A 144179-nucleotide genomic window follows, 5' to 3' on the forward strand; every position below is an offset into this window, starting at 1 on the left:
ATGGTACATTATGCACATACAGTATACAGATAGATATATAGATGGATGTTTTAATTTATTTTCCGGTTATAAATGTAGTGCTGCACAGCTTTCCTTTTGGTCATGCTGTTAATGATTTAAAGGTGTTAGAGTTTATTCAATAAATCAACAGTGTAATCATCACCAACAATAACATTAAGAGTCAAGCCTACAAGTAAATCATTAGCTATTTTAGACAATAATCGAGCAGAATTTGCTAAAGATTTAGAAATAGTTTTAACATGTATCCATGATAACAATTAATTTTGTAATGTAACAAGGGGTAATCTGGGGGTCAAGTTGCTCAAATGACCACATAGGCTGATTCCTAATCATAGAATGTAAATATTTCAAATACACTGCAAATGTTCAAACCTTTTGGTAGCTTTCGATTACAAAAACAGTTCAATTCTTGTATTCAGCCCCTCGCCAGCAATGATAACAAATGACTCTACTAGTTATGCATATGACAAGCTCTAATAGTATTCACTTTTTACAAGTGAGAAGTTTTACACGACAGAATACAAACTGCATAATTCAGGCATTCTAAAATTTGTTTTACACGACAGAATACAAACTGCATAATTCAGGCATTCTAAAATTTGTATATTTTTTAAGTGAGCATCATAAAAACATTTCATAAATTCAGTTTTGCTCATTCATTGTAATTTCTATATAATTATCATTGAAGCTTTAATTACAATAATTGTAGAACACTAAAATAGAGAGACATGTTAATAGGAGCAAGATAATTGGGAGCATGAGTCATAAAATAAACAGATAAATGAGACATTAAAATATTCATACTATTTTCTGCTCTTCACATGCGATCTAAGTTCTTTTTTTTTGTTTTCTTGCTTAAAGCCTGTGTTGCATGCTACCACTGAAGATCACTGCCAATGTCTTAAACAAACACTCATGTTGCCTGCTGATGACTAAACTGTTTCCAATAATGTCCCTCACTAGTGTTCAATTTGCTGTGGATCTCTGTTTATGCTTTGAGCAGCCACCATGGTTGAGTGGAGACGCCGTTGCTTATTTCTGACAGCATCCCTTGTATTTCAGGGTCTCGTCTAATTGGGACTGTCACTGAGTTGTGTTGATTTAATTCCCTTTACCTACAAAGATTACTTTCTTTCATTGTTTGTTTTTTTTAGCCCAAAAAATCCTACAAGCCAGGCCAATAATATCAAATTCCTGCGTGTTGACATGTTTATTTGATGGTTTGTATCATATTACCATATATTGGCCTCATTCCACCAGGTATTACTGTCAATTCTTTCCAAAATGCCTGTGTATGGTTTGGAGGAGAACATTGCATGCAAAGTGTGCAGTGGGGTAGATAGAAGTAAAGTTTGTCAACAGTAAGTGTTTAAATCTTTAAAACTGTCATTGCAGTTTTTTTTCTCCCCTGGTTAGGTAACAATTTCCTTTGTATTTAGACAGTTGTTGTAAATGCTCAGTATACATTCAGTATTCAGTACAGAAATCGGCTTTCATTTGCTTTTACGAAAAGATACTATACATAAATGGAAAGGCAGAAAAGTCATTCAAAAGCTCCAATATGCAGTTATTCCATTCTGTCTGCAGGTTTTTGGCAACAGTGCATTCCTACATAATGCAGGGGGACATACTGTCTGTTCTCTGAGGCTGGCTGGGGCAACACTTGCAGTCTGGTCTGTCAATGCAGTGTTGTCTTCAGGACATTGCAGTTCAGGGAGAGGTTTGGCAGTTTTCTCAAGTTCACTTTATTGACTCAGCATGTTGTCTTTTAACTTCCAAGCACAGCTAAATACACAAGATACTGCCTTCCATAGTTCTTTAGGGTGAACTCAGGATTCAGTTAAATCAGTTATGTATGTCATATTGAATTGTTCTGGAATATCTGAGGGATTAGATTAGCCTCTTCGGTCTGACTGTTAAATATGAATTTATGTGTCAGCACATAGCATTTGCTTTTTTCCAAATAGGTTGAAATTATTAAATTTTAAACACACTCTTAATGGCCTACTGAACAGTGAAGTAGAATGGTGAGGGAATCTTTAGGAGAATATAAAACAGAGCTGTAATGCTCAGCTTCAGTGGAAAACTTTACTGTTCTAGGTGTGACGGTCTGTTCCATCAAATTAAACATTATGTATCCATAACACTTGCCCACAAGGGCTTACGGTAACAGTAAAACACAAAAAACACAGTATATACGAGTAAAAGAAATGTTGAGGAATAGAAAAGGCCATTCAAGGGTTCTTCCCTGCCAGCACACCATAGGCCCGAAGCAGAATTTAATTATTTTGCTGTTGTTTTTATTTTGCTGTTATAACTTATGTAGCACACTTATTAGGACTGCTTGTTTTTCTCTAAACTACCCAGTTTCTGCCATGGTCCTACTATTTGTAATACGATTGTAAGCTTCAATCTCCCCTTCCTTCTTTGCTGAAAAGATTCATTTATCCTTAGATTAGCCTAGTTGTCCTTCTTTACTTTCTCAAATGCAATAATGTTTTTTTTATGAAATTCAGCCAGAGGTTAAGCAGTTCCATGCAGGTTTAAAAACAGCATGAGGTCATGCAAAGAGACCACCAGTAGGGAGAATGGACTTAATTGATGATATTCTACATGATACTCCTGATGTTGTGGATCAAAATGACATTGAAATATGTCTACTTAACAGTGGGATGTCTTTTGGTTTGGATCATGTTGTTCACTGACATTATCATCCAGGAGATGTAAAGCCAACAGAAATGACAGTACAGTATCTTCCTATGTTTTGAGCACTCTTGTTTGATAATTCTTCATGGGAAACAAAGATAATGCACACTGATGTTTTACATTGTGAGATTATTAATCTATTCTTGCATTTGGCTCTTTCTTAAGTTGTCACAGATCCTTGGTATTGAATATTCTGGCTCATGACACATAATAACATGTTATTTAAACGCCATTCTCCATAACACGATCTTACTACATGTTTGCATTGTACATATATATATATATATATATATATATAAGGATTGTGTGTCCTGCTTAATCTTCTCGCATTTTATTTAATTTTAACAATAAATGTAATGTGATTTATACATTCAAAAGCTGGGTTTCTTTTCAGGAGCCAATTTCACTAAAACGATGTTAATTAAAACAAATGAGCTAGACTTTTTATTTAAACTAATTCCTAATATTACAGCATTTTAATGTCCTTTAATAAAGGTGCTGCTAGTAGCCTGGGTCTTTTTTCTCACTTAGAAATAAAATAAAAATAAAACACTAATTACAGTAGATTCTGCCTGCATAAAAGAAAAAAAGAAAAAGTTTTTTGAATTTGTAAGGCTTTCTGTTGCTCCGCTACACAGTATTTATGTAAATATGTGGTCCTTGAAATGTCCCCAGTACCACGATAATCGTGTGGTAAATCAAGACAAGTAATGCGTGGTTGTCGAACAGTGAAGCTTGAAGTGTAAACTGAATACTTTCCAGCAGAGTGCGCTGGACAGAATTTTGAAAATGGAATGGAATGTATATTGTTGTTTGTTAACATGAGATCTTTATTTGTTTCTTTGTAGCACTATTTTACCATAATCAACGATCTACTTCCCAAATTAGTTTAGGAGTTTAGGATGTGGATTACAATACACACTGCAGAAACAATACAAGCAATATAGGTGTATTGTAGCAAATTCTCCTGAACTCCCTTTAAATGAAAGTGAACAGGAATGTAACATATTTGAGCAAACTAGAATTCTTCCTAACACATAAACCTGGAAAAAAAAAAGACTTCTGTCAGACTGTGAAGCATTATCTCTGGGGATAGGTTCATATGGTAAAGAGATAGATCAACGTGTTAGCCATATTAAAGGGGTCCCTCAAGGCCTTTTATGTGGTAATAGCACTCTGAAATGAAATTACAGTGTCATATTTCTACAGGTAGCTGAAGTGTGCCCTTGTAAAAGTTATGGATGGATTGTGTTATAACATATGAGAACTGTAATATTGTTAAAGTCTAAAACTATGAAAATGAGATGTGAACATGTGTTCACTTTTGTATTGTTTATTTCTACAGTAAACAAAAAAAAGCATTACAACAGGCTACCAGTTTAATTAAGGAAACCTTAATCACTATTGTGCTACAGAAGTAATTAGTAAGGAATAAGCACGCTTACCCCAGTTTTATTGGGCCTGTTGTAGCTGAGACAGTAAAAAAAGGACATAGGCAATCAATGGATCACAATAAGGACGTCATTATCCAAAAACATTTAGTTTCTTACTAGATTTACCGGTATCACATTTTGATCCTATTATTTCAAGATTCCAGTAATAACATCCCTCAATCCCTCAATTCCTAATACATTTCCAGAGTGTTGTATCCTGCTAGAGCATAACCTATCAAAGTGACTCCAGAGAAGTTCTGTATAGGGTTCACTATATATATATATATATATATATATATATATATATATATATATATATATATATATATATATATATATATCAGTGAAGTCCTCCCTCTGGGTTGCTTTGGTTTTGAATGGCTTGTTGTAGGAAGCGTCAGAGTGTCAATTTATTCTGGGTGATGCAGCTGGGGCACACCGGAATTTACAGCATTATGAATTCATGGACAAGATGCAAAGGAAAGCAACGTGACCCATCAGTGGTGCCTGCGCTTCATGCATTTGAAATGATTTCTCCTGAATGCATTTTGCACTTCTATCTCATGAAAGGGGTTATAAACATATCAATATACAAAGCCTGCTAGCCATGGTCATCGTTTAGCGCTTGCCATGAAACGTTCTGTGGTGAAAGCATACCACTGACCCTGAGGGTATTCATTGCTAAAAGAAGGAGACATAAAAGCTGGCAAGACTCCTGTAAAAACCCAGTCAGGCATTTTTTTTAGAAGAGAACAATGTCTTCCTGCAGAAAGAAACAGTTCAGATAAAAAAAGCCGATACTAAAATATGGAATGCTAAATGCCAAACATAGTTATAGCACTTACAATTGATAAAGCTCAGAATGAGGATTATCAGCAGCCCCTGTCAGCAAGTAACATACAGATATCACTAAATTACCTTCAGTTTAATACAGGCTTTTATTCAGAGCCAGCTTGAAATCCATCACTTTCAGTCAGGCTACCAGACCTATGGAAACGGATTGTTATCTACATTTGAATGTATGTGAGTTCCCTGTTTGTCTACAGCTTATGAAAACCTGTTGTAATGGAATAACATTACAACCGGCAACCTGTTTATCACCATGAATGTAATAAACAGCAGAGTCCCGGGGCTGCAATTCAGCTTATGTGTGTCAGCAATGAGTGATTTTTTTGCTCCAGTATTGTGTTTTTACATTTGTTTCTCTAAATCTCTTTTTTCCCTGGCTTTGAGCTGCTTTCAGCTTGTCTCGAGAAGCCTAAGCACTGGCACTGACCCACCTTCCTCTTTCACTCAAATCATGTGACAATGTCAACTTTCAACTAGCCCCACCTACTCTACATTGATACAGACTGAGAGTAGGTGGATCTGGCAGTGTATAAATTATACATTTAAAGCTCTAGGCTGTTCGCTCTACCACCCGCACTGTTTCTCTCTCTCTCTCTCTCGCTCTCTCTCTGGGCTGCTGATGCTCATGCTCTTCACTGTCTGGTAAGGATTGTGTTCACATGACCAGATCTCAGTTTATTAGGGCAGCAGTGTGGAGTAGTGGTTAAGGCTCTGGACTCTTGACCGGAGGGTCGTGGGTTCAATCCCAGGTGGGTGCACTGCTGCTGTAAACTTCAGCTAGGTACTTTACTTAGATTGTTCCAGTAAAAAAAAAAAAACTGTATAAATGGGTAATTGTATGTAAAATAATGTGATATCTTGTAATAAGGTCACCCTGGATAAGGGCATCTGCTAAGAAATTAATAATAAAACAATGCATTAATATCCTATCCAGTCCTATTGGAGAAGCATATTGTTTTGGAACGTGAAGGACCGGAGTTAGCTACACCCGTCATTTTCGTACAGCATTCATTGATCACGATTCTGAAATATATTTAAATTCGAAAAAATGTACATTTTCCTTAACAAAACAGTATGGAAGCGTATAGCTGCCATGTAGAGCAAAAAAAAAAAAAAAAACACTATGATTTCTATTTTCACAAGATTATGTTATAACCTAATAATATTCACATTAAAATGGAAATAATTATTATGTTATAACATAATAATTATCTCATGAAAATATAATTATTACTTTATACATGCTTATTTATCTATGTTTTGCTTTACATTGCAGCTAGAATGAAACTAAAACCAAAAAAATAAAAAATAAAACATAAAAAATATATATTATGAGTGTATTAATATTGTTTCAAGAACATGCTATATAAATAATTTAATTTAAAAAAAGTCAGCCTGTCGGGTCCAGCAAATGAAAATGGCATCTATCAAAGCAACAAAAAAAAGAAAGTTCTCATTTAGATCTCACATGTGCTTCTTTCAAACTCGAGGCTGTCAGACCCACAGCAATCCACTGACTTTTCGCTCTTCAATTGGCTGATGTGTAAATTGTGGTGAAGTCTTTGGTGAAGTGTTTGTACAGCAGGTACAGGGTCAACGTTCTTCTTCTACAGTCGTAAGTGCTTCTCTTCTCCCTGTTCCTGCCGTTTTCTCGTCTTTTCTAAAGGAGGTTAACTTGTCTTCCTGTTCTTCCAGCTGCATGGAGGCCTGTGCTGTACAGGTCACCTTTCCTTCTGCTTCAGTGGTTTCCTCATCTTTGTACAGATCACTTGTTCCTAATAGTTTCATTATTGTCTCCGGAGGAGGTCAGCTAGTTTCTTCCAGCTGTTTGAGAATCTTCCATTGGGCAAGTCAACCCTGCTCCTAGTCCATCTGTTTTAATAGCTGGTATTGTGATGTACACGTTTCCAGACACTCCAAAGCAATGCATTTTTACTATCAATTTGTCAGGCAAGTATTAATTGACACAATTTTATAATATAAATACAAATATTGCATGTATATTTAAAAACAGTTTTTACCCTTCTATGCTAAATTGCATACAGCACAGCACTTTAGATTACAAGGCAAGGATAGCCATTTTATTTCATTGTATCAGCTGGGTAAATAGGGTAGCAGTGTGGAGTAGTGGTTAGGGCTCTGGACTCTTGACCGGAGGGTCGTGGGTTCAATCCCAGGTGGGGGACACTGCTGCTGTACCCTTGAGCAAGGTACTTTACCTAGATTGCTCCAGTAAAAACCCAACTGTATAAATGGGTAAGTGTATGTAAAAATAATGTGATATCTTGTAACAATTGTAAGTCGCCCTGGATAAGGGCGTCAAAAAAAAAAATAAATAAATAAATAAAATGCAAATGGTTTGTATTTTGTAATTACATTTAAATGGGTTATTCAACAGCACGCTGTTGCCTGGTGGAATTACATGGTAACACCATGACTATCCCACAGGTAGTTACCATGTAAGAGCTGAAAAAGGACAGTTATTACCCAGTTATTACTGCGCTATTAAATTGTTATGTGTGCCCTGTCATCTAAAGTACTGCCTAACATTGTCAGAAGGCCGTTGTCATTTTGTTAAATGCTTCTTTTACTGTGTGGTGACAGTATAAAGAGAACATTATTTAAAATTCCCAAGAACAAATAAGTGGTAATAATTCACCTCTTGCTTAAAAATCAAAGGGGCAATGCCTATATCGCTTGCTATGTTTATCGAATATTTGTATTACATGTTGCTTTCATTTCCACATAACAGAATAATGCTGAAGATTGTAAAAACAGTTTGATGTAACACCATGCTAATGGCATACGGGCAAGCAGATTGACTAGAAATATCCCAGTGGCATAAATTGTGGATGGGTATTTAAAGCTAAAAAAAATGGACATGATATTCTAATGGTTTGATGCACACTATATGAATGTTCTTGAACTGTGTTTTGTAGATCACACTTTTTCTACAGGTAAAACCACCAAAAACATACCTGAGACATGTAAACCAGTCCATTAACACTATTATCTTAATATCTAATGCTTATTTTTCTTATATTATCTGATCCAACACACTAATCAGGCTGCATGCAATCATATGTATGTGTGTGTGTTCAATCTGGCAATAGATCCCAAGTTAAAGGTTTAACCCTTAATGCTCTAAGTAGAAGTTCTGCCTATTTTCTCCTATATTCCTACAGATGTCAGGACTGCCCAGTCCCTGACCACATTCCGGCGCCTCCTTAAGACTCACCTCTTCAAACAGCACCTGTAGAACTCCTCTGTTGTATCCTGGGACACTATCACCCTTCATTTAAATATGTTTTATTTTGCTCTTATCTGCCCCCTATTTTACTACATTTAATCCTGTACTTCAGAATATTGTACTCTGCCAAGTGTTTAACCTGTAGTATTTTGTACTTAATCATATCCTGATGTAACTTTCACTATTATCTGCTGTATTATTGAATTGTGGTTTGTCACACTTGAAAAAAATTATTGTATTTCTTGCTCTTATTGTATGACTTGTATTGTAACACTTGAATGTATTTGTATTTGCTTGCGATTGTAAGTCGTCCTGGATAAGGGCGTCTGCTAAGAAATAAATAATAATAATAATAATAATAATAATAATAACATAGAAGCTCACTTTACTAATGTATTTTGGTTCCTGGAAACAGAGACTTATATAACAATGTGGTTTATATACCAGTTTAAAAGCATGATGCAATAAATTACATAAGAGCAGAACACGTGTCTTTCTGTTTTTTCAAATAATAAATTCTTTGCTGGAATGAATTGCCTTTTTATTTATTAATGCAAAAATGAAACAGACTCACTCCTTTAATAAGAGGGACATAGAGACCAAAAGTGAGTGAGATTTCTAAATATGTGTTGTTTTCTACAGCATATTCCCTAAGGTTGTACAGCAGGTATCAATAATAATATTCTGCACAGTGGGTTTGCAATTTTAAAATCAATTCCTTATATGTCCTGATACAATTACAATGATATTCACTGAATCACTTCGAGAAGGACAAAGAAAACTGGCCTTAGACATATATCTTTATTTAATCAAGAAACCTTCTTTTTCAGAGATGCTAGATACAATCTACAAGTCTACTCATTAGAAACCAATGCATTCTGTTACTTGGGTCAATTTACTCAAAAGTGCTTCCATGGGATTTTCCCAGCTCTGCCAAATGAAAATGATACATTAGTCACAGATAGAGCACCTAGGTAAGGCTAAGCCCATATTGAAAGAGAGGATATAAGCTTGCAACAGCAAATCCTATTGTACCCAACCATGGAACTGAGGTCGCTGCATTTCCACAATGCTTTATATTCATAAGGCTTGAAAAGTAGTATTGAAGAAACTCAGGTTTCAGAAAAGAAGATTATTATCAGAGGTTCAAATAAGTGTCCCTCAGATATGCACAGGGGATTAATTGTTGCCTCAATGCATCACATAAATACATATTAAAAAAGTATTTGTAGCTCTTAGAACCTTGCACATTAGTATTTAGCACGTGTAGCATTATTTTTCTAGCAGTACCTGTAGTTGTGTTTTGATTTCTTCTGCCTGAGACCAGGCACAGCCAGTGAGGTTTAAATCCAAACACCAATGCCTATAACATTCCAGTAAATTAAAGTGTGGAAACTTCAACACAAATAGCAGCGTTATTTAAAGATGAATGCCTACTGAACATGGTCAACAGTCATTAGTAAAAAGATACCAAATGTTATTTTCAATGGATCTAACTATCAGCCCTATAAAGGATGTGCCATTATTTTATATTTAGATTCCCAGAAAAAAAAGAAAAATTCTGATTTAAATCTCCCGTAACTTCAAAATCTAAACGTATAAGATACTAAATAAATTAAACAAACGTTTAGGGAAAGACAAACGTTTTGATTAGATCTTTTTAGTTCAATTGTACAGGCTCTTTAATTCATTGTAGCATAAAAAGAATTTCTGAAATGTAAGTGAAATTTACATACAATGAACCCAAAAAGGAACATTCACTGAATTCAATATTTTCAACTGTTGGTTTTACAGTAAAGAAACAACGTGAAGATTGGACATACAGTATTTCTTGAAAAACTACAGCCTAACAAATGGTAGCATCAATTATGCTAAATATTCTTTCTCATCTTATTGAAATAAAACAAAAACCCAACAGATTGCCCTAACCTTATGGTGTATGTACATCTATTAATCATGTTGGTATTCTGGTGCTGTCCTCCAAATCTAGAAATCTGGAATGACTTATAAAAAGAGAGCCTCCCCCATCACCATGTTGTCACTGCTGCCACATTTTGTTTATGCTCTCTTACAGACTATTTTTCCTTATAGGAAAATCAATAATGCTTGAGTTATCAAAACCAATGTGTAATAGGAGAGAGGCACTAAATCAATGGTGAAATATTGCCTTATTTAATGGTTGCTGTAAATAGTTTTGTTATGATGTTTAGTATTGGTGAAATTATTAAAGGACAGCAGAGGTCAAGAAATAAAACTACAGTTATGAAAACAACACTTGACACCTCACTGGATATTTGTGACAAGTTGCTATGCCTGTGCTTGTAATTAACTTGAAGTTGTTGGAATTGGTTTCCAAAGCCCATGATGCAGAACCAGATGAATGAAACCACTGATGATGATTAAAGATAAACGGTTCTTGATGGCATGAGTATTGCAAGGGCATCATGCTTGCCACAGCTGCTTTTGAAAAGACTCGATCAGGCATAAGTTATTACCATCTACCTGCTATCATTTTATACACACACTTATTATGTCATTCATTAAATCATACTTTTTTTTATCAATGTACAATAATTGTGTAGCTTAGTTTTGAAGTTCTTATTTTAATTACAATATTAGGACAACCCAAACGAAACCTGAATGTATTACATTGATAGTGCGTGTTACATTTATACTTTGGCTGGGAAGATATTGCCTGACCATTGTACTATGCAAGTGAGATCCCCACCTCCTGTGGGCTGGGAATGAACGTTACTGAAATAAAAGGTACTGTAGTGTGACAAAGCCCGTGCCCAGAGGACTCCTCCACATCGATGCATGTGGAATAACAATGCAAACAACTTTTGGAGGTATCTGTTTCATTTCCCTCTAAACCTGCTTTCACCTCCAGTTAAACTGCACAGGAAATGGCCCAGACACAACAATAACTACACCCACCTTCCCTTATCGGCAGTTTAGCTAGGGAGAGAGGGTTCATCATGTTATGCAACACTTTATGCTTATAAATTAATGGTTTATGGGAGTAGAGATGATCGGATAGGGCACCCAAAGCTCTGTTTGCTGTCTGCAGGGTTACATTGGTATAATCTAGTTCAGCTCTGTGTAAATATTCGCTGGACTGTACAGCTGTTAATCCGGTGGTTACAATGCAGTACTTGGGTTAACAGTCGCTCTTCAATTATATACTATAACATTCAACATCTAATTTGAAACAGGAGAATCAGCTAGAACAAATCCTAGTGGAATAACATTCAATTGTAGATACATTCATTCTGCTTTGAGGAGGGTATGTCGCAATCATGAAATGTGAAGGTGTATGGTTCGTCTCCATGCTGAAAGTTTGTTAGGGCATTCCACAGACATTATGACACTAAAAAGTTCTTGTATACAACCATGTTTTGTTTTCAACAGTTAGTTTATTGAAGAAAAGTGTTAAAATTCACCCTTCTTTTTTATTGTTAATCTTTGCATCTGCAAGGCAAAAGTATTCAGAATACTTCCACGTTCTGTATACAAGTATTCCGAATAAAGAAGAATAATGAGGAACAAATACCCCTGACTGGCAATAGCAGGTATTTGGAATCAGATTTTTAAATGAACAAAAATCAAATTATTATTGGAACAGCAAAGGATTACACCATGCAGTATAGTTGGAATATTGATCTTTTTCTTAATTTGCATTTTATGTAAAAAAATATTTTTAACACAAAATAAATGTTTGTGTGCACAGTGCTTAGAACCTTAAAATGTTTTCAGCTAAGAAATTATTGACAATACCAAACCCTTCAGTAGGCAAGACAATGCACTGATCTGTCTGTATACAGTATATAGATAGAGCTAGAATACAGCTTACTGCACTATTTTGCTATGCTGTCAGATGACACATTTCAGGAAAGACATTAGTAATTAGAATCACAGCTCTCATCAAGGAATGTAATTAGCGAGAATGCATGTGGTTTACAAAAAAAAAAGGTCAATTAATGAGAATAACATGCTTTTTCAGCAGCAAAGGAAGTGCTATGTAGATATCAGTTAGTAAATAAAGCTGTAATCAGCGTGATTAATTTGGGATCTCAGGAAGGGATGGATTAGACTGATGTTCAGAAAAGTGTAATGGATCTCGGGGGGACTGCATGAGAACTCAATGCACTAAAGAGAGGTGGATGTCTCATCAATTGTGAAAAACAACAACAAGAAGCATAGAACTGACAATTATTTTGGCACACTTAGTTGTCCTCAAGAAAAATGTTCAAAGTTGCATAAACAGGGACCATTAGTCTATGCACTATGAATAAAAAAAAGTTTTACACGAATACATTAAACCGCAGGTAGATCATTTTTCTTGGTGTAGCATTGAATACAATGTGTACATCGTTCTTAAGAAAAAATCATGTGAAGGGCAGATATAGTCAAGGCTGTTGTTGGGGGGGTGCAAGGGACGCAACTGCACCCGGGCCCAGCCTTTGGGGGGGGGGGCAGCCCTGCATCAATTTATTTTATTTTTTTTCAAAGTCCACTTTAATGACTAAATGTAAAAAATATGTAGGCACCATCTAACCTACTGGGATTGAAAAATAAACCGCATCAAGGTAGTATTGACAGACTGTCAGTCAAAACAGAAATTCGCAAATCAGAGCTGACAGAATATCTATCTGGAGGCGGGACGCAGAGCGAGCGCAATAGGTCAGCGGTAAGGTCATGTGATTGCTCTGGCAGATGTGATACTAACAATGGATACAGTATCTGATATGGATAGTTGTATCATGTTTAAATGATGTTACACAATGTATTTGATTGTTCAGTAACCATTGCTAGACCATGCTTGATAAATCCTACAAAATGACATAATGTAAAAAAGATAATTTCCGTGCATTTGCACAGCAGTTACAGTGTAGGAGCCTGAACCATATATATTTATCCAGTTATTACAATGTAATTGCATGGCTATGCACGCCATGTAATCAAAAGTGCTACCCAAACTTTAGGTTAAAACAAATTGATTTGTTGGAGGTGTATGTAATTGTAGTCGTTAAAATGCAACTCATAACAGCATATGTGTATATATATATATATATATATATATATATATATATCCATTTCCCCATTTCCTTTGCATTCTCATTAATGGCAGAGAACATATAGCACAGTATAACGTTTAATCACTGTCATTAAGTTGTGCTTTTAACACTGACCTTCAAAAGAGAGAAGTCACATGCAAACACCGTCACAGTCTTGGTTTGTATTGCATTTTATGGACACTTACAGCTGAAACTTGCCCTTGAGAATGAGTATAAATCCTGGTGTCTATAACAGATGGACATGACAATAGCCAAATCACAGCTCTGTGTAGAAATACCACATAATCAAGAAACCTCCAATTGTCATTGCTTTGCTCGGATGCATTGGCTTAAAAAAAACAACACCTGTTCATGCTTTGCTTCTGCAATTGCAGTTTAATAAACACATTTTAATATGTATTTATGGAAGAAAAAACTCCTTCATCCTCCAACTGGCCTACATTAGAATGCAAAAGGGCACAATAAAAATAGTACTTCCATAAATACATGTTCAACCCATGAGACTCTCAGTGGAAATAAGGGGAGGAAAAAGCATGAAATATTACAAACGGTGTGGCTATTTCCACAATCTGGTTTCCTGACAGCCCAGTGGGTACTGGCAAGAAAAATTGCACCTGCGCTTTGGTTTCGTTGTTTCCAAGCACACACATACTCAGTCAAAGACACAAAAGGCCTGTTGTATGGAGAGGATTATTTTTATTTTTTTTATAATAAAGGGAAATGCATACTCTATGCGCCAATTATAAGTAAACCAATTATAAGTAAGTACATATTGGTCTAGCCCAATAAAAAGATGCCTTCAAAGTCTAGTATTGGGTGTGCAAAATTATTCTGTCTTGGATTTGTACAATGATGAGTTGTTCAGTAATTAAATACAATTTACAAAACAAAATTTCACAAAGTTTTTTTTTATAAATTAAAGCAGTACTAACTAGGCACAATATTGATTGAGGGGTTGGTTTCCTTTTCGCAAAACTTTCCCTACTTGGATCTACAGATTTTAAATGTACTGTGAAAAATGTGGAAGAGAGTCAATGAGACACCCACCATAACACACACCTATAATCTGTAGTGGATATGTTGTTACTGAAATGGGAAAATACAGGTATTTGTTAAAGGTTTAGGAAATCCAAGGTTCTTTGCATTGGCAAACGGAACATGGAGCACTTGAATTGTATGTGAACAGCTGCTATTCTTGGGAGACCACAAGTCATTCTGAAACCCTGCTTGGATTGGCACTGGAAATGAGGTGTAGCCGAGAGTCCCCCAAGACCTGAAGATGAATGTCCTTCATAAACGACCATAAAATAACCTGTTTTAAATCGTTAACAAATCTAATCTGAAAAATAATGGAACAGAACAAAGCAGAACATTGGTCTGAACAAAAGTAAATGTTAGCATTACTTTCACATAAGTGAAATTATGAACCAGTTTCCACGCATTGTATTAACGTATTCCAACATGCGTTCAGAATAGGAAATACAGCATCTTACATTCCTGTATAACTGCATCTAACCTTGGCTTGCCCACCCTAGTGTATGTGGTTTGCAGAGCAAAGTTTCAACCCGGAAAGCAACATCCATAAAGCTAATCTGATCAGCACCGGGTCAGGTTGTTTTAATTTAATTACTGGAACTCTTTAAAAACAGCTTTTGTTTGTCTTGGTTGTATTAAATTAAACTTGAGAAGAGCACAATGCATACAATCAGAGAGGCGGTCAATAGCAAATGCATTATGACACACAGATGCTATAGGTGATAAGTAAGTAAGTTACAGTAAGAAACTCATCTCCTTTAATGGAGTCCCCATTTGTGCTTGGAAATTGGATTTGTGTCGAGTCTAATTACTGAATACAACGCTGTCATATCTCTTACTATACCCATCTGATGTTTTTCTTGACAGTAACCTGAATAAGACTAAAACACTTATTTTATCAGCAATGACCAACTTGGGAAAGCTACAACATGACAGAAATACAGTATATAGGGATAATATGTTATGGTCCCTTATTTAGTTTCTAACACATATGACACAATAAAATGGAGATAATAGTGTCAATAGCATACTATCATAGTACTCTTATCCAGCTTCTACCCATTTTCAGAGTGCACACGAAAGTGTAGATTTATGCTAATGTTCCCAAAGCTGTGCATGCATTCATTTCCCTGGCTTTGATATCGTTCATACAGTATGAGCTTATTTGTTACACCAAATCGCATCTCTTCATTTCAAGTTTCCTATTTTATGTAATCTTCAAAGGACAGTAATTGCAAACAAATATGGTGGCTCTCACTAAATAATTATGATACAGATTGAAATATTAGAAGTAGCAGAGTATTATTTTGAAGCCCAATTTCTTTCTGAAAGGATCAGAAAAATAAATAGAAGTTAACTTCCCAATTGAAATTCATTAGATCTCAATCTACTCTTCCTATGAAATGAACAGGACTGATATCAAATGGCTTTTTAAATCAAATCCATTGGCAGGTGGGAACGTGGCATTATCAAGCAACATACATTTTACTCTGATAATGTCTACAAACACTAATCACATTCCACAAAACAGCTCTGAAGAGGTGATATTCTGTTGTTGAAATAATTTACCCTAAGGTCTTTGGAAAGTACCTTTTTATGAATGTGAATGAAAACAGTTAGTGGGGAAAAACAAGTCTGACTGCGTTTCTTTTTGTCTCCTTGTTATTATTCTGACCCTTTGTAATCTACACTCACAGGGAATCATCTTTTACAGTAGTAATCAGAGGGGTCACTGAATTTGATGCAGAGGTTATGTTAGCAAATAACGTAGAAAACAGAAACATTTTATGAAGCAAATGCTCTTTTCTTTTCACAGCTAATATGCTCCTTTAAGTTAAAGGTGACACCACATGTGTATATCCATTGATAAATGGATCTAGTATGAATATTAAGGTGTAGCACTAACGAATGCATTAGCCAAATAGTTTGTCTTCATGACCATCTTATAATTGTACGTCAAAATTTAGGAATGTTAGGGATGAACTTTCTGAATACATACATGTAATTATTAACTAGCTGTGATTTTGACTAGCATGTACCAAACCAAGCCAGCAGCCAAATGATTACCTTACAATATAGAAGCTGAAAATATAGATACAAATGTATTGTCTTATCTATTATTAGTTTAACATCTTTCTCGCAAATCTTGATTTTCTGACTATTATGTTTCCCAGACTTTATTTTCATTTTGATTCTGAGGAAGTCCGTAAACCCATCTCCACAATGTAGATTAATTTCCTGTGCAACCGGTTTTAGGAACTCCACAGACTCCTAAATAGGAGGTGATGTCATATGGGACCCTAATACCTGCTGCATACAGAATGATTCTACAGAGTGGTTGAAGGGTAAATGGGCTTCAACCGGTTCAAAGTCTGGAACATGAAAAGGGACTAGACAGGAATGTGTTAAGCTAATTAGAAGGTCCATACCCATCCCCGTTGCCATGTCTTAAGAAATGTGAATGTAGTTTGGTATTGCTGTACAGTACTTATAGTTATATATATATATATACTTGTAGTTGTTGATCCTTGGTATGCTTAAGTTTGCCTTCACTGAAGTTAATGGCATCCTCTTATTCTAAACAGCTGATTTCCTCTTTGAGCAGCTGTTCTAGGTTATTGATGACCTAATTAGATGCTGCCGGAGGTGCACCAGCCTACTTTGAAGGCCTTTCCATCTGTAGCAGTGTACACTACTGCTGTACCACATTAGACTGCCACCCCCTCCCCTAACACACTGTTTTAATATCTGCATTTCATAAGGCAACCCATCATTACTGGGTGTTCAGGGAAGTCAATGAACAATACATAGACATTTATATATTTTAGAATTCCATAACCAAGGCTTAACAGTATCAGTGTTTCTATTGTGGAATGTGTGACTATGCTGTTGCTGCAGCAGTGGTAAATGACTGTGTTCTCAATGGGCTTTTTGATATAATTCTTCTTAATACTGCTTTCTATCAATAATAACCAGTAATTTAAATTGTCTTAGGATATTGTGCCTTTTTTTTATTTTATTTTTGTATAAGCAGTTCAGCAACTGGCTCCCTGGAGCTGGATTGACCTTACACTAACATGAATACGCTGCAGACTGGGTGTTCATTTGATAATATAATTCGAAACATACAACAAGAATTCCACAGTATGCGTTTCAAGTTTGGACACCACTACTTTACGATGTATCACTGTATGTCTCCTGAGATATTAGTACTAAACGCCTTGGTTCATAAAGGATATTGTTTTCTTTTAATCTAGTGTTGAGTTGCAAATAAACACCAACAGAAATGAAAAGAAGCTGTTAATTTAATGGCTGGATGTCATTATGAAAGACTCACAGGAGAGCAGTTTATATTATATTAGCAATTAAAACAACAAGAGCTTGTATTTCTCTTTGCAGTCAATTCTGAGTATAGACAACTGTCATTGACAACTGGTTGAAAGATCAGCCAATGGGATGACCCTTTTGTCTATTCTGGTTTGGAGATTGCTACTTATATAGCTCCTCCAGTGTGACTGGTAGAGGTGCATACATGATAAATGGAACCCATTCAAACATAAACGTGCCCAAAATTGGCGTCAACCCCAAGACCCCCCTCCGGCCCTGGTGTTAGAGCCCTGCTATCCTACTAGCTTGTCGTTACACTTCCATTAGCCTATCATTTAACACACTATTACCATAATGCATTGCTAGCTAATTTACATTGATCTGGATTGGCTAATGCACTCCAGAACCATGATACATAGATTTTATTAAAAATGTTCAGTATCTCCACTTTTTGGAAGACCACAGAACCACCACAGTATGTATAAACAGCTTGGAGCGCGTGGCACTTTTATATCTATACAGGACATAATGTGTGCCTCTTATCTCACTCTACTACTAATTGAGGACACAGAGCGAAAGAACCATAACAAGGTTATACATCAAAGTGTGTGTGCCTTTCAAGGGAAAGGTGTTTCTGTACAACAGTTATGACTAATTATCCACACAGATGATACAGCAAAGTTAAAGGGAAGATTCCAGTCCCTTATAGTTTAAATATTGCAGGGAACCGAGGCTAAAAGCAACTGGCTTCAGTCGTTTCACAAACACACTGGAAGGTTATCCACTGTTGATGTGCAAGGTACATTCATTATTCATATGTACCCATAGTCTCCTGTGCTCGACTCAGGCTTTATGTATGCTGTAGTCTTCACTTCATACACTCTATACCTCCTGCTTTTTTTGCCTTAACAAATTAAAAATATTCTTGGCATGAAAAAATACCCTCTTTAAAAATTAATAAACAAAATATCCAACTCAATTTAACGTATTGGGAGAGTGGGATGGTAGAATGTGGAGAAAACATTTTGAAGCTAAAAACCTGTCCCTAAGCATGCAATTTTAAGGTAATATCTTTAGCACTGAAGAAAGCACTGCTTTTAATTAGTTAAATATAAATGTCATACATTTGCTAAACGGGAGACTGTTTTTTACTGAGAAATAAAGATAGGTCTAGCAAGTAACACATTAATTTCCCCTAATAGACAGCACATGAAATATGAGATTTTAGACCAAAGTGTCCTTTTCCTATTGAAACATCCAAAGAAGTTTAATTATAATGATCCACTGTCAAAGCCAGTAATAAATCTAAAGAAGATTTCCCCTGGCTTTTCATGTAAATTGCATTATTACCTGAAATATTGTAAACTAACACAATTACTAACCCTGGAAATGCTCAGCTATCTGATTAATTGCACATTGGTGCTTGTACTGATAGAAGCATGTGGAAGTTGATTTAATAGCTTGAAGAAGCTGATGCTTAAACTCATACATTTAGTACAAATGGGATGACAATTAATATGATTATTATATCAAGATGCATTCATATTAAGAGTTGAAATAGTCTGTTAGGATCTCAGTATATGAAACACAGTAATGTTGTCTACCTTTGTATTAACAACACCTGCACATTTAAATAAAGCCCTTAAATTGTATTAATATTCATGAAAGTATCATTTTTTTTTAAGAAAACATAATTAAATAGCTCAGTACGGCTACCATTTGCAATGTTTTGCCTTGAGGGTCTTCTTCATGCAAATATGAATATAGAGACAGTACACAGGTATTTGAAATCCCACCAGGATATATTTTCTTCAGTCTGGTTCCATAAAACCACTTCTGTCAGCCACAAGCGCTACATAGAGTTGAACTATGCAGGCATATTGTGGATAACAAAACTGTATAACGTCTTTGTGTGTGTGTGCGTGCGTGCGTGTGTGTGTGTGTGTGTGTGCATATCAAATGTCATAAGCTTGGCAGACCCATATACAGTATCTACTGTAGTAAGCTGTGAAAATTTAATGCATTGGTCCTTGCAGATAGTGAGTTTCGCTACATTCCATGTGGACAGTTACTTTAGTAAAAGCACCCCATTTAGTCTTCTCCTCCAGCTAGCTAGCAGTTCCCATCTTCCATGCCTTACACTTGAGGTCTGTTCCGCTTGGGTGTCCAGTGGAATGTGCTGAATCTCTGCAAGCTAGTGTTTTTTCTTGGCTGCTCTCTAAGGTGACTCTATATATAAGTCCCCACTGTGAGGTATGTTTTTGTAAGCCTATATTGGAAATCCGTCCTACCAGTACCTGCTTTATGAATAACAGGAGAGAGCTGTTTAAATCCCCACGGATTTTGAGGACAAAACAACACTTCCTGACACACACGCGCACACACACACACACACACACACACACACACATATCCCTCTACTGTTACTGAGGCAAGAAGTTGGCTACATTATTTGGGGGAAAAGAGAAAAATAGTAAAACACATCATAACAGTTTTTTTTTTAAAAGGAGCTTTTTAAGTTATTGTAATCTTCCCTGTGGTGTATCTGAGAATGTGGGTGGTAGGCAGCTCCACACAAAATGAAGTGCATGCTAACTGGCTCATTTATAGGTTGTTTGATTGGAAGATACAAAAAGAAAACGTTACTACACCTGTTATGACTTACTTGGTCAGTACAGTGAAACTATCACCAAAGCTCAAAGCGCTTAGAGGTACTATTTTTCACCACTACTTTATTATTTTTTAATATCAGCTCTTCACATTCTACCTCCGAGTCTCTTAGGAGCTATTTGCCAACAAAGATTTCCTTCAACTGTATTTTTAAAATGGTGGTACTGTAAACGTGCTCCTTCAGGCCATGTAATTATACTGTTCTGCTCTCATTTTTGAGAGGGTAAGATCATGTTTTGTTAGGCATCTGTGGTGGATATTTTCATTATTAAAAAGTTAAGCAGTACGATGCAATCACTGTGACAGTGCTACATAGTTAAAAACATATTAACAGATTTTCCAAGGCAACTTCAACAGCTTAGTGCCAAACAAAATGCTTAACTGCAACACCTAATCCACTATCTTCGAAAGGTGTTGATACTGTTGGACCGCACTGCACACCACCTCAAGCATGCATCAACAGCTGAGCTTTACTTGTTCCCTGCAGGCAATGAAGCAAATTTCAAAGCCCACCAACTGCCGTCTCCTTATGCAATATTAATGAATGATTCATGTTACAAACTGGTTGAGTCAAACTGGTTCCCCCAGGGTTGTGGAGACATTGGGCCAAGTCATTTCCATACATGGTTTGTATGTCATTAGCAATATTGCTCGCTTAGAAAAGCCTGATGTGAACAGATAGAGCTTCTGACACTGCAAGCTTGAGCTCCGTCTGTGCTAAATTCAAATTAGCCTTCACACCTCATAAACTCCTCGCGTGCCAACAGATCTTTTACGGTACATCAGACAGAGCTGGAGATCGCATATCTTTGCTGAACATGTTTACCTGATAATTCTCACATTAAATTGGTAAAAATGATCTTAAACAGCATATAAAGCTGCGGCTGTGTAAAGCAGCTTTATACATGCTGAATATGCATGAGAAGAAGTCAATGTAATCAGCAAAACAGCCACTGTAAATCAGGATTCAGAAACACACTTGGAAAATGTTTGAATTAAAAAAAGTTGAATTAAATGTCATTTAATTTGTGAAAAATGTTAATGCTACAGTATATGTTTCAATATATTACTATAGCATCTGCTTGGATTTGGGAAAATTCTTGATCTACATTTATGTAAAAATGTCTACAATGAACAGGTACAGTACTAGTGAATCACCAGCCAAAGAACAATTCACACACACACTAAAAAATGTCTATCAAGTGTGATACAGGCAGTGGATAGAACATGTGAAATTGGCCCTATACACCAAAACAGCACCTGTGTGCATTTCGCACATACTTGAATGCTCATGGCCATATGTTTCTAAACTAGAGTTATTATTATGCTTATGATAAAAAAAAATAATCCAACAAGGTATTTAAGGTTCCAGGTGCTTGAGCACACTAATCAGATATAACAGGTGCTTGTTTTGGGTCTGTGATACACCCTATTCACACTACTCAAATGATGCATGCTCAATTTGCGTTGTTTTTCATTCACATCATTCACAATTGAAATGGTCACAAAATCGTCTTTACCATCTTAGGAAGCATGCTTTACAAATCTTTAAATGTGGTGTGTTAAAAAATGTTGTTGGTCTGATAGAAAAAACATTTCTGGACTTTGTTCCAATTAAATCCTCAATTAGTTAATTGACCTCCTCAGGGGCAACAGAAACTAAAACTGCATGCAGAGGAGTTCAAAAATCTTCAAAAAAAATAGGCTTTCTTGAAAATGCAAAACCTAAAGCCTAAAATATAAAGCAATGTTAACAAATGAAATACCAATAAGAAAACCAAGCAGACAAATCTCTTCATCAGGGTCACTGACGAAGGCATGAACTGAAATGTCTACTTGACATGGTTTCTTTAGAATTGACGATTGAGCATTTGAAGTTATGAATGAGAAATCGCAGCAGAAATAAAAGCATGGTCTTCAATCTTCTTTAAAGATGTCCACATGCAATGCGCAAGGGTAGCTACAATGGTATGAACAAGTGGCAGACTCCAACCACAAGGTACCATTTGTACGTTTTGATGTCTTTGTGATCGATAATAGAATATTACCACCAGTGCTTTTTTGACGACTACTAATAGTACTTTTCTGTGTGCCATCTGAATAAACACCAGTTGAGCAGGCTGATGGAGCAGTGTAAAGTGCATGCTGTCCTGTACCTGATCAGGATCTGTTATGTACAGGTATACAGTAATCCTGACAATACAGATTGTCTTTACTAATGATGCATGGCCGGTATGCATCTGTTACCATATTAAGGGATGACTGCCGCCACATAACCTTGGCCTGTGCAACCAAGGGCCAATGACCGACGGGATATTTCTCCAGACCACTGGACCCCAACATATAACTCAACAAGAATCTCCTTGAGACTTAGGAAGGTGACTGGTTCCTGAATCCACATTAATGATACTAAGTCCATATTATTAAAGACACACAAACTTAAACTAACCCAGTATAACACTGTGTTGAGAAAGTTACACCTTATATATTATTTTTTTCAGTGATTACTTCATTTTGATACAGTGTAACAAAACAGTTAAACTGCAAAATGTTAACAACTGTAAGAAGCTGTAGCAACATTTCTTAATGAATGTTATCTCTCGGTTAATGTTCTATCATTAGCCCTATAAAGACAAAATATATATTATATGTACTTTATCTTACTTTTAAACACTCATGTTACCTTATTCTTGCCTCGAGATTTTCCTTAGGGATTAATTGATAGTGAAAAGTAATAAAATTGTCCTATTATGATGAAACTATACGCTTAGCTTAATTATTCATGCATGCAGTATGACTGACAGCTTTGGGGTTCCGTGCTCAGTCAAAATGATATGATCTCCTGAGTGGCAGGGCTAATATTTCTCCACCATTGTCCCCACTGTTCTTGTAATGATTCATGTTGACAATTTGCTATTAATAGTAATGGGCACAGTCTTGGTTTCTGGAAAGGGACCAGCACTGTGCAAGTGGCCCTCCGGTGACTTTCTTGGATCAGGATTTAAAATTTCACTTCATGAAATCAATTCATAATGAAAAGTATAGCGGTAATGGATTTAAATGACATTATTAAACACATTTTCAACACCTTTGGGAATAAACGGTTAACTATATAGTGCAGCCCATTACAGAGATTTCAAGGAAATGAACATGACACTTGCATCATGATGTGTAAGAGCATAGGGAGCTCAGGACAAAATCATTCACACCACCGGCAGGAACAATCTTAAACGTCTTTAATGTTTCATGTATCTGTAACATTATTTATTTACTGCTTATATGGAAAACAGACTTTTCTTACCAAGTTGAAAGACACCATCGATCAAAAGGAATGTGAAGTTGCATTGCACGATCACTTTGCTTAACAACATCGGTGCAAAGTGGTTGAGTGATTCTAAAACCGCCCGAAAGAATGAAATTGGATTCGTCATTTTTATTTTAAGGATTTAAATTAGAATCAATGTCTGTGCATCGCCCCCTTAGAAGTGTATTTCCAATAGAATAGATGGAACACCGCTGAAGAAATTACTATACGAATCAATACAAACGAGGATATAAAACCTAATGACTTGGTTTATCTTGACAAACTAAATGAGCACGTGTAAATACACTAAAGCACATGAAAACACTGTAACATTGCAAACTGACACCCAGCTTTTGTATAGGGGCCATACTAACCCTCAGACATAGGCTATAGGATATGAAAACATGTTCTACACTTATGTGTTTATAAGTTTTCTTGTCTAGCTTATAACTTGTGAAAGCCATGTTGTGCAATTTAATTGATTCCAAAAAGTGGTAGATACTATACTGCCATTGTTTAAACCATATACAAATCACCCCAAGAAGAATAGCTTTTTACAGACAGAAATTCATCTCTACTCCCATTAAACAGCATTATGTTGTTCAGCCTTTGAATACTGAATGTTAAAACATGCTATATTGTATTAATATAGAAAAAAACTAGAAAATAAACTAGAAAAAAGGTTTGAATTGTGTCATTCAATCACCTTTAAGAATACAAAAGGGCAGCCTTATACCAACAATCTTATTCATTCAGGTCACAACCCCCATCTCTGTGTGGGCATGTTGTGAAAGCCTTGGAAGGGGTTTGAGATCTCTGCAGGCCTTGTACTGCCTGCCTGTAGCTATATGCTTCCCTCTATGTTCTCACATGCACACATATAAATAAATAAATAAATAGATACACACATACATACATAAATAAATAAATATTCTTTGGTTGGTATGAAGGAGTATGGTAGCTGTATTGATTATATGAAAACATCAAAAAAACAGCCAGAGACGACAGAAGCTGACAATAATTTCTCTACACACCACAAGGAGAATATTGAGAAACCCATGTTTCATCCAGTGGAAGAATATAACATGCATCAACAACACAATGCAGACGCCATATCTTCATACATACAATGATATTAATAACTGGTCATTGGCTCAGCTTTTTGTCTTTCCTGTCAGCAATCTCACATAATTCCCCATGTATTAAAAGCTAATGTGTGGTATATCTATGCATGGTGTCTCTTCCTGCTGTAACAGGTGCCATCTCTTGTAGTTTGGGTGAAAGGTTCTAAGATCTCAAAGCATGCAAAATGACTTATTATGAATCACAAAAACAAAGTATGCACTCACTACTATTATACAAAATAAATAAATAAATAAATAAAAGGGTTGTTTAAACTTTAAAATGATGCCATATAAACTATGCACAGGATGACATTTATACACAGGAGAAGATGTACAGGGATTTGTACAAATCCTTCCTAGCTGATTCCTCATACATGCTTTATAATAGGTATTTATTGGCCTAATGTTAGTTTCTTTTACTGTACATTTACAACTGTGTAAGTAATGCATACATGCAGTCAGCTACTAGTAATCTGAAAACACACAACTGCACTTTGACATCTGTTCTGGTTGATTTAAAAACAAGCCACTTCACTTTCCACTTCAGAGACTTAAGCCCTCTTCACAATGGACGCGTGGTGAGCAAATTTCCTTTGCTCAAGGAGCCACTCAAAACAGAAAAAAATAATTAACTCCTTGTCCATTGCTGTTGAAAGTCACACACTTCTTGTTCCCGAGTGGTCAGTTCCAAAGTGACTGGACAAGCAATCAATTTCCAAATGCACTCGCGTTTTTCAAGCTGTAGCTGGTGTGACTGTTCCTTTTGATATCAATTATTCCATGACTCTTTGCTTCCAGCATGTCAATTGTGAGGAGGGTGTGCATGAGCAACTTATTATAATCAAGTGTCCTTAATTAGAAATACAAGCTATTTTAAATGGGCTTGTTATTGTAAATGTATTTCAAAATCGTCCTGTAATGGTGAAGAAGGTTAACCCAGTGCTCGTAAAAAAAGACAAAAAAGTTTACTAGAAAATGCTTTTCTTTATTTAAAACTTTGAAACCATATTACCCATACAGCAAACTGTACAACTGAATTCCTCACAGTGTGTTAAAAAGAAAATCTCCAGTATTTGTTTAACTTTGATTAGTCTGAGTGTGGTAAGCAAATACACAAACAATTGCTAGGAAAGCAAAATTGTTACAAAACATTACAAAAACTATATTTATAGAAATTCTGCATGTCCACAAATAAAACCCTGATTGGCACAAAGTCCATTAACTTGTTTTTATTTATTTTTTTATTTGTATTTATTAACATAATATATAGAACAATGGCTCCCAACAATGTTTTGAGGCTGCAATTGTTAATACCAGATCAAACCAAGGGTTATGGAAAAATTATATATATATATAGAGAGAGAGTTTTTTATCACTTTATTTTCAAACTGATATTGTACATAGGTTGCTACAGGCTACACATTTCTGTTTTGTAAACATTCTTAATTTTAAAAGCCAGGGCAATTTCATCTTTTGTTTAAAAACCAAATGTGTTGGGATTTTTGCTTCATTATTATTATTATTATTATTATTATTATTATTATTATTATTATTATTATTACCCACCCATTCATTTTATGCTCAGCCTGCTAAAATATCTGTAGTCCTTGGGAAAAACAAATACAAAAACCACAATTTGATTCTTGAAACTAAAAAAAACAACATTTTAAAACTACTTACAAGCTCCAAAGTTAATTATCTGTTCTGTGTAATTATTGCCAATTATTGGTTGTATTAAAGCTGATTATCAGAGGAAAAAACAAAATTATCTTGCCATTTTCTATTAGCCATGATTTTTTCTACCAGAACAAACTGTTTAAACTGTACACACAACTTAAAGCAGAGGGGAATAATAATAATATTATCTGCATCAGGCCATTGACAATGCCTGATTCCAGACACATGAACTGAAGAAGAAAAATGCATATATATATATATATATATATATATATATATATATATATATATATATATATATCTATATATCTATATATCTATATATATATATATATATATATATATATATATATATATATATAAACAATTGAAAACAATATTTATATAAGCTACTGTATTACAAAATGATATTCACAAATTTCATTTGATACTAAAATAAACTGCCGTCAAGAAAGCTAAGGGGTGTCAGAAAAAGAAAAAGAAATCCTGCAAGGGTTCGCCCCAATTAATGAAACTCACCTGTGCTCATTAAAAAGTCCAATTCACTTTTCATCCTAAATTACTAGTCTTAATGGACCTCACTTCTTTTTTTAAACCAGTGTGATGCATTTTGACAATGCATCTATCAGGGTAACACAATACAATAAGCACGTTTTATTATTTAACAGGAACATTAAGCTAAACAGTTCATTTAGAACTAAAACAAGGTTTCTAATTATCTTTTCCTTGCTCAGCTTCTGCAATTCCTCTAAACTCAATTAGGTAAAGCCAGTTGGTACTGTGTACTCTCACAGACTTATTTACCAGTCGCGTTAAGCAATTGCAAAATCCAAATGGCAGCTTTATGGGTGAAAATTGTGTGCAGCTGTTTAAGCAGGGCAAAAATGTAATTCCAATTAAGTTATTTATAAATTGAAGTGGCTCTGTATATGTGGGGGAAAGAAACGTGCATTATTATATTGTTTACGCATTATTATTTACTTAGCTGATTTAGCACGTGTAATATTGGGACATTGGTTTCTGTTGTTTGTTCTTGGCTTTAGCTACTAGTTTAATTGACAGTAAGTTTGGGTGTCACTATTAATATCAATAATTTGTAATGGAACTACTGGAGACAGATGAGATTCACTGACACCGCTAGTAAAATTATCATTTGGGAGCTTCAATTACACTTTAAACATCAATACAAGGGATTTCTTCTAAATCTTGAATGACGCTGAGATGGGTGAATTGAAAGTGCAGCAATAGTACAGTTACAGTATAAGTAAAATAATTATTTGTATCTGTTTGAAGCTAAACCTCATAGAGGTGTGCTGCCTTCAAAAACAATCTTGCCTTATAATACAGTATTAATCATAAACCTTTAGCATCTGACATTTGCAATTGTCATACTCTACAAATTGCTGCTTACCTATCTAGACACAGATATGACACATTAACATCATCATTTAGGACAAAAAAATGACCTGCGTGAGTCTGGTAGCTGCAGTACAGTATGTGCCACTCTAAGCCATGCATAGTGAAGGGACCAAAATGAGAAAAGGTCAGGGATATTAAGCATATGCTAATGACATGTACAAATATAAATGTGACCCACCCATAAGGCAAAATCTCGAACAGGTTTACTCCAAACGTACCAAACAGAGAAGAACAGGACAAGTTTTTTTTTTTTTTTTTTTTTTTTGCTGTAGAATGCGTAAATGCACTGGGATTTGTACTTACAGAACTAGCAAGAGACTAACAGGTCATATTTTCTGTTCTCCTTGATTGTCATCACCCTTGTTTCAATACCTTTATCACATCTAGCAAAGGAACTTGTGGAGGTACCTGCTATTTTAGGTTTCATTAAGAATCTCAGTTGCCCGAACCTAATTAATTACTCCATAAAAGAAACCAGACCCTTTACCACACTCTAATTCTGAGAAAAAAAAAATGAAACAGTAACAAATCTGTGCACATACGTTTTAATTTATTTGCTCCCAGTGCTCAGATATGCAATATTGGACTATTTTACCTAAGGAAAGGAGTCCAAGAATAGTGCTTTGCAATAGCTTGTGAATAAGCTGTATCCAGGGGTGATATGAACTATTTACTAGGCTTGTAGACACCCAGATTCGTGGACACCCAGAACTGCTTTGAGCATCATAGGTGGAGGAGGGGAACACATCTAATCAAGTAGCATTTGATTTTCTACTAGTCGTGAAACAGTATATAATCATGCTGAACTTTACACTGCAACTGACATATACGTAGCAGAAAATACGACCACATTGTCTCATATAACTTTGTTATTGTGGGGAAGAAATATACTTGAGAGCTGCACTATTAATTTTGCTTAATCTCCTTTACAATTAACCCTGTGTTTTTAAGAGGGGCAACATATCTATCACAGAGAGCAATAGAGCAATGAGACTTGAACATGCCATATGCATATTTTTGTTTAAATCAAACCAAAACCAAGTAATTATGGAGGTAAAACATGCTTACACACACACATGAAAAAAATGCTAGCGGTTTGCAAAATGTGTTTTTCGGTTTCTGGTAACACTCATATGCCCAATAAAAGCACGATAATGCAACATAATACTCTAAATTAAATGCGGCGCTAAATGCTAGATTAATCTTCCTCATAACATTGATTTCACTTCCAAAATGGGATATGTATTTTGACCATTAGTAAAAATAAGTACATTTTAATTAACAATATCTACCAAAATATAATTACGTTGTTTTGACTATGCTTTTTTGATAGTTTTGGATGTGGAAGATTACATATTTGACCTGCTGTGAATTTCTAGAAAAATAAACTGCTATCATAAATTATATAGCAGCTGTCAAAACAAAATCAGTAAGGGATGACATTTCCTTTAATATTCGCTGCAGGCTGTTTTGATGAATCGAAAATAAATTAGCATCTAATATAAGATATTAACTAGAGTAATTATATCACATTAGATTTACATCTCGGTAGTGCTAATAATTTGACAACCGGTATATGCCATTATGATTCAAAACATATTTAAGCAGTAATAATAATAATAATAATAATAATAATAATAATAATAATAATAATAATAATAATAATAGTTCAAATTCAAAGACTACTTCAATTTAGCAGACAGATCTTTGGTAATTGTTGAATAATCTTGTACTGAAATTCTTTCAAATCTAAACCTTTAGAAAAGAACAATTGGCAAATGTTCTGATTGCTCACAAATTAAACCTTTTATTTTATTTTTGTCTGAAAAAAAAAAAATTGACACAATGTATGAAAACATAACTTTATTTAGGAATTTCTAGTTCCTGCTAGGGCTGGAAATTATTCAGTTCCCACTGATGAACCCTTGACTAACCAGGTTATGCTGCCTGTATGACTGTGTCCCTGTCTGATATGTGCATTCGCTTGTCAGACCAAGGCGACTGGGGGCCTAAATTGCTGTAACACCGGAGACAACAAATGTACTTCCTTCTTGTTCACTGATACAGATTTTTATTTTTTTATTTTTTTTTATTAGACTTTGCAGCTCCCAAGCAAAAGTTGTTTTTGTAGAAAAAAAAAAAAAAGTTCTGGTATCATGGTCCCAGCCATGCCTCTTTTTTATGTCCTTTGAGATCTTTCTGTGGCTAAAATCAGAGTAATCAGGCATGTAGAACAGGACGTCTACACAGCATTGAGGTAACAGGTCAACATGATCTGAAGAGGAACATCTTGCCAATATGTAGCAGCTTCATTGTACGTACACTTGTGATGTGCTATCTGTGACTTCTCTTCTTCAATGTACACTGTTAGTCAGTAACAGAAGTTCTTTTATTGCCATGCTGAACGATTTCAAATTGCCTTGTTCCAGGTCATTCGACTGTGGAGTTCTCCACCGGCCTGCTTTCTTTCCTGTTTTTCATGTGGTAGTATTTGTGTATTTTGCACATAAACGTATTTGTACGTAAACACCAGACTCAGATTGTTTGGACACTGATATGTAAGCCGAGCCCTATTTCAAAAAATGCTGTTTCCCCCACTCTGCATTCCCACCCCCCGTCATGTAAAACTGGTGTGATTATTTGACTTTTATTTGTTCTGATTAAGTGCTTCGTCTCTGAAACAGCCCCAGCAGTTTTCCTCCATCCATGTTTGTGCCAACGCATCATGATTCAAGTTTATGGAAACACGGGTGTCAGTCCGGTGTTGCAGGTCATGTTGTCTTTCCCCGGTAGCCTTCTGTCATTAAAAGTGTGCATGTTGATCACGGCATCTGTCTTCAACGTAACCGGTGGCTGTGGTTTGTGTTTTACCCTCCGCTCGCATGTGAATGACAGTTTGATTTCATCAGCCATGGCACTGCAGAAGGATCTCTACAAGAGAAAAAGACATTCAGTGGGTCACGGTTTCAATTAGGAGGGGTGTCGGCAGGACATTTTTTTGATGGAATGTGTAAAATATGCAGTTGATGGGTTTGAAGTATAAGCAGCATAGGGGAATGCAGTACATGGTTATGTGGGTCAACAGCAGTCCAATCACATTAATGTCTACTTTTTTTTTTTGGTCTGCACACTATTTTGGAGGTCTCCAAATAAATGCAGAAAGTCAGCCGTTTGCTCTTGCTCAGGAGCTTTCTGCCCAAATTGCCAGCATGTTGTGGGTCTCTAGACAGGCAGAGGAACCCTTGAACCTGACCCTGCTTCCACGCTCCATAGCATCCTGTAACACAGCCTAACTGAACAGGATCAATGCAGCTCATTGGTCGCTCAGCAGTTCTTAATAAGAGAAAGTGACCTGCGTCCAAATCGCAGCTTTACTTTCCAGACACAATGTAACTCTTACAATGTTGTCTATAAGCTTCTAGTGTCTACTGTGACCAGCAGCGACTAATGCAGGATTCATCTCACATGCTATGCTAGTTCTAGATCAATTAAACAAAACAGTTTAGTTTTATTATCAAATAATATGTAAGATGAGCAGAGGGGCTAAATTGACAGTGAGCTGAACACAGACCACAGTGATAGAATAGCTCAAAATTGTGATGGAGTCATTAACTGATTTATTCCTTCTGAAACTATGTATGCCCTAAGGTCACAAACTTGTTTGGTAGTGTGTCTGCATAAACAACGGCATTAAAATGGACAGAAATGAGTGCAGTTAAAAATGTAACATTTGGGCATGCATGCGGCTGTTTTCAATGTATTTGAAAATGTAGTATTCAAACTTGTGTCAGTTTATGTTTGGTCGGTTGCCCTTGGAAACAATGGCCTGCATTTTCCATTTCCCAATATTAAGTTGTATTGAAATAATATCCCTTGATTTAAAGTAATTATCCCAGTCTAATATGAAAATAAAGATTAAAATGAATTCCTGAAATCGGGTTAAGAACAGTTAGTGTGAATATAGGATTAGTCATACCTTATTACAGCACAGTATAAAATAAAGCCCAAAGCCTCTTTCTCAGTGTGATTTATGCAGGTAAATAAACAATAACACACAGCATGAGGAAAAAAAAGTTTTTTTTTATTTATCCAGTTTGAATGTACAGCAGGCTGGATAAAAGCATTTGTTATAATTGTAGTGAAAGAGAAACATAAGTGAGAATGAAATGCACGGGCAACAATGCAATAGGATTTAAAATGTCTTCACATTAAATAAGTAGTCCGTGCTGTTTACCTGCTCGCGCTCAGCTGTTTTCCGCAGTTTATACACAAACTCTCCTATTGCTACGAACACAGACAGTACCAGTCCTGCTGCCAGCACGATGAAAATGCCTCCGATGTTTTGTATCCCAAGCGCACTGGTTTCTTTAGTCTCTTCATCGGGACAGCCGTTCCCTCTCCACCACTTCTCTTTTATCATGTGCAGCTTACCATCTTCTTGAAGCTGAAGGATCGCAATGGTGATTCTGTCCCTATATGGAGAACCTGTAATTTAAATGATTTTTTTTTTTTTTTTTTCACATCAGCAACATACTATAACGTGCTCCTTATAGTCTGTAATATACAGTGCCGTACATCAAATCTATACCTGTTACCATGCTTTACTATCCTAACACCATCTAAAAGCTATTGGCTTTCTTGTGAGAATGTTCTGGTAATGTTAATAATAATGTTAAGTGCCTCTGATAATGTTCTAGTTGGATCCAGATTTCAATAGAACATCTGTTAACTAAAGAAGTTTAAAATCAGTATTTGGTTTTGGTAGCAGAATGTTTTAGGAATCTGGGCACAGAAGATCTTGTATGTTTTGTAATCATCACAACAATACTTGCCAAAACCAGAAGTAATTAGCAAAAAAAAAAAAAAAAAAAGGAAATATAACAAATAATGCAACATTGCAACACCTTTTCATCACTTTCCTATATTATCCAATTGCATCTTACTTACTATCAGACCTATACAAACTTTGAAACAATACCATTTACTGTATACATAATATACAGCATAGAGGGCTAACCTGAAATGCTAAAGGATGTTTATTGACTTCTAGCCTGCATATTGTAAAGCGAGATACAGAACATTTTTTGCCATTGTACAATAAAGGGGTGATTAAGTCTCCTACCCATGGGTGTTCCAATGCCATAGCTTTTGGTGTCTATCAAACCTCCAATCTGGGTCAGGTTGCAGTTCCTTTGAGTGACATATTCAATAGTCGTTGACTCCATTAAGAAGGCATAATCAGCTTGCAGCACTCGCTGGATTCCGTCCTCATTGTTTTTGACAAGTGCTGTATTATGTTTGCTGCTCATAAATGCCCACATCTTCTCAAAAGTGGAGATTTTAGATTTCTGAAACAAATGGACAAGATTGTGGGACCAGGGGCTGTATCCAATCATGCAAGGTTAATGTTTGGAAACACCACCATCAGCAACAGAAAGCTGAACATGCATTTGAAATCGCTACTCATAATGAAAACCATTACAGTTGTTTATCACAAGCATTACTTTAAACCGTGCTTACCGTGGGGATTACAGGTGTTTGTTTTTATCAAACAATACTTGTATTATTTAAACTGGATGTGCAAAGCCTCCAACAGGAACCAGTTGAAATTCTGTAGAAAAGGATTATCTTAAGCAATATCTGCATCTTGTTGTGATAAGCCCTTACACATACCGTAATAGTGCCCCAAAATATTGACACAAAACATGCAGGCTCACCAATGTAAATCTTTTGTATAACCTTGGGAAATATCTTTTTTTTTTTTGTTCATATTAATTATATTTTCTCCAAGGTCAGCTGAAGTAATTGAAAGTGGAAATAAATGTGTGTATACCTGAGACCTTGTATCGTATGTGTGCCAGCAATGAAATCCCAGCTCGCCTTTCAAAGCTTTACAGTGTAAACATCGTTCTGGAGTACCTTCACTTCAGTTTACTGGGTCACTGAACGTAATAGCATTGTATTATAGTGTAAAAAAAAGATATCAATTGTCTTGAAAGCAATTGTTTTTTTATATTTATCTAAAGTTCTCTTTCAGCCTGAATAGCCCTGTCTCGTCTTCTTCTCAAACGATTTCACCATCTGTCCTTTCAATCTGTGGTTTCTGACTTTTAAAAAAAAACGTAAATGTACACACATGCATTGTGTTAATTATACCACAGATACACTGAACAGGTAAAACAGCATCTTATTTACAAGCTGGGATTACTACAGTTGTTTACGTTTGCTATTAAAGCATACAACCATGTTTTTCTGACTAACTCACAGACACCTTTCCATTTCCAACTGAGCAATAACCCCATTCTTTATATTAGCTACAGTATACTATACTGTCATCAAGACATCTAGTAGGACTTTACAAATGGTGTTTGGAATTCAAATGTACTTACATATTATAACAGTGGATACAGTTTGTATAACATACTGGTTTTAGACATAGAAAAGTGTAATGGAAACTCTGTTACAGTTTCAATAGGGGATAAGACCACCACAGTTAACACTAAATAATACATGACAAGTCAAAAAAGCACTAGGATTGATTCAAACCCTTAAATATTAATGTGTGATCTCAAAAACTCAATCTAAAGAATCCAACGGAAGCTAGGCAGCGAGAAACTGTATTTTACATAACAATTGGTTTTAGAGATCCTACAAGCATTAGTTAGCGTATCATGATGGAACCAGATGGGTTCATTCAATACATAAGTGTGTATTTAATAACTCTCAAAAATTGCATTAGAGTACCCCCTAGTTGAGATTAATACTGTTGTGCAATGCATTAACATCTGGAACCAGGAAAGCAGAGACGTAGAATTAAGGGGGGGGGGGGGGGGGGGGGGGGGCAATAACTTCCTCCTGTTTCAGGAATGCTCTTTCAGAAGGTTTCAATATGTTTCAATGTGCTAAGTCAGATGTTTGCCAGTTGATTTGCAACAGCTGCACTAGTTTTTCTTCTCTTAAGAAGAACGACGCTAGCTGACTGACTCTTTTTGAGATCAGCAGCATTGACGAGATAATTGGTGACACCTGCTCAGCTTTGATTGAAGCAACATAATAATATTTGAATCTTTAATTATTCTTTTGTTTGTGTGACACGTCCCAGGCATGTTTGTGTCAAAAAGCAAACTTGAAATGTCAAATCCCCTTTTTATTAAGGGAGAGTGCTGCTTTGAATAAATATGAGTCTCAATTGTTGCCTGCACAACTGCAGTAAAAGCAATTACATTCACATGTTCTACTAGTCTCGTAACAATGTAATACTTAAAATAGGAATATACACATAGCATGTGTCTCTTACTGTATAAGAACGCGCTTACTAATATCATAAGAAAAGTTGTTATTGTTTGTTAATAATTAGCTAATATACTGCATAGTACCATTTAATATCCCGCCACTCCAAGTCAATCATCATTGAAAGTGGTTTAATGGCACTGATGAAGTAAGGTTTTGCCTGTGAGATTAGGGCCCACAAAGTAAATCAAAATGATGGTGGTGGCATAGCCATTATAAAGCACACACCTACAGTGTATGGCATGGCCATAAACTTTGATGAAATCCTGGCCCAGGTTAAACAGTTTACAAATGTGCTACTAATCATTAACAAAAATGAATGATGCATGCTAATATGTTAGTACAGGTAATACTAACATATTAACATATGAGAGAGGAGAATATTAAATTGAATGTGACAGAAATGTTAGATGGATACAGTATCCAGCAATATCACCGGAAGCCCGAGCAGGGTATTGAGAAATAAAACAAAAAATATATACATGTGGCAAATCGAGAGGTTATAAACCATTCAGGTAAAGAATTAGAGAGAGTCAGAAAAAAATAATATTGGGAAGATGGTTCTGCCCAAGTCAATTTAGCAGGTACAAAAAAAGAAAAGTTGGGTGCACAAAACGTGGGTGTGTGTGTAACACTTTCAAGTTTTTTTTAAAGAAATATATTCATAAATGCAAAACAAGCTTGGTTATGAAAATGAAGCACATGTTTGAAGGAAAATGTGTAAAAGCCTTTTGTGTCCCTGAGTTAACGGTACTTGTGGAGCTGACATACAACAGGTTTGATATCCCACTCTTAAATAAATAAATACATAAATAAATAAGTTAAGCATGTCTGCTTCAATTTAAAACTAGATATTGATAGAAAAAAATAAAATAATACATAGTAAAAAAAAAAACATTATGACCTTAACGTTTCTGCCAAGAATGCTCACATACTTATCCAAAGTCTTGTTGTCATTACCACAGTGCATTCCTGCAATGATCTTAAACCTGTAGTGCCATCTGGTGCATATTCAAATACAAAACTATGGTTCATAAGGGCATATTCTACAGTACAGCTGATTTCCTGTATGTAATAAGCTGTAAAGTACCTTCGTGTTTCTGTGTATAGTACATTTGCCTGTTGTCTGTTTTGTCTGCTAATTAAAATAGATACATCAGAATGGTAGTAATTAAGTTAGTCAGTTATGACATTTACAGTGCATGCCTTAATCAAGTATACAGTAAAATGCACTGTTTTTGTTCTGTGTGGCATATGACGAATAATAGACCAAATTTAATTAAATAAAAACTGAAAAGATCCCAACAACGTATGAAGAAATAAACATACAATAAACCCCTAATACCTACAATAGTACAATCAGATTCCATATTGACTCAGTGTTTGCCAATGCCAGTCCTCAAGCACAAACCAGAAATAAAAACCGTTTCCGCAGTGCACATTAAATGACAATTAACAATGTCAGCATGTCAGGGATAGTTCCGGCTTAATTGGACTACAGCTACTATTAAAACCACGAAAGCCTAAGAATAAATTAATTATGATTCCTTATGAAAGTATTATGAAACATAGTAAAACAGGCAATTTATTTCCTTTTCTTTCTTTGTGAAATACCAACAAGTTAAGTAAAGCTTTACCTTAAAAAAGGTCATTGTGGCCCCATCTTTCACAACACCGTATTCGATTTTTGTTTGTTTGGCTAGATCATCTGCCGAGTCCACAGGGGATTCCATACGCTCCACTGTCAGAAATGCTGCCAGGTTGGCCGTATAGGAGGATATAATGATGAGAGTAAAGAACCACCAGATACCACCAATGATTCTGGTGGAAAGAGCTTTGGGCATTAATTCAGAGCCTGCAAAGAAAACAGCACATATACATTATAAACATGCTCTAATTAATGCAGATGACAGCCATTTACTTCAGGTACTGTATGTATACATTCTGACAGCTGATCTCAATGGATTTTTAAAACATTCAATGGAACACGAATGTGTAACAGGTCATGATCAAGGATTTATATGGATAAACATTACTGTATGTAGGTAAGCCAGAATGCATACTTTAAGTAACAGAATGTTATCCACCCCCCCCCCCCCCCCCCCCCCCCCCCCCCCCCGCCATTCCACCCACATCTATTTTATTATTTGCTATTCTCAACTTTGAGTGGTGGCACATTTGTAATTGAAGGCATGTTTGAAAACAGAATATATTTTATGTACGACTGACCCGAGAAGATTTACTGAAATGCTGAAATCAACCTGGTGGTAGGTAGAAGGATAATATTTTTTGATGTGCCACTCAACGGTTAGTGATGGTTTCCTTGTGAAACATCAATCATTTTTGCAGATGAATATGGAAGCACCTTCCGCACACCTTATCAATAGCCTAGATTTCTTACTCATTGGCGTATTTAATATTAGAGAGTACCTGTAAGGGAATCCATGTGCATAATGATTTAATCAGACATGTAAGGCACACCCTATTTAAACACAATTGCATGCTACAGTACAATGAACAGTTTTTTCCCCCACCGTTTGTACATTTCTTTTCTATAGATTTTAGTGCTTGTAGAATGTGTTGGATTAACACCAGTCACTGCCTCATGGGAGTGACGTAATGAATGGACTGGGATGAGACTGCTGCCCCCAGCAGCAACCCAGGTCCACAACCTAATCGTGAACTTGCAGTTACAGAGCCAGCAGCTGCCTCATTATTAGAAAATAAATAAATAAAATGAATAATAATTATCACAGCCGCATAAGGGAAGCCGTTAGTGACCGCAATGCATAGAACCTAATGGCATTCAACAATGCTCAATGAAAACACAAATTGAGTAAAGCTTAACCTTGAATATTCAATGCACAAAACGCAATTAAAAGGGATTCTTTCAAATAGAGCCTTACAATGGTTATGCAAAAAAAAGTTTGATTATTGAAGTTGATGTTTAAAGCAATGGAGCTGCTTCTGTAAAATGCATGAGATTTAAAAACAATCCTTTTGAAGAACAAGAAAAAGCCGAGAGTGAAAAAGCCAATACAACAGTACAGCTGCACTGTAACTGTAATAACATAACATCATTTGAGCCAAAACACCATCACATTATTGTGTTTTATGATTAAAGTGGTTGTTCATAATTCTGTTATTGAATTCTTTCCAGCAAGGCACATGCAACTTTAAATGATTCTGAGCCCATGTGAAAAGTGTCCAGGTTTTAATTGTGTTAAAGGGCATTCGATTGCACAGTATATAATAATAATAATAATAATAATAATAATAATAATAATAATAATAATAATATCTATTTGCCCGAATGCTTAATATTTTACTGTGGGGTTTGTTAAGCCTATGACCCTAACAAACTCTGACTATCAAGATACAAATGCCTTATCCAACCAGTGTAACAATACACCCTTAAAAGACTATTGTGTCTGACATTGCACTATTCTGTAAATGCAATAAATACCACACAACATCATAGGTATTGTAATTATCCTTTACTAATCGGTTACTGTACCTTTAAGTGACATATGCAGTTCATTTACTCCACATACTGTGTTGTACTCTGTGAAATCAGAGAGCAGTGAGCTGTATAGACGAGCCTCAGGTGTATCTGGAGTAACATGGGTTAACAAGTGGACTAAAAAATAGAAGTAACTGACTCTGTGACATGCATGTTACAGATTGGAACTGTGGAATTAGGCTATGTATGGTCTGAAGCATTTGACTAGTAAAATAAATGTGCTCTGTGCTTGTACCCACAATTCATGTCTGGACTCTATACTGCCTTCTGGCCTGGATTAACATCAAACCAGCCTGCCCATTGTGACAGTATTTCCTCTACTCTTAAGCTACAAAATAGCTTTCAGATACCACCACTCTCAGACCTCTTAACGAAACTGAAAATGAGGGAGATACAATAATAAAATATGAAGCGTTTCTATGTCCCATCACGTTACACTTTTCTAGATACAATTGAAATTGTTCATGGTTCTACAGCATTACCTCCAGGATTATGAGAAGCAGAATATTCTTAGACGATACATCAGAAAGACAACTTAAAATACAGACTATAAATAGAGGCTAAAATGTATCATTATTATTATTATTATTATTATTATTATTATTATTATTATTATTATTATTATTATTATTATTATTATTGGAATGACTATATTTTCCAGCGGTTTCAAATACATGTGTGTTATTCACATTCTTTTTCACAGGGGGCTATGCCAAAGGATTCCTCTGTATTATTATACCACCGCCCTCATATATGTAAATACCAAACTCCATCTGTTTTCATCAAGCCTGAGAAGGTTCAGGCACCTCTCTCTTTTACCTGGGCAATCGTTTGTCTTCATCTGGGAGACAGATGCACACTCAAGAATCCGCATTTCTATAATTCACCCTACAATCACGCAGCACTTTCCCTGATGCTGTTTCTTTTCCTTTATTGCCTAGCTCTGACCATGATTTATACCCGTCGTTTGGAAGAGTAGGAGAGGGGGTTGGTGAGAGGGCTGCACCATGTACACCCATACAGAAGAAAGCAGCAGCCAAATGTATTTTGGTGGCTTAGTTATAAAAGACGAATTGCAATAGTATTATCTACCAAGAAACAATTTCTTTGCAGGAAGGAGAACTTATATTGTTCTAGGTAGTTTACTGATAGTTCCATAATGTTATATTGTTATAATGACTGTATTGCTCTCTGTAGATGTTCCTCTTCACTGAATAGAACTTTGACTAGAGGACATTATTGGCTGGTAGATAACGGTGTCACAATACAGACTACCAAGATCATTTAAATGTATTTATCTTTCCAATGCTTTGATTTCCTTACATTGCTGTTTTATTAAAGCCAGATATTCTATCAGAATGTCCCATGGCCATCTGTGTGACACTGCAATGGAGCTTTCTGATTGGTGGATGAAAGTTCTGTGGTTTCTAACTGTAATTAGAAAACAATTCAGTACCATAAGCCAATCAGCTTCCAGCTCTAGCGGGCTTCTATCAGACAGCAGATACCTGCTAGAATGTCTGTGAATCAAACTTAAAATCAATTGGTGCAAGTGTTGGCTTTTTCATTTTTACTTGCTGTATTGAAATCTCAGTGTACTGGACAGCAAATACTAAACAAAGACACAATTGGTCACAATTGTTATTAGCCAGTTAATTCAATTTTATGATATGAATAACATTTGATGCATTTTAGTAGCCAGTGAATTATATTATTGTATTCCGTGAATTAAAGCAATCTAAACTGCAGTATATCTTATCACCTTTCAAGATAGCTCTACTTCTCAAATTAATATATTTTACTTAGCATGTGCTAGGTAGTTCAAGCAATGCTTTTCATTTTCAAATAAGGAACATTGCACTATGTGAAGTCAGCAATTTTTTTCTTCCCAGCCTCATTGATTTCATTGGATGTTAATATTCACAATTCACTACAGAAATATGAACCTTTTGATTCTTCCTAACAGGTCAAATGATTTTACATGAAGCAAAAAAGTTCTTGAACAATGTGATGAATATTGCTGTAGCATGCAGTAATATTAAGAGTATTTGCTTTCAGTTTTATACAATAAACCAAGTATTAAATTGGCCTCAGGAGAGCATGCCATGCTTTAGGTTGAATAACATCTGAATGCACTGAAAACGTAACTGCGGAACATATACAATATATATATATATATATATATATATATATATATATATATATATATATATATATATATATATATATATATATATATATACCTCATTAGCACAGCAGTTGCTCAAAGTCACACATTTCAGTAATTGTATTTATTTATATACAAGTTACAAAATGTTAAGCTACTTGTGAAAATGTTGCTACAATAAAGAGTTGTCATTTTCACTAAGCTTTCTTCATCTGTTAACAATTCAGAAACATGACGATTTGGTATTTCTCTTCCCATAGCACTCTCTATTTGGTTCACACTGCTTTTATACATTCATGTAATCGGGCTACAACTGAGTCAAACCTTTAAATACCAGTCTGATGCCAATGATGGTTCATTTAAGGCACATAGCAGTGTGATCCAAAGCAATTATCTGCCTCTTGCGCCACATTTACTGTTGAGATTGGTATAGGTTCCTATAAAGAAAAAAGCATGCATAATGACATAATACAACGCAACTGGTCAAATCTGAGAAGATTTCAAAGTGTTTTGATGACTCAGTGTTATTGTCTATTGTATATTCCCCTTGCAGATAAATGGCACTTACTGTTAAAACTGCACATTGCAGGTTTAAGTTGAAGTTGTTCTATTTTTTTTCCCATTGGTACTCCTGGCATGTGAATGGCATCATTTTAAAGGGATGAAATATCTACATGTACTGTACATGACTCAATAAAAGTAGGAAAGTCCAGTGAAAAAAGTGAGTTAATTGCATCGCCATGTAAAATATAATTCCATGTGTTAGTCACCTAATACAAAAAAAACAACTGCTTTATTGAATCAACCTCATTATAAAATCAAAATGAAGGCATGCCAGTACGAACATGATTGCATTATAAGAATTTATATTATTGTCCTTGAATGTGTTAGTCAAGTTAATCGCTGTATTTAAAATGAAACCTAAATTATAAATCAATGCTGCGTAGTTATATTAATGCAAGTATAACATCATTTGGATTCATTATTAATTTTATATTGCTACCCTTATTGAAAAAATGAAAACTACCATTGGGATACCAATATACAGCATGCCATCCTTGAATGCTCAAACTGTACAACTGAAATAAAAATATAATGAGAGTAAAGTCCCCACAAATATAGGAATACAAATGTGTGTGTGTGTGTGTGTGTGTGTGCGTGTGCGTGTGCGTGTGCGTGTGTGTGTGCGTGTGACAAAAAACAAACAGAACCGACATTTATTTTGAACATGGTGACGCTCTTAAATGATGTCATTAGGTTCTGCAGAGTGCTTTCGATTAAAAGGGAGTTGTCAGCTTTTAACTGGCCAAATATCATCATGTATGTCTTGCCTCATCTCAGTTTAAAACTTTTAAACCTCAACATCAATAGATGGAAGAATTGTAACAAGAGGTTTTTTTTTTTAAAAAACCCTACCTGAAGACGTTACACACTATTGTTATGCTTATGAGTTTAAAATGCGGATCTGCATCGGCCACGCGAAACTCACCTGTCTACAGATTAAAAGGCGGCAACGTGATTTTGATTGAAAGCACTTTGGAGATTATACACACAGCACAACCTAATTGTGTGATTTAAAAGTTTAACCAGTCTTCAACTGAAATGTGTCGATTCAGTGAGACCTTAAATGAAAATTAATCGGAACAGCTGTATTCGTCCCATCCCCAGTGTACACATTACATATCGCTTGCTTTTCTACTATATCGCCTTACCTTAGCCAGAGTGTAGAATTCAGAACACTGAGTGATGTGAAACCATCCATTCCATTTTAAAGTAAGGAGTACTTGGCAGGCACATTTGTTGTGATTTTTGGAGACAAACTCTCCCATTTTGCACCACCTGTCAGTTTGTGACAGTTCTATGTGACACATTTCCTCTCGGCTGCACTTGTTTTGTAGGAAGGGTGGTGACAACATTATTCTTTTGTAATAAATGTCTAGCTTCACTTGCTCTTGACAAGCAGAACACTAAGGTTTTTTGTTTGTTTTTTTATACATTACTGCCATCAGACACAATGTTCTGGGGGTGCGGGTTGAAAGAAACGACAGAGGTGGCTTTACCTTGTTGCATAAGCGATCCAACGCCAAACCAAAAACTGTTCAGCAAAGTGAAGTTGTTCTCGACAATGTCAGATCCAGGATTGCATGGATGGGCATCGTACCACTCGTAAGGGCTGAACCTGTCAGGAAAGAAGCAGCATTCAACACTTTAGTTATTGCTCTGACAAACTCAAGTTCAAAGGGAAGCCCAGTCTTCCCTTTGAAAATAATTGTGTCTGACATGTATTTCACATGCATCTGGTTTTACATAGAAACAACCCATTAATATGTATTAGTTCACACTGCTTTCTGTACAGTAGAGATAAAAATGAATAGCACTCAAGAACGCTGTAGTCGAGAAACAGTCCCAAGGGTATAGTTAAGTCATATTGTAGTCCATTTTATGTTCAGCACTGCACTGTGTGAAGACCTCAAAATAGGGTTCCATTAGCCATAATGCATATTGAATTATTAGGTAGTGCAAGGGTTTAAAATCCATATCAAATGTATTTTTAAAAGACATTCCAGGATTAAACAGGTGTACCAGTCCACAGTGGCAGCCTAGCTGTGCTCTCACTGTGAGTGCTAGATAGCCTCAAGTTTTTTTAAATAAACATATTCGATGTTGTTGTACCACATATTGTAATTGCTCTTTTTGGAAAACTCTATTTAAAAAAAACACACAATATCCTTTGCTTGATCTTTTTTCACAATATTCCAAGCAAGCTGAAGAATTTCACCACCATTTCAAAACCAGAACTGTCACGTAACTATTCAAAATATAGATAAATATGCACCAAACACAGTTTAAGCAAAACTGCAAAGGTAAAATACACCTGTAAGAGGGGCATCTCTGCTTGTAACAAGGGTCTCTACTTTTTCTCTCTTCTCTCACCCAGCAGACCAACGTGCTCTCCATTGGGAGCTGTTCCATTGGGGTGCTGAGAGAGTGGTGCTGAAACTGTCCTCTAAGGCTGCTCTCCATGGTCCTGAACCAGCAAATTGGGGCCAACAAGGTACCTTATTGCGTTCCTGGGGCACAAACTTAAAGATGTACCCCTCTGGAACACACTGCAGTTTATTTAATCTGTTTATGAGTCCAAACCACATGGACATGTTAATTACTGAAAGACTGCTTTATGTGTTCCTGCTTGCTGAATAGAAACCACCAAGAATGGTTTTCATTCTCTCCTGCTTTTGTGGACAACACCATCCTTTCTGACGCACACACGCCCCCACTCTGCTACAATAGCAGGCACATACATTAACAAGTACATTAGAAAATACATAATGTATCATCTGAAAATGCTAAATAGCAGTGCCGAGAACAAGCAAAGGCTCAGCAGTACCTCGATTAAAGGCTTTGAACCTTTCCCCCCAATGTCTCTTCGCAATGTCTCTTCACAAACAACACAGCAGCATGATGATGTTTTAATAATATACTTTCACTGTGCAAACAGCCCTGGTGATTTCAACACACAATACACTGCATAATGCTGCCATTTCTTTTTATATAGTTTTACTGACACAGTAGTTACAATAAGGAGATAAAGAACAGAAACCGAACATTATGGGCTTCTGCAGAACGTATCATTTGACCACATGTAAGTGAAGGGGGCGGGGGGGGGGGGGGGGGATGTTTAACTGCCAACACTGAAGCCTTATACAAAAGAATGAAAACAAAATTTCCTTAAAAAACAGATTCACACCCAACACTTATGTTATATATATATATATATATATATATATATATATATATATATATATATATATATATATATATATATACACACACACACACACACACACACACACACACACACACCTGGGGGAACTGAAAACGGCTTCTAAATTTGAATTATTCTGCAATATTAAAAGGTCACGAGGGAAACTTCAAACTTCATTACAATGTAGAGAGTTTGCTCAAATTGTGTGTGTGTGTAGTTTGCAGACTTTATGCTATTTGTTTTACTTTTTTTTATTTAAAGTAGACAGTTGTCTGTCTATATGATATATCTTTATGTGTAAAAAGGCAAGTTGTTCAGAACTTTGTATGGTGCTTAAGAGTATAGATAAATATAGATAGATAAATGCAATCCCAACATGGTTTGTTATCCCGTAGATTCAAAAAACCTATTCAAAGTGCATTGTTTGAATGGAAACAAGTCTGTTGAAGGTTTCTGGGACTTAGGCCACTGTAGGACATCTGTTGATGGTCAAATATGTTACACGCGTCTGTGGGCTTGATCTATTACCTGCTTTCTACCGAGCTAGTGCTTTCCTGTGATGGTCATCTGCAAATGTTGCCACTTCAGGAATACCCCAGAGATCTTTATGAACACATTTGTCAATGTAGACAGTTGCACAGGCACCTATGATCATGCCCTTGTGAATTCACTGAAATACTTCTGATTGTCCATTGTAGTTGATGAATAGCTGCACAAAACATATCGTATATAGGTCTAGTGAATCACATGACAAATCACATGACATCTTTGATTACAGTCAGTGTACAAAAAATAAAAATGTCCATGCAAGGATTTACCTAATTTGAATGGTTCTAAAAATATGGTCCACCAACTACCTGAATTTATGCAAAGGTGTCATCTACAACTGTAAAACAAATGCTCAAAATCAAATGTCATCATCATTGAATGAGTGGTTTTCAAGGTATATTTAACAACTAAATAAGTATAAAATATGGACTTGCATGTGGTGCGTTAACTTTCTACCTATTTCCAGGGATACCTAATCCCTGTGCGGAATAATAAAAGACTAAGCAAAACGAGCTTCATTTTAGCTAGTGATTAGGGAAGGACAAGATAAAATATAGCCAGATATAAAAAAGCTATAAAACCTAACAGTTGGAACTTACAAACCCGCTATGGCACACATTCATTTCAGCAAAATCAAATTTTATTATAGCCACAACAGTACAACTGCTATCACATACCATTGACATGAATCGGATTTGCGTATCTTTTTTTCTTGAATACTAAACGCAGAATATTTTCACATAGTCAAATGCATGAATACCACAATCCATAAAAATGTGAAAATAAAGATGTGTTTCCAGTGTCAGAAAAGGTTGATTGCAGAGTATAAACTTTTGACTAAATGCTTGAATGGATTTTTAATGAAGCAAAATACTTATATGACAACATCAATTTAGGTGAATCTGATCGCCTGGTAATATTTTTTTGTCTGTCAACTTAGATCAATTAAACATGCACCATTTATAGTCATGGGTTTAATTTCGGAACCACGGAAAATATAAATATGATTTATTTATTTCTTAGCAGACACCCTTACCCAAGGCGACTTACAATTGTTACAAGATACCACATTATTTTTACATACAATTACCCATTTATACAGTTGGGTTTTTACTGGAGCAATCTAGGTAAAGTACCTTGCTCAAGGGTACAGCAGCATTGTCCCCCACCTGGGATTGAACCAACGACCCTCCAGTCAGGAGTCCAGATCCCAGAGCCCATAGCCCTAACCACTACTCTACACTGCTGCCCTATGCCCTATACTTACATATTTAAATACATCATTTTACAGCCTTGAAAATGTAAACAATAGTACTGATATTTTAAATAGCATCCCTGAAATGTAGGCCAGTATAGCACACTACTTAGATATATTAGAAAATAACAGCAACAAAAACAGTTTTTTTACACAACTGTTGAAGCAACAGTGGTTATCCACTCTACCATCGTATTGGAGGGGTAAATTTTAATCTATATTCTGTTGCTCTTATCTGTTAAACTTCATTTTTTTCAATATATATTGGCAGTTTATTGAAGCAAGAACATCTGTGATACTGCAGTTCAAATCTTAAAGTCCTAAAAAAAAAGTAACACTATGATGTCTCTGTGTTATGGCCTTGTATTTTAAATAAGATTTTTTTTATAAATATCGTCAATAAAATAGAAATGTTAAATTGATGAAATGAAACCTTGAGTCACAAATCTTTTCTAATCTTCCTCATAAACTGAAAACATCATATTTGTATAATTCGAAAGGGTTTTTTAAAAAAAAAGATCTTTCAGTCACCATTTTGTTTTTAAGAAAACAGACATTTGCAGCTGAAAATAAATCTGTCTTTCAAATGTTCCTGCCTTGCTATTTTTGCCATCAGTGGTGCTGCCATTTGTAATAGGCCTTCTCGACTGCACCTGTTGCTGGTTTCAATTAGCTACTTGTTTAAAAAAAAAAAAAAAAAAAAGCATAAAAACACACTTAACCATATTTGGGGTTGTTTACCACGATTCTTTAGTATCATTCCAGATTGATTATTTTAAAAACGCTGCTTGGTAGAAATCAGTCCTAAGATGAAGTCATGTTTAATGAGCCCAGCTGCAATGCTTGTTTCTCAAAATGTCAAGTATAAAGAACACCCTTCTTCAAACTTGTAAAACTACCACTTCAAATCTGAGCTATTAACAAATTCAGGGTTGAGAGACGATACAAACACTGCCATGGAAGAAAGAAATTAAATCCATTTTGTTTGATGAAGGGTGCCTTATTGAAATATATTCAGCTGACACAAATGGTTTTTTTTACCCATTTAACTGACTGAAAAAACTCATTGGGCCAGGTTTACAAATGTGTTGCTCAAAAACAAAACAAAACAAAAATCTATATTCAATTGTTATAAAACTACAAATAAACATCCACTGTTAATTTAAGGTGTCAGAGGTGTGAAAAAGTATGGCACCATGAAAACAGGTTGTGTAATTGTCCAGTAGTGAAGTGATGATCTATGAATGTAGAGCTTCTTTCCCTGGGATATTACTACGTTCAAAAGGGAGGCTACATGTAAGAAAGACACTCACTTGCAGTGTGCACGGTCACTGGTTTGCGCCCAGCCTCAAACTGTTACGTTTGTTCCATGAAGAGTATAATAGGCAGTGCTGTGTGATGTACTTCATTATGAATTCTGACCACTGAAATCCTACAGATTCATTCAGATTTCATTATATCAACCTAGTTAATATTTGCTTAACTTACCTGGCTATTACAAAGAGAACACAGCTGACACCCAGGTACGCTAGGAGGATGTACATCCAGATATCAGGAGAGAATGGATTCAGAAAGGAGAACACGCCATTGTTTGTCCCATTCGGTTTCCTGTAGAGAATGCTTATTCCCAGAGTCATGAATGGTTTGGAGAAGTCAATAACCTTCTCCCGGATATAAGAAATAGTGAGGGGAGCAACTGCAAGGTCAGCTTTCTGTTGGGCAAAACAGGAAAATAGAAAGGAAAACAAGATTTTGAAGAGTAAAATACTGCTGTGTGTTAATGCTATATGAATCTATTTGTGCTTTTCCCCTTTGGGTGTTTTTTGTACTCCTGTATTAGTGCTATTGAGATGGACATCTGGTAGCCCTGACAAGTACATGATTTGATTTGAAAAAACTAAACTGGATGTAATAAAAATACAATGAAAGCTTTCCAAAAAAGAGCTGGTATATTTGAGCATATTAAGATCTGTCACAGTTTAAATCATTAAAGGGTTTACAATATTACAATGTTTAGATGTTTAATTAATGGGGAAAAAGAAGCAAAAGTATTCAGACAGGCATGCAATACTCACTTTAATGTTTTATATGAAATGGCAACCAATATAATAGAAGTATTTCATTTTGTTTAGTTTATTCACATTATGCCTGCAGCACCAGCACAGCTACATCCCAATAGTGCAAGCTCTAATACAAAGTAACACACTAATACAAAAAAAACAAACCAAATGTGCCTCATGGAGATTGTCAAAGTATTTATCATTTCCAATGCACATTTCAGAGTTGGAACTGTCCGTGGTGCTGAAGGTGAAAATTACTAAAATCAGGTTCTAAGTGCTTGGGCACATTATTTCCAATGCTTACTATTAACTCACAGTGGATTGTGGAATGTTTCTGTGAAAGATGATGTATACATTGTATCTGCAGTCCCTAAACATCACACCACACATACACACATATATATTGTGAACCTGACGAAGACCTGTGTATCGAAACGTGTAGTTCTACTACATTCTTTTGTTGTTCTACTACCTTTTTGTTTGTTTGCTCGGTTTAGTAAAAAAAAAAAAAAACATGTTTTAAGTAATAAAATGAAATGAAAAGACTAAAGTACATCTTGTCCTGATTTTGAGTGTGCAACCAATTGGTCTTTTGACTTCAATCTATAAATCAAGGTTGGTGGATCAATTTGAGAAGTGAGCGTAAGCCCAAACAGACTTTCTTTTGTTTTAATAATATATATATATATATACACTACCGTTCAAAAGTTTTAGAACACCTCAATTTTTCCAGTTTTTATTGAAATTTACGCAGTTTAATGTCTCAATGTACTCTGAAATTAAAGCATAGAACAAATAAACAATTGGAGATAAAAAAGAAATCATTGAATCGTTTTGTTTAACAAAATTTAATCTAAATTTTTGATTCATCAAAGTAGCCACCTTTTGCAGATATAACAGCCGAACACACTCGTGGCATTCTTTCTACATTGGAAATCAAATATTGTTCGGAAAGCTCTTCCCAACACTGTTGCAGAAGTTCCCACAAATGTGTTGCACTTGTAGGTTGCTTTGCTTTCACCCTTCTGTCCAGTTCATCCCAAACCAGCTCGATGGGGTTTAAGAGAGACTGTGCTGGCCATTCCATGATTTGAAGCCTACCGTCTTGTTCTTTTCTTCTAAGGTAGTTCTGACATAGCCTGGAGGTATGTTTCGGGTCATTATCTTGCTGTAGGATGAACCCCTGACCAACTAGGCGTATACCAGAGGGTATTGCATGGCGCTGCAAAATGCTGTGGTAGCAGTTTTGGTTCAGGGTGCCACTCACTCTGTGCAAGTCGCCGACTCTGGATCCAGCAAAAGAGCCCCAGACCATCACGCTTCCTCCTCCATGTTTGACAGTTGGTGTCACACACCGAGGAACCATCCTTTCGCCTACTCGACGGCGTACAAAAACCCTGCGTGATGAACCGAAGATTTCAAATTTTGATTCATCGGTCCATAAGACCTTCTTCCAGTCTTCAGTAGTCCAGTGGCGGTGCTTCATGGCCCAGGCAAGCCTCTTTTTCTTATTTTGCCATCTTAGCAATGGCTTTCTTACTGCCACTCGACCTGTCAAACCTGCAGCTCAAAGTCTTCTCTTCACAGTTGAAACTGAGACTTGCTTACTTCGACCAGTGTTAAGCTGTGCTTGAAACTGTTGTCCTGTGAGCCGCCTATCACGCAAGCTGTTGACTCTCAGAAACTTGTCTTCTGATTCTGTTGTGGCTTTGGGTCTGCCAGACCTCTTCCTGTCAGAGTTTCCTCCAGTTTCCAAGTGCCTTTTGATGGTGTAGGAAACTGTACTCACTGACACCTTGGCTTTCTTTGCAATTTCTCTAAAGGAAACACCTACACTTTTAAGGGTTATAATGGTCTGTCTGTCTTCCTTTGTTAATTGCCTTTTTCTCGCCATTATGAGAGCAATATACTACTTCCTGCAGTACAATACTGTCCAAATAATGCTTAAGAGGGTGTAGTAACACAGTCTGTTCCAACACTGCTTTTATACAGACAGAGGGTTTGTAAGTAATCAACAAAAGTTGGGACACCTGTAGGAATTGTTAGCATCAACTTTCAAGGCTTAATTTACTTCCATTGCTGCAGAACAGCTGTAAGTTGTTAACCCATTACTTGTTCCCTGAAAAAGGCCTTTTTGTATAACTCTGAAATGTACATTATTTTTCAGTTTTTGGTAACCTAAACTTTTTTTTTTAACCTCTGGCAGTTTACCGCTTACCTTTGTACCATTTCAGGTTATTCACTGGACTTGAACTGCTTAAATTTCAATAAAAACTGGAAAAATGGGGGTGTTCTAAAACTTTTGACCGGTAGTGTATATATATATATAGGAGTTAATTTGCCAAATTGATTAATACATAATTTCTATTGTATGTTGTGTCTTAACTCTGTGTCTCTAACATTAACATTATTATTATTATTATTATTATTATTATTTATTTCTTAGCAGACGCCCTTATCCAGGGCGACTTACAATTGTTACAAGATATCACATTATACATATTATACATTTTTTCACATTATACAGCTATCACATTATTTTTTACATATAATTACCCATTTATACAGTTGGGTTTTTTTTACTGGAGCAATCTAGGTAAAGTACCTTGCTCAAGGGTACAGCAGCAGTGTCCCCCACAAGGGATTGAACCCACGACCCTCCGGTCAGGAGTCCAGAGCCCTAACCACTACTCCACACTGCTGCCCTATTTATGAATGTAACTACACTACATCTGTGTTCCCTACACAATACCCAGCCAGCATATTATTGTTTAGGAAAACAGAGTTTATTAAACTATTATCACAGGAGGCATACATACAGCTTTATTTAAATAAGGAAACAATGAAGCAATAAAATTCAGTAAGCTTCCTTTGTCTGAGTTGCAACAAGGATTAATTACCACAAGACAGTAGCAAATGAACAGCTTAGGCATTGTTAATAATAACATCACACTAGGATTAATAAGAACATCTATTGCAACTAATCAAGTTGAACAAAGCCCAGTGCATCATTTAGCTCTTACCCATGATGTCCTTTAGGTTTGCAATAGGCTTTGTAAATTAATGATAAAGAAAAATTAAATGCTTTGCAACTGATGATATAAAACATGTGTGTTTATCTACTAACCCTGGGCATCAATCCACATAAGGGTTTCAAGTTACATTCATACCTTTTGTCTGTTAGTGTGAGTGTGTATAGGCTTTAATAACACTTTAACAATGTATTTCCGTGTCAAGAAGAAGAAGAAGAAGAAGAAGAAGAAGAAGAAGAAGAAGAAGAAGAAGAAGAAGAAGAAGAAGTTAAGGTTGATGTAGCTGTATATTAAATTAATTATACGATTAAATGAATAAGGATCTATGTTGATAGAAAGGCCACATAACAGCCTACATAACTATGCCAGTATAATGTAAAGCAGACACATGGGTGGTGGGATTTGTGTTTATTTGGTAATGTACCCATGATTAATGTGGAGCACCTGCAAATGAATGTACAGCCTTGTGCTTCACTGGCACTTCATCAGCTCACAACCCCCACAGGCTGGTACAGCTCTTCAGATCAGAACACATTAAACTCTTCTGGTAGAGTGTGCTACTGTGTGCTACTGGTAGGTCATTGTATATTAATATACATATGCCATCTACACCATAAAGGACAATACATTACAGTTTTTAGGGGTTGATAAAAAAGGTGAAATTGGAATTAAATGAACCAGTACATATTACTGGTACCCCTTTAAGAGAATGTCACTCCTGCTGCTGTTCTAACCCAAGAAACCCAGGGAACACATGTGGACTGAATGTTAAGCATTGGTCAACCTCCTTGATTGGGAAAACTTTAGTTTAGGGATTTGTTATAGTCAGTGAGTTATGCATATGTGTTATAAACAATATTACACTGGTATTAATCTTAATACCAGGCTTTAGAATTTTAAGAAACCATTTAAGTACTTTGTAACAAAACAAGAGGCTTTACACTTGTAATGTGAATTTGAAAATGTTATGGTACTAAATTCCTTGTTATCAATCATCAAAACCTTCATTAACATATTTATAGACATGCATGGGTATTATAAATGGATAATTAAAAGTGTCTTGTGTTTGTTGGCTCCATTTCTGTTTCGTGCAATGCCTACGAATTCACCCATTTAAACATGTCATCTACCAGAGATTCGTTATCCATTAGAGATTGTGTTTTTAGGTTCAGCATAGTTCAGCTGATATATATTTCCATTTGAGAATTGCTGAGGTGCATAGTTCATTTTCGTGGGCTTTTTGTAAGACAAGCCATTAATGAACACAAAAAGAAGAAGCCTGAAAGCAACGTCCCGACTCTTCTACAAAGGGCTTCAGCCTGTCAAGTTGCTTCTCAGCTGCTGTGCTTGTCCTCGTCTTTCACAGCGGTTTTCAATCTTTTCTGTTGCTGTCCCCTTAAAGATCACGATTGGACAATAGTAACATTGCTGAGCACCCAAGACAGTATCAACGTACCATGCTTATTTAGTGCACCAGAATCTCCCTTATAAAGGTTTACTATTGTAAAAGCAAATTGAAGTATAATAAGAAAGCATGGTAAAGTATAGATAAGCATTGTAAAGTCCAGAAAGGTATGGTTAAAAACATGGCAAAGCATGGTAAACAGAATTATAGGCTGCAGGTTTTGAGGTAGACAGTAATAATATTAAGAATGGACTTAATATTAAGCATCACACATTTTTTGACAATGGTACTTAGCAAAGTGTGGCACATTGCTGATGGTCTTAAAAAAAAAAAAAAAAAAAAAAAATAATAATAATAATAATAATAATAATAATAATAATAATTGTTTATTGAACCGTAGTCATTCCCTTCAATATTATGAGCCAGGAGACAGAATATTGCCAGAGCTTTCAAAAACCCTACAGTACTACATCAATGCTAAACGCTCTCTTGTGATCATGACTAAATAGGAACATATTTAAAAAACCTAAAGGCAAAACCATTTTTAAAATGGTGCATGACTTTTACCTTTTGGGCAATTCTATCAGTACCGGGATATTTCTTTCTTTTTTCCCTTGACAGTATAAAGAGAAAATTGACTCCCAAACATGTTCTTTCTATATGACCTTTAAGCACATGTTTGTGGCATATGTGCGTTATTATTAATCACTGAAAGAGCCTTTGTAGTGCTTTCAGACACCGATCACAGTAAAGAAAAGGCATTTTTGTATTAAGACAGATGACTGCAGAACATAGTTGTTAAAATGCATTACTGGTTGTTCTTCAGAAGCCTTGATCAACTGAGACTTACACATTACTTGCACCGCTGCAAAGGCGACAAGCCCTAGATTGTGACTGACAGGAAAATTTGGCACAAAAATGAAAGCTTAAAAGGTATAATCAAACATCACAGATGTTGATTGCACTCTACTGTACTTAAAATCTTTACTTTTCTCCTGATGGTGGGAGCTTGTATCACATTGGCATAAGGCCCAGGATATAATGAACTATTTTTGGTGTAAAAACCTTTTTACTTCCAAGTGTGCCAAAATGACCATTACATTAGAGTCAAATCTGCTTATAATATTATAAAGAGGGAATCTTCAAGTGGTGGGATTTTATATTGGTCTCTCAACCTGAATTGAGAATGCTTAACTAACCAATTTTCACTGAGGAAAATGCTACCATAAGTGGAGAAAGGAAGGACAGTCGTGGAAATGCGTGCTTGTTTACCAGAACAGGGCTTTGGGCATTAAACATATTTTTATATGGAGCAAACATTTAGTTAATCTGTCTCAAAATATCATGCAGACCCAATTTCCAGCACAGATACAGTATAAGAAAGAGCATTGCAACAAAAAGTAGTAAACATGATTCTTTTTAGAAGTAACTGATGAAACATAAAGCTGGTTTCACAGACCCTAATTAGAAGTAACCATGGACTACATTACCTAAGATAACATTTGCGAGTCCCAGATTCCTGTAAATGTGGTCTGAGATACTTGTCCAATTTTTGACAAATTTTAAACAAGGTGACACATGAAAACATATTAAGAAAATGTCCATGACACTTTGGAACACTAATGAATTCAGTTTATCTATGTATGCATTATTATTATTATTATTATTATTATTATTATTATTATTATTATTATTATTATTATTATTATTATTATTATTAAATCCTGCTCTTTCTTTCATAGTTTACAGCAGCTCTTATCTCACTAAAGCTCTGTAAAGATTAAATCCTTGATGACATTTCATCTTTTCTCATCACATTTCTGTTGATTCTGATCAAGTGTCTTTCTCACTAAATGCCACTCAGGCTATTACACCTCTCCTCCAAGACCTGCTTTCCAAAGGATGGGGTGAGGGAGGGTATCTAAGGCCATTTCATAAATGCCAATATTAAGTGCTTGCTGCTCGCAGTGCAGGTCAATATTGCAATGTAATCAATCTGAAAATAATCTATATTGTGATGAGGGAAGATGGTCATATTGCACTTCAATGAATATTTAATGTTATTCTGTACTATACATGAAAGTTTATTTGTCTTAAAAACACATTTATATGCATTTCTGTTTTGTCTGAAACAAAAAAGTTTCTGAGATTAAAAGTGATGAGGCCTACTTGTCTCAGTAGGAGGTCAAATCTTAAATGCACTTGATCCAGATTAGGAGACTCCATACTGCAGGTCATAACATCACTGAAAAGTTATCATTTGAGTATAGGAGAATCAAAGAAAGGAATAACCGTAAAAAAGTACTGATAATCAACTAGGCTGCCTCCAAGTTTAAATTGATGGGTTAGCGGTGTCATAGATGATGTCTCCTGTTTTTGGACAAGGTACAGATATTTTCTCTATGAATCTTCCCCTTGGCTCTTTCCTATTAAAATACTATGTGGTATCACAGTTATATATATGGAAATTGAGAAAAAAGTTGGAACATGTCATTTTGAAAAATGTAATTAAAATGTGAAATGACTGTACAGCGAGTGTGGTGACAATACTGTAGACATAGTCTCTCCCTTTGTAGGCTTAACCCTATAAGGTACAAGGGACATATGTGTCCCACAAAAAGAAATAACGTAAACGTTCTTATTTTTGCAATGTAGTGCACGAAACAGGTTTTAAAATGTACTGTCAGGCTGGATCCGGACATCCAAATTGCCATTTTCCTTCCGATACATAAGTCACTCTCAAATGTATTTTAAGAAGAAACCGTTGGAACAACCACTCAATTCCTTGTGTACCTTAAGCAGTTAACCATGGTTTATTCATTTCTCAGTTTCCTTGCATTTGAATTACAAGCAGTACTCACATGGTCTATTAGTTCTTTCACCATGCCATTCCACTGTCCCTTCTCATCCTGCGCTCCGTATTTTCCATCAGGCACCAGTCGAATCTCGTACATAAATCCGAGGATATGTGCCAGTTCTTTCAGAAGGTCAATACAAAACCCCTCAAATCGGTCATTACCAGAAAGTGCCTTGTCAGACTTCTTAAACATGACATATGGTTCCTCCTGCAAACACAGAGCACACCAAATATAAACCACTGGTAAGGTCAGTTTTTCAATTTGTTTTAAACACAAAATAAATTACAGTTGAGTGATCTTCTCTGATAACTCTGTTAAGCATTTAAAGGACTGCATTGAAAAAACAAGTGTACGACTGTCGAGTTTTTAAATAAATAAAAATGTGTTTCCTCAGTGAAGAGGTTGATCAACCTTCACAAAGATCTGCTTGTATTTGCACAGATAATCATAGACATCAAGACTGGAATGAAAATTATGTGCGCTTGTTTTAAGTAAGAAATAAATACAGTATGACTGAATAATGGTATTTGTTTACAAACAAGCTGAAAACCTTATTCTACAGTCTGCTAAGGTGGATATGGGCTTGGGATTGAGGGTGTTACATGTGGTCTTCCAACAACTGGATGATGAAAGGCTTAAAATATAAAAAAAAAATTTTAGAACCGTGAAGTTTTATAATAAAAGTAATATTATTTTGTGCGTAATTGTTTTGTGTTGAAATAACCAAAGCCTAGTCTCCCTAACTCTGCAGGAGTGCAAAACCTCAATGCAATATAAGGCCAATGCATCGTTTCCTGTGGGTCCCCAACCAAGACTGTGGCAATGTGGCCCATGCAGGTTTAGCGGCTGTGCTTGTACTAGGTGAGCCCCTTTTGACCCATTGAAAAGACACGACCACGAAGACGTATAACAGTATTATCTCCAGCCCATATTTAATGGAAGCCATGCTCTTAATTTGATTTTTTTGTAGGAGACAGCCTTATGCACTGTATTTTATCCTTTGGTCAGCAACACTTCCTTGGGGACACTTCATGTCACAGCAGGGTACTTATTCATGGACTGTTACTCCACTTTGAAATGGTCAGGCATACAATTCATAAACACTTAGCTTGCTAATCAATTTCCTAGCCAAGGTGCCCTCAATGTTATAACTTCACAGCTCATGTATTGCTTTGGGGATGCAGCTGGGAGTGTTAGAGGATGGAGCAAGGGGTTGAAATAATATTTCCGAATCTTCTGTTTTATACATTTCTCTACTTGAGAACACTCATTGTTTAATACTGTGATACATACAGCATGAATATATACATATGTAAGCACACTCATACATGCATTCAGTACTCTATTGTCATACATCTCAATAGTTCCAGAACTGAATACTCTTTTTATGACCATGTGCAAAGCAACAGCTCCTCTCTATCATTACTTAATTTCCATATTTGGCACACATAATGTCAAACTTAACACGTGGTTTTCCTCCACACTCACTGTTTCCCTCATTTTAATCATAGGTTGAACACATACTTGGCATTCTAGATGAGATCTCTCATCTTCAAGCACCTTTCACTGCACTTTCAAAAGTGATTCAGTCTGTTGGCTGGCAAGGGCACAGGCTTTCTGACAAAGCATATAATATGCATTAAAGCTCATGATTTTTCACTTTGGTTACTGTTGCAAAACTGGCTACATAAACTATCTGGCACAGAAGTTGTCGCTCATAGCAATTTCCTAAGCTTCAGCAGTCCATAACCATAGTCCATACATTTCACTTCTCCTTCTTATTCATCAGTTGATTATTGCAATGTGAAAATGCCTGACTTCATTTATCCAGAGCATATTTCATAAACTAACTTAAAGATGAAACAATTGTATGTGTTTCCACTCTACATTAATATACCTAATCCAATAGATAGATAGATAGATAGATAGATAGATAGATAGATAGATAGATAGATAGTTAGTTTGTGTTTAGAGATTTCTTTTTTAATTAATCAAGGATACATTCAATTTTGCTCTAGTTGTAACTGACTGCAAAGACTGCAAGGCAGCATAGGTGAAAAAAAAAACTAATCATACTCATCCACCAAAATACAGTTACATCCACTGAAGTGAAGACAATTAATGCATGATGGAAAGTGCACTAAATACCTTCATGTGTCTTTGGAATGTGAGTAGTTATAACGATAAAACTGTCATGTTTTGTCTTATTAATAGGGTGTGGAAAGTCTTCTGATGCAGTTACATTTAACTCATTAAAACCTCTACATTAGTTAGGCTCTGACTTTGTTTAGCAGTTTAAACACTTTGTTGCTGCTTTAGGTTGAGTATCCCCAGTAAAGGACAGTGAAGCTTGGAGCAGAAAAACCAGATTTGTTATTGTTTAATACATTGTAGTAAGTATGGCTATGCAAGTTAACCCATCCAATATGTGATAATAATAATAATGATAATAATAATAATAATAATAATAATAATAATAATAATAATAATAATAATAATAATAATAATAATAATAATGCTTAATGTGGGGAATCACAATCATCTTAATATTTTATTTTTATTTTGTTTGCTGGTTTTGTTATTGTAACATTGTTGCATTCCTCTCAGAAAATAAAAAAATAAAAAAAAATAAAAAAAAAAAAATAAATAAATAAATAAATAAATAACATGAGGGCAACCATTGAACCCCTACGTTGCTAGATAATTACATTTGAACTGCTGACACTTACACTGTGGTTGTTCCTTTAATAGTTGCTCATTCTTCTGTAAACCAGCTCTGAATAAGTCCTGATTATACCCTTTCCATTACATCACCGGATAATGATTATACTCTTGTTTTCTTCACCATATGATTATACCTCGTTTGGTATAAGGTTATTCCTACTGTCACCAACCAATGCCAGGTGTACATAGCATGCCCCTGCCCTCGCAGACAACCAGATAATATCTTCAAATACACAACCTTGAAGGAGGAAACATCATTGTGACTGAAGAAAAGACTTAACACTAAAAAGACAACAAATAGGCTGCTGAAACAAATCTCCTCAGAAATGATGCCAGTGTAACGGGCAGTGTTGTGTGATGCACTGCCATTGTGGATTCTGTCCTGTCCCCTGACGGTGAGATGAGATGAGGTTAAAAGCTCTAAAACCACGGATGCAGAAGAGCCTGGCTCTTTTACACTGCTGTTAAGACACTGGCTTGTATCTTAACTGTACAGTAGTCTCCGGTTAAGAGAACTGGGTAAGAGTACTATGTTGCACCAGTTTAGGTATGTTGGAAAAGTAATCTGCATGCATGTTGTCAATTCATCTGGAACCAAATGCCCTAGGAATAAATTAACTTAATCGTAACCCTTCATTCACTATCAGATTTCAAAACCGCTATTTAGTCATTCAATGGTTATATTAATGTGACACTTATCAAAAAAGCAAAAAAGCTATAAAGTTTGAACTAAAGTCCTCATGATTTTTTAAACAGCAGTGGGAATGTTGAATATTTTAATAATGTAACATTTCACACTCGTATCCATAGAGTGCAGATTATATTTGGATGAAATACTGTACAATACATGTTAGGTAAAAATAATATTTCACACACACAATGGTATATAAAAAGACTGTAGGTTGATCGAAGAGAGAACTCAGATATGGAGGAAGATAGCTAACTCACTTAAGCTCACCAAGTCAAAGATAAACAAACATTTATGTGATTTAAATATTGTAATGAATCTGTCTTTTAAAAAAAAATACTTTAAAAGAGACTACATGTTCAACCTGATTAGCATTTACTAGAAGCTTGTGTTTTCCATATGCTTATATCTACAAAGATATTACTCAATCATCTGTTTGCAACCACAGGATATGTTCACAGTTCTATACTCAGATGTATTTCAGAATATGGACCAAGTCATGCTGTCATTTATTATTTTGTAGTTGACTACAGAATGTATTTAGAGTTACAGCACTACCGATCACAGGATGTATTTCTGGGAATTTGCAGTCTTTCAATGAAGTCTAGTTTTGAGTTATTTAAACACAGAAATTACAGGTAGAACGTCTTGTTAAAAAAAAGCTAAACGGAAAGCAAAAACACCAGTAATAGAGATTTAAAACATTTGCTGGTTTATAAGCATGAAAAAAGCCTGATAATCACATGGTAGTCGAACCCCAGTGTTCTATTGCTTAACTACTAAACTCCTCATGAGATTCTGCTGCATCTAAACATTGCAAATAGATGAAGCGTCTACCCAATTTGAAAAGCCAGTTTCAGGCAGCTCATTTCTGTTCTTTTAGACCTATATACAGGTTAATTGAAGCAATATCCCATCACTAGCACACTGTTTTAAGAAGCCATTCAACCACAGCACAAAAGGCTCCCGTAATGGTAATAATGGTTTTCAGATTTGTAAACAACCTCCCCTCGTGTTTAAAAATCTATACGCCACAGCAGAATACAGAAATCACCTTATTAACACACCACAATAGCATAACACCCAGCAGAAACCCCCAATGAGACATTAGTCAAAGTCTATCACAGATGTAATGCTTTCATTTATTTTAGCAATTAAAACTCTGTTCAATACAAAACACTGTGTCTGAAAAGGGCAAGAATTCAATAAAAGGCTGCCCCTGTAGGTTAATTTAGCAATATCAGGCTGAGAGAAAAAGTATACGAGAAGTGTTTTAAAATGTTAATTAACAATATGTGACAACATCTCTTATTAATATTACATTACTAACATATTTTGTGTTCTTGCACAAAAATCAGTTTTTTTTTTAAATTAATTGTCCTAAAGATAGTTTTTGTGCTTTTGTAGATATGTGTAATTTGTAGAAAACATATAATATTAATACTGATATACATCTTACGGACTGTCTCAGTCAATCAGGTTCCAAGTAGAGTGGTTACTATCGTGCAGCAGATGCCCTCTAAAAGCTAACAGGACTTTGGCTTCTTGAAACTTTAAACAGCAACATCAATCTCAAGCAGTCTAATCAACTCTGACCTTAAAACATAGTTAAGAAAAGTCCTTATGCACAAAAACATTTGGCAGTTTAATAATAGCATTTATACTCTCTGCAACAACCTTCAGATAATTGACCTTGTCTTTTGTTATGTGCCCTCTCCTTTGACTGTCACAGCAGTGGATTATCCTGCAGGGAGTGATCACTGTGATGGACATTAATGTCTAAACAGAACCTCAGTAATACACAATATATATTCAGTTAGAAATGTTTCTCAAAATTCCTTTTAAGTACCTCTGTCTTAGTAGCGAGTGTTTTAAGGTTAAGAACGTATGGGGGGGGGGGGGGGGGGGGGGGTATACGATTTCATTTGCAGAACAGCTTTCATCTTGGCTTTGTGAAGAAGCAGACAGAAAAGTGACCCACCAGAATTGTAGTAATAACAAGAGATCGGTTAGAAAGAGAGTCGGTGATATTCATCCCTTTCCCCCTTGAAACCTCCGTAACATTCAGGCCGTCTGTGGGATTCCACGTTCCAATCTGTAAAGGAAATGAAAAGCAGTTGCGTTACACCCACTGTATCTCTTAACAAGCCTGCGCAGGGATTCAAAAGGAAATTGCTGTTTGATTTTGATTGCGCCTGGTCCTAGTTGGGCAGATAAAGATCTAATAATGCATAAACCCCTGCTGAAAACTGATTTTCTGCTTCTGAAAAAGGCTATAGTAAGCAATCAAGGAAACTGCCTTGCCTAGATTAGTGATCTGCATGGCAGACGTCGTCCATTTAAATTGCAATCATGGCTCCGGTCTCAGGGTATAGAAACAGACTCAGCCCATAGCATTAGAACATTCAACTGGTGACGATGATTGGCTATAATCATGCTTGGCAGAGCTTGATTTTTTTTAAGCAAACGCAAGCAGGTCAATGGCAATGCTATAAAAAAAAAAGACACAAACTGAAACCGCAATTGTTCTTTAGCCCCTTCCTTAGATGCTAAGTAACCTTTTGCTATTCCAAAATGCAACCTTAAAGTAATTTTACCCACAAACCGCTCTCTATCAGAAACATAAGGTAATTCAAAGGAGTCTGCAGCAACAGAATTTAGTGCTGAAGCTAGAAACGTTCCCACAGTTCCTGTTAGACATGAGCTAAAAAAAAATCTTGTTTTATCGAGTGTTATTTGTGATATAGCTCCACCAGTAAATCGAATACCTAATCAAGTGTCAGCCAGCCCCAGGCACCTAGAGAACATATCATAATGGATTTTGGGTTGTGTATGGTTACCCAAACAAAGAAGCATGCTCAGTACCATATTTATACAGCTTGCATCTTGCTTATTTCATCAGATATTTTTTTCAGGCATCAACAACAACACCTCAATCATACATTGAATTAATGGTAATCTTGTTTTTTTTTTTTCAAATAAATATTACTTTTTGAGGTTTTTAATCTTTAGTTCAGATTACTGGTTTTATCCCAGCCGTCTGCCCGAATCACATTTCAAGGTCATATTTAGTAAATTCGTTAATGATCATTCTTTGAATAGTATTTATAATACGCTTTTAAAGTGCCATTTTGGCATTTCAATCATTTCAATGTAATCCCTGAGATTCATGTTTTCTAATAAACGCTTGCTGCCCTTAGTTTCTGCACCCCCTCCAGTCTCCTAAAGTATCACTCTCTCTTTCAAGATAACAGCAAGACAAAACGCAAGCTCAATTGTAGGCACTCAGAACTGCATTGAATTCTGAATGGCTTCTCACAAATTACATTGTTACAGGTAATCTCGGAAAGACCAGAGAAAATGGCTGAATAGAGGCAAACACAACACAGGCTTTACACAATTATCACCCTTGGGCGAAGCTCTGCATTAAAATGCTTCCCTAACAGTTGGTGGAATAGTCTTGTGGCTGTATGTAAAAATGTTCAAAAAAGATAAAATGTGGACTAAATTACCCTGCGTCCCTAAAGCAAAAATCCATATTCATGTACTAAATATTTACAGAGAAGCACTCTACACAGTGTTAGTTTTGAAGCAGCAGTTTTTTTCTATACATTGATTGTGTAATAGCAATGCCTTCGTAGCCGTGCTTAATGTTTATTATTTTTCATTGTTTTACAGGAATGCTCTTGTTTTATGTCTGTTATCATTAAAATCACAATTACATTTATTTCCATATTGTCTAGTGTTGCTTAAGACTGAAACTCATACTAACCTATGCACTCTAATAGAATGCATTATATACATGGGAATGGCGTCTGTATTAGTTGCTCTATGACTTGCATACTATTTTGAATTTGTATAATTATATTTCTTTTCTATACTTCATTTTGTACTAAATTTTCTTTACATGTTATTGATTGTAGGCCCCTTTGACAAAAGTTCTATCATTTAAAGTCTGTATCTATTAATTCCCTAACGTGCTACTGTTCCAGCACATGCGATTTCCTTAATGAAGTTGTGAATACAGTTGCTATACTGTATATTAGTATGCATATTGTCAGCTACTTTGTATTATATTTGTCTAAAAGTAAAGACACAAATATAATATATTCCTGGAAATAGTTTTTGCTGCTGCAGGTTCCCTAAAGAAACATGTTTATACAAATTCCTGTAACATACACAAAAAAATAGGCTAACCCTAGGCACTCAAGTGTAATTTTAAGACAGATATATTTTGCAGGACACCGTAATGCCTAGCTTTCAGAAAGCTGTAAAATAATACGGTCCTCAGTACAAATAAACATTGTGAAACCAAAGGATAGGGGTCTGTAGAAACTAGCCTCAAATATGTCTTAATCTCCCTCTCTCAGCATCCACGTTCCTGTTATATCAATTCAATTAACCCAATTGGTTAAATGTGATTATCCCAAGTGGTCTGTTTTGAAAGGTAATTGTATTCTTTCATGAAGGAGCGTTCCAACTTTTAATGATGTTACCACTTGTATCAAGCGATTCCTCTATTTTACATTTATCAGCATTTCATAATGACTGAAACTAATGCTAACATTCACTTTGTTGGATTATTTTAGGAGCCCTCAGGCTTCAAACAGTATTTTGTTTTCAAACTGAACTCATTCCACTCCAAGGCAAACTAGTCTTCAGTCTTTCCTCTGGCAGTGGTGCTTAGTAGTGGACAGCAATGCATTCATTAATACCATTATGATTTTACTGAATCATGACATGCTTCTCACAGTCTGAAATGTTTATGAAACAAACAAATAGCCTACTGAGTGACAACAACATGGCACAATACCATGACTATAAATTATTATGAGTGATGGTAATTGGTCAGAGTCTCGCCAGTGTCTCTACTGTACTACAGCGGTTTAAAGAACAGATAGGATCTATCTGACAGTTTTGGTCCTGAGGGAGCTGTTGAATGATTCAGAAGAGAAGGCTGAACAACACTTCTTCTGAGTTCATACAGCAGCTTTGGGTGATAGTTCACTAACGTGTTACTAGAGGAGCATTCTCTTTATGGCCTACCCTGGCCTGGAAAATTAACCCAGTACAGTATGTATCTTATTAACGCATTACTGTACATTTATTTAGTTATTTATTTTATAAAATAAAAATAAAAATAAATTAATGATTTTTTTTTTCTTCCGATAAGTCTGCTACGAGATTCAAAGTGCCACATCATTAGATAGCTTCTACTTCTATAAAGACTCTTTTGCTGATCTAGCCTATACTAGATATATCTATGACAGGCAGCTAGGCTAAATAAAGGCAGCTCCTGAATTCAGGGGAAATAAACACAGACAAAACAAATCTCATGTAAAGCCTGCAACTGGGGCTGCATAATCAGGATCTACTAATATGACTCAATCGGAGGGTTTTTAATAAACAGGACTCCGCTATGACAACACTCAAGAAGACCCCACTGCATAGGCTAAACCTGATGTATTTTTTGTCACCATCATTATTTCTAGTTTGCACTAGTGTGCCATTTTTGCATAATTCCAAAAAGGCAAACATATTCAATAGATTTACAAAGGGCGGTCTTCATTTCTGAATTTTTTCTCAATTAAAGCCACTCGATAAACATACTTGTAAATAATTAAGCCCCTCATTATTATAAAAAGCATTTAAATCCTGACCTGGGAATGTCATTAACAAAGCATGCAATTAACACTGAAGTACTTTAATCTAATTTGTTTTATGACCCGCTATGGCTGTGTTTCAAGCAGTCCATTACATTTCTTGTTGGGAACTAAATGATATTAGCAAATATGGATTTCGAACACAAAACAAGCAGCACAAAACCAGACACCCGGGTACGCTAACATTTGTCAGGGAACTGATTATTTGTATTTATCTACGGGAAATAACCTTAAGATGCAACCGATTACACATAAAAAAATATCTTACTTTTCTATATTTCTGAATTCGGTGCTAATGAACAGTGAGAGAGACTTGCTGCAGTCAGTCTTACAGGAATTGTATTTCAGTACAACATTAAAGATTATTGTGGGGTATAGCAACACTGCTAGCAAAGTAGCTGGAAACTAATGGAGTATATTACTTTCACCCAAAACAGCCTGGTTTTAACTACAGTATACGGATGGTCCCTACGAACGCAGGGCATGTGAACAGTGGGCAATGGTTTCATTACAGTAGATGAATACAAGTCCATTCAGAAAACTCATGTGATTGAAGAACAACATTAACTTAGACAAAGCCAAAAAACAAAAAAAAACAGATGGAGGCTGGGAGGCAAACCCTGATGCAACAGGGACGAATGGATTGAGGTAAGATGTAAAACCCTTTGTAGCTGATCACTGGACATGTTGTTTATCCCGTGATGAATATTCTGGGTATTGGAAGCACCTAATATGCTTGATATTTATTTTAATCTAGTTTAAAAGACAGTTCTCTGCCTGTACCTTCGCTATGCTGAATTCCTGACATGGCAATTTGCATGGGGTTTCTAATTTTCTTATCTAAAGAAACGGTATACCTTTTCCAGCCCATCTTCCTTCAGACTGATGATATCCAAATCAAACTCTGTCCGCAGCCCACTGGTCTTGTTGAAAACCATCCGCCCAGTTAATCCTTCCCATTGGGCCTGGGAAAGGGACACAACAAGATGGAAGTTATTAGACATCCTTACTCATCGCTCAGCACCACATTTAATTTTAATTACATTTTACATTGAAACGTTCTCCCACTGGACCATGATTAATTAACAATCACCTCCATCATTGTTCATTGTGAAGCCTTCGCTTGATTTCTCATGAACTCTATTATAACCCTGTGTCCTGATTTACTGATAAACCTCGCGGGCTGAACATATATCTTGTTTCAAGGTTTAATAGGGTTGTCTGTTACATTTGTGCTAAAGAAAACAATGCTGTGCTCATTTTACAGTGTCCCTTTATTCTGTTCTATTCAATGACTCAGATGTGTTCATGCTCCTGCAGAACTACTGTGATGAATAGGCTTGAATAGGCTGTTTTAATTCAAATTCTGAAGCCTCTGATTCAGTCTTGAGCCTTATCTTGAGCTTCTTCAAGACACTGGCTAATATTTTGTCTCTCTCCAATACTAAGATATTTCACTATCACATGTACACAGGACTCAAATGTCAATAAACATGTTAAATTGACATGCTGTATTGCTAGACATGGTGTTTTATTTTCTATCATACTTATTTTAAAGCACAACATATTGGTCACAGACAGCATTATGGCTTTATTCTTCTGAATTTTATCTAAAGAATTTTAGCACAGTGCCACCCACGGTTGAATAATGGAATTTAGGATTATTATACAGATTAGATACGATATGAGACGATACGATACGATACACGGCACTGGCTAAATGCTGGAAAACATTTCAGTTCAAAGTAATTTGAAAAAACAATTTGTATTTGAAAAGTAAAAAAAAGCTTTTAAATGACCTACACAGTGTTCATAAGCAGAAATTCGGGAATAATTGATATCTGTCAAGTTTCTAAGCGAGAACATTACCCAACTTGATTTACTCACACTGTTTTCTTATTTCCAATTATTCCTTCCCAATGTTAATGACAAATTAAGGTCGATACATAAACTGCACAAGCTAGCATTATTTGATTAAAAAAAAAACACACACACAAGAAAGTGAGGTGATAAAGCTTCTTTTTTGAAATACCTCTTTGATAAAATTCATAAAGCGTCCACCGAACCTCCAGGGTTTGTGCCGGTGACACTGCAAAGAGTTGACGGTCATCTGAGGGGCTCTCTGATAGGAAACCGACACAATATGAACAGCATCATACGTCAGAGCAGCATCTGTCTGAAATAAAGGGGAACATTATTTCAGCTGATAAAAGTCCTGCTGACTAAAGAAATAATGGTCCCTATTCACAAAGAGGTAACCGGTGACTTATTTAAAGTGGGTTTCTGCTACCAACTAATTGCTTTCTAGTCATTCTTTATAATGGCCAATATTACTGGGGAACGTCTGAGATATCTGGAGATTTCAGTTCATTGCAAAATTAGTATAAACATGTTAAGATGCTTGAGGTTTCTGAAAGTTTGTCAGTAACTATACTGCTTAATGGTTGGTTTCATAGACCTTGATTAGCAGTAATCCTGGACTATCTAATGTTACTTTAGGTAAGGTAGTCCAAGATTAGGGCTAATTAGGATATGTGAAACCAGACGGAATTGAATACTTTGCCTAAAATGTTCTTTTGTGGATAATTTAAAAGCGTTAACTTTGCTCTATAATGAAGGAATAACTCTCTTTAATTTTGTTGAAACTAAGCATAACTTGCATGACGTGTTCTGATTATATTATTTCCATATATCCTCATTGGCTATATCTGTATGCCATCCCTGTACAGTATTACTATTATTTTTATTTTAATATCTGTGCACACTCTATACTATCTATGGAAGGATCATTTCCAAGATAATCATTGCCGTCCAAAATCACATTGAATCCTGGCTGAAAGAAAACGCTACTGGAAATACTGGTAAACCAGTTTGGTGTTTGTGTTGAAATTTGGTTTACAATGGTCACAGAAATATTTTCTGAAGTGTCAGCTTTTACTAGGTATCTACTCGCAATTGTAGTCTTAAATACATGTCATAAGAAAACACTGATCATACCGTCATAATGCCATCTAGAAGGCCTGATTCAGGCTTCGGTGCCACTTGAAGGCGCTCCATAGACCATTTTTCCACCACCGAGGCTACATGGGGATTTTCTGTATTCAAAATCCGGAATCCGGTCATATTAACTCCACAGTAACGATATGGCTCCAAGTCAAGTGCATAAAGGTCCTTTTGAAAAAAAAAGATCTAATTTAACATACAGGAATTGCTTTTTATTGTAGCTGTAAGAAAAGCCCTAGACTGCTTTGTGTTGCCGCAGAAATGAAATGGGATTAGCTTCAGAGAGGATAAGGCATTTCACAGATTCCATGTATGAAAACACAACATCAATCTTTCCTACAACTTTCACTGGAGGATTTAACCTTGCATATGTAAGCACATGCATATAAAACTGTGGGAACTCAACAACTATGTTATAAGGATAATGATGATTTTCAGTTTATAAAAAAAAAAGGTTTTACAGCTTTATAACACATATAATAATAATCAAAATGAATTTATCAATAAAAGTGGATGTTGTCATGGCTTGAAAAAGCAAAGGATTATATGCAGGGAACTGTAGTCAGCCTTGCAAATTTGGCAATATTTTGATGTGTTCTTAGCCAAATTATGACACACAGTGCATTCAAGATTAACTGGAGACCTTTTAGAAACATCCAGTGTAAAATAATAGAGTAATTCATCAGCACTCTGTGGGCCCCGTATAGCAGGAACACAAGCACACAAGGTACAGAACAGGCTCAGGAAACCTCACAGCCAGAAAGAACAAATAGATGCATTTCACCTACCAGAACAAAAGTGCCAATTGAAGACAGCTTCTTATTTTAATTGCCAAAATCTGTAACGGTTTTTGGTCTACATACGTAAAACTCCCTGGTTTTTAATAGCAATTTAGACAGGGATTAAAACTCCCAGCACTAGTAACTATCAAGACAATGTCATACTTAACCACTACCCAATCCACCCGGGATGTTCCTTCAAGTACTACAAGCCCATAAATGTAATGAAACAGCCAGCAATGCAGAGACAAGTCTGTAACAACCCCAGGGATCATAACAAGTGTTTTCAGCTAGTTTATATCATATTGCTAAAAGGCTAAAACACAGGTTCTGTTACATGCTTGTGCTGCATAGATTATCAGTGCTGCTGTGGGATTTTTTTTAAGGACATAAACAAGTTAATAATGCATTAGTAATATATGTTACCTCGTTATAAGGCAACCTTATAGCACAAAACTTGTTATAAGGTTGTGTGGTCATGGATCCCCATTCTCCCATAATGCCATACAATGCATCAAATTGTACCACTTTACAAACAGTTTATACTGTAATTAACATTCGTACATCAAATTAGAAGAACCCGTAAATCTTAACATGAATACAATACATCTATTAAACCATGTTAAAATATCAGACAAATATGTTACGATTTTAATTCATACGTTACCAAAGTTGTAAAGATGTAGTGGTAGTACTCTGTCATCATCCCCATTGCCAAGGCCTTTAGGGAGGTAAAAAGATGATAAAGAAACACATTCAAACATGAAAGCAATAATTGGAATGGTGAATGTCATTCTGTATTGTGTGGGTGTTCTGCACTGGCTTGGGTAAAAGAGTTACTAACAAGCCCATCCTTCCTGTACTTTCTTTAGTTCAGCCTAAGCTGTTTCATATCATTATCAAAAGCACAAAATGCTTTCGGCTTATGTGTGCTGTCAGGTCAGGACCCTGTAGGTGAGACATGACTAAAGGTTGATAACTGTCTGTGCAAAATTAGTCTGGCTCTTGTGTACAGTGGTTGACGCTGGCTTGGGGAATGTGTGGTAGCCACTTACTGCAGATATTTATTTTTGGGGGATTTTTTCTGTTCTGTGGTGACGTTAGGCTCAGACTCACCTGTTTTAGAATCTGCGCTGCCATCGTGTGACTACAGTCAAAGATAATGCGAAACTCCCGACTCCTCTTCATCTCTTTCAACAGGGGCCTAGCGTCGTCGTCCAGAGGCAGCTGTCGTATTTTTAACCGGATGTTATACCTGGAGGGGGCCATTATCAGTTCCTGTAGTCTAATAAGACCTTTAGGGGACAAATGTCAGAGAGCTTTTGCTAACTTAGCACATAATTACAGTTTGTAGTCGCTGAATTCAAATGTATACAGAACACCAAGGTGAAACCTCTAATTCTTGAAGACTGCCTTGAGAGACTTTACAGATTGAAACAACCCCTGTAATTAAAGACTCAAGGCAGGCACACATAGTTGAAAGTTAATTCACAGTATAAAAAAAAATAATAATAATAATAAATGTCTTGCTTAATAACAGAATTAATCAGTTATTTATTTGTCAAATCACGGAAATATACGTAACATACTTCACCTCAACGTATGTCAATCATATCAGTAAGGCATGTTTTAAATTAATTAAAGGGAGCTAGTGGGGCAGCAGGTTCATTCAATAGCGTTACTGAGAGAATCATGGGATAGAACTGTGTACCGCTTTAATGTGCACAATTGGACTCTCTGCTTGAGCGAGTGATCCAGGGCTAATTCACAGTGGGGGTGGGTGAAGACTGAGGTATGCACACGCTTAACCTAACCGAGCCAGTGCCAATGTCCCTTTTAAAAAAATACTACTTGACAGTAAGAAAGAAAGGAAGTAGGAATCAAGGGGAAAGGGGCAGAATCTCACCATTAATTATTATTTATTTCTTAGCAGACGCCCTTATCCAGGGCAACTTACAATTGTTACAAGATATCACATTATACATTAATTAATTAATTAATTAATGTATGTGGCAGAGCTTAAGCAAAGTTACATACATTCGAAGTCTATGGAGCTGCTGTATCTAATAAGAGGTGAAGGTTCCAAAACCATGAGATGCTGATTAAAAGGAGGCATCTACTCACTGAACCTAACAAATGGGGAAAAAGACTAGATGTGAATCCTGCTTGGGGCAACCTGACTAAAAGCTGTAATTCGAATGGTAATGTAAGAGTGAGACGTTGCTCCAAGTACCCAGATACAGGTTGCAGGAAAAGAGAGATCCACTTGCCATATGAAAAGCTAATTACAGGGCTCATTATAAATTCATTATAAAGCCTGCAAGCATATGGATTGCTTGTACAATTGAATCCATGTAGGGCCCTGTTCAGGTGCAGATTGGATTAAAACAAAAAAGTGAAGAATGTGTCTATGTATGACTTTTACATACAGTAAAAGCACTCTTCTAATATAATGATTGTACATGAATTAAATGCCTTTTTAAGAAAATCTTAGGGGAGTGCCTTCACCAATTTTGAGCAATTCCTGAATGCAGCTTTACATTATATAATGCAAAATCACCAACGGGGGTTGCAGTAAGATTATGCCCTGCCTAAGCATCTTCACTTACCAGTGCTGTCATCATAAACAACCGTTGCAGTCTTCCATTTTAAAAACTGTACAAGGTCCAGAATGGCAAGACTGAGCGAGGAGTAGTCTGGATACAGATTGGCGTAGAAAGTGTCCCTGTTATCCATTGGATGGTGTTTCCATCGCACTTGTATGTGTGGCACTTCCAACGCATTACAAATGGACTGAACAGCATTAGATGAAGAGCTGTGGGATGGCCCAAATATTGCAACTACACCTAAGGACAGCTGATCACAGGCTATAGAGAAAATAAAAATACAATTAATAGGAAGCATATCAGTACTGTGATTCTGAGTCTATAATATACTTTTCTCTGATGAATGCAGAATAAAAGGGCCCGGTGTCTTTACAGTCAATACAAGTCGTTAAATGCTAAACATGTTGACAGTGTGGTTGGCTTACCTTTTCTTGATGCTTCAAAGCTATCATAGATATTTATCCTTTGTATGTCATATGTTAATGTAGTATTTGGTAGCAAAGTCCTATTTCTGTTAATGTTATTCACAGCAAATTTAAAGGCTTGCTCTTCTGCGCTTACAAGTGGACCCCCGGCTCCTTCGATAAGTTCAAAGATTCCTCCTGGAAAGCAAGAACAAAACAAAAAAACACATTAGTTTTGGGATCATTTGCAATGCAGACTTAGGCACGTTGCTCATCAACAGCTACACAGGTAAATAATGAGAACCTGTTCATGCTTTCTGCAAAGCAAAAAGAAATATTGAAGTTTCGTAATGCTCTTAAGGTAGCTAGTTAGCTAGCTACCCGAACTCATAAATCCCAGGTGCTCCATTCATGAAAGCTACAGTGGTATTCAAAGCCAGTGGTTCACCTGTCGCAGAGCAGTAACGCACAAATGTTGCAGCTTTGCAATCCTGTTTTTTTCTGACCAGCACTGAATCAACTGTATTTCATTAATACTCCCACCTGGTGGCAAAAGAGAGCAGAAAATGCATAAAACAAAACAGCAGGACGCACAGTGGACTTAAAGACTAAGCTTTAAAGACAACTGTGCATTTTGTCAGCTAAACTGCACATGGTTTGAAGTTATGCTCTGATGTCAATTGATTGTTCACGCTCGTTCAGACGGGAGGAGCTATAGTTATTGTACTAAAATCAATATTTTAGTCAGGGAACTCATGCGATAGATTCAATATTTATTACAGATTAGACATGATAACACATTTAAGCATATTATACATTCTTGGCCTCGCCTCGGGTAACCCCTGCCCATATTTTTTTCCGCTGGTAAGTGGAGAGGCTGACTGTAGGAAAGCCATGGGCTGGGGGCAGGACAGCTTCTGTCCCCCTTAGAGTAGACAAATCCAAAATACAGGTGGATGCTGGGGAGGAGGAGGCAGCAGGGAGGTAATGGATCAGGTAAGATTTGAATCCTTTCCCTGACGACCATTGGACAGTAATTACGTTGTTAGCGATGAAGCGCTGCTATTACAATTGACAATTGCCTGGTTATCGACACTTAAACTTGATTTGATTGACTGATTAACAGTGAGTTCCTTGCCTGAACCACCACTTTGCTTCATATCAGGCTGTATAAAAAGTGCTTACAAGTATAAATACCCAACACAACACTCAACTTTTTTTAAGATTACAAGAGATGATTAATCCAGCAAGAATCTCAAATGATCTGCAGCGTCCTTATTTATGTAAATATGTATGTATACTACTGATACAGTACTTGCACACTTCAGTCCTATGCAATAGAAAGTCCTTTTGACACTTGGTGCAATTAGATCAGAGAAATAGGAACTACCTGTAGTGTTGAATTTACTCTAAGAATAGACATAGCGGGCTTTTCTATATCAAGATATGGGCTTGGGAGTAGAAAATACATGTCTAACATGTCTAACAATAATGGAGCTCCTACAAGCTTGTGCAAGGTTGTAGTGTTAGACTCCAAAAATGTATTTATATGTGCAGCCTTGTTTCAATTGGCCATTGGGATTGAGTTGAAAGCAATTTATTTATTTAGCAGACACCTTTATCCAAGGCGATTTACAGAGACTAGGGTGTGTGAACTATGCATCAGCTGCAGTCACTTACAACTACGTCTCACCCGAAAGACAGAGCACAAGGAGGTTAAGTGACTTGCTCAGGGTCACACAATGAGTCAGTGGCTGAGGTGGGATGTGAACTGGGGACCTCCTGGTTACAAGCCCTTTTCTTTAACCACTGGACCACACAGCCTGATTTAAAATCAATCCTGTTGGTTTCCATCAGTAGCTGATCAATAGTAACGCGATTTGTTTTGGAATATGGACTCTATAAGCTCTTGTTTTAGCAACACAAACATCTAAAAAGAGGACGAAGTTAAAGGTTATGAAATTAGAACATATGAACACTTCCATAGATGACTCACACAACAAGTGATGCATATTTTGAACTAAACTACCATACCCTCCACTTGTAACGGTTTTGCCGGTACAACACCGACTGTCTTACTCTGGCACCAGATACTCACAACTTGATCGTGTGGACTGAATTTTGACATCCAATCCGAGTAGGCTGACAGTGACTATGCATTGTTGCGATATAACCTGTCAAAAACATACGTATTTTAAAAAAACGTCATGCTCATCAGTGACAGTTCACTAGAATTTGAAATGTATAGTACTGCCAAAAAAAACCCAAAAAACTACTGAATCACAATCATTCTAAATACAGTTATTACCGTGATACACTAAACCCCTTCCATTAAATAACCACTGATCAATTCTGAAATTCTGAATACTGCATTCCTGTCTATAGCTATATTTTTTAATGTGTCGTTTTTATAGTTTATAAGCCAAAAACAACCGTATAATAATAATAATAATAATAATAATAATAATAATAATAATAATAATAATAATAATAATATAGTGTTCCTATTTTCAACTGTCAAATATTGAAGGTTATAAATTACCATAGTATTACACACTAATATCTTCAACAGTTAGCAGGATATCTGATACTAAAGGCTATTACTTTGAACTGAATTTTATTTTCTAATCACCATACCTCATATAGTAAAATGTAGGACATTTTCACTAATGTGGCTTGGAATCCAGAAAAGGTAAAGTGGATACCATTCTGACCACAGCTCCCAGGGTAAGGAAGCAAGGTACTATAATGATAAATGAGCAGCAGTATTTTTAGATAGCCAATAGATGGCTTCTAAAGAAGAAAAGGGAATGCAGCAGGAAATGAATGTGTCTGCCTCGCCTTTTAGTAGCTTTTAGTCTGAACCACACTCTGTGTTAAGTGGCTTGGTGAAAAAAAAAAAAAAAATTATTTAAGGAAAGCAAAAACGGTTTTGTTTTGTCATATAACTAGACTATTTAGCCTTGCATCACTTTGGAGTAAGCCTGAAAAAAAAAAAAAAACAATGATACAGGTTTGTTGCAATCTCTCTGACAAATTGCTGCCGGTACCTACATTTTAAAATCGCACTGAAATATAATTATTCAACTTTTTTTAAATTATTATTATTATTTAACTATTTGATGTTTAGATGGATTAGGAATTTTATAGCTAGACAAAAGTTTAGCATCACCTAAAATCTTAGGATTGAGACATCATTAAAAAAAAAAATATTTTATTTAACATCATGCAATCAAAGAAACTGCAAAATGATATTGCAAAAGTCTACTGGAAGCCATAGTAGTAGTACAGTATTTCATGTTAGATTTCGAAGTGTCACATTTTAAAATTTTTGTCAGTTTGTTTAGTATATGGAAAACTAACAGCGGTATATAATTCAATATGTTAACATAACATTATTCATCAGGTTCCATTCCACTTTATGAAGCAAAATGAGTTAATTCTATAGGGTGATGCAAAACTTCCAGCCATAGCTGTATATGGAATGTGTTTCAAAGCCAGTTTTCTAGTTATTGCCAAGATTTATGAATAATAGGTCTAAGATATTGGTGTACCAAGAGAATTAATTAGATACTAGACCCCTACTTCAAAATGAACACTTGCGAGAAACAGTTCAAACATTGCTACTATGAATGTTACAGACAGTCCTTTCCTGACGACAAGCACTCTTAATAACATATTACATACAAATAACCCAACAGCTTGAATTTATCACAATGAAATGCTTAAGCAAATTAACTCTAATACTATTTATGACTGCATTGCCCGGGGCCTCGAATCGTATGGGCCTAATGCATAGAAATCAAGACGAGAAAGTGCATTAAAGGAAATGACTCCAGCTGTTTCAAGGGAAATCTCATTATAGTACATTAAGTAATTGCTTGAGTATATACTAATTTGACTGTTAAGAGGATAATATGTGTATAGCTCAGAAGCACTCTAACAAATGCAATGAACAGAAACTGACGGTCTCTAAAGCATGAACTCACTTGAATTATGCTTTAAAGAAAATGTAATAAAACACTACTGTATAAGCAAAACAATTGTGCACATGTACAAACTTGAAAAAAGTGGATTTGCAATACACTCCTCAAATGTAACACCATTTTGCTTTGGGCTTTCATTTCAAACATCAATCAATTTCCCACCTAAATGTTTCCAGTTATCTTTGTACATTACAAGACAAGCTAATTCATCTGTAGGGTGTCGTTCTGCAGTGGAAAAATGCACTAATTACCATTGCCTTTTTTTTATAATTCGCCATGCAACGGGCTGCATTGGCAGTGTTCGTTTTTTTTTTTTTTTGTAACTATTGAAAAGGCAGCTGTAGAAAAAATGTTTAGCTGTAATAGAAATGGATTACATAAGAATTGAGTAAAAAAAAAATTAATTGTTAAATTAAAAAGTTGCAGACATAGGGGTTGTTTTGATCAGTGTTTTACTGATGAATGCTCTTAAATTGCACCAAATCCATATTGATTAACCCAGGGGGATATCCCAGTGCTGTACACATTTCTAACCAAACCAAGGATGGTTGGGTACAGTTTGATGACTTTGATGCCATTGTCTTTATTGCAATAGGCAACTAAACATACAGCAAAAAAAATAAAATAACAGGAACTGGGCGATTAAAAAATTGCATGGTAAAATAGCCCTTTTTGAAGATTCTGATTATTATAAAACAATTACAACATGTTACCTAAATGTGTGACCACTTCATAATAACAAATATGATCTAAACTGTTTCCTGTTACAGACTCTGCACGAATGCAATCTCAATTTAAACTTTTGGCTTATCAGTTTGTTATTACAATCGGCAAGAAAAAAATACTGAGACCCTGTTTATTAACTCATTTTACCAAGAGATCACAGACCTCATTTCTTGTGAGACTGATTAGGAAATAATCTCTTCCCTGCATGAATTCATGCAAATATTGTATTGCATAACAAGCAGATAGAGGCTCTCGTGTCATATTTGATTGCTTCAGAACCACTGTGGTGTCTGGAAATGTCATGATATACTAATATTATGATGCAACACATAACTCCATACATGGGTCACATATGGATTGCTATTATAAATCATGTATCAAAAATTACCATTGAGAGTTTATCCAAAAACCAGTATCCTATACAGATGTTTACTGTAGAATGCGCTAAAGGTTGTTTGAGGATTCTTACTGTATAATCTTCTGAATCACAATTTGATCCACTGATAATGCACTACATTGTTTATTCCTGGGGTGATGCCAATATCAATATGTCTTTCTTGTTGTCATTGTAAAGGTCCCGCTGTATTGGTTCAATATAGGACAGGGAACAGTTAATAAAAAACAGGGATAATCACTGCTTGACTTGACTATAAAGATATAGTGAACAAAGAACACTACATTCCAATTCAATTCCATTAAGAACCCTTGGGATATATATATATATATAGATAGATAGATAGATAGATAGATAGATAGATAGATAGATAGTTATATATATATATATATATATATATAGATAGATAGATAGTTATATATATATATATATATATATATAGATAGATAGATAGATAGATAGATAGTTATATATATATATATATATATATATATATATATATATATATATAGATAGATAGATAGATAGATAGATAGATAGATAGATAGATAGATAGTTATAATTTTGCTGGCACTATAGCAGCAGGGAAATTACCAGAAGTTACCAGATATTACTATTAGGATGTCACTTTGCAAGAACAATTTAGTAAATGTCTATCTCATTTGTGCTACACTCGAGTATCCTCCTGTGTCATACAAAGCCATTTTCCTTTTGGATGTTGTCAAAATGTTACTATTAGTGTTGGGACAAACACACAGGGATTTCCGTGACTCAATGTAAATTTATAATTCAATAGAGCATTATTGCATACTATAGCACTGTAATTCAAAAGGGAAGCAATCATCCATAGAGGTGTACACAAGGTATAAATCCATCCAGAATCTTATATTCGTAAGGTCACCACTGATCAAGACATTAACTGAAATATGTCTTTAACACCATTAACACTATTAATGGTCTTCCTGTTCGTTCTTTGCTGATTTATTTATCTATGTGTTTATTTTACATTGATTCAGGTTATTCAAATATTTCAAATACAACTCTATTGATATACTTCTCTATCCAGTAGGGCATGCTGTCTAATTGAATTACGACACATAAATGACAACACGTGAAGGTTCAGGATAATATTAATAATGGGTTTTAAAAACGTTGTTAGTACCCCTTTAAGACATAACATACGTAAACACGTTTTCCTCCAGGTATGTTTTAGGCTTTTATCAACACTTTATATAACCTCTATGTTTTTTTTTTTCTTTCTGTAGACAAACAGCTAGCATAGCAGACCTTGCTTTTAATACAAGTTTCTAAATCCAAACTCTCCAGTGAGAAAGCTGCTGAGTGGGGAACCACCAACCAGACAGATTGTAAGATAAGAAGTGACGCAGATAAATAGACACTTACAGAGTGTTTCAAAATAAGACTCTTTAAATAATGATAAAGGTTTATCAGATTATCTTGCCTCTCATCCATCTAGTCGATCTCTGTGCTGCCTCTAAACTCGCCAATATCTCATTGCGAGAAACCATATTACACAGCATCAACCTTTAAGATATTGACTATATGTGGAGAATTGTTGCTTAACCAGGCCTTTATTGAATTGTTCTTAAAACAAACAAAAAAAGCAAAAATTAATGAGAGGCAGAGAGCATTATTTATGCATTTGTTTATATTTACAGTATATTTACAATATGTCTTAATGTATTCACCATTACTTGATTGTCATAGCCGTTTGGTGACATTTACCAAAGTGTATAATGTAATTTCACATGTTAAAACGGTTAGCGCACATTAACCTTTTGATAAAGGTGGAATTGTTTAAACATGCAGTGTCTGTGTTATCTGTGAATTCCTCTTTATGAGTAATATGAGTCTGATTGAAGCATTAGGCAAATATTAAGAACCTTAATGTGTGGCTCAGTGGACAATGTTAGATATAGGCATGGGTTTTTTAAAAGTATATGTATTAATTTTGAAACTACTAGTGTATGTTTAAAATATAATCATCTGCAACATGCATCCGTTGTTAAATGCATAGCCTGTGTTAAATGCAGTCTTGCATTACTTGCATAATGAGCATACTACCCTAGAAAACAAACACAAACTTTCACTAGGATTCAAAATCTGTACATCCTGCCATATACTGGACACAGTTCACATCTGCTATACAGTGACCTCCACTTGACATAATTTGATTGAAGTCAAATAATAGCCAAAACCAGATCCTTAACAATATGAAAAGCTAAAAACACATTTAATATAATCGCTATGAACACAGGATCGCTAGGCTGTACTCGGTTTACAGCTGCAGAACAGAACAGAAAACAGTTATTAAAAAAAGTTACCCTTAGTAAAAGCATACAATAAAAGCATGGCTAATCATAGACATGTAAAGCACAACATTAAACAAATCATTTTTAACAATAAAGAATGTATATCACCCAGCATGTATGAATGTATATCAGCATATTCTTCAAATCCAGAATAAATCGAATCAATGTGCACCCTTGCTTTGCAAGGGCAGTCAGATTAGTGCAATCATTTCTCATTTGGATGGCTGCAGTCTAGCTGTACAAACACAGCTATTCAATATATTAACTTAACTCCGACTGCCATTTCATAGCTTTCAAAGCCACATTTTCTCTCATGTGTTATGATCCCTTTCCTCTGATATGGGAAGCAAGCAACAAACACACACACTTAAATAATCACTTTATATTTTTTAAATCATACTTATCTATATAGGGTATTCAAGTTTGAAGTCCAAGCACACATATTCCAGTCTTACATTCACACACAATTTATTGTTTTGAAGGCACTGACAGAGACGTATAGTGTAAAGTTATCATGTTTAAGCATTGCAAATAAAAAACGATTTTTAAAGCTTCTACAGGTTCAATTTCCATATCACCCATTGACCGATTTTAATACTACAATATACTACTTCACATTAAGAATGAATGGGACTGAAAGTTAAGCACAGATTTGTTTTATACCATCTATTAAATATTTATTATGGGTTATGTTAACACTTTATCTAAACTACAGAGAATATTATTATCAGTGCAGTAAATCATGCGGTAATGGCATTATAATGATGATGATTATAAATTGTCAAAATCATTAACACTGATGTTGCCAACACTAGGGGCAGCATTCCTGTAAAGCTCCTTTCTGTTTTAAGCTTCTTCCCACGCGATAGAGAAAGTTAAACTTGTCTAGCCTTTAGGATTTATTGCTGCAGAATACTTATATCCTGATGTATGAGTTTCATTATCGTTGGTTGTAACGGCCCCACTTCAAAATAAGTGCCTGTTAATTATGAATCCATGCTAGGGTTAGGGTTTAGTAATGGCATTTGTAACTTTGGAATGTGGTTAAACCTGCTTTCAACAGCCACTAAAGGGACCACTAAGAAGTGGTCTTAATAGACATGCGGTCTTCATGTTCAAGTTATTTAATTGGTGAATCCCACCCTTAAAATTGTGCAAGACACCTAAACATTTACATTGTCAGCAGTTGCAAACAAATCCTTAATCTTTATAGGATTCTACCGGTAGGCACATTTTTAAATTGTTTTTACAAGATGTTCAACAAGTCAGCGTAGAAGCACTATAGCATCATATAATTTACATAATATAACTGTCAGGTCTGTTGAAATTAGTCAAATCTAATTTTATGCTCAAATGAGCCTGTGTCTGCAATGTATTATTTCAAGTGCATCTTCTGGCTTTGCACATTTATCTTATGGATTTTCGGTGCATTATCAAATGGTGCTGGGGCTCCAATGGGTAAAATTCTACGTGCTAATTAACACACTACTTTCCTTATTTTTCATACCTGCAAAGCAGAACATTTCAGCAGTTAATAATATGTGTAATGACAAATATTTATTTAATAGTGAGACATGGAAGGGAGAGCTCTCTTTCCAGGAATGCCATATAAATCTGCATAAAATGTGCCTGACTTAATTTCTATGTAAATTAAAATCATATTTTTGGGGAACGATATCACCTTGGACTTTGGTCTCCAAGGAAAACCTGGTTACTGCAGTATGAGGTGTTGGTAGCTTAATAGAGGGTACTCTTCTCTGGGCTAAAACTTAAAGGAGTTTTATATGAAAGTATATATACATTTCTTACATCTTTCTTATCCAGTTAAGTGTTTTTTCTTTTGAAATGTTGTTTTTGCTTAAATCATCATTTACCATGATCACAAACTACTCCTGCAGTCATGGGTTCTCTTTCTGAAAAGCTGCATTTTGGTTTGAAACATCACCACTAGGGATGTGCAACTGGGATTTCTGAAGAAGAAAGTACAGTTGCTCACTCCTAGTCTTCCTTTCTAAAACCATTCCACTTCAGAAATTCAGGTGTTAGGAGTCTTTTCAGAAGCAGACTAAGTGGTTAAAAAAGGACCCATTAGTTAGTAAGAAAGATCCAATCAGTAACATTTGTGAAGCAAACACAACACACATACTCGGATATTAAACAGGTAAGAAATAACAATTCATTGTATGCTATACACTATCCCTTTAATATCTAAAAATATATATCTATATTACCTATTTCACGTGCCATCTTTCAGAGGAAAGATTCATCCTGACTTTTAAAGTTAATTTTAATTACCTTTACACAAGACAACACAGAATTATACAGCCTAGTCAGAGCATACTTGCTGTTGCGCAGATAAACTGTAGCATTGCATTTTCTGAGTAAGGTCCTACCAACGTGCTGTCTGCTTTAGAGGTCTATACTGGGTGGTTAAAATGCTTATTATATGCCAGAAAATGTCTGGTCCCTAGGGGATTAAAACAGACCAGACACTGACTGGCATCTTTTTCTCCTTGTTCAACACAGTGTGACAGGCAATTCCCTTATACTCATTATGATCATTGTGGTTAGCGTGACTCGAGCCAAGTCACAGCTCATTCCAGACACTGCTTAGCCCTTAGCGGTACCAGGCTCAGAACCTTGAAGCAGCAAAGGCTGGAATGAAACCACTGTGTTCATGAGGCTTGTGCATTAATGTGTAAAAAAATGCTGTGAAGAACCCTCATGAAGCTGGGAGCCTCCTCCGCTGATCTAGAACAAGGTTACAGTGAAAAATCACGTCCCGCAATCATGTTCAATTGTATATGAAAATATGATTACTTAGTGTCTGCTGCTTACAAAATTCATCGTCTGCCTTGATTCTACTTTATTGACAGTCTACAGGCTTTATTTTAATGCTCTAAACTGCAATGCACTTGAATACTGCCACCGTTTAAATGGACTGATGTGTACTAACATTTCTTACTGTCTGTATGTAAAGGATGGCCCTATTTCAGTATAAAAGTGACCTCATATGGGACTCTATGAACCAAGCGAGCACTCTTATTTTAACCTGCAATGGTAAGAGCAGAGCAAATGTAGACACTATTTAGAACTAGAAGCTAGGAGTTCTAAAGTTCATTTTAAATTCAACCTCCAAAAATGACCTGACTCATCCACAAAATGAAAGACAAAATAAGATAACCCCTGTGGCTTTATATCTTAAACTTGTATGGTTGGTTCTCTTTGTCCCACTCCGGGAGATAAATATTTTCATAGATGAAGCTTTCCCCACCACTCCAAGGCAGAACAGTTGCCTCTGAATATTAAAGTCTGTTGGCAGGGGGCCGCGACAAGACCTGCAGAATGCTAAGCCCCCTGTTAACTACGCCCTGTGCTATAACTCCCCAAAGTTGTGGCATGCGTCTGTTACCAGAAGAAATGCTGCAGTACGCACAGCTGCGGCCCAAACGCTTCACTGACTCTCCCTCCCGCTAATCACCACGGTTACAACTTCCCCCAGACATAGGCCATGTAATTATTTTACAAGCCACAAGTGGGAGATGTAACATGTCTTCAGCCTACACTTCTAAACATCCCAACCCCCTTTCCTGACATCAGAAATAGAGTACAGGGATTTTCTAATGCTCATTTTACTGTCTCTTTCCTGAGTTGAGATTACTGTCGTAGTCAACACAGTTCTGGCACAGCTGTCCTCTGGGTTAGTGTTTTTACACAAATCTCTCCTCTGTTACACTGGGGCATGTGCCTTGAGATCAACAACAATACTGCTCTTGTAACTGTGCAAGCCCCCCTGGTGGTATTCAGAAGCCGTCTTTTGTACACAGATTAGCAGAACGTTCTCTAGAGTATAATGCCTTACTTATTCATGTATTTTTCAAATTGCTTAGTTAGTTAGTGAAGGTGGTTTATTATCCAGCCATTATCACTACCAAATCCAGCCTAATTATTAGGAACACTGCTTTATTAATTGTTAACAGCTTAGCTGTGCATTTTTAATAGTTTGTCAGCGTCTGCTAAGACAGTAAATAAAAATAATAATAATACATAATAATAATAAAAAAGCCACATTTGTTTAAAGACCCTTTCAAAGTTTTACTGCAGTAATGTTTATTAATAAATGTTTTGTATTAGTTTATAAACAGGTTTACATAACCTATTAGCAGAACATTTGTACTTGTGCAAGTAAGCTTGTTATATATATATAAGGTCACGTAGAGACAGAGATAAGGAAAGAGGGAATTCAAAACATGTATAGCGTATTACATTTATTTTCTGTGCGCTGACATTACCATAAGGACACTTCTAACTAACAGCCTGCGGGTATCGTTTTTTAAATAGGATTTGGAGACGCTCACAGGTCTCGCATCCTTATTTCTAAAACCTGCTACACATGATGACATGCCTTGAGGGTCAGCGTCTCCCAGGGGAAATTGACTTTCAAAAAGGGATTTGCTTTTTAAATAACTGCCCGTACCCTAGGCTACTGTTACTGTAATTGATATTGATTTTATACTTTAGGAGGCAATTAATAGCGGGACTAAACTAATTGTGTATACAATTTCAAATCATGTGGGACTCAGAGAACTTAAACAGAAATGGTTAGCAAACTGCTTAGAAAAGAGAAAAAAAGCATGCAATTAACTTCACGTTATTTAATAGTCTGTAAAACTGAAAATTCTGACAGACCGATTTCTATGTATGTATGTATGTATGTATGTATGTATGTATGTATGTATATATATATATATATATATATATACTAAAACGATGTTGGACAATCAAAATACTGCTGTTTATCTCATAATGTATTATACAGCGTTCGCCACAGCTGAATGGAGGGTCACCCGGCTATTTGATGTTTGGAATAACAGTGAGCCCGGCTAATGAGCCCGGCACCAAGCTGCTTGCCCCTAAAGTTGAATATTAATTTGCCCTGGTTGTTGCAGAAGCACACATCTGATGCTAATGCAGATAAATGACAGAGTCATAGAGCAAAGCGTTTGGGACCAGATTACTTAATTTCTACAACATAAGGCACTAAAATCTAAATTGACTGCAACACCACTGAATCATCATCTTTTTTTTTTCTCTCTACGTAGATCAAAATCAATCACTGGGATTTAACTTTTAAGTCCAAGAGCTTACTTATCCTGTTTTTTTGTCCATTATCGGACAGATTGTTCCCTGGAGGAATGTATAATGTAGTCAAACCTCTTAATATACCACCATAATATATAGAGGGCAACTGACATTTAACTACCAAGTAAATTAACAAAGTGCAGCCTACCATATTCTCTACATCTAAAGTCCCATAAAAATAAAAGTTTGAAAAGCAAGTCTGCCAAAATGAGTAAATCCTGAGAGCTTGCTCTGTGAAATATTCTTCATAACTCTACGTCTGTACTTTGTGTGCTAGGCAGGTTATTTAAGGAAGACTTAGAGGTCGAGGACAAATTATAGCCAAAACTGAGCTAAACAAACTTCTCTTCTGACTTTAAAGGAACAGAGGCACATTAAAACTTTATTTTAAACAAAATAAATATAGTACCAAAATGAACAGCTAAAAACACACATTACAGCTGTACATGTAGCATGTTGCTGTTACTGTGTTTCCTGGTACAAAACCATTTCCTGTGCTGTAGCTCAGTTTTCCTCCAATGGGCTAGCTGCAATCAGATCACGTGACATACTGCACAGGAAGGAAGGATTTATATATCTATATCTATATCTCTATATACACATGTACAGAATGTTGCTAAGGCTAAAATGAGATTTGAATTCCTTGATGGTTTTAAGTGAGTAACACAAACATAACCACTGAGGTACAAGGTAAAAGTCAGTTCAGAGGTGTTTGTGAAAAGTGCAACATGAAGAGCAAGTTTGTATCTAGGTCTACGCTCTACAACTGTGCCAAATTCTAGCAGCAAACTCAGAAACAGTAGAATTAAACTTAAGTAAGCGATCGATACATTCTGTACTAAACTACACGTTGGCATCACCTTGAGTAATGGTAAACTGGAGCATGTACACGTTTAAATCTTATCTTAACACATTTTTGTTTTTTTTGCCTCTAAAACATATTTGCATCGATTTAGAAATACATTTCATATTATCATACACACCGAGTACTCCTTTCGTAGCCAATTTGTCAAATTGTTATGAGGATATATTTACATATTAACAAACATCATTGCAATTTCTTGGTAGGGATGGGGCATTCTTATGATTAAGAGCTAATGCATGAATCCTAATACATCTATTGGGATCCATAGGGATTATCTGGCAACACATTTAAAAGGACCCGGGGACAGAAGACGTGTTATCATGATATTACTAATGAGTGCTTTGCCCTTGAAATAATATTCTTTAAAATTAAAATTATTCTGTGGTTGTTCCCCAGAAGTTTTGGATATGTACCAAACGTACCATTAGACTGCTTTAAGAGGCAAATCAATTCAGTGTGAATTTCACTTTATAACTGTTAAGAAAAGGTTTATTCCTATCCAAAAGGAAATAAATAAAATCCTTTACATACTAAAATAATGTTTATGACATCCATTCCTTAGGATTAAAGCTAATAACGTAATTCATTCTAATGCAGTGTTATTCTTTATGCATTTGGTTAAGTACATATCACCTTTTGGATACAGTATTACAGCTTCAGTAACAAAACCCACAGGGAGTGAGGAAGGGATATTTTACTGACATAATGAAAAATCTGAGCTGTCACATTTCTGGTTAAAGAAGCTTCACTGTAAATCTTTGCTTGTACAATCAACACCATTTATCGGGACGCCTCGGGAGAAGTAAAAATATCCAAATAAGCGGCTGTCCCACTAAAACGAGAGGCATTTGAGACGACCTTAGTCACAAAAAAAAATCATCAACACTAAGTACTTCTTTGAAGCAATGCCATTAACTACCTGATCCCTGTCTATCTGCCTTGCTTCTCAGTTCTCTATAGAGTTAGCCAGAAAGGCATATACTTAAAGATACAACATTATCTGCCTGTATTCGTTATTCGGGAAAAAAAAAGTGATATCTGTTACAGATACAAATAGCAGGAGTGCTTTACAAGTCCTAACAGGCCCGGGCTCAGTTCCACTGGATCCGTTGGAACCCACCTCCACACTGCCCTACAAAACAATTGGGATTTTGACAGTAAGCCACACTGGTGAATCCTACTTATACACAGACACCACAAACCACATTTTTTTGTAAATTCTTACAAGTTACCTACAGTAAATTAGATATTGATAACAAACCTACCTATAGCATTAAGGCTCATGGCTGCCTTTGTGATGCATGGTTAAATAGCAGCTAAACCTAATATAGAATGCAAAAGTACAAAACATACAAAGACTGCAGACAACAGTCAAATAATACAATAATATGGCTGGATTTATTTTAGTGATCTGTGCAGCGGGGGCTGTAAATTAGCCTCCCTTATATTCCTTATTTGCCGTTCTGGTGTTTTCCATCAGGGTGATTTCATTGATCATTAACATTTAAAGAAAATACAAATACAACGGAATGAATCTGTGAAAGAAGAGAGGCAGCATTAAGATGTGCTGTCATTTTTAGACAATTAAATCAGATTTTCAAAGTCATTAGTCATCATTCTTGGTATGCTGTACTAGCCACACTGATCTGTTTATTGGAATGCATTTTGGATCAGGGACAGAAAAGATATCTTCTGGTTGGCTCACAGTGAGTAGCCATCATAAACACCTGAATTTAGCATTTACCAGGCTTTATCCTTTCAGCTATCCCGGCAAAGCGGTGATAGCCTTTTGTGGTTTGCTTTTAGGAGCTTACGCCAATAGAAAAATATTAACTGGAAAATGCAGTACATTTCAAATATGTTTTTCCAAGTAATTCAGATGAAAATGATAAATGGTGCAGAAGAAAGTGGGATGTCAACATTAGGCTCCCAATGCCGTACACATGTAGCTTTTTGACGTTACTAGATTTCTTGAGTCAGTTTTCAAGCATGTATTATGGATACCGGTCACGGTTGCTGCACAGTATGCTATAAAATATTCCTCCTGTTTCATCCTCTTCCACTCTGAGTACACACAGAATCTCCTACATTTTGACAGTTCAATGTGAATCTGCCTGCCAGCTCACTAAGGTGTATTAGCAACAGGCTTCAAGTTTGTGTCCCGTTTCATTGACCGTTTCCACAGTATCCCATTAGAGTAACAGCAGTTATCATTAAAAAGGCCTAAAAATAACTGATATCATACAATGGAAATACAACAGCGATAAATTATAACTAAATAGAAAAACTACAGTATGAATATTGCATGCATGTAAGACAACTACCGTGTACTATTTTACCTGTATATGATGTTCAATAGTTGAAGCAAACATAACAATGTTTGGGCTTATGACAGTATATTGTACAGTAGACACAATAACATGCAACAATAGCATGTGCAAGCTTACAGTGCTGTTAAATCTCTGTTATCTGGCTATTATGGTTTAGTACTGTATTTTATAGCGTAGCATGGATTTCATACAATAAAGGATGCCATTATAGCACCCTCTGTTGACGCAGGATTAAACAACAGGATTGGCCACAACTTGCTTGAAAGACAGTAAACACAATTTTTTTTTAACCACCAATCTGACACGACTAAATGGAAGTAGCGATACTGAGGCCAGAATTAAAACAGCATGGCAGCTCTGAAGTGTGCTTGTTGAGACATGTGACAAACGGAGGCATGAACAGAGCTGCAGCCTACGCATTTAATGAAAAGACAGCGCCTGTGCTACATGCCAGAAGTCATGACCTAGAAAGAAAAAAAAGTGTGTACAGCAATGTGACTGGATGAGGAATCCATTCAGCGTCAAGCAGCTTGGTGGAGTTAAAGTGAGCTCAGACCTTCTGTACAGTCAAATGAGCTAACTGCAGTCACTGTGTATTTTAATAAATATATTTATTTTAAAAAATACATATATCAGTACTTTATCAACGCATCCACAATCCATATCCAAAAAACACATGAATTTTATTAAATATTCTCCCATAATTTGCAACCAAATATCACATTTTACATACAGGCAGCATGGTAAAAAAGAGAAAAAAAGGTTGCGCACTTGGGTTGTCAAATAGAGAGGTTACATAACATAGTTATTTACAGCACAAACACAGCCCTAGGAAATCACACAATTAACTAAATCTGTGACACCGTTTAAAAACAGAACATTTCAAACGAGGAAAAAAACAAATAAATAACTTCAACAGATTGTAAAGCTTTTACTGATGAACATTCACAGACAACACCTCTGTTGTCTAAAAAGAGTGACCAAAAAGTGCAAGCCGATGATGTTCCTAACGTTGAACTCGCTAAAGCAAGGTTCTTGTACATTTTCTATACTGGTATGTACAGTATTTCATAGTCCCATAATAAAGACTCCCATTGCATAGCAGTTTGAGCCACTCCAGCTTATAGTGTGAGCTTTATTGTGCACCATTAAGCCGCATAGAAAAACCTTGAATAGTTCAAAGCAGACTTATTGAAGAACTGCAAAAAACAGAATATTGTGGGTGTCTCTTTATTTGGTTGCAATTAAAATGCCAGGCTGATTCTATGTTTTGCATTGGGAAAGGTAATACTGCCAGGGACTATAACATTAGCAGGTGTTGTTTCTGGTACTTAAACAGCAACCACACACACAAAACAGTACATAGAAATCTGACTTCTTAAGTTCATATTCAAACCTTCATTTTCATACAGATTTGCTTTTCTCCAGCTTCCATCAACAACCTTTATTCTTTAAATAGATTTCTTCTGAACACCTTCCTGCATAACAGATGACCAGGTAGCCTGGGTTCTGCTTATTCGGCGGAATAAGAAAGGTAGCAGGATCTTAAGTCAGCAATTTGTCAACAGCTTTAAAAAAAAACATAGCTTTTTTCCAACAAACATCCGCTGACTTCAATAAAACTACTGTTAATTAAAACGGAAGCAAATTTGAATATCCTGTATGCTACAGCTTGTCAGACTGAATTTTTTTGGAAAATCATTTTTCAAAAGCAGATCTGACAAATAAATATTGACAGAAGGTTATCAGGGCCGAGAAACAGTCAATAGCTGTAACGTGTTCTAACTAATGAGCTGGAGAACTGCAGAGCAAATTCTAGCAGATTTCTGTGCAAATAAATTAAACTAGACTTGCAAAGAAGTACTAAAACAAACAACCAAAAATAAATAAATACACAGGGAATCTATTGCATTTGGTCATGACATTCCTCATTACAATGCTTCATCAGTTACTTTGCTCAAAAGAGCCATATTTGTCCTTGATGAGCCACCACCGTTCTGTGGATGCTGTAAGCAAGCATGATATATGGTACAGAACAAGGTTTCAAGCTTGCAAATAAATGATACTGTGCTGGAGAACTGAGAAGAGTAGGAAAAAAAGAAAACTTCTATGGAAATAGATTAAAGCAAAGCAAAGCAAACAGCCAATTAAAAATGATCTTCACCCCAGAAACTTTAATTAAATTACATGACATTTACAAGCTATAATGTGGATTTTTAATATCCCCTCGTTTATGTGTGGCTTTCCAATTCAAGGTCATACAGGAAGATTAATGAGGGTCCAGGACCTCAGGAATTAGCCAAAGCATTAAATGCTGGCTTAACAAAGAATGTACAGTATTGTGAACTATCTGTTATAAGACAACGGAGTGTATTACACGTATATACTGCACATGCCTTCCTCCCTAAGTGACTAGAATTTAACAATGATTAGAGACATGGAGGTCATTAAGAGCTACAAGTCGATTTACACACAACTGTAAAGAGCCCAGAACCAACCTTTTAGCTGACGTTTATCTGCACTATGTTTATTGTAGAACAAGATATGCTGAAACATTATCGATGCAACTTTACTTTACATGCATCCTTAGTCTCTAATACAGCATTTACTTTGATACTGATATATTGCGTGGGAATGATATTTGTCTAATATATAACAAAGTGATTGTAAATTCAGGACAGGTACAGTGGTGTATGGACATGGGAATTCCATCTCAGGGATGCTTCGGTATTTTATTTCGCCATCAGATCCCCTTGGTGGAATTTATTTTCAACATGAATGGTTAAACAGTTTCTGTGTAGCTCTAAGCAAGCTTCATTTAACTTCGCAGCTCCACATTATGTTAACATATTTTTTAAAAAAAACAGAAACCAAAAAAAAACAACTGCTGTTCTATTTGAACCTGCGGCGATGCAGATTACATTTGTATGCCACTTGTTGTATCTCTCTCTCTCTCTCTCTCTCTCTCTCTCTCACTAATCTTGGCACTCTCTAACAACATGAAAGTGTGTTTCATAAAAATAAACACACTTTTTGTGTTTTTGGCTGCTTTTACTAAATCAAAAACATGTCACAGGTTTCCTTTTACTTTAAAGTCCTTCTTTTGAGTTTCAAATAATTGACTACAGTTGTGGTTGACTAATACATTAGTATTTAATCAAAGTGTTCAGACTTTTTTATTGACAGTGGTGGACATTTACTGGCAGGTAATGACCTGAAATGTTGCGATTTGATTGGTTGAGGTTGAGCAAGAAAATAGCAGCACAGGCATAAGTGGGAGTCCTGGAAATGTTCTCTTCCAGCAAAACTGAATCCCAGGTGAAATAATAACTACATACAATCTCAGAGGTATTTGGACACTATATATATACAGTGCCTTGCGAAAGTATTCGGCCCCCTTGAACTTTGCGACCTTTTGCCACATTTCAGGCTTCAAACATAAAGATATGAAACTGTATTTTTTTGTGAAGAATCAACAACAAGTGGGACACAATCATGAAGTGGAACGAAATTTATTGGATATTTCAAACTTTTTTAACAAATAAAAAACTGAAAAATTGGGCGTGCAAAATTATTCAGCCCCTTTACTTTCAGTGCAGCAAACTCTCTCCAGAAGTTCAGTGAGGATCTCTGAATGATCCAATGTTGACCTAAATGACTAATGATGATAAATAGAATCCACCTGTGTGTAATCAAGTCTCCGTATAAATGCACCTGCACTGTGATAGTCTCAGAGGTCCGTTTAAAGCGCAGAGAGCATCATGAAGAACAAGGAACACACCAGGCAGGTCCGAGATACTGTTGTGGAGAAGTTTAAAGCCGGATTTGGATACAAAAAGATTTCCCAAGCTTTAAACATCCCAAGGAGCACTGTGCAAGCGATAATATTGAAATGGAAGGAGTATCAGACCACTGCAAATCTACCAAGACCTGGCCGTCCCTCTAAACTTTCAGCTCATACAAGGAGAAGACTGATCAGTGATGCAGCCAAGAGGCCCATGATCACTCTGGATGAACTGCAGAGATCTACAGCTGAGGTGGGAGACTCTGTCCATAGGACAACAATCAGTCGTATACTGCACAAATCTGGCCTTTATGGAAGAGTGGCAAGAAGAAAGCCATTTCTTAAAGATATCCATAAAAAGTGTCGTTTACAGTTTGCCACAAGCCACCTGGGAGACACACCAAACATGTGGAAGAAGGTGCTCTGGTCAGATGAAACCAAAATCGAACTTTTTGGCAACAATGCAAAACGTTATGTTTGGCTTAAAAGCAACACAGCTCATCACCCTGAACACACCATCCCCACTGTCAAACATGGTGGTGGCAGCATCATGGTTTGGGCCTGCTTTTCTTCAGCAGGGACAGGGAAGATGGTTAAAATTGATGGGAAGATGGATGGAGCCAAATACAGGACCATTCTGGAAGAAAACCTGATGGAGTCTGCAAAAGACCTGAGACTGGGACGGAGATTTGTCTTCCAACAAGACAATGATCCAAAACATAAAGCAAAATCTACAATGGAATGGTTCACAAATAAACATATCCAGGTGTTAGAATGGCCAAGTCAAAGTCCAGACCTGAATCCAATCGAGAATCTGTGGAAAGAACTGAAAACTGCTGTTCACAAATGCTCTCCATCCAACCTCACTGAGCTCGAGCTGTTTTGCAAGGAGGAATGGGCAAAAATTTCAGTCTCTCAATGTGCAAAACTGATAGAGACATACCCCAAGCGACTTACAGCTGTAATCGCAGCAAAAGGTGGCGCTACAAAGTATTAACTTAAGGGGGCTGAATAATTTTGCACGCCCAATTTTTCAGTTTTTTATTTGTTAAAAAAGTTTGAAATATCCAATAAATTTCGTTCCACTTCATGATTGTGTCCCACTTGTTGTTAATTCTTCACAAAAAATTACAGTTTCATATCTTTATGTTTGAAGCCTGAAATGTGGCAAAAGGTCGCAAAGTTCAAGGGGGCCGAATACTTTCGCAAGGCACTGTATGTATGCTTCTACTAACCCGAGGCTTATGAACAGTTCATAGTTTATAAAAACATCTCACCAATGCCTGTACAAGTTATGATGCTAATTAAATTTTCAATAGATGTAATTGCTTTAAATGTATAAATTACTGTTTAGGTTAAATATAGCACCGCCTAATACATTGATTCAACTTTTAGAGAACCCTAAAACAAAAGCAAAAGCAAAACATATTCTACTTGGAATGTTTTTTTAGCTAGGTAACAAAATGAACGGAAATACATGATAACTTGGGCTAGATGGGGCTAATGCTTTCTGACCACTGACTGAAGTCCTTTGGATGAGTCTTAAAAGTGAGGTCCTCTTATAAGTGACTCTGCAGCAGTTATTTATGCATAGTTCACCCCCTAGTCTCTGTAGGTCCCTTTGGATAAAAGCATCTGCTAATTAATGACTAATGACTAATTAATAAGGTGACATAACCATGGCAAACAATGACAACCCTATTGATTTGACACAGAGATTGCACAGTGGCCCGTATATGGTGGCACGCTGATATTGGTTCATGTACCACTGGCAAATGATTGGTATGTCAGAATTTCCCAGTGCAGAACCGCTATTTGCCCTCTCAGATAATTAGGTAAGGGTTTCTCTTTTAGTCCTTGCTCATATGTAGTACAGGGCTACAAAACACTGAACCTCACAAAAAAAAAAAATTTACAAAGCAATTCAAGACGCCTCATCATCTCTCACAAAATGCTACTCGAACATATCATTTATTATGGTAGACGGCTATTACTGGGCCTCATTTTTAAAGCATGTTCAATAGAGTACAGTGCAGCAATTAATTTAGGCTGGAAACATGTAGTTGTAACAACTGGTGCACAACTGTGAGGAAAGCTTCTAAAGAAGCACAAAGTGCCTGTGTTTGTTCAACCAGAAACCCTTGTCTTGGGAGCCAATGAATGGGCGTCTTTGTCTTTAAAAAAGAGGACTACATTCTGTACTATTATGATTCTATTCTGCAACCCTGAGAAAAGCAAAAATAACTCCCTTGCTTTAATCCCAGTAGAGATGACTGTCAAGCCCTGGACTAAAGGATCAAGACAGGTTTTAAGAGAACCTGTCCTCAGTCCCTGACTCATAACAGAAGACAATCAATCCGCTCACAGGCAGTATGTGCCACAGTGACTCACGCTTGCACCTGCCAGCACTGGAGAAAGAGCCTGAGGCCTGCAACTCAGCATCAACAAGGCAATTCTCAAGTCAAGTTACTGTGCACAGAGGTACTGAAGCCACAAAGAAGCCAAAATAACTTATATTTCTGAGCAATAAATGTACATACGGCAGACCCTTGATTAACCAAAACCTGATGTTCTTACACAGCAGATTATCCTGCTGCCTAACACAGAACCATACACCATGTAACAACTGAATTGATATTGAAATGATATCAATCCATCCATGAACAAGCATGACAAATATTTCTAAGTGCTTAATAATTCACGCATGAGAAATCAACCAGTCCCAGTTAGGTTTGCAAAATGTCATGTTAAACTTTTACACTAAAACCACAAAAAGTCGTACGCCAACTCTAGTTTTTTTTTTTCTTTTTTTTTTTAAGTGTCAACTGGTAAATGTACTTATCAGGATTTTCTGTAGTTACGATTTGGATAGATGCAGACCCGAAAATGCACGAAGGTAAAGTGCTTCTTACATTATTTAAACAACCTTTTTCCACTGACCCAAATATTTGCAGTTATGAAACTTTGTATTTTCAAAACCACACAAGCCAGAAAAAAAGATTTACTGAGATCTATCGTTGGTTTATTTTTAAATGGGGTTAAATACACTGTGTAACAATTTTTTTTTTTTTTTTTTTGGTTCCTGGGTAGTAAGTGTTATTTCCTAATTGCTTATGCCTCAAAAGTATAGAAAATGGCTATTATTCCCCACAAACTTTGCTTTTGTGACCAGGACAGTGATATTTTGAAATGTACCTATTTTCCAGAACATTCCAGATAGATTCAGTGCTGAGTAAACTTGGAGTAACTTCTAGAACTTTCTAGAACTTTCCAGTAATATAAATAGTAGTATAAATACAGGGGCCTTAAGCCCACCAGTTCAGTTTAGTTCCAGCTGCCTAAGTGGATACATATCTGCATTTTTCTGAGATGGCATCAAGGTCATAGGAGACTTCAAAATGGTGGCATTCCTGATGGGTCTCCAAGGCGGTTTTACCAAGTTTCCCTGCTATCTTTGCCTTTGGGACAGCAGAGACACCAAGGCGCACTACCACAGGCGGGACTGGCCACAGCGGACCGAGTTCTCTGTGGGGAGGAACAACGTCAAGTGGGAGCCACTGGTGGACCCCCGGAAGGTGCTGATGCCACCACTGCACATCAAATTGGGCCTTATGAAACAATTTGTCAGAGCTCTAGATAAGGAGTCGGCAGCCTTCAAGTACCTTCAAGACTTCTTCCCTAAGCTGTCTGAAGCAAAGGTCAAAGCCGGTGTCTTCGTCGGACCACAGATAAAGAAGATCCTGGAGTGCAATAAATTCCCCAAGAAGCTCACTAGTAAGGAGAAAGCGGCTTGGAACAGCTTTGTCGCAGTGGTTCGGGGCTTCCTGGGCAATCACAAGGCCGAAAACTATGTGGAGCTGGTTGAGACTCTGGTGAAGAACTACGGCACAATGGGCTGTAGGATGTCCCTCAAAGTCCATATCCTTGATGCTCATCTTGATAAATTCAAGGAGAACATGGGAGCGTACTCGGAGGAGCAAGGCGAGCGCTTCCACCAGGATATACTGCACTTTGAACGCCGCTACCAAGGACAGTATAACGAGAACATGATGGGAGACTACATTTGGGGGCTGATTCGTAAAAGTGATTTACAGTATAATCGTAAATCTCGAAAAACTACTCGCTTCTAAATCTTTTGTAGTCATTTTTGTATTACTTTAGTATAAATACATGTTAATTTGGATTCATATGTTGTTTTTTTCTGACTTTATGTGAACGAAAAGACACAAATTCACCCGTTTTCTCACTGGAAATAGGTAAATTTAAAAATATCACTGTCCTGGTCACAAAAGCAAAGTTTGTGGGGAATAATAGCCATTTTCTATACTTTTGAGGCATAAGCAATTAGGAAATAACACTTACTACCCAGGAACAAGAATTGTGTTACATAGTGATAGCAGTCAGGAGAAATCTTTATCCTCCGCAGCTGGCTTTGATTCTTTTTCACAGCATGTGTTAAAGTTGTTGTAATTTCAAAATAATCTCTTAAATCTCACCGATGGTTGGCATAGAAGTGAAAGACAGTTAGGATTTATGGAATTATCTTGTAAACTACAACTATTTTGACTTATTGGGAAGGGACTTGTCCAGCCCAGAAAGCTAGGAGGATAATGATTGTACCAATGTATTTGAATCTTCAGGCATTTCTTCAAAAATGCTTCTCCACTTGGGGTTTATTGGCATTTTCATCGGTTGAGTTGGCTCAGTAATTGGACACAGCTAACCTGCCCATCCTTTCTGTAACTGCTTTCTAGCTAATTTACTTTTTAATTCAGAAATGATACAGTTCTATTAAGACAGCATTGGCAGTACAGGGGAACAATGATTAGCGCTGTAAGGTTAATTACCAAGATATTGTACCAGCATGGTTTGTGTGAATACATTGAAACTACCTTTATTGTACAAGTCATACAGTGATAACTGTAGGTATTTAAGGAGGGATGTTTCTACACAGTGTATTCAGCAGACTCAACAGAAGGAGCTTGCTCAAGTTCCAACAGTCACCCCCAACACTGCACAACACCCTCTGCTGTCTTCTTCCCTGTCGGCCATTTTGTTTCAAATCTGAAACTGATTAAAATGATTATGTAACCTCTTATTTATTCATTGCTTTTCTCCTTACATTCCATTAAACCTAATAATAATTTCTCATTCCATTGCCACACTGAGCTCACTCAACCAATTTTTTTGTTCCTGTGCAAAAAGCAAAAGACAAAGAAAACACACGCAGTGTTCAATACCGTGCATAACCTCCCCATGGTGAGAAATCTACAGCAGCCCGTTTGGAGGTTCTTTTTTTTTTATCATTCTGACCCCATTGTCAGCAAACACAATATGTGTTAGCCTGTGTGCTGTTTGGGCAAGGCTGGTAATTACTCAATTACAATGATACATCTCTGAACTGTCCCTTAGATTATTCTGTCTGCTGTGCTTGACAATAAAATTGTAAAAAAAAAAAAAACCTTCTGCGGGAGAATTAAATGGGATTTTGCATTTGCTGAGGCAGAACCAATCTGATTTTTATAATGGATGATTTCCACCATACACCTTCCTTTGCAGAAAAAAAAATTATACAATAAACACAGGTAATGCAAGGTATCATTTACATTTAAAGGCGGCAGTAAATCAATGATCCTTAGTGAAAAGATGTCTACAGATATTTTAAACTCTAACAGCATGCCCAATTCACAATCCTGTCCAACTTTTTTTTTTAAATGTTGGCTCTGCGTTTATTAATGTCGTCACTGTGTGTCACTGGCAATAGAGGAAAAGTATGAAGAATGATGGGAAACGTTCCACTGGGTGAACTTCATCACGATGAAATATACTATTAATCCACTTTACCAAGGAGGCTGAGTCGAAGCCACCTGATTCGTTCTCCTACCAATAAGACCAAGTGATGACTATATGCTTTACAAGCCTCCTGCTGAATTTTAACAGAATAGTGGAAGACGAAAAATTCAACAACAAGCAAGGAATCGTGGGTAACACTTTACATTGTGTCTCAAATGACTGTGTACTTACATAGTAGTTACTTAGTAAATACATGTGTAGTTACGCATAATTACACTGTTATTATGCATAACAACAATGGTACTTAACAGAGACTCAGTATTTCAGAGACAAAAATAACAAGGGAGAACAGTTTGGCCATGTAGGTTTCTTTTTTATGAAACCAATTTGTCATCACGCACTGCCAGTTGCTTTTTGCGTCCAAGAAATACTTGGCCACCCTTTTTAAAACTCAAACAAATACACATTACCATGGATCACTTTACTTATCCTTGACCTGAATGTAAGTCAGGACTTACATTTAATCACTGTGTTTCTTGTCTAGTTTCCCCCTGCAGATCTGTGTTGTTGCATATTAGATTCCTCCTCAAACTCACTGTCTGCCAGTCATCCAAAAACACAACAGCGCATTTATCAAATACCAAAGGTTACACGTTGCCACTGCTTATCCCTAATCATAAGCTATATTTAAAAACATCCTCTTGCCAGCGTTTTACATAGATTAGGAAAGATTGTGTGGGAGCAATTACAAGGCAAAATGAGATTTGCGCATTATTGTTAACAACTCTCCAGCACTTCTCTCATTATGTTTTAGCTTGTGGATGCCCTCAACGCCACCAGCAGATAAAAGCAATCTGTAATATTATACGCACATACTAAAGCACAGACTTAGGTACGCAAAATATCTGCTACCTATAGCAAAACACACACTCAGCATTTTAAATAATTTAGTGTTTCATTTTCTAATGGAGAAGGCAGTGGAAAGGACAAATTGTATTGGAACAATTAGAGGTCGACTGAAAAAAGCAAAGCGACAGAATGCTGATAATACAGTACTGGCATGAATGGGATATGTATACACGGGCCACAGGAAGTCCCATTGATTGTTTTTTGCTGTGTGTTCCGACTTATTATAAGGTATTCCTTTCTTCGGTAGACCTGTCTTGGGTCATGGAGCGCGCAGAGCCAAAACTAAACTAGTGGAACGGTCTTTCAAACATATGCTATTGTAAGTAAGAACTTCTCATTAAGAATAGTGTACATTTTGCTAGTAGCCTCTGCAGGCTCAGCATGTGTAATACTGGTAACTTTTCAGCATTATATAAATTGCTTGCCTTTGACTCACGCTTCTTGCATATGGTGACATCACAACAGTTAGGTAGATCGCTTCTTTTTAAAGTATCTTTATAAATTTGTTTGCATTAGGTAAACAGAAGCTGATGCATCTTTTTTATTATTTATTCATGTATTCACGGAAATTCATTTAAGTACACATTTTTGGTATTCATTCAGAATCTTGTTTGAATGCAACAGTGAAGGTTAGCTTGAACGTGATCTTGTCTAAAGAACGTGGCTATGTCTCAATGTGTTCTCCCTTGATTATCATGACAGTGTGTTTTCTTGCTCAGAAGAAGAAGAAAGAGACTTTATGAATCAAGTCCAAAGCAGTCAGAGTAGGGGTGGGATATTTTAGTAGGGAGATATACCCACATTTATTTGATATAATATATTCCACCCAAGGTGATTAAAATGATTTTACTGTATGCACTCACACTATTTTACTCCATGACCTGTTGTAAATCACCCATGGTCCACTTCCAAATATTAATGAGTTATTTTGTTGCACTGAAAAATAAAAACATGCCAGAGCTAAACATGTAGATGATACTTTCTCCAATCCACATGTGTTATGATTCAGTAGATTTTACTATTGTATGTTTTACTTACCTTACTGCAGGACAGTGTTTGTAATACAATCATAAACTAAAGCATGTTGGCTTTGTTATGCTAATGTCACACTGCTATGCAATTTAAATAGCACTTGCAGAGAAAACAAATTAAGTATGTTCATTGACACTGGGAAATGTTTTGGACCGCATTGTAACCTTCACCAATTCGATACAAAATCTATCACTCTGTAAACTATTAATCTGCAAATGCCTACCAATTATTATGCTAATGCATTACAATAGATTACAGAGAATTCATTTAAAATGCCAGTGAATGCAGCTGCTTGGCATTCCACTCTTCCAGCTTCATTAGGCTACCAGTAAGACGTACTAGACCTGGATTCAAAATGATGGTTTGCTGGATTATGCTAATTCACCGATTTTCTATTGCATTTTTTTTACTATAATGCTTGCCAATACAAAAATAGTTCTAGTTAAATGTTCGGCAAAAATCTAAAAACTGAAAAATTAAGAGCTCCAAAATGAAGTCTGTTATACCTGCGGCAACATTGTATTTTATAATGTTATCTATCTCACAATAAAAATGCAATGAGTCACAGTGAGCTTAATGCAAATGACCCGCCAGCTCTATTCGCCTGGCTGTGTGTTTGCAAAGATAGCAACAAACGTGCTGTGACACTGCCAAACACAATTGTGAAAAAACAATGATAGTTAGAATCCACAGTGAGTTACTACTTCTTAATGTCTTTTGCACATAAAGTAACTTTACCTTTAGCTATAACTTAACATCAAGATTCTAAATGGTTTATTACAAACCTTTTCCTTTGTTTCACATACAGTATAAGGGCATCAATAAACATCATTATTAACAGTAATATACACACAATGACTGCTCAAGGAACTGGTCTTTGTTTACAGGCAAGTTAATCTGGCAGCCAGGATGATTCAATGTGACAAGTCGGCAAGGGGTTTTAATTGTTCTGTATGATTAGCATTTCTGTTTCCTTCAGGGAAGTTGGGGGTGGAAGTCTTCAACAAAATGTTCTCCAGTTAGAAACGCTGCATATCGTAATATATATAATATAAGAGTCCCTAAAGACTGTACAGATAGTCTTCACTTTGTTTATATCTATTAACCGTTATTTTGCGGGGAGTTACATTTCTCTACTGAGTAAACAGAAGGAGTTGCTTCCTCCCAGCATTCCCAGCTCCGTTTGAGTCAACTCAGTCTATAATAGCAGGGGCGGAATGTGTACAGAGATGTACAGAGTCCCCGATGACGACGAGATTTAAAACCTGCAATAAGTCACGTGTGCCACTGAGTTGAGAGACGTATGGAAGTCACAGACATGACAAACTCCATATCCCAATGTAAGTCATTCTTGGTTTAATGGTACTCTAGGCGACAGAGAGGATCAGAAAGGGCGGGTCTGGGTCTGTCCGGCTGTTTGTCTGTAAGATTTGCTGTGAAGCACTCAATAAAAGAGAAGTTGTTTTCGTCACGCTTTATTTTAATGGCTGTTTTTCTTAGTTTATTAACTGTTAACAAACATTATTAATTTGTAGCTAAGGGTTAGGTTTAGGGTTAGGGTTGAGGTTAATAAAAACTTGATTTAATTTGCTAAGCATTACTACAGTAACAATTTCAAGTATCGACTGGGTATTGATCATCCATAGGGCTCTGGTGTTTGATTGATCATCCATAGGGCTCTGGTGTTTGCAGTTTTAGCTGGCCTATTATATATTATTAACTAACAGTTAACAGAAAATAAATAATGTACATTAACATGTTTATTAGCTGTTTATTAACAGTTAATAAATAAATACAAAAAAATGGCCCTTAAAATAAAGTGTGACCATTGTTTTTTCACCCCTAGCCACATAAGGAAGGAACACATCTCAATATACTGTGGTGTGTAGAGTGCAGGCTCACTGACCATGCACAGCAGTTTACAAAGAGACCCTGTCTCTCGCCAGAGGGGGGGAAAGGAGGCACCTTGGAGGGACTCATTAAGGCTTAATTCTTACAACTTCTGCCCCCCTAGTACTTTATAAAGAAATGATAAACAAGTCACTGCATATTGACTAACCATTGTTATGGTATTACGCTGGTTCTAAACAGTTAATTAACCTGTAATAGGGTTTAATACGAGTAGCTGTTTTCTATGTTGAAAAATGAATATCAATTAATAAAGGCTAAATGTGACTGAAGAATAAGAACCTAGTTTGGAATATGAATTATGGAGATGCTATTATCTTTAAAATAAAAAGATCCATTATTGGAACAGAACACATAATCCTTTATGCAAAATTATGATAAAAACATCTTTCATGTGCTTCTTTTATCACTGAAGCACTGACAATCAGATAGAAAAATCTTGATTTAATTATTCTGGCCGTAGATGCATTAAACACATTCTTGAATATTCCAAAACACAGCAAGGTTCCAAGACATAACAAGGCATCAGCCATCACACTGATTTTTATTTTTTAGTTATTTTTTAGTTATTTTTAGTTTTTTTTAGTTTATCACAGATTCACTGGACAGTAAAGTCTGATGTGATTGTGCTGAAGGGCTTTTGTTTTTGAGTGGTCAGTATGGATTTGTCTGGGGGTCCCCCTCCATCTCATGGAGAGCTGACCCTCGAGGAGTAGCATGTGGGGTGGCAAGCTTTGCCTAAGGGAGATGGAGATGCAGTTAAACAGCCGGTGATGGGAGGGAATGGTGGGGCAAATCATGCACATGAACACGAATGGGTGCTTGACTGCGGGGTTAAGAAAGCAAGGTGATTGAAGATTGGAAGGGGGGAGCCCTTGCTGAACTACACCATGGTTACAAAAGTGACTCAAAAATTATGATAAAATAACACATTACAATTTTTAAAGAGAGGTTTTCTTGCTGACATTCCCCTTACTATTGTTATTTGTTTATTTAGCAGATGCCATTATCCAAGGTGACTTACGGAGACTAGGGTGTGTGAAATATGCATCAGCTGCAGAGTCACTTACAACAACGTCTCACCCGAAAGACGGAGCACAAGGAGGCTTATTGATTTTCACAGGATCACACAATGAGTCAGTGAGTGAGCTGGGATTTGAACCGGGGACCTCCTAGTTACAAGCCCTTTTTTAAACCACTGGACCCCACAGCCTCTTGTGTAATAAAGCATAGTGAAAGCATGGTAAAGCATAGGTAATCATTGTAAGAAATAGCAAGCTATGGTAAAACATATTAATAAACATGGCAAACCAGGGCAAACTATGGTAAATGCATAATATAACCATGAGAAAAGCAAAGTAAAAATGCAAACATACAGTGGCAAACTTTTATAAGGGCACCTTTATCTTATTATTATTATTATTATTATTATTATTATTATTATTATTATAATATTCAGGCATACTGACTTGTTTAATCAGTTGGATAGGATGGTAGAATGGAAGGAAACTGGGGTTGGAGATATATTCAAATACCAAAAATAATGACCGGATAACACAAGCCAGATAAGGAGCAATAAGCCACCTATTGTTTACTGAGATTTAAAATTTCCGTACATGCTTTTCAGGATTAAAACCCCAGTTTACAGGCAAGGATACATAAGAAATGAATGCAGTCCGACAAAGCTCATTATGTTCCTTGAAAAGAAAAAAGGCAGCAGGCAAAAGCTTGTTTGTATTGTTGCAGGTTTTGTCTCTTTTTTGTTAGTTTAACTAGTTTTAAATCCACCAGTGTTTTAGCGCTCAGCCTTCACATTTAAATTCCATCACATTACTCAGACAAGCAGATAATTGGAAGTAATGTCTTTTCTAGTCTTCTTTCCAATTTTGACAGCGGCTGTTCCGCTTTACTTAATAGGCACAACTTTGTATACATAAAGTGTTGCCACTGTCATAGAGATCCACTTTCTCCTTGGAATGCTTTAAATTGCTATCGTAAGATACATTGGCTTTGATTTAAACTCATCTTGCGACTGTCATCTTCTTTAACCACAGTGGAAATGAGGTATGCTTTGGTTTCTATGACATCAGTAATGCAAGGCACAGTTCCTTATGTCTTAGTTAAATCAAGCCATAAACGCAATGGGCTAATCCTACTGAACATCATTATAATCTACATTGAGATCATGTAAGTAATGTCTAAGTTGATACATTGTGTATAGGATGTGTGTTGATTTGTTTTTGAGGGGGTTCTGGCTGCTGAAACTGTGAACTGATATTGTAGCATGGCTGACCGAGTGGTACTGGTCAAACACTTTATTATTTGTAAACACAAAAATAAACTAATTAAATAAAACAATGGCGGCACTCTTCAAGCTTTTAATAATAATAATAATAATAATAATAATAATAATAATAATAATAATAATAATAATCCAAATGAGTCCCAATAGTATGATGCAAATTACAATTCACACAGTATCTTTTGCAAAACATTATTAGCAATAAAATACAGCCTTATACAGGGCTGGCTAAATTTCTTCCAGTTTTTGTAGAAATATATACTTCTGACATGCACCCTGCCAGTTGTTAGTGTTTCCTAAACATTCCTCCATGCCAAACTGTTGCTGTACGAAGGTTCAAGTGGATACTGGCACAGTCTTCAAAAGCATAAGGCTACTCAATTTCCATTAAAGAGACACAGTGCTTGTTTGCAACAAAACACAAAATAAAAGTGTGTAGTACTTTGAAAAAATGAAATATATATATTTTTTGGAACATATTTATTTTTTCTTATACATTTATCTTAATTGTTGACTTACAAAAATGTATGAAACATTTTCATCAAGGATTTTGTTTTATTTAAGTAAAACGTTTTATGGTTTGGGGGGTTTTACATTGTGATAAAAATGTCAAAGAAATAAATCTGAATGAAGTACAGACCAAGGAAAGTCTCTCTTACTCTCTAGTGGGCCACAATAATTACTCAATTGTGCATATTTGCCCTTCCCCAGCTGCTGTAGCAACACTGTTTTGAAGAGAATAATAGACTGCCTCAGATTTGGGGAGGCCAACTGTTGAAGAGTTCAAGTACAACAGAGCCTGAAATGGCTGAGATTTATTGTGAAATTACTCTTGGAAAATGCTTTGTAATGCCCTGAAAAAGCAGCACAGGCAGTGAAAGTTTGAATACAAGCCTGTCCTGCTTCGAAAAAACGAGGTGTAGCAAGTGTGGCAAACAACTCATTTTATTAATGGATTAATGCACACGGAACTCAGCAACAGAAATAAAAAAAAACACAGCTAGTGAATGGAGAAAATGTACAGAGCATGGCAGGAATGTGAAGAAAAAAAAAGATTGAAATTATCTAGTTTATTTTACAGTCAGGATCTCACACAGTTAATATGGTAATGAAAAATAAAAACACATCATGTCTGTTTATTTATTTATTTATTTATTTTGGCTGTATTTCATATTTATAAGCATGTTACTATATTTATTTATTTAATTTGTTCCTTGGTTTCAATATGTATACACAATATACAGTAGACACTGATATTGATGTGATGCAGCCATCTGGAATTTCTTTGCACCAGTTAGTCTATATCATATGGAAATGAAGACACATTATGTTAGGATAATTGTTTAGTTTTTCACTGCTTTCTAGATAAGGGATTTTGTTAGTAAAAATAGGTCCCCATATACTGTCAGAAGCCAGTCCCACAAGCACATTGTTGATTTGTCTGTTACTAGATGCTCTGGGAGCATCCACAGTTAGCTAGATTTGGGGTAAAACTGTTTTAAGGTTGGGGCTATGTTTATGTGATTCCTGTCACACCACAGTCACCCAACTCAGTAGCCTCCTATAGGCTGGAAACCCATTTGTTACAGTAAGTTTTCAAATACTTAACATTGCCCAGATACTGAAAAAGGGGCAAACAACTGAGGAAGTACACACAGCTATGCACAAGATAAACCATTATTGAGTTTAAGTTGGTCACTGTAATGGTATAAAAAAAATATAAACTGGGCTTACAGCAATTTAACCATTGAACCCCTGTTAACTGCTCTAATACAATATGTGAATTTAGAGAATCCTCCGGTTACTATGAGTGCAATGTAAATGTAATCAGTAAAAAAGCACAGATGCAGTTTCTGAAACATACGCTGGCTTTTCATTTGAATAGAACATTTCAGTGGGCTCCCGCTTCACTTCTCATCCCAGTGATGCGTGTTGCAAACAGTGTGTTTTACGTGTTCAGAAAATCAAAATGTATCTCACGGAAAGGAAAAATAGAATGACCGGATTATACTGAAGTATGACAAGTATTTCGAAGGAATGATGAAGAGGGCATTAGCTCACACAGTGCTTACTTGGGCATAATTTTTGTAAGATATTTACTTCACTATGTCAGAATTATTTAAGGAATTTCTATACCACGGTTTGTATCACAGTTGTAATCAAACCACGACGCAATATAGTATTTCAAGCAGCTTAATCTGCTGGTTAACAAAACGTGTTTTGTTTGTGGAGATCAGAACAACAGTGGCAACAAATTATTTAACAACCACACCCCGTTCTTAATAAGTCATCGTCTCAGCTTGTTTAGTGCGTAGAATCATGATGGAGTATTTGTGCTAAATATACTATTAATATGGGAGCACATTGTATTGCATTTGGTGCATGATTGCTAAGATATACTTTCCTATTGAATGCATTTTACAGTATTATTTATTTTTCTATATTAATTTAATATTAATTTACACTGAACCTTAAACTTAACTTTCATTCAACAAATAAGCATAAATAAGCGTGAAAAAACACTTATTTACACTTATTTACTTATTTATTTATGCTTCATGAATTGATAGGTACAAATAGAATCCAAAATAAAAATGTGCATATTTACAATTGAGCTTACTGGTTACCATCAATAACCAGGGATGGAAAGTGTTTTAAAATGCAATCCCCAGCTACAATCCGTTAGTCAAATGCTGCTTCTCAACCATCCACCAATACAACCAAACTCAACAGATGTGTCAACAAGGACACAACTGTTAGATTTAATTCCATCCTCAGATACATCTTGCTTTCAGCAGCTTACTAATGAATCACCTTTCACTGCTAGTGGAATTGCAAACATTAAGCAGCATGAAATTCAAGTCATCTTAAATGTAAGCCCTAGCTGTTAAGGTTCGCCTTTGAATTTCAAAAGCAAATGCCCCAACGGGGAGTGTAAATAGACAGATGACATGTTCTTTATCCAAACCATCATGTTAGTAAAGGAGTGTCATCAATCACTTTACAGCAGCCACAGCTCTGCTAATTACAACACCCAAATGTATGCTGGGAGATGTAGTTGTCTTTTGATTGACAGACAGTTGAGTCATGTAGTCCTCCTTGGTTTCATGGCTTCAGTTGCATTCTGGTATACAGATGCTCTCACTATCCAGCATCATTCGAACCCTGAGGAATCTTTCTCTTCAACCCATTATACAGCCAACTAACAGCATACTGCTTTAGGAGTTAGTGCTGTCGATCATGTGACACATCACATGGTTCATCTCCCTTGCCTAAAATCCTTTGTCTTATGATGTTCCCAATAGTAACTTAATCTGTAGCAAGGTTCCCTGGAGCATATTGTTATGAACTGCACAGTATGTGAGTGAAAAGGAAGGCACAGTATTGTACTTTCGGTTGTTTTTTCTTTCTTATATCACAAATGTCCTAAAGTTGATGTTTTCAATGTTTCAAGTGCAAACGAATTACCTAAATTTATTGCACTGCTAGCTGAATAATCTGTATTGTCGCCTGTGAGCTGCACTTATTTCATTTCTAGTCTAGAAGATAAAATAAAAAAGCTATATTCCCTATATCTGATGCATTAAGTCCCAAAATCTTTAAGCATGTTGTGTTAGGCTACTCCTGCAAAATGCCTGCTTCAAAAACCTCACAAATGCTTGAGCTCTATCTATACTGACAGTTTCTTTCGATACCAACTGACCGCTGACAGTCGAGAGCATGCAGGTGCACATGTAAAGCACTGAGAACAGGTGTGTGGAAGCCTATGCAGCGTCACATGACTAGCAACCTGGGGCTTCTGTTTCAGATGTTGTAACCTCACTCAATTTACACAGCATGCATTAGCATGGTGAACTTTCAGCTATTGACTGTAACTGCTTCCATACAATATCATGTGTAGCAAATAGAGACCTTTATTAACCTTTATGAAAAACAAATGCTCTGCAAAAATAATGTTACATGAAAGAACGCAGTCATCCTTGGTTTGTTAGCCTTCTGATGTTTTACAATGTGACAGGTAGAAAGAAAAGAAGCAAAGGACCACAGTATTGACCATAATGCTTGAAAAAAAAAAAAAAAAAAAATGAAAAAATGACCAGGATATTACATTAATAATAATAATGATACGACTAGTACAAATGCAGTTCAAATATGTTTTAGCTACTTGAAGTGAATTGGGCATAATCATGTTACAAGGTGTGCTGTTGTATGCATTTAGAGGTGTGCTAATGTTTATGAATATACTCTAATAACCCTCAGCAGCAGGGGGTAGGTATTCTTAGTAAAAAAAGCCTAGTGGTATAAACTGCAAAGGGACAAACTTTAAAGGCGAGGGCCTCTTTAAGATTTCTAGTGGAAAAGAACTATCAGCAAGGTCACACAATCCTTTTTGAAGGTAAAACAGTAATTGCTGTGTTTATTAAAACGACATTCATAAATTGCTTTTTTTGTGTGTGTGTGCTGGCAGCGGCTCACCTAAAAGCATAAAACCTTAATAACTTGCTATAATTCTCCATTTGCAGCATTAAATTGACTTGGCCTCCCCGCACTGGCTATTTAATTATTTTGGAAAGTGTGGGATGTAGAGGATACAGGACTGTAATAAAATCCAATGTAATGCGGTGCATAAACTGAAAGATATTTTTAAATAGAGTCACAAAGGGCAGTAATAACAATTGTTTGAGTAAGCATAAAGATCACATTAATCTTCAATACTGTCTGCAAAAGAAGGATGGCTAGTTTGGTGTAGCAAACAGGTTCAAATTAAATAGCAAAACAGTTAACAGTACTGTAGTTCAAACTATTGAGATTCAGGTATAAACAGTGGCAGCTTTTATAACTGCTGGGCCATTAATATAAAGGCAAGGGCGGTCTGCAGTTTAATTTAGGATAAGAGCATACTTTCTTTTAAGTGCTGTATAGTGCAGCCAGTGTAGACATTATTTGCTTTAGACAGATTGTGCTGGTCTTTTATTTTCGCATGACTCTACTTTTTAAAGTATATTACTTTGCTTTCCCGTCTGTGAAGCACAGTGCGTCCTGTTGAGATGCATGCGGACCGAGGATACTGTGGAAAAATATGGGAGAAAGATAACCAACCCCTGCTGTTTCTCATAATAAGCATTTAAGTTAATGGTAGGCTATCAAATGCATTTCTGAGATGGCAACTTGTATAGGAATCTAGTGTTGGTAAAATGCTGTAAAAACCTTTGTTTTAAAGCAGAAATGTATGTCTTCCTAGCACATACAAATGGGCCTCTAAATTGGCTGCATGAAAGCACCACCAGAATAACTCTGTCTATGTTTAAACAAGAAGGATCAGAATCTGCCAATCTCCACAGTACATTCTGTATTGAGATGCCTGCTACTGCTACTGAATTTATACTGCTTTATAAATGGCTTACTGTAGACTCCAGAGAATGAACCTATAATTTAAACCATGCTATTATAATGGAACTCATGCTTTGAGCAGCTGTATTATTATTATTATTATTATTATTATTATTAGTTTATTTAGCAGACGCCTTTATCCAAGGTGACTTACAGAGACTAGGGTGTGTGAACTATGCATCAGCTGCAGAGTCACTTACAACTACATCTCACCCAAAAGACGGAGCACAAGGAGGTTAAGTGACTTGCTCAAGGTCACCAGTGAGTCAGTGGCTGAGGGGGGATTTGAACCGGGGACCTCCTGGTTACAAGTCCTTTTCTTTAACCACTGGACCACACAGCCTCCTGCTGTAGAAACTTTACTTCCTTTAGTGACTTGCATATGTATACTACAATGCCATGCAGATCTTTCATTCAGAGTAATAGCTTAGATAATATTAACAACATCTCTCTAGTTTTTTATGGAATCTAAGATGAGCATCAAAAAAAGAAATAAAACCAAGACTACAATCAGAATTTTGTTGTACAATACGGTTTCTCACTGATAGGAAGAGGGGCCATTCCCAACTGAATTGGATTAGTGAGAGTATTTAAAAATGAAAGTATACATTTGCGAGTGTGTGAAATTGAAATGTTTTGGTCGATCACCTACGTTTTTTTTTTTTTTTTTATCTACCGTGTTGATAGCTTGGCAGAAACGGGGACTTTTCATCTTCAAGATAAAGGATCGTTGGCTCTGTCTGAATAACATCCTTCAGGTTAACAGTATGAACAGTTTTTGAACAGGCTGATTGTTTTATGCTGATGACAATAGGGAATTACAATTAGAAATCAGGAAATTGAGAAGTATGTGTTTTACGATCCTGTTAACCGTAAAAGAGGTCTTGTTTGCAATGATTTTAAATGGGCTAAATGATCGTATGTATTATAGATTGTGTATATCAATTCATTAAGTATTTACTAGCCTTTCTAATCAGAAATTACAAGTGTGGGCATTTTGGTCCCAGTAGAATTCAAAAGAGACTAAAATGTAATATAAAGGAAACCTCACTATTGCTTAATGAAAAAAATGTAGCCAGGAAGACAAAACACCCAAATTAAATTAAAAGGCAGATTAGCTGACAATGATGAAGCACTTTAAAGTATAAGGTAGATAAAGTAATTGATTATTCAGTAAATCCTTGTCCATGCTAGGATTCTTGTATTTAAAAAAACAAAAACAAAAAAAAAAACCTAAAGATTATAAATCTGTTTCAACCATGTAAGGGCATGCTTGAGCTCAGAAACAGACGGTTTCTCATTACCACAACACTGTCTAATTAGTAAATGAGGACACCATTCTCCAGTAACGAATAAGCAAAGACTTGTTGAATTGAATTAATAATAACAGTGCATGATAACATATTTATTATTTAATCATACTTTACCTTTGCCTACCTAATGTTAAATTACAGTTGTGAATAGATAGTAATTCTGCAAAAAAAAAAAAAAAAAAAAAAATGAAAACAGTTTCAGGACAACTATTGTTTTTGCCGCATTCTCTCCTAAAAAATGCAGGCTGCTGTACTTCTATAAGTGCCACTGTTGTATTATCAAATAGAAAAGCAATCCACAATGTGCTTACTGTGCGCCCACTTTCCCACGTAGCGGTACATGTTTGGATTTAGCTTTTCATTTCCAACGCATTCCTCAGACTGCAATTAAAAATATCTATGAGTTTATTAATCACAGCTGCTTCTGCAGGAAAGCCTTCTATTTGTAGAAAAGGTTTGATTGAAGGAGTCTCTCTAATGTATTCTGATACCTCAGTCACAGTATTGTTTTAAACATATCTGAATTGACTTTGAAGGGCATTCCGAGAGATGCGTATGGTATGTGATGTTTTTTTTAAAGGTAGTGACGTCAACCGAACAAGTTATGGTACACAATGCACACCTAGCATGAATGAGGATGCATTTGAATGAGTTGCAAACAAATTAAATAATATATATATATATATATATATATATATATATATATATATATATATATATATATATATATATATAAGATAGATATATAACTGTCCTTGCTTCTTGAATAAACAGGGTGCTACTTTTTAACTCTGGCATTTAACACAGTACACAAAATAACAGTGAGCTAATGATAAACTTTTTTTTTTTTTTTGCCTTTGTTTCTTGATTGCCTTTAACCACTGCAATACCATCAATTTGGGAAGAAATTGAGCCCTCTACTGGACAATAAAGGATTTCATAATTATTTAATTGTGGAGATTGAACCTGTTTATTCATACAGTAACAGTAATGTTAGCTATAGCTAATCAACCCTTATAAAAGTTCCCTATAGTAAAGCATAGCAATGTTAAATTCGTTTCTAAGTTGCTTAGTTTCTCTTGTGGTTGTCATTGCTTTATAGTTTTAAAGCATGCTAAAGCATTGGTAAGCACTGTAAAGAATAGCAAGGTATGGTAAAACATATGCATTAGCATGGCATACTAGGGTAAAATGATGCAAAATTATGGAAAAGAATGGGGAAAACTACAAAAGAAATACTGTGCAGAAACACTGCGGTAAACTTTTATAAGGGAAAGACTATGAAATCATACCTTTGTGTTAGGTCTCTGATACAAAGTGTTTAATTCTGTGTTTTTATAATAAAAATGCTTTTTTGGGATCCTGGTAAATCACAGATGAAGACAGAACAAAAACGCTAAAACAGAAAGAAATGCCATAGTCCAACCTAATCTACATAATTCAAAATATCAAATCATAAATTGGTTACAAGGTATGTATTTATAAAATAAAAAAGAAAAAAAAAGAACAAATAATAATTAAAGGCTTTTTTATTATTATTTATTTCCCTATATTGTAATGTTTTCCAATTCCATTCTGAGAACTTGTCCCATATGGCATTAAGCCTCTTGTCAAAAGCTATTTGCTTCTAGACAAACACGTATTGATCTTCATTCAGCGTCTGTCTGCTCCAGCCGAACGCTGTTTCACCGCATCACCAGTCACCGAATGAGGAAGTTCTTATTGTTTTTCACAGAGTGAATGGCAAACACCGAGACCATAAAACATGCATTTCCAGAGCAACCCACAATGTATAGTTCACAAGCTAATAACACACAATGCATTTATAGGGATAAAAGTATGTATAATGGATTATAATCCTATAAATCACATATCCCGACTGTCACATATCATGACATAGGGTGGTAAACTGGATATTCACAGCAATCATATGTTTACCGTAGCGGTAACTCATGGTCCAGCTGGTTCTAATCAGACTGTAGCTACATGGGTCAAATGTGTATTTGTTATATTTCAAAATTACATCGCGATTAGACTTTTTAACAGAAAGCAACCCCCAACATCCACAGCCCCGATAATGCCAAATTTGTAGATTTAACGCCTTTATTTTCCCGTGTCTAAAATAGTCATGCAGAATGACTTGCTTATAATCTACTTTTCATATGATTAACTTATATCTTTGGTTACAGTATTGAATAGATAGATAGATAGATAGATAGATAGATAGATAGATAGATAGATAGATAAATAGATAGATAACGGTCGACCGCATTGGGAGATAATGTTAACTTAAAAAAAACCTTTTGATGCCAAATAAGCAAACATTATTAGTTTGTTCCACTCTCAGTCGCTTCAAAGTATGGTTTATGTATTAACACCATAAGCGTTACTTGAGGATTATACACAGTGCATAAACTGTCATAAAAATGGTCAAAAACAAACAAACAAATGCAAACTGACAGGATACACAGGAATTCTTTAACTTAAGGTTCGAGCATCAGCTAATTTGTAGATTTTTTTTTTTTTTTTTTGCGAGTGATCCACATGTACCTGTAGTTCGTTACACTTAACAGAGCTTGTGTTTGTTTATCCCTTTGCCCGCGACTAATTTCCTTTCACTTTTTTTCACTTAAAGAATGTCTGAAAAGCATATATTTTTTAAGCATACAAAAAAAAAAAAAACTATTGAAGAACAAACACGTTAACAACATTAATGTGCTACTGTTAGAATTGTTTTTTTCATAAGTTGAGGTGCCCGGTCAAACATTATTGGTATTACTTTGCATGCATATATTCTAATAAAGACATTTTCAGTGGTTCTTACCTATTCGTATGACATGTGGCATCCCGCGACAATACTGAATCCAAAAGAGGCACAAAATAAGTGCTGTCCTGTATTCCAAAATCACACTCCGGGAAGAAAACCAAATATTTCTCATGATTAAGAAATAATGAGATCCAGTTTTTAAGATTTCCAAAGACGCTTTAAAATAGCTAATTGTTACTCATTGTCTTATGTGATAAAATGGTGTGTCCACGAAAATGCTGTGCTCTTTGTACATCTTACAACATTCTCCAGTTTTACACTCAAGTCACAAAAAAAAAAAAAATCTTGCCTGGAATAAAGCCCCAGTTCTTCATAGACAGATCAGTGTTAGACCGGCAAAAGCTTGGCTGCTAGAATCAGCCTGCAGGAGTCTCCGTATCGCCCTCCTACCGCTGATGCTTGCTGTCAACCGGGTGGTTCAAATACCTGGAATGGATTTCAGTGTAAACACGGATGAGGATTGTCACAGTGACAGTTTCGTCGTGCAGTACTGCACAACTTGTAGATTATGCATATATACTAAGTATAAGCTCTCTCTCTATATATAGCATTATGAAAGGATAGAAAGTGTAGTAAAGCATGGTGAAAGCATGATAAAACATATGTAAGGATGGCAAAATAAACATAGCTACCGGGAAAAAAAAAACTGGTTAGCCATGGTTAAGCAAAGTAAATTCATAGCATAGGCATGGGAAAGATATAATAAATACAAAAGAATGGGACCCAGGGGTATATAATGGCAGAAGGAGGTCAGCAATAAAACAGATTTACAAGTTCTTGGGTGGAGGATTTAGATCTGCCTCTGTTTTAATTAGTAAACACACTATAGACCCCAAACAGTTATTACAAATAAATACAAGAAAAAGAAGACCCCTTTTGTTGAAGTTAGATGAGAAGGAAACTTCTAGCCACCCCTTCTGTGAAATGGTATATTCCTACAGTTACAGCAGAGGACTTGTTCAGACTTTATGACAGTTCATTTTGATCTGAGTCACAAGACAACCATTCCAGCTCCTGAATGGGTCCCTCCAATTTGGATGATTTTAAAAAGGGGCAAACTGAGAATTACAGTAGATTCAAAAAGTGTTTGTTGTAATGGGGACATAAAATCTGGTGTGTGGGCTAAACTCCTGCCTTTTATGTATGTATGTATGTATGTATGTATATATGTATGTATGTATCTACGTTTCTGCTTCATAAAACAATGCTAGCCTGTGCTTTACTATGCTTTCACTGTTCTTTACTACCTTTTTATTTTACTAAGTCGTGCACTGTAAAGGGAGTGCTAAGTGTGCCCTCAAATGGAGAAGTCTAATGATCTCACCTGAACTCCCCCTTGATTAGCTATTCAAGTAGTAGTGCAGTCAAGAGTTCACTTCAAAATATGTGCATAATGCAATCAGCACCCCAAATGGGGGTAGACCTCCGACAGGCCCATTGAAAAGCATTGCATTCCCACACAGTCACAAGCGTTTTGGGAACAACTTTTGCCGCTTTTCTGTGTAGCCTTCCGGGTTTCTATCGCACTGGATTGCCATTGAGCTGAATGGCACAACATGCCAGGCACCTGCAGCACAGCAGCACACGTGGAGAGCTATAAGGATAAAGAAATTTTGCAAATGTAATATGGATTTTGTCTTCTTCTTCTGCCCCTTTAGAAAGTCATGCTGAGCATGTCTAATAGAGATATATCTATTATTTGCTGGATTTTCGGTGGGTGTGGCACCCTTCTAATCCTTGCTATGTCTATTCCCACGTCATCTCACTCCTGGTACTGAGAATTGAGGCCTTGTTTTGAAAGAGCCAAGAATAGCACTTGTTTGTGAGGTTTACTGACTTTACTGAGGTAGATTGTTACCTGCACATTGTATTGTGCTTACTGTACAGCTTGTAAGGTTGATCTCAGTAAGAAAGTACATTTAAAAAGGGTGGTATGCACAGTGTAATGTCTGATCACCCATGCAATCAACCACGTGAGTTTTAAATGTCTTTTCAGTTGAACACTGTGCCTTTGAAATCCCTGTTTTGCAAAGTATGTGTTTACTCCGCAGTTTTCTGCACTCTCTATACATGCACAATTCACAAGCTTAAATTAAAAGGTCAAACATGCATACTGTATTCGCAAAACAAATGTCACAGCATATTTTAATACATCCTTTATTTATTTAACACTTAACGACTAAAAAAAACATTACAGAAAAGCATATGAAAATGAATAGATTTAGAATGCTGATGTGTTTAGAGACATTGAACTATAGGATCCTGTAGCTATGACTGTAAAAAAAAAGCATACAAATAGAAAGATATGCAATAAGCAGTTTTGCAAGCTTTGACACAGATAAAGTACTGGAAATAAAAAAAGATAAGTGGGCTGCTTTATCAACTCGCTTTGATGAGAGTAGTATACATTCATTTCTCTCATTTGAATAAGTTGGCCTATTTCATCATTTCCAATGGGCTTCACTTAGCAGATGACTTGTAAATGCATTGCCCACCACATATGAACAGGTCGTTAATTTAGCTACAAACTTATTACACTCTGTAGCACTATCCTTACTCAGCTGCCTACCAGCAATAAAGAGCCAACATTTTAAGGCACAATGCTTAGGTTGTCCTTTGTGGTATCGACTGTACAACAAAAGTTTTGTGAAATTACAGGAAATGTATACAGTACTATAGGACAGTATAGGGATATTACTAAATATCTGAATAAGCTAACATGGATATTTGCTTAAGTTATTTTATTCTATTTTTATACAATGTAGCATTTTATTCCTCACTCTCTGCAGTAGTAAATAGAGAGGATGCACAATGGTTTTAAGTGGTTACTCAAAAATAATCAATGAGTGAGTCATGAGTTTGTATCTTTCTTCACAATTGATTATTTTTGAGTTACCATGGAGAACCATCGTTTTTATTCTGTGTATCCCACGTATAATTGCCATTTGCTTCTGATGATATATATATATATATATATATATATATATATACACACACACATATATATATATATATATATATTGACTCTTAAAATGCTGTGAATATAGAAGCCTTTCACACGATTTGATTGGCTCTTGTATTGCTGACATTTGTATATTTCCTGATTACCCATTGTTCTCTATTCATTGCTTTCATTCCCCTTAACTGGAAATCTAATTGTTTATATATATATATATATATATATTGCTATTGTTGCCAGAACATGACAGAATAATGTTATGTGATATAATAACTGTAATATCTATATATGTTTAAACCCTGAAATATGACTCATTGGAAAAACAAACAGATTAGATAATGACAAAGAGTAAAAACACATGTTAAGACTAAAACAGAATGTAGCCATGCACTGTGTCGAGGAACGCCAAAGGTATTGCTTAGATCACAGCCATTAATGCCTTTTAGATGTAGGTGCATTCAAGGTGAATGGTCTGGCCAGATACAGTATGTCCTCTACACATGACAGGTCTGAATCCTGAGGAGCATGTGATAAATACAGTTTTTACACATACCAAAATTGCAAAGCTAATTATCTGTAAAATAAATTATTTCATTTTCTGACGAGGCAAGATATTAATATAAAGAAAGGGGGGAAAGTATTTAACTAGTGACTTCTAAATGGATGCATTTAAACCTGCTGCATATTCATGTCCCCATGGCTAGATTTACGGTCTTCTGGCACAATATAAGGACTATCAGGGTGAGTTATGAAGCCCAGCTCTCACATTACCAAGATTCATTGACTGTAGCGCTCTAAAATACTAAATACACACTGCTTGGCAAATCATGATTCTTGGTTTTTGAGTGCCCTCTATTGAAAAACCTTCAGCTTTACTCTAAATTAGTTGACGAAAAGATACCATTAATTCATGATGTATGTGTTGAGCAAAATAATAAGCATGTTATCTAATTTATTCATTCAAATAAATGTTACGCTGGTAATAAAAAAATAAAATAAAAAAATAAACACATGCAAATTTAAGCACACCTCTCTCACACAAATGCATGTGTTTCTATAGAATGGATACCAAACAGAAATTGTAATTTTGTCATGAAAAACCTTCCCTCGGATGCAGGCGCAATTAGAATGCAGTATGCAATAGTAATTGCTGACAAACACACCAGCCTTGTCAGTTCATACTTCCATTCTTATTTGGTTGTCTCTGTGTACTTACTTGAGGAGTGATAAAAAATAAAAAAAAAATGCCAGCTTGCGTTTGAATGAAGTCACAAACTTAAATTACTCATGTAATTTCCAATTGTTAAGCAGGCTATGACCGCATTGCTATTTTCTGACATGGAATGTCAGCCAGGCAGGCCCGCTGGTTATTGAGAACTCATTAACAGTAAGCATTTTATTATTATTATTATTATTATTATTATTATTATTATTATTATTATTATTATTATTATTATTATTATTATTATTATTATTATTTCAAAGTGAAATAAAGGGGATGTCCAGTAGCTCACCTAGTAAAGGATCACAAGGTGATTCATGCATTCTGGAGTGCTGGTACGAATCCCGGTTGCGCCAAGTTGGTGATCTTGACTACCGTGATTAGTACTGCAGTGAATCTAGAATTATACTAAAACATATACAAGTTTTAAGAATGTGAGTAAACACAGACTTTAAATCCCTGCTGGAGTTACAGCGCAATAAATATCCCAGCAGCACTCAATACACTCCCTTTAGTTCATCATTCAGTAGTGATGAGCAGCACAACAATACATGCTTTTAAAGCAGGCGGTATTTGTCCTTGTGTGCCGATGGCAGGTTGAAATGTTTCAAACATACACTGTTCCACACTGTGTATATATACACACAGTGTGGAATAGTGGTTAGGGCTCTGGACTCTTGACCGGAGGGTCGTGGGTTCAATCCCAGGTGGGGGACACTGCTGCTGTACCCTTGAGCAAGGTACTTTACCTAGACTGCTCCAGTAAAAATCCAACTGTATAAATGGGTAATTGTATGTAAAATAATGTGATATCTTGTAACAATTGTAATTCGCCCTGGATAAGGGTGTCTGCTAAGAAATAAATTATATATATATATATATATATATATATATATATATATATATATATATATATATATATATATATATATATATAAGAAATATATAATGATATAAGAAAAAAAACCCCTGTTGAATGTATACATTATTCAACCATCTTCATAGCGAATACCTATAATGCTCTTTGAATAGTCATTCTCTATGTATGCATCTGTGAATAGGGACCCATATTTCAAATAATGATATATTTTCCATTATTAAACATTATATTAATAAAAAAAGTCTTCATATTTGTTTTCACTATGGAGTATATACTGAACCTATTTTTATCCATTCTGTTTTACCGAGTCCAGGCTTAGTGACATGTACATGCACTAACTAAGCAACTATTTATGACTTTCTTACATAGAAAAGCAGTAAACAACATTTAAGTGGATATGAGTGAACGTCTTAATCAAGGAATACCTAGCAGAAGTCAGGCAAAAAATGCCATGTGTCACGCTACAGCTCCTATCCCAATACAGCAAAACGAACAAAATGAAAGCAGAGGAACTGCTCAGTTTTTGATTGTCTAACAATTCACTTTTTTTTTCTTTTATTTAGAAGATTATTTATCTTTCGTTGATTTGCTATCACAAGGAACTATATCCACCAGAATCCGACCAGCTCGGAAAAGTGATCAATTCAGAGCAGTGAATTGTTATTATCTCACTCATGACCAACAATAGGAAAGGCAGTGAAGACAGCTGTAGGAACACTTTAATTAATGAGTATGAGCTCAACAAACCCCTTTTAGCAGTGTTTCTAAAGTACCAGCAATGGTAGCTACATCAGAGTTATAATCAGGAGATAATACGAGGGAAAGCTTTTGAAAATAGCACAAAGAAATCACATATTCTTAGTACTATTTCTTCCCAGCAGATCACCTTTCTACAGATACCTGCTGCCTTTATACAACTCCAGACCCTACCCGCTTCCCCTTTACACTGATTGCTTGCTTATTCAGACACTCTCGCTTGCATTATCCTGTGAACTTGAGTGCATGTGTGAATTTTTAAGACAAAATTTTAAACTGTCGATTGCACCTCTGTGCCTTCATCAGACGGTACACACACAATGCATGATACACAGTTGTCCTTGAAAATATCTAGCAAATGGGGCACTTTCTTTCCTGTGAGCTCTGAACCATCATGCTCTGTACAGACAGAAGCCATACAACAAATACTGTAAGATTTCTATGCAAATTGTCTCCACCATTTTCAACATACAGTAATAAAGACAAACCTGATCTGTACTATTATGTGGTGTTTTCCAGTTACCAACATTCTGTATCAATGTTTTGTACTTAAGGCAAGGAGACAAAAGCTTGCAGGGTACTGCTGTTCTCTGGGTGATGAATTAACAGCCAATTCAAACTCCAAATGCTCAGTGCTCATTGTTGAATAGATGCTCAGTTTATGTTCTGTAGTCAGCTGCTCTCATAAATGGAATCATATCCACACCAAAATGTAATTACAATGAATATAACAATGGTACGAAGCTATTTCAATTAACAGCACATTGTATTGTATTAAAATAACTGGAATTGGGAGGATCTATTTCAATGCACGAATATTAGCTATGAATGTTTGTTAACACATTCAAATAAAAATATTATTAATATATTATATAAATCTGTATTAAAAAAAAAAGAAAACCCTTGTTTGACTGTTTTAAATTAACTGAAGATTTTGGGGGAAACCGTGTGTGATTTTGAGAATTGTAATTGCATTGTTATCAATGGAATTCAGTTTTGTTTTTTACCATCTTCTCTCCTGATTACCCTTTCTTACACTGGATTCATGGCATGTTTTTTCTTTGTATTTCATTCAGCTCTCCCAGCAGTGTCTCCAGAGCAAAGGAGGGGCATCTAAACCACAATTTATTCAGTGGTGAGCCCCAACAATGGCCTACATACCTAATTATAACAAAAAATACCAATTACTGTAAACAAATAAAGGAACGTTATATATTGAAGTATAACTGACAATCTCATGTAAGTCACACATACCATAGGTAGTCACTCTGGGCACAATAGCCTAAAGCACGGAGGAAAGCTACCATGACTACCAATTTAGCATCATACTTTATGGCAAAACTATAGAATTGTTTTTTTAGGCCCCATTCAAATTATAGATATGGATAGGCAGTCAGAAAGTGGCAAAAAAATCTAGTTTTTGTTCTTGTAGTTCAGATCTTCATCAAACTTAGATGTACTCTGAGATGCATTTGTATTAATACTGTTATTTTTTTATCCATTTTTGTATTTTTTTATTAAATTGTCATATTAAATGGAATGTTTTATTCATGTTGCTACTTGTTTCTACTGCAATAAAAACGGGGCAAATTTAACCCAACTTTTGTCTTGTTTAACTTAACCACTTTTATATCTAGAGGGCTGATTCTTTTTTTTTTTTCTGTATACTGTACATTGATCTCTTTTGTAGTTATCACATTTTTATACGACTATCTGTAGTAACTTGGCTGTTTATGCCCATATTAAATGATTTGGGACATGATTTCCAAGAGGTGTCTTTTCTGTCGATACTGAAATGATTGCTGATGTACTTACAGGATAGATCAATGTAAAGTCTAGCAAGTCAGTCATGGCTAACGGCGCAGTAAACATGAAACCCTTTTGTAAAACTCGAAAGATTAATAAGTGTTGCACTTAGTTGACCAAATTGATCAGCAAATTTACTTTATTTTAGAATGATCACTGCAGAATAGAAAAACGTCACTCAATTTTTAAAAGGTACCTGCAAGCAATAACACATGATTTTGATTGGACAACAGGAGAAGATGTACCGCACAAGATAACTGATTGTTCATAATTGTCAACAAAATTGCATTGTTGGTATTGAGCCAAAAATTGAACCATATGAAGTATTTCATATTGATTTTTGTTTTTTTCTTTTTGGAAAATATAAAGGGCTGTTGTATAGAACAGAAGAACCTTCTGTGATTGCATTTTCTTTCCTTTGCAGTGCTCAAAAGGGAACAGTTCTTAAATGAATTCAGTATACATCGATGGTGTTTCTAAACCTGTTAGAATAAAGTTCAGACTCTAAGCAGAACTTTGCAGTCAATAAAAGTGTTGTCCTATATGTGACATACACTAGGAGAACATTTAAGAACTTGTCAATCCTGTTTATGAAAGTCATCTGCTGCATAGTTCTAAAGTTAAAAAACACTTTTTTTATGTACAATAGCAGTTCCTGAGTAAAATCTTTGTCTATTTGTGATTTATAATAAATTAATATGTTGTGTGTTATAACATGGTCCTCTCATCCAAATTGATATCTGTTACTGTAAATTGTAAGAGACACTACAAAAATATGTAATTACTTGTGCAAAGTCTTTGCTCAAAAGAGCCAACTTCCCAAAGTTTTGGTATGTTTAGGCTTTTGATGGGCTGGCAACTACACTCACTCATTTCTATTTAAATCTATGTGTTTGTGATGTCATTCACTACATAGCTTTATATGTGTGTGTGTGTGTGTATATACAAGACCCAGATGAAGTGCTGATGGGCGTAGTTAAGTAACACTCTATTCTAGCTCGTTTTACCCTTTTAACACAGCAAACTTTGATCTGGTGCATTAATCCCTGCAACCAGAATCTTTTACCTGCCAACCACTGAGAAGCTGAGTGTCAGAGATATTGGGAATGAACAGTAAACGCCTCTTGTTGCTCTTCGTGACTCGGTATATGTGTATAAAACATGAAAAAAAAAACAATTGTATGCAAAATGAACTAGGCAGTCATATGCAAGTCTCAGGTGGCAGCAATAGCAATCGCTAGAAGGTTTTAAACGCCAGGGGGCGTGTTGCTAAAATTTTAATGTCTGTACACGATGAACACCTTGGTTTCTCAGACACTGCAGAGCTGACAACTGCCGCCAGCATTAGTCCATTAAACCTCAGCATGCACGATATTACAGAGGCTCTGCCATACCAAACAATCATAGGGCAAGGCATAAAATATGTATGTTACAATGAAAGTTGTTCTTTTTGTGCTGGTATGACATTATTGTTTTTAATGACCCCCAGGGTTTTAAAGTACTGGGCAGTGCATGTTAAAATAGAAAAAAAAGTTAATTTTTTTGTCTGAATTTTAACAAAAATAACAGGCATAATTAATAGCTGTTATATCATATACAAGCTCAGTCCATGGCCAGTACTTCTTGGAGGCAAATTATTTGAATTGCACTGCAAAACTCTCACAATACATATATAATTATGTGAAAAAGAATTACAGACAAGCTTGATAGGCCCAATGGTACCTTTACACGTTCTCTTTTTGTAAATGTCTAGGACTGAACAAAAAAAAAAGAACACCATTTTAGTTGGAATACACTATGCATTCTTGCAATAATAATTATTTTTAAAGCGTTAAGTTAGAACATCTTCAAAATTTTAACCAATAAAAACGTTAAATCCGAACTCAGCTGTCATGAGAACATGCTAAAGCATGAACAGAAAGCCATGTTAACTCTCTCTCCCTCTCTATTGTTTTGTTCCTGCCTTAGCGCATTTGTTTAAGGTCAAAAGAGGCCACATTTTTTTCCCACACGCACGCTTAAGTACCACATGTTTTCTGTGCATTCATATTATTATGCTTATGTCCTTAAAACCAGCACTATTAAAAATGTTTGACTGCACCCATCTGCCACACTGAAAGATAACTGGTCTTAGTTGGTTTGTATGGAGTCTTCCAGTACCTGATGTCTGTTTGTGCTGGGAATGAAGTACATTTACCCAAGGAAAAGATACACTGTTTAATCTCGGAGGTTTCCATGTGAATAAACAACACAAAACAACGTGGCTGTGGAGGAAAGCTCATCTCCTCCAGTATCCTACCCTATTTCATGTATTAGCCATTTTATGCTGTGTTTTCCTTTTACCTCTCACAAAACAGTTTTCTTTCTAAGACTCAACTCAACAGAGACTTTTCTGTGGAGCTAAAAATATATACCAACAATTACAAAATCGTTGCGCATTCATGAAATGAGACAACATCATTTAATTAAGTTTAAATTTATCGCAAGGCCATTAAATCTGAATTGTGCAGTGTCTTTGCAAAACAAAGTCAAATTCCTAAGAGATGGCGTACATGCAAATCCCGGGTTACAAATGCGTATGAACCGATATGCAGATTAATTTAACAGTGAAAATTGAATCAAATCAATCAACGATTAAAAAAAATTAAAGCATATTTTTTATCTAAATATTTTTAATGGTTCCATTTTCTACATTAACTCAATATTGTTATGAGAGCTTATGACTTCTTAAAAGCATAAGGGAAAAACAAATTGTCAGATAGATTATCATGTGCAGATTTTGGTTCTGGAATGTAAAAGGCTCAGTTAGGACAGTTGCTTACCTCTATTCAAAACATACTGGGGGCATGCGAGCATAAATTATTGTAACAGGGCGAGCAGCCCTGTACAGTATTTGTTTGTTTTATTTTAGAACGTGGTCCCCCTCCGCCCGTGTTATTTTGTGTTTGTTTGTTTGTGTGTTTATTTATTGTGTTTTAGGACGGCGAAGCGCCGCGTATATTATTATTTATGTATTTGTGACGGCGTAGCCGTTTATTAGAAAACTCGTGCAGAAGGTGGCCATTTCCCGAATTAATTAGGTGATTTAATTTGTTGCTAATCGGGAGATGGTCACCTGTATAAAAAGTCTGCAGCTCTCCAGCTCGGGGTGGTGGTGTAGTAGGAGCGAGAGCAACGAGAGAGAGAGGAGACAACTTTAATTTTAACAATAAGTCCAGGAACAGTGACGGCTACAGCCCAGCCTGACCTGGATCGTTTATTGTATTTCTTTTTGTGTACTTGACTTGTTTTGTTTAACTGTTTATTTTGCTCGGTGAGCACAGTTTCCTCTTTTTGTTAAACCATTTGCTTTATTTTTGTTGTATTTAAAATAAAGATGGCACAAAGGCCATTGCACCCAACCTGCGGTATCCGGTTTCAGTTCCTGCTTCTGTCCTGACGTCATCACACACGCCATCCTGTCACAATTATTCATAAATGTTTTCATTTATGTAACAACAAATACATAACATGGTTTTCTTAAAACTAGATGCCAAGTAAAGTAAAAGTCAACGTCTTTGTCATTAAGTCATTAGAGTTATGTAAAGTGCAAAACACAGTTACTTACAGACTGAAATACCCCAAACAAAAGGGGAACGAGAACTATGATTTCAAGAAAAAAATGATTTCAAAAACATTAAATTTACATTGAATTAACAGAAAAGCATAGATTATTCTTGTTGTTTTTCGTTGAGGCTGCAAAGTGTTTTGCACCTTCAGGCAGCCTTCACAGCTGTCTACAACAACAAAATATGTTGCACAGAAAGTACCCCTAGGTAACCACTTCTTTGTTATTATTACTATGATTGTATTTATTTATTTTTCCAAATCCCAACTGGCAAAAATAAAACATATGAGACCAAACCTTTGTGTGTGTAGCTCCGGCACATAAAACATGACTTAAAAAAATCACAAAGTCTGTGTTGCCAAGTGCACACCTACACAGTGTGGAAAGGTAACTTGCTTTTATCAGTTAGCCTTTGATTGAGTCAAAGTTGGCACCATGTTGCATGATGTAGAACAGATGTAGAAGGGTGCAATTGTGTAGGTTTGATTAACCCACATACATTCAGCCAGTTTGACAGAGCATAGACTAACCACAATTTTGCTCCAGCTTATTGTGAATTCACTAAACGTACTGCCTATACAGTCTGGCCGATAAATAACTGAGATCTACAAAAGTCACATGACAGAGTTCGGCCGATTTGAGAAAATTAAAAGATGACGTCATGATATTTATATTTCAAGTGGCAGCTGCAGCATTCAGGATTCCTTAGTTGCCCATTAAACCTTGCACACAGGGTTCAAGTATAAATAAACAGTCATATTATTATGCCATACATTTTGATTACAGCTTTTCAAAACGGGGCAATATTGGTGTTTCTTTCAGCACTGCTCCAAACCTGCTGTGCTTAAGGCATTGTGGGCAACTGAGAAAAGGTCTGTTATAAGAATATTTAACAGAGCTTGTTTCAACTGGCCATTGCAAATCAGATGCCAACTATATAGTGGGAAAAATCTACACCTCCCATTAGCGTACCAGCCCAACAAATACTCTTGTCAGGTTTAATTTATCATCCTTGAAAGAGAACCGTCCAGGTGTCTTCATTTTACAAAATGAACTTATTGTTTTTTAGAAAGTGAAAATGTGTTTCTCATGAGTAGTGAACTGAGAAGTATCAAAGCCTCTGTGGTTTGCATTGGGGAACCAAGTTTTTTTTTTAATGCATTGAGCTAATAAACATTTAGCTATCTAGGGCACAGAAGAGCTTATTATCTGGTGCATCTATTCAATCATATAGAAACCAGGATAGTTTTTTGTTTTTCTTATGGCAATGGTTACACTACCTACTGGCTACACAATCGCTCTGTTGTTGACAGACCCTTTTCTATCTGTTCCCTGTGCACTTGGTTTGTGAAAAATACCGCAATTATCTATAGACAACAATTCAAAAGCAAAGTAGAATTTAAAATGGTCTATATGAGCAAGATAATGGCAAGGGAAGTGCTGTGAATATTAAGCCATTCTCCTGTGTGGGTAAGAGTGTTATTGTTTGTAATGATAGCCATAAGCATTGGCTTTTTATAGGATGGATAACCATCCACTTGCATGAACAATGAAATATTGATGAGAAGCTACAAGACTAATGTCACATGATAATGCAGTTTCATACCAGTGTACCAGCAATCCACTCTTTCTATTACGACCACCTCTTTGTCGTAGTGTTCAATAATCAATCAGGTTATAGCGAACCTTGTGTTGATGAAGCCGGTGAAATATGCAAGACTTCGGCTTATCACTGGATATATAGTGGGTGGGATCCAGGAGGCAATAAAACAATATCAGATTGAAACGCAAGCTACTGAACCCTGGATGATCTCTGCCTGGAATGGGCTGGCACCTGACTAGTAGAGGCAAAACCAACCGTAAGCCATTTTCTTCCATAGCCCACAGAAGCACGAAGGCTAAAGCATTACTCTCTATGGGTCCCCAAGATCTGCAGCTTCGTGCAACCAGCAAGCTCCAGATCGCATGACTCACCCAGCACTCTACACGGCACTGCCTTTTCTAGGTTATTAATTTTTAAACCCCTGTGAGCATATCAGAACCCTTTCACAAACTACCATTTTAAATTGCTTTTAGAACTTTCGTCATTACAATCATCATTTATTTCAAGCCAAGACATATATTTATGGACCTGTACTGTATGCATGTTTTTCAATAATTAGTTGTGAACCAAATGAATTAGTTGAAGACCAATACTGAATTTTTTATAATCGTTTTAGATCATACTCAATAGATCATACTTTTCTCAAACTCAATATCTTTGCATATTTCATTGGAGGAAGGAACTGATGCCCATGGATCAAGCAAATAAGAGAACTTTTTAAAAAACAAATGGCTTCACATCTAATTTCAATATAGGTTTACTGCAGCTGTGGCATAATTTATACCCATATACCTAATTAGAGTAAGTGGGGCAGTACGGAATGTTCATTAGCTTCATTTTGATGGTCGCTCTCACATGCTTATTAAGATTCTCTATGACATCCAGATGCGCGCACTCAATTCTAGAATTTCTGTGTTCTAGTCTGCCGCTTCATTCTTCTTTAGCAGAAATCTGCCATCTATCCAAGTCAAATTGTATGTCATAAAGCTAAACTAATTACAGTACTATATGATGATTTGAAAAACAGTCCACTTTTGAGCTGGGTATGGCCAGTTATCAAAAGGATTGTATTCGTTTATGCACAAGTTATTATTTTCTATGTCACACTGAAATAAGGATCATCAATTGAGATCTCTTTTTAATTGGCTTTTATTGACTCTCATCGTTTGTATCCAGTACTCTTTGTTTGTCAGAAGTACTGTAATTACAGTCACCAACTTCAGAGCTGTGAGCAATCTGACAAAAAGAAGAATAGGCGCAGCTAAAAGAATTGATAAATATTGATATATTTATCAATATTGATAAATATAAATATATGTGGTGAGCTGCATGACAAACCCAATAGCATTGCAAAAGTAATGCAGCAGTTACATCCACTAATGAAATACCTAACTCAAAAATTACTGTTTTCATGCTACGAGTTCACAGATTTTTTGTGAAATACAAACAAAAGTAAAAAGAAAAATGAAAATACTGTTATACATCCACTGTGATGAAAACAGACCACAAAACAATATGAGAATCCTATTGTTGCAAGTGAAGCCTGCGTCGTTGCCTTGTCCCACATTCGTATCTGCTATGTGTAACCTGCTTTCTTTGTTTGGGTCTGAAAATCGCTATTTATTTCAATGAATAATACTTGCAAACACACTGGCAGAGAGTGCTGGTCAACCAACATGGAGCTTCCTGACTTGTGTTTTTAAGTTCTGAGATGGATATCAGTCAGGCAGACTCAGTATGTCCTCTCCGTTATTTACCAAGGCCTTGATTTGAAAAACAAAAACAATTATTTGAACATAGTACCGAAATTGAGTCATCAGCCCCTAATAGTTATGTTTGTTTTAGCAGTTTAGCCTCTGCTATAGAAAACACGTTTGAGATGATTTGCATAGCATTGCACAGCAAAACCAGCCACAACATCCCTGTTGTGAGGCTATTATAGTTGATGTCAAATGGTGTCTAGATGGGATAAAACTGTCAAATGCAGTAACATTTGAACACTCAGTGGGGTTGTTTCTAAAACTGAGACGGCTGTAGTATTAAACCTATTATGCTCATCAGTGTGTCACAGAATAACACTTTGCTACTTTCTGCAGCATATTGTGTCAAAGCTGACATTTGCATATGCAATCATATGATGCTGGACGATTTTGTGTGTTGAGTATAGGGAACCATAACTTCTTCTAAATTCAGCTTAGGAGAAGTAGTGGTCGTCCTCTGATCTCACAGTCAAGCCAAACAACTCTATACACCCAGGAGCTTGACAACGAATATTGGCAAGCTAATAGCAATAATCCATAACTGCTAATTGTGTATTATCACTTAAGTAACAGATGCCTAAACTAAATTGATATTGCTAATAATATGGAATATGGGTTCCCAGAGTGGCTGACCTGGTAAAGGCACGACTGCATGGTTTAAATAGTGATTATCACAGTCAGGAGGGCGCAGGTTCGAGGCCTGTGCTGTGTGAAGGTGCTGATGTTTGTTTAGTATTAGGAAGCATCACATTGACTCCCACGGGTTAGAGACAAAATTGTCAATGGCTGTTTATCCTCATCGTGCTACAGAAGACCCAACTGGCCAGAACCTTCAGTTCTCTTGAGCTACTGTGGAATTTACTGCGGGGAGAGAAATACAATAAAAAAATAAAAAATTAAGACTAGGTAAGAGAATTGATTTTAAAGCATTCGTTAAGTGTTCTCCTTCTTTGTAAAATACAGAAGATGCATTCATTATACAGAGGCAAGTCCTGTAAGCCAAGAAGCCTATTATTGAAACCAACCACAGCCCTGACACCTTAATGTGCTTGTTGATTGTAATGTTTTTTTTTTTTTTTTTATAAATGGTCTCTGAAGTATTGATGCATAAATAGGTGACATTTCCTCTTAAAAACAAAATAATCTAAAGCACATTGATTATAGTCACTTTAATTTCATTGCAATTATAAAGGTATACAATTGCGTGGATCATGTAGAGCATGTTGTGACAGCCCAGCTGCATGCACTTGTATTGTTAATTAAATATGAATTATAACTAATGTACAATCAGAGTTGTAAAGCACAGGATCACAGAGCATCATAGCCTGGGATCACCTTTATTTGTGTTATATATTGTTGCAAGGTTTTACAGTATTAATGATGCATCTTTTGCTTCTGGGTTGGCTATGATGATAAGAGCTAGAACTGCGGTGAGCTCATACATTCAAGAAGTACAGAGGAATAAAAGGCTACAAAAATTCTAGGACTTTTTATTAGTTATATTTTGTACTAATTTCGAACTGCTTTTTTTTTTATTGCTGACGGGCAGTAATTGAAAGGAGGTCATTAAAGAAAGGCTAATTTGTGTGCTTAATACAATATTCATAGATATGTAAACACACAAAGTGGAACCTTTATTCTAGGTATACTTTGAACTTAAATTAATATTTATAAATACGGGTACTCACTTTGAATATCCAGTGTGAAAACAGGTTTTCATTTTGTACATCCTGTACTTAATCGCATGAATACAAATTATTACTATTATTATTATTATTTATTTCTTAGTAGACGCCCTTATCCAGGGCGACTTACAATCGTAAGCAAATACATTTCAAATTATAATGCTGCAAACCTTTCGCTCCTGCTTGTCAGCATCACAGATTGTTTTGAAAGGGCCTGACTCCATCTGGTCATTTCAGTCTTCAAACAGTCTCTGTTTTCCCTTGCATATGTAAGGTCCTGTTTGAAAATGATAGGGTCTGACAGTACTAGGGTTAACAGATGCCGGCACCATATTATGGCAATCTTGGGTCAGCTGTATTATGCAAATGTATTCCTGACAAAATTGAGATATTCAGAACTGATTATTACCCCTGCATCGCAACAAAACTGTAAACGAAGATGTAATTGAATGGTTTCACCCCCCCAAAACCCTGTCTGATCTCTCGTCTGCAGGAGATGACATGTCTTATTCGTCACAATGTATTAACTTATATTAAAGGGCTTTACTTCCTGGTATACGATGGTGTCTGAAAGGTAAAGAGATTACCAAATACACAAGGTCATTTACCAAGGTAATGCTCTATGAAATGAGTTCTTTGAGGTTTATTCTGAAGTTCTGAGCTTCATAATTCACAATATTGTACTTTCCAGTTGTTTCTTTTTTATACCAACACACACACTCACATATAGCACAGTATTATTTTGTAAATTTTGTAGCAAAGTAGAATAAAAATGTCAACATAAATTAGTAATACAAATATTAAAGTATGCAATATTGCTCACAAATACAGAAAATGAAAACACAAAAGATTACAAAAATTATATCCATTAACTACTAGACTTATTTCTTAGTGTTAGCCAACCTCACTTTCAGAAACAAAAAAAAAAAAGTGTTTGGGATTTGTTAAATGGCAAAGGGATCAGTCATTCTCTTGTCAATATAAATAGTTTAGTCAAATGTTAGTTTCACTCTTTTGCTGTGTCCAGAGTCGTCTCAGTCAATGGCAGAACAGATAGGAAAAAAGCTTAGGGGATAGTTTGGAAATTATAAGCACTTTCATAGTCTTTCAAAACCATAAACCATCTGCTATACTAATTCTGAAAATGTTGACCATATTGTCTGCATTCCAGAATCATTTGCATTTTGGTCATAGTCATTCAAATATTTAAAAAAGCATTAAATGCAAAGGACTAATGGGTACTAACCAGAGAGTGAATGCTTCACAAATATATAAATATTATATATAGGTTATTTTTTTTACCTATGGAAGTATACCCGTTGAGTTTTAGATCTAATTTACAATGGTTTCCTATGGGACAGCAGGAGCAGGCTATTATAATGAATTTGAGAATACAATACCAAAATACAAAATTAAACACAAAAAAAGAAATTCACTTTCACACATTTAAATAACATTTAATTTGTATGTTAATGATTTGGCAACTATACATTTTTCAGAATGTACCAGTATTATTATGTTTGCAGATGACACTACATTGTATAAAACAATTATGAACCCAGAAACAGACTCATTAGCTTTTCAATATGATATCAATCTTGTCTATGATTGGTTTGGAATTCATTATTTGAAACCGAACAGTTCCAAAACGAAATGTATGATTATCTCCCTATCCAGGAAATCAGCTCCAATGATGCCTTTGTCTCTTGAGAAAGTCACTCATATTCAGTGACTCATGCCTCTGTTGTCAAGTATTTATTAAGGCATTGTTATGAATGTTTTGGTATTTTTGTTCAGTTAAATTCTCATGTGTTTAATGCTGTTTAAAATCGATTTAAAGTGACATTTCTGAAAAATGCTGGATAGATTTACTCCATTACCACAATTTTCCGAGAAAGGAAAATCTCACCCAACAATAAATAGCTTAGACATTTAATTTAAGAACTCCAGGAGACTCCTAATTTTAAAATTGTAATTGGTGTTTTCTCCTTTCAGATAAAAAATGGATTTAGAGTTTGTAGTAAGTTATAGCTGGCAGTATTTATATGACTGCTTTGTATTTTTTAGCAGAATTTTTACATGAGCGTCAGCATTTACAATGCAAAAAAAAACAAAAAAAACACAGAGGGCAGGACCAGCATTAGTAAAAGATTCAAAAGCTTATGTTAAAATTACAGATGCACAAAATGTAAAGCACATCCAGTATCCAGTATAACACAACATTGATTTAATGCTGACATAGCACAGAAGAAAACATGCATGTGCTTGTTTAGATTTCATACCTTCCCTAGGTCTATCTGGAGGAGATTTTGATGCAACACGTCTGGCTATTTAAATACAATTAAGGAGGGAGGCAGTTAAATGTAGAACACTTCCATGGCCCATGAGGAAAGTACACTTTCTGGAATTAGACTGGTGGGGACAGATTTACATCATGATTTAATGAAATATATTGGACAGGGTCTGATATATCTGTGTGACAGACCAAAGGTCTACTGACCTGGGTCCTTCTTTGTGGTCAGTAAGAGAAATAGCAATTATATAAATAACCTTTGTACGCAATTTGCTTTAACTTTCATTAGCTAAGTGATTCCATTTGGGTCTCTATCAAACATTTATTTATTAAAAAGGTGTTCAACCAAACTTGATTTGATAGCAAAGGAATTGTATGGGGTTGAATATTGCACACAATCCTGACAAAAAAAATAAGTTGATTTTGTCCTGGTTTTTAAATGGTTAATAAACACATACCTATTTTCTTTTACCTGTCATTAGCAGCATTAACAGCATTCTCACATTTTCCAGAAGCATTCAAGACTTGATCCTGCCATCACTCTATACATGCACATCCTGTTTATCAGATACACTATTAGGAACCCAGCTCAGCCTCGCATTTACAGTCCACAATGTGTGATCATTTGTTTAGTCTTGGTTATGTTTTGTACTAAAAAATGTAATTGTTGATAATAGCAAAATTATAGTAATACGTTGATCTGGTGATCTGGTGTGGAAGGGTAGAAGCGGGGGTGTGGCTATTCGCTTATTGACAGGAGACAGAGGTTGTAGTTGACATGCCCCGCAGTCATGCATGTTTTATTTATAAATACAGACAGCAAACTCACATGACGCTACCAGTAATGGTAGCTCATGGAGGCATGCATCAAAACATACAAAAAGACAAAAATAAAACACTTTACACAACAACACTATTAAACAAAAGGAGCTGTGAATATGACGAGCGCTATTCAATGCAGGTCCCGCTTATACACCTTGCTATACTTTAGGGGCAGCTACAATCCCTGAACTAATCCTTGTTCCTTATACAATTTAAACAAACTCCGATCCTGGATAAGACACAGAGAGGTTGCGGGTTCGGTTACTTTGATAACAAAAGCTCAGATACTGGTTAAGACACCCGCAAGGATTTTATCTTACAGATTTGATCTTAGTCCAGGTAGTGTGGACGATCTTCATTTCTTGGGCTTATGGTCTTGCAGCAACCCTGAGGAGTACAACTGGGACCCTTTGATACCTGACCCTCTGCTGGAACACGCCCACCTGCTGGTTAGGGACTAGCAGCTTGTCAATCACCAGCTGCTTTACACCGCAACCAAACACAGCAGGAAGGATTTCCCAGACTGAGCATCAGGTTCCACATTAAACATTTACCCAAACAAACCCAACAATTCTTTACATAAATAAACACAAATATTTACGCACAAAAAAACACTTTTCATGTACACTTGGTTGCTGAATTCCCCTTCTAATTTCAAGATTACAGCTTGTTCAAAAGTCATTTCCCTGTCTGCTAACCTGTACCACGGTTCGGTTGAGCACCAGTCCTGATCTCTTTTGGCATCAGTTAACACCCTCTAGAATTTATTTTAAAATTCGCTCAATAAATAACCACACTGTCCACAGACTGCCACCAGCATATCTCACTGATCCCTCCATGTATTCCTAGTCACACTTCTGCAGCTGATTACTTGCTTTGTATTCTGTCTGTTCGCAGCAGTAAATCCTTTCTAAACCTGAGTTGCTTCTGTTTTTCTGTCCTTGTTGGCAAATAAAACAGCAAACATTCAGCTGAATTCAAACATAAAAATATCATCAAATGGTTTAGTTGCAGTGCACATAGGACCAGGGAACACACTGTCAAACAAAATTAAAGCACTTTCTGAGTGACAAAAATGTTTTTTTACGGCACTTCCACATGCCACTCTAAGTATGAGTATTTATCATACAGAAAAGTTATTGCAAACAGATAATTATCAAACGTGGTTCTACACTGTAATGTATATGAAAACAAAAACATTCATAATACTGGGTTTCCGTTTTTAAACTGTAAAACTTTGAATGTACTGCTTCTTCTAAAAGTGTAATAAATGATTTTAAATATTCAGTTCAAGCTTACAATCTCCAGTAATTACCACTAATTACTAATTAAACTAACGAGTTTCACAAAACACCCTCAGGACATGATACACTGTTAAAAAATGTCTGTGGCACCCATAGTGGAAGCTATTTCTTAACAGGCTCCAAGTTTTCTATGTAAAAAGTGTGCTAATCGACAGATGTTGTCCTCAGGCATTGCCTGAAGCCATCTCAAGCAGCAGTAGGGGGTGTACCTCTAATTCTGCATATCGCTTTTACATTTCTGTTAAATCTGCCAGACGCTGGAAGAGAAGCTGCGTTTTATAAGAATTGTTTTATGTCACTGTTATGTTGGTAAACAACAACGCCAAACTTTGTATATATAAATCCACATGCATGCTTCTCAATCTATTTTATGTAAGTGAAAATGCAAGGCAGTTGGGAATGTTATCAGTCTCCAGTGCACCATTTGTGAAGGCTGTTGGAGGCTTTGAAAAGTTCCTGGTGTGCCCATGGCGTCCACTAGGGTCCCTGCCCCCATTGAGAGAGAGCGGTCTCTGATACAATCATCACTCTTTTACTGTTTGAGGGAAAATGTCATGCTAGCATTTATCAGATCATACAGTATAGTCCCCCCAGTGTCCACTTAAAATAAAGGAAAATAGAGAACGCTTATTGGCAACTTGACAAAGGTTTTCTGGTTTAATTGCTCTGCATAAAGTCAGCATATGAGATGAGGAAGTTGACCTGGTTGATCATCCAGGATAAACTTTTGTTAAAGCTTTTTTTTTGGGGGGGGTTCAAGTTTTAACATTATCAACTTTGATGATTCCAAACTAGTTTATGTCATTTAGGAGTGTGTGTGTGTGTGTGTGTGTGTGTGTGTGTGTGTGTGTTAGTAGGAGAAGGTCCGTCATAGTATTCCAGTTAAGACCCTAGTCTATTTTATTGATCTAAACAGTGGCAGATCTAAATACTGCCACTCCATAACATATTATATTGATCCAGCTGGGGTTTTTTCCCAGAGTTGATTTATAGACCAAACTATCAAAATGACTACATACATGACAAACATTTCGACTAGAATTCTTTCTCGATGTCTGCTAGTCAAAACGTTTGTCATTTGTCATGTCATCCCTGTCTTAAAGCAGCACTTTAAATCAAACATGCCTTTAACTTCTCATCACTGAAAACCAGCAGTTATACAGACGTTTTGTTTGTACACAACTTTTTTCAAAGGAGTTACAGGTGTGCTAGTGGTTTATACATTTTTACACAGACTGTTGAATTGGCAATGAGTGGAAATGTTTTTGAACCATTGTATTATTATTATATATTTTATATATATATAGATTAGAACCTGAAGAAAACAATAGCATATGGCTCTTGTTCTCTTTTGAGTGTAGTTAGACACTATGCATGTAGGCAAGGATAATTGACACCCTTGGGGTATACACTTGGTATGCGTATCATATTATATCCAGCATGATTCAGATTTAACATTTAGAGCTGTATTTAGTTTCAGCCTGTCTTTCAGGTGTATAATTAATCATAAACAGTACACATCAAAGTGCACCCCAATTCGAAAACACAGCATCTTTTCGTGTTGCTGTTTCACATCAAAATTTCATACTCTGTAGTGTTATGTATTGGTTGAAAGATGGTTAAGAAATGACCACAAGTCAAGCATGCTGTCTCATTCTATTACTTATTTATTTATTTTTGAGAAACCACAATGTCTGTTGTGAGTAGATCACCTTTAAAAACACACCATTTTTTTATTATTCCATGCTGCACTATTTGGTATTTGGTTACAACACAGAGTAAAAACAAGGTATGAACAACATGTATAGTACTTCTCTAACAGTCGCTCATTCCAAAGAGAGGAGCATAATTGTATGCTACAGCACCATCACATGACTAGAAGCTGTTGGATTGCCCACTGTTAATCTACAAGTTGTGGTAGCACAGGTTGTTTCATTAAAGGATTTTTCACATTGCTCTGAGTGAAGTGAGAGTCATCATCTTCATGGCTATATGCCAGCAAAGTTGGCGCACGCCAGTTTTGCAGTAGTTTTATGTTGTGGATCCTTCCAAACTCATTTTATTCAATTTTTTCATGCACCGATGAACTGTATTGCAAGAATTTATCATGTGTGCATCTGAAATTAGTATATATAAAAACATAACTGACTGCAAACAAATCCCACAAAAATGTCTACCTAAATATACATCAATGTTCTTTCCAATACATTTCCAGGGCCTGCAATGCTGAGAGGGAATTGTGTTATACACAATGGCGTTCACAAATGCAAACCACAAACTAGGCTAGTACATTACAGAAATGAAAAAGAATGTACACTTTCTGAATGCAGTCTCCAAACTGTGTTTCTCCCTTTGTTGAAAAATTAATTACTAGAGGCGCCTATCACAAGAATCAGCTGTCTGTGATGCTGTTGGATGTAATAATTTTGTCAAGCTCTAGCTGTACAGCTCAGTGCATCATTTCCTATATTCTTTCCACCCCAGTTGCTAGTTGCTGTCACGTGTCAACTGCTTCTCACAGCAAATAGCATTAAAGTTATTAAAAATCGAGCAGAACAGTCAGTTAAGATACAGCAAGTAGATGACACCTTGCCACATTAAAGAAATCAATTGCATAGCAAAGCATTTCTTACAGTACGAAAGATAATTACAGTTCAGCTCCAGTCTAACAACATTTAGAGGGAGGTGTTAAGAGGTAACCCCTTAAAATCTGCACGGCATGTAAGGAGAATTAAGGTAAATTGAGAAACTAACAAGAAAATCAAGGACATTTTAAGGAAACTTACAGGATTTTGGTTTCAAAGTGTCTTGGGTGCTTACCAGCAAACCCTGTACACATTTCATTTTACATTGCATAACAGATACAACTAATATGGGAAATAGTCCTTACAGTTTGTTTGTTTGTTTATTTCATAGCAAATTGCCAATGCATTTTAATTAGTGCTAGAATAATGAATACGAAAACAATGAGGATACAATCAGGGTGAATTTACTCATCAGACTATTCGACATTATAATGTAGTGTTTGGTTACTTCCATGCTGTTGCCTTTAAGCTCACATGTTATGAAATCTGTCATAATACGTGTGGATGTATATTTAAACCCTATTGTCCAGCTGATAGCTGGTGATTATGTTATTGCCGTAAAAGCTAGAAGTTCTTCTTATGTGTGTGGTCCAGTTGGTTTCTTCTTGTTCCCGGCAGTTGACAAGCAGAATGAGAAATTACTGCAGTTTTTAATTCTTTCAGCTGGCTGACCTCACTGGTCACCATCTCAACACTTAGGTTTGCAAGAGTGTTCGGGTATGTTGACTGAACTGAAATCCCTTAGTGAAACATTGTAAAATAAAGGGCCTCCTAACGATGGCTATGTCTGTGTAATAAGGCTTCATATAAATTAGCAAGGAACTCTCCAGACACTTCCTCAGAACTCATCAGATATACAGCACAGCACAAGACAACAGCTTGTTCAGTTAATTCTTACCTGCACAGTTATTAGTCATGATAAGGGACTTGCTGCATAATCATGCAGGCACTTTTATGCAGGGCTTTTTTTTTAGTTGAGAGTGGAAGAGCTTTATTTAGAAACCCACTTATGAGGCTTTACCCTTTAGCCTTGAATATGGCTCCTGAAGCACTGCAAATGTATAAACAGATTAGTTATGTCTTACATTTGCAATTGTCTTCAGCCATGGTGGCTTTCATGTCTGTGTCATTGTGATACGCTCATACTTGGGCAAAGGCATACGGGCCAGTATATGACACCAAAGAGATAACTAAATTGTCACAGAACACAGTGTATTCAAATATAAGCCCAGATACCTTTTTTGCCCAATTATACTGTTTTTTAAAGTGTGACAGATTCCATATAAAGCTTTCCTCAGGCTCTTTTACTTTGTATAATGGAACAATGTAAGCATATTTCACATTTATTCTGTAAGCAAGTGGTGGCTGTTGCTTCTAGCTGGAACAAATCAAACATAATTTACCAGTTTGGCCAGGATTTGAACTCAGTCTGAAGCATGGCAAACAAATGGATGTTCTTTAGTTTGGATAAATACCTATTGGATGAAACAGAGATCCAGCTTAGGTTGGGATATTTTATATTTCTCATTCCAGTGTTGTAACTAAGGGCTTTGCATGCATAGCAGAAGAGAACGGACCAGAATTAATAAGCTTTTGCAGTAACGTGTTCACTTTTAAGAAACATAAGAAACATTGGTGCCAAAACTAAGTAACTGTTTGTACACTACTTGCCTGTGCACAGTGTGTGTGGAAGAATTTGCAAAAGAGTAGTTTTTGGGTTGATGGGTCTATTTATTACTTGAGGTAAAAATGTTTTTTAACTAATGAAATTTCCTCATTTTTCATGCAAAGTGATGGCGCCTTCCAATACGTAATTTGTATAATGCATTATTGTATAATGCATATTGATTTCAAACCCGCCCCCCCCCCCCCCCCCCCCCCCGGAAAACATCTGTCTTGCTCATCTGTCAATCATCCATGCTCTAACATGAACCTATATGGTGCCCTGTTCATCAGGAGTCCCTTTGTAAACATTCATGCATATGGATTTTTTAGTGTTAGCCTTTCATCTACTGAAAAAAAATGTAGTCAGTAAAGTCAAAACTATCAAAAGATCTTCAGTTGTTTTATTTACATTTGTATTTTGAAGGGAAAGAGTCTTTTTTTCTTAAAATATAAGAGTGGGGTGTAATGGGAATACATTGAGAATGCTGTTTGAGACAAAATGAATATGGATGAGTGTGTTTGGATTCAATGATTACATCATCAAATTCCGACAAACCAATCCCTATGATAAAACATAACTGAAGCTAATTAAAGAGAAGTGTGGCTCACATAAACCCCTTAACTGTACATCAAGATTCATGGTTTGTCAATATACAGGTGTCCCATAAGCCAGTCATCGGCCAACCTCACCCCATTGACTGTCTGCACCACACCTCAAAATGTTATAAATTCATTCCTCTTTGCTTTAAAGGCATGTCACACCTGAAAGAAACAGACACCCAATATTAACAATTATGCTACTAATGCCTGACCTGCTGGATACCATGTACAGTGTTTTATTTATGCTAAAATAGAAGGGGGGACATGTTAATACTCTTGGAACCAGGAGACCTGCACAATAGAAGACATGAGACTTTGCAACTAGCGCTTCACAGGGGAGAGAGGGTCACTGGAGAGCAGGTGGTCTTGGACTGCTGCAGGTAAAATAGAGTAAGGGACAGCAAAACTTAGTGGCAACAGACTGCAAGGAAGGCCATGAAACAAGACCCAGTTACCACTTGTTCTACGTATTTATGAGTGAAATCAACATGAATAAATGAATAATCCTCAATGATTTACTTTTTCAGTGTAGCTGTCACATGTTAAATAGGTTGTGTAATCTTTTTGTTGAGACGGTTCCCTTAACAAGCATGCATATGAGCTCCATTTTAAATTAAACTATGTTTATATCAATCATGTCCCTGCTGCCACAAGTAATAAACGTTCCCCATCAATCATTCTGTAAACATGCTATAGTGGTTTATTTCAACTTCTGCGCAAAATATTCCACTTGAAAAATATTATCATCATCATTAATTCTGATCTGTGCAACATTTGTTACAAAAGATGCATAGTAATTTAATAGTAGATTGACCTTCTATTCATTTCAACAGGGCATGCAGGTACCTTATACCATCTGTTTGCATAATTATGTATGATATAAATGCATTTATTGACTCTCTGAGACCATTCCTTCTTGACAATCGAAGTCAGCTTTGTTCTGTTTGAAAGATTCAACTGTTCTCAAGTGACCTTGTGACCTTTAATCTTTGTCCACCCTTCTATCAGACCTACAGGCTTGTCTTCTGTGTTTCTATCATTCTTCACAGTATGACAATGGCTTGAGGGAATTTGCCTTATTCATAGTGGACATCCTCTCCTTTGTCCTGTGCCCATTGCTTTGCTGACCGGTAATGCCTTTTTTTGTTAATCAAGACAGACTTAAGTCACCTTACGCTGTGGGACGTGAAGGACTGTTTGGCCTTGTCAATGTCGATGAGGTCTTGGAAACAAAAAGCAGAAGATCTATGATTTCAACAACGGACTCACAGTGTGCTACTGAGGCAAGTCACATGCCTTGTGGCCCAGAGGCAAGTCAGTTCATCTTTTTGTTTCTTTGTTAAACCAGCTGAAATATCAGATGCAAAAAAGGACCAAACTGGAGATAAGCTGTGATATCTCCCTTGGGCTAATCTGGGTAAATACATACACACACACACACACACTGTGTGCAAGAAGTTGAATCCTGAACCTTCTAACACAGAACAGTTTTACAAAAAATATATAGTATTGCATATTTATGATAAATATATCATAATAGGGTTAAACTATGCTGCTAGACAAATATTTGACACTACTGTCGACATACATGCAAAAAGATCTTGCAAACACACAGCACAGCCATGTAGGCAAGTGGGCGTGCTCTTTAAAGTAATGGGTGCTGGGTCCCTGGAATGCAATTTGATTTGCCGATATGAACACCAGCAATAGTGCTTCATTGTCGCCGGTGCTCACAAGCATTCATTATAACTGTGCGCTGGTGTGCAATACACTTCATATAAGCATAGACTTCTTCAAGCAAATCTTGTTTATAAAAAGGTTTACGATTCTAAACCATTAGTGCAGAAAGGCTATTGGTGCTGTCTGGCTATCGGTGCTATACAGCAGTGGACTGGCTCTGGTGTATGTAAGTGGACAGTGCTCTGCTCTCGCCCGTGACAAAGCTTGTCTAGCTTTTCTCTTTGTGCTGAATTTAAATGTCTTAGGGTGAATACATGGAATCAACAGAAGCTAAAGCTGCAATGCATGATGAAAATATCCCCCCAAAAAATGCCTTTAGTGTGACAGCGATAATTCTTCAAACATTGTAATCTTATTTGGTTAGCAGCAATCTCCTAACATCAGCACTTGTGATACAGTACAATTGCAAGGGTTACTTTCTGTGTGTTGTATTGCACTGGGTTTTTTTTAAGTAAAATATCCTTTGCATCCAAGGGAAACCGGCTGAAACACTGATGTTGAGGCTACAATCACAAAAAGCACATTAGACCATTTCAGTGGGAATTTTGTTTTTTCTTTTTCCTGGGCATTATTTCCTGATCACAATATAGATTAGCTGTATGTCCTTTGATAATTCTCACCAGTCTACAAAAGGGGGAAAAAGCTTTACTTGGTAAAATGCTCACTCAAGAGTATAGTGGTTGACACGATTTCCATTAACATTTTATGTAAAGATTCATTAACATGCTAAATGTGTAACTGAGTAAGCACAGTTCGCCAGATTGCCCATTAAAACTTTAATATTTCTGAGAAAGGCATTGATTTGAAATATATAACAAGTTAAAACATTCTGAAATTGATTTGGTGGATTTAATAGAAAACAAGCACCCAGGTATGTTTTATTGGATTTCAAGCAAGCAAATTAGGTCTGAGGTTCTATAGTTACGGTACGCTAACTATAATGAGATTGAAAAATGCAAATCACAAATAAAACATTATTTTGCAAAACACCACTTTTTAGGAAGTAGGTTTACTTTTTTTATTATTTATTTTTATTTTTTTAAATCAAAGACCAAACAGTAAAGAAAAATATGTATGATTTAGTTTCTACTTTGTAGTGCTAATTGTAGTTATACTATTCTGACCATTCATCTTTGTATAATGTTAAAAATGCTAGATTGGACAACAAGCCATTTCTAGAGAAAGTAGGACCATGTAGAATGAGTTGTGTTCCATATAAAATATCCGTATCCTTAAGCTGATCCAACTGTATTTCCACAGTTTTTGTTTTGAGGTTAGGCAAACACATGTTTTTGCTAATGTTATATCACTAAGAAGCTGTAATGTTTGTCAACTTTATTACCGAATACCGTAGGCCTCTAATGGACACAAAGACAAAAAGAAAACATACAGTACCTCTTGTATCCAGCTTTACACTTGCAGAAAAAATGTTTAGGGCCAAAAGAATCTAAACAGGACGATGCATTCAGTGAGCAGTGTACAACGGATGGACAAGAGACACAAGGTAAGTAATTAATTTGATCTCCCTGATTGTCCTTAACAAGAATAATTGACTCAGTTACTGATGTCGTCTCTACACAATACATCACACAACCATTAAGTAATATATTTTGTGTGTGTGCGTTACCCAAACCATCTGCGCTCCAACCTAACAAAAGAGAACTTTGTGCAAAACACGAAAAACATGGTGACCAGCACTTTCTAGTCTGTCAGAACTAATCAGCATCAGATAAGTTAATGGAGAACACAAAACCTATTTAAAAGCTACATTTACCACTTGGCTGATTCCATTACATTGTGTAATTTCCAGGTGTCACATTTCCTCTCAACATGTCTGTCTTAATGCTCTCCCAAGCTGCCTTGATTAGTTAGACTTTACTGACTTCCAAATTCTTTCCCCTGAAGCCTGCAGGTGTTCAGATATCAAATATGTACTGGGCAGCGCAACTACACAAGGAAGGAAGGAAGGAATGAATACAGGACAGAAAGAAGAGCACATTATTGTTAGTATTATTATTTAGGTTTGTGCTTTTTTGTGTTACATCCTTCGACAGGCCTGAATCAGGCATATTTAGACTAAAAGATGTGCTTGTCAGTCATATATGGTACATACGCATTATACCATATTATATCTTCTATCGCTTCCCTTCTAGCTATAATTTTGAGCACCACCTTCTGCCCTGTGTTGTGCTTATATGCATCTAAACAGCCTAGCTCTTCTCCACTTTCCTGATCTAGGGAGAGACATGGCTGTGACAAGCCTAAAATACATATACAAAAAAACAATGTCAGTGTACTTACATGGCATGTAAAATCAGTGTATTCATTACTGTTAGGTAAAAAAAAAACAATAATAATAATTGAACATGGATTTCAATGTATAAGTCTACACAGAACAGATCAACTTAAAAAATGAATAATTTATTATTTTTCCCTTTTTAAAACAGGGGGTCCCTGAATGGCTTATCTGGTAAAAGCGCAGCCGTGTGGTTTGCAAGGTGAATCATACAGTCAGAGGAGCGCAGGTTTGCGTCTGGGCTGTGCGAAGTCTCTGCTTTTCGCTGGGCACGCCCGTGGGTTAGGTATTCTCTTTATCGTGCTGCAGCGAACCCTGCTGGTCAGAGAAGGATTACACGTGCAAATGTAGCATGCCATTATATTACCTGAACACAGTAGGTAATATCTTCTTCTTATTCTTTATTTTTTTATATGGCGTCTTTCATAGTGGACCACCATCACAAAGCACTTTACAGAGGTAAATAGGTACTTGCATGGGGCTGTAAGTTGACCTCAGTGTTGCTCAAAGCATGGGAGACCAGAACATCTGTGAGAATTGACTCCAATATAGTAATAGTTCATACAAATACTTGATAGGCACTGGCAATGTTTTAACTGTTGTGTTATTCACAGGAGGCACAAAAATGCATTTATCCACACAAGCAATTAACACACAAATCAGAAACTCCAAAAACATTAGTACAGGAGCATTTTTTATGTTCTTGTCTGGGTATCACTCAGGCATTGTTATCCAGCCTTTTCTCTGTAAGAAAGCCAATACCACAAGATAATAAACCTGGGCTAATAAATACATGGGGAAGGGGTCTTGTTTTATTGCTTTTGACCTTCTAAGGCATAAATAACCGCAACCTGCCAATGCTGTTGATTTGCAGGAGCCCTCGGAATTACTTACTATTTTAAAGTATATTAAATGCACACAAGTACGTGGGTTTAATGATTGTCTTTCAGTCCACTTAGGTATTTCCTTGGAAATGGCCTTTAATTAATGACTGGTAATCGATGTGTGTGCATGTTAAAGAAATTAAAACCAGTCCTTTTAAATGTAACCAGAGGCTAAAGAGCAGCATTATTGATAGCTACATACCCTGAGAAGAGAGACTTAAGCCACCCATATCATTACCATAGTAATTATTGAATTGTTTGTGTCGGTATGCATAGATTTATAAATTCCTTCAAACATGACTTACGACCATTTCTGCTTTAACTTATCTGCATGTTCTATTGCTTTAATGGTATGGTTTGAAGAAAGTTGCTGCACGGAGCAAATTGTATTGTGTTTGTCACTGGCACTGCCTCAATACTATGAATTTAAACATCGTCATTCGTATTGTTTGTCCACTGAGATAGATCCTTAGATTTATGTCTCTTCAAAAGAAGCAGCCAACTATGTTACAAAATAAAGTCTATGATGATGATGATGATGATGGAGTTGAAAACAATTAAAGGTTTAGTTGTCATTGAGAGCTCAGTTGGAATTAAAACCAGAAGACACAGGGCTTCCCCAGGACTGGCAGCAGTGTGGAGTAGTGGTTAGGGCTCTGGACTCTTGACCGAAGGGTTGTGGGTTCAATCCCAGGTGGGGGACACTGATGCTGTACTCTTGAGCAAGGTACTTTACCTAGATTGCTCCAGTAAAAAACCAATTGTATAAATGGGTTATTGTATGTAAAAATAATGTGTAAAGAATATTGTAAGACAGTCAGTCAGTCTTATGCAGCAATCTACTTGATTAAAGCCTTTTGCCCCAAGTGTCTAATTTTAATATCTTTTTGAGATTCTACTGATTTGAATGCGGTCAAATAGAATTATATATTAATTCTTTCAGACTTTTAAACTGTGCAAATCTCCAACATTAATTAACAGATTGTACAGTAATCTCTGGCTAAGAGAACAC

The 144179-nt window shown here is 36.0% G+C and overlaps 1 protein-coding gene across 1 annotated transcript; it reads right to left on the reverse strand.

Annotated features, from left to right (window-relative positions):
• Window positions 1-29741: 29741 nt before the first annotated feature.
• LOC117413292 (glutamate receptor ionotropic, kainate 3) lies at window positions 29742-113055 on the reverse strand. Its single transcript, XM_058999893.1, has 16 exons — window positions 112698-113055; window positions 71687-71863; window positions 71265-71522; window positions 69772-69950; window positions 69323-69376; window positions 67871-68044; window positions 66906-67049; window positions 65731-65838; window positions 61192-61305; window positions 55802-56005; window positions 47932-48155; window positions 42934-43052; window positions 36821-37038; window positions 33016-33241; window positions 32128-32378; window positions 29742-30824 (listed from the first exon to the last, which is right to left on the reverse strand). The coding sequence occupies exons 1-16, from the start codon at window positions 112810-112812 to the stop codon at window positions 30630-30632; spliced, it is 2760 nt and encodes a 919-aa protein (XP_058855876.1). The 5' UTR covers window positions 112813-113055; the 3' UTR covers window positions 29742-30629.
• Window positions 113056-144179: the final 31124 nt, after the last annotated feature.

Source organism: Acipenser ruthenus, chromosome 25 (assembly GCF_902713425.1).
Source record: "Acipenser ruthenus chromosome 25, fAciRut3.2 maternal haplotype, whole genome shotgun sequence".
Taxonomy (NCBI): domain Eukaryota; kingdom Metazoa; phylum Chordata; class Actinopteri; order Acipenseriformes; family Acipenseridae; genus Acipenser; species Acipenser ruthenus.

Bases quoted from the DNA above. Each gene is read 5' to 3' on its own strand.
- LOC117413292 (XM_058999893.1), bottom strand. From the start codon at position 112,812: ATGAGAAATATTTGGTTTTCTTCCCGGAGTGTGATTTTGGAATACAGG. The intron at 65,839-66,905 runs GTATTTCAAAAA...TCCCTTTCCCAG, and splicing joins TTATGAATTTTATCAAAGAG to GCCCAATGGGAAGGATTAAC. The intron at 43,053-47,931 runs GTAAGTTAAGCA...CTTTCCTGACAG, and splicing joins GTTCTCTTTGTAATAGCCAG to GTTCAGCCCTTACGAGTGGT.